This window comes from Bactrocera neohumeralis, chromosome 2 (genome assembly GCF_024586455.1).
Source record: "Bactrocera neohumeralis isolate Rockhampton chromosome 2, APGP_CSIRO_Bneo_wtdbg2-racon-allhic-juicebox.fasta_v2, whole genome shotgun sequence".
Classification (NCBI taxonomy): domain Eukaryota; kingdom Metazoa; phylum Arthropoda; class Insecta; order Diptera; family Tephritidae; genus Bactrocera; species Bactrocera neohumeralis.
This window is the reverse complement of record NC_065919.1, coordinates 32,707,847-32,852,025: the sequence shown is the minus strand read 5'-3', so window position 1 is coordinate 32,852,025 and position 144,179 is coordinate 32,707,847. Positions and strand designations below refer to the sequence as shown.

The 144,179-nt window shown below is 36.0% G+C and overlaps 7 protein-coding genes, 2 long non-coding RNA genes, 1 other non-coding gene and 1 pseudogene across 24 annotated transcripts; 8 read left to right on the top strand and 3 right to left on the bottom strand.

The window, feature by feature from the left end:
* Nucleotides 1-3,201: 3,201 nt before the first annotated feature.
* LOC126764171 (uncharacterized) lies at nt 3,202-4,978 on the bottom strand. Its single transcript, XM_050481967.1, has one exon. It carries the CDS (start codon nt 4,211-4,213, stop codon nt 3,608-3,610), a length of 606 nt encoding a protein of 201 aa, XP_050337924.1. The 5' UTR covers nt 4,214-4,978; the 3' UTR covers nt 3,202-3,607.
* Nucleotides 4,979-15,992: 11,014 nt separating this feature from the next.
* LOC126751415 (SAFB-like transcription modulator) lies at nt 15,993-24,112 on the top strand. Its single transcript, XM_050461661.1, has 2 exons — nt 15,993-16,377; nt 21,516-24,112. Exons 1-2 carry the CDS (start codon nt 15,993-15,995, stop codon nt 22,379-22,381), a joined length of 1,251 nt encoding a protein of 416 aa, XP_050317618.1. The 3' UTR covers nt 22,382-24,112.
* Nucleotides 24,113-25,585: 1,473 nt separating this feature from the next.
* On the top strand, nt 25,586-26,918 carry LOC126764487 (uncharacterized). The gene is made up of 3 exons (XR_007668015.1): nt 25,586-25,942; nt 26,335-26,589; nt 26,685-26,918. It is a non-coding gene; the product is annotated as an uncharacterized LOC126764487 (long non-coding RNA).
* Nucleotides 26,919-28,443: 1,525 nt separating this feature from the next.
* LOC126751843 (small nucleolar RNA U3) lies at nt 28,444-28,544 on the top strand (annotated as a pseudogene).
* Nucleotides 28,545-29,578: 1,034 nt separating this feature from the next.
* Nucleotides 29,579-29,786, top strand: LOC126751837 (small nucleolar RNA U3). Its single transcript, XR_007665935.1, has one exon. It is a non-coding gene; the product is annotated as a small nucleolar RNA U3 (small nucleolar RNA).
* Nucleotides 29,787-32,365: 2,579 nt separating this feature from the next.
* Nucleotides 32,366-35,205, top strand: LOC126764076 (actin-related protein 1). 2 transcript variants are annotated; one of them, XM_050481861.1, is made up of 7 exons: nt 32,366-32,514; nt 33,350-33,414; nt 33,473-33,647; nt 33,738-33,889; nt 33,944-34,253; nt 34,313-34,549; nt 34,703-35,205. In XM_050481861.1, exons 1-7 carry the CDS (start codon nt 32,473-32,475, stop codon nt 34,844-34,846), a joined length of 1,125 nt encoding a protein of 374 aa, XP_050337818.1. In that variant the 5' UTR covers nt 32,366-32,472; the 3' UTR covers nt 34,847-35,205. The 2 variants fall into 2 exon arrangements, with proteins under 2 accessions (XP_050337818.1, XP_050337809.1); XM_050481852.1 differs by lacking the exon at nt 32,366-32,514 and adding an exon at nt 32,586-32,665.
* On the bottom strand, nt 32,811-33,351 carry LOC126764404 (uncharacterized). Its single transcript, XM_050482099.1, has one exon. It carries the CDS (start codon nt 33,227-33,229, stop codon nt 32,819-32,821), a length of 411 nt encoding a protein of 136 aa, XP_050338056.1. The 5' UTR covers nt 33,230-33,351; the 3' UTR covers nt 32,811-32,818.
* Nucleotides 35,206-35,256: 51 nt separating the features above from the next.
* Nucleotides 35,257-46,942, top strand: LOC126764229 (ninjurin-A). 10 transcript variants are annotated; one of them, XM_050482062.1, is made up of 5 exons: nt 35,263-35,813; nt 36,918-37,126; nt 40,397-40,573; nt 43,199-43,413; nt 46,761-46,942. In XM_050482062.1, exons 2-4 carry the CDS (start codon nt 37,004-37,006, stop codon nt 43,397-43,399), a joined length of 501 nt encoding a protein of 166 aa, XP_050338019.1. In that variant the 5' UTR covers nt 35,263-35,813; nt 36,918-37,003; the 3' UTR covers nt 43,400-43,413; nt 46,761-46,942. The 10 variants fall into 10 exon arrangements, with proteins under 10 accessions (XP_050338020.1, XP_050338019.1, XP_050338018.1 ...); XM_050482036.1 differs by lacking the exon at nt 46,761-46,942 and adding an exon at nt 41,388-41,628 and having other exon boundaries at nt 35,281-35,813; nt 43,199-43,298; XM_050482063.1 differs by lacking the exons at nt 43,199-43,413; nt 46,761-46,942 and adding an exon at nt 41,388-43,164 and having other exon boundaries at nt 35,257-35,813; nt 40,381-40,573.
* Nucleotides 46,943-70,922: 23,980 nt separating this feature from the next.
* Nucleotides 70,923-94,191, top strand: LOC126763520 (axin). Of its 2 annotated transcripts, XM_050481088.1 has the most exons (11): nt 70,923-71,202; nt 88,473-88,781; nt 88,857-89,089; nt 89,145-89,804; nt 91,467-91,598; nt 91,772-91,868; nt 91,939-92,073; nt 92,141-92,396; nt 92,480-92,624; nt 92,684-93,004; nt 93,076-94,191. In XM_050481088.1, the coding sequence occupies exons 2-11, from the start codon at nt 88,689-88,691 to the stop codon at nt 93,200-93,202; spliced, it is 2,199 nt and encodes a 732-aa protein (XP_050337045.1). In that variant the 5' UTR covers nt 70,923-71,202; nt 88,473-88,688; the 3' UTR covers nt 93,203-94,191. The 2 variants fall into 2 exon arrangements, with proteins under 2 accessions (XP_050337045.1, XP_050337054.1); XM_050481097.1 differs by lacking the exons at nt 70,923-71,202; nt 91,467-91,598 and having other exon boundaries at nt 88,565-88,781.
* A 15,707-nt stretch (nt 94,192-109,898) lies between these two features.
* LOC126764049 (zinc finger and BTB domain-containing protein 17-like) lies at nt 109,899-139,723 on the bottom strand. 4 transcript variants are annotated; one of them, XR_007667797.1, is made up of 5 exons: nt 139,079-139,723; nt 138,410-139,018; nt 127,157-127,463; nt 126,751-127,095; nt 126,511-126,689 (listed from the first exon to the last, which is right to left on the bottom strand). XR_007667797.1 is itself a non-coding variant. In XM_050481810.1 (3 exons), exons 1-2 carry the CDS (start codon nt 139,656-139,658, stop codon nt 138,411-138,413), a joined length of 1,188 nt encoding a protein of 395 aa, XP_050337767.1. In that variant the 5' UTR covers nt 139,659-139,723; the 3' UTR covers nt 109,899-110,691; nt 138,410. The 4 variants fall into 4 exon arrangements, 2 of the variants coding, with proteins under 2 accessions (XP_050337767.1, XP_050337758.1); XR_007667796.1 differs by having other exon boundaries at nt 126,751-127,463; XM_050481810.1 differs by lacking the exons at nt 126,511-126,689; nt 126,751-127,095; nt 127,157-127,463 and adding an exon at nt 109,899-110,691.
* LOC126764545 (uncharacterized) lies at nt 133,746-136,891 on the top strand. Its single transcript, XR_007668062.1, has 2 exons — nt 133,746-133,825; nt 136,652-136,891. It is a non-coding gene; the product is annotated as an uncharacterized LOC126764545 (long non-coding RNA).
* Nucleotides 139,724-144,179: the final 4,456 nt, after the last annotated feature.

Sequence of the window (144,179 nt, the reverse complement as noted above, 5' to 3'; positions counted from 1 at the left end):
CCTTCCGGAGCGTGGCGCATCTTCGACCACCTCTACACCAGAACGAAAACGTTGAAACCATCGTTGTGCGGTGCAAATGGAAACTGTATCGAGTTCATAAACTGCACAAATTTTATTGGCGGCTTGAGATGCATTTTTGCCTTTATCGTAGTAGTACTGTAAAATATGCCGTATTTTCTCTTTATTTTGCTCCATGTTTGCGACGCTATAACTCACGAACGACTTAAAAGAAATACGTGTTAGCGCGTGAAATGAGCTTTCCAAAAAGGTATAGCGTGACCCGATGCGACGAATAAAACTAGAACTACGCGCTTTCATCGCTAACTAGCGAAAATACCGCAAGACTTTTTTGACAACCTATTATGTAGAAGCGTATGAAAATTTAAATGAAGAAATATAATTTACATACAATATTATTGTAATATATTAAGTTTTTTAGGATATTATGATAGTATCTCATATACATATGTACATATATAAAAACATATTCATATATGAAATTATATTATATTACCAAACATAAGAAATATGTATATAAAAATTAACTGTTATTCACACATTAACTCTCCTTTGAAGTTGGTCGCCTTGTCGTGGCGAAGGGGCTTAAGTAAGAGTAAAGTGTGCATCCCAAAGGAACGACATAAATAACACAACAACAACAACAACATCAACTACAACAACCAAATTGACGACAACAGCATCGGCTAAAGACATGAACTATAGGAATCCTGTTACGGAATCCGAAGAAGACGAACTAGTTGCCTCCAGCCAGGAGACGAGTAAGAGTACTACCGGGCATACCAATCAAAGTATACCGGTAGATACAGCAGTGAAAACCCCAGATACAAGGGAGGAAGCGTCCACCTCCAAGACTGCCATGAGCACCAACCAAAGTGCACTGGCGGCTAAAGGAGAGAGCAAAAAGAAGCGCAAGAAATCCCTGAATCAGCTGAGGAAAAACCGGTACCAGAGGGCAGTCTTTATACTAGGGAAGATAGCCAAAGACCAGGCAGCCGGTACCCCAGTTGATGATTCTGAAACAAAGCGCCTCAAATCTATCGTAGAGTTCATATTCCTCTACCTGAAAAGGAAGCAATCACAACCTCAGGAAGAGAGCAAACGACAGAGCACTTCTCAGAAAAGAAATCGCTCCATCACAGAAGTACACGGAACTCAGCCCAAAAAACCGAGGCGGAGTGAAGGTGAACACAGCAGCACAACAACGGCAAGGCATTTCTGCTATGCAGCCAGGGATAGCCTGCAGGTGGCCATCATAGATGGAAATTCCTCCTCTCCGAGCACAATACAGGAAAGATGGGTGGAGATCGACGTCAGATTGTCGAGTATGGTGCTATGTACTCGACAATCCTGCGGGTCCTCACCCGGAGTTTGACTCCTCTGAGACCTTCAGGGGCTACAGGGTCATCAAGTGCGCGGACCAGGCCTCGCTAGATTTCCTGACGGGTAGTGTTGCTATAATTAGCAACGCCTTTGTAGGCCTCCAATTGAGGCTTATACCCGCCAGGGACATTCCGAAGAGACCTAGTGCTCGCATTTGGTTACCCCCTCTAGAGGAGCCAGGCGAAAAACTCCTGAGGTGCATTAAGCTGCAGAACAAATCTATACCTGGTATAGATGAGTGGCAGCTAATCAAGGAGGAAAACCCTAGTAAAGCAAGCAAGCCAATACTAGTGGCCATTTGTGATAAGTCCATTGAGGCTCTGAAGAAGACTGACTACAAAATCAGCTTCGGAATCCGCAAGGCCAGACTAAAAATCTTCCAAGGCGACAAAGCGGCTGACGAAGACGATTCGGAAGAGGTCGACGACGCCAGCCAGTTGCTAAGGAATGTGGGCATCGAAGAAACCCGAGGTGCCCAATAACAGAAGATGCGTACAGATAAACCTGCAGCACTCGAAGAGTGCTACAGCGAATCTGACAACCCTCGTAAACGAGGAGGCCATCGACATCAGCCTAGTAGGGGGAAGCCCTGGGTCAATGAAGATACCATTAAAGGGCTAAACAGCAGCAACTATAACCTGTTTTACACACGGAACAGAGGTAAACCTAGGGCATGCATTCTTATCAATAAAAGTATAAATGCATTTCTTTGTCCTAATTACAGCACAGCAGATATCACAGTAGTAAAGGTGGAACAGAAGGAAAAGCCCTTCTTCTTGGTCTCGGCCTACTTGGCCCATGACGAAGATATACCACCGGCCCCGCTCACCAGACTAGTAGAGGAGAACAGAAAGGATGATGTCCTAATAGGGTGTGAGGCAAACGCAAGGCACACCGTATAGGGTAGCTCCAGTATAAACACCAGAGGTGAGTCACTCTTGCAGTATATTTTGAATAGTAATCTAAGTATTTGCAACAAGAGCGATAAGCCAACTTTCATTTTCCCAAGCTCGGATAGGTTTCCGGGATAGGAAGAAGTGCTTGACCTCACGCTATCAACAGACACAGACAGTCTCGTTGTGGATAACTGGAGGGTATCCGATGAGCCTTCCATGTCGGATCACTCCTGGATACTTTTCAGCATCCGCGAGAAGTACAGTGCGCCTCTCACATACCGGAACCCTAGAAGAACGGCATGGGGAATATTTACCAGTATAGTAACAAAATGCCCTTTTCAATAAGAGTATCAGAAATCCTGAGGAATTAGATTCAGAAGTAGAGAGGTTGGAAAAAATCTTAACCACAACTTTTAATAAATCTACTCCGCTAACAGTTTTGAAAAAGAGTAAGTCTCTTCCTTGGTGGAACAGTGAACTCAATAATTTGAGAACACAACTAAGGAAAGCTTTCAATGAGAGTTTTAGAACCAAAATCCTGCAGCCATATAAAGATATTATGAAAGAATACAAAAAAGCAGTCAGGAAAGCTAAAAAAGACTCATGGCGATCTTTCTGCACATCGATAGAAAGTTACAGAGAAGCCGCTAGACTGAGTAAAATGCTATCCAAAGGCCATATTAATACTGCCTACATTAGGGCGGAGGGAAGTGATTGGACCTCCTCGGCAAAAGAGTCTCTGGAGGTACTAATCACAACGCACTTCCCCGGGAGTCAGCAAACACCTTTGTTAACGCGTGCCACTAGTATACTTACGTGGTATAGTATACGTATGAGATCGAAAATAAAAAGCACTGATTTTCACACTCGATATAAAATTTATTCGACTATAATGTGTCAGGATATAATATTGTTTTATTGTGTACGATTATATAACACGGTTGGTTGAAGAAAGTCCACTGTTGGGCACTGTTGGCGAACTCGGTGCTTCCCGCCACTCCCGTCACTTGGCGGTTTGTTAAAAACAGAAATTGCGGTGATTGTTGCGGTTAAAATGGTGGTGAATAGTTGCTGATTACGAGTCGCCTCGTTGATAATCGTGTAGTTGTTGTGTTATAGTGTTGTAGTAATGATCGGTGTTAAGCACTGTGTTTGATGCGTGTGTGTGTATTGGTGTATGCTGTGAACTGTTGTGTGACGAGGTGTTGTGACGTGACGTGATGTGATGTGATGTGACGTAACGGGAGGTGATGCGATGGGAGATGTTGCAGTTCATAGCTCATGTGAACATCCCGGCCCCCCTAGGCGAATTAATCGGCTAGGAGCCTCTGCAGCTGTTGTAGTGTACTAAATGCAGCGCTCAACCCTGTTGAGCGTCGTTGTTGCTGGCGATGAGCGTGGCGTGGCGGAAATGGCCGTGTACGTGTGGTGGTTGGTTGGGTGCGTCGTCGTCGCCGGATAGGATCGCTGCGTGGTCTGGTACGGGAGTTGGTGCGATTGGATCGTGTGGGAAATCGGTGGAACAGAGTGTGGTGCGGCCTTTGACAATATTGACAGGCACCGTCGGCCCAGCACTCTATGGTGGCGTGGTCATCTGCCAGGCAGGTCATGCAATGCCCGTGGGCCCTTGCAACCTGTTGTCGTTGAGCGGGCTTCATACTTTGAAAGATGGTGCATCGTTTCAGGACGTGTGGGCGATGGCACAGACTGCAACATGGAGGCCCCTGCGGCTCCATTAGCTGCTCTTCTCTAATTCCCCTGATTGCTGCGGCGGATGGCGGTGGGCGCATAACATTGGTCCTTGGAGCGGCAACGGGTGCAGTCGACGCTTTGGGTGCAGCGATTTCGGACCTTACGGTGTTGGAGGTGGTTTGGGTCTCCTCTACGTCCATTTCTATGAGAATATAAGATTGCATTAAATTGATTTTATTTATAATGTTATGATATAGTTGTTGTAGCTACATATGTATCTATATGTATATGTATAATAGGTTGATCTTCAACGCGCTTGTTTGATTTTACTTTTATGTACGGATTATAAAGCGGGTTAATTTCGAATTAGCGGAATTGATTTATTATTTTTCGATTAATTTTGCGAGTTATTTTACGGTTTTGGTTGAAGTTGTTCTTCGCTGTTTGGAAGAATATACAGTTTAGTGACTGGTCGAGTTAATATTCCGGTTTCTGTTCGAACATCGACTACTCGTATGTCACCATCTGGTCCTCGATGAAACTTTTCAATGCGGCCTAGTCGCCATTCTGTTGGAGGAAGGCATTCGTCCTCTATGATGACGCATTCTCCTGCATTGGCTTCCTCCTGGGCCGTTTTCCATCGATATCTCTTATGGAGATCCTTGAGATAGTCTTCCTTCCATCTGTGGCTGAATTCGTGAAGGAGCTCCTTTGAGGAAATGACCTAGTGTAAGAGCTGTGAAATTGGAGGGATCTTGCGAGAGGGATGATATGGGTCTTGAATTTAACACGGCTTCGATACGAGTGAGTAATGTAGTAAACTCCTCATAATTAAATTTATGATTACCAGCCGTTTTCTTTAAATGGGACTTAAAGCTTTTTACTGCTGATTCCCAAAGTCCGCCCATGTGTGGAGAACATGGAGGTATAAACTGCCAATCGATCCCTTGGGGTGAATATTTATTAACAATTTCAGGGAAGACTTCTTTCATGAAGTTTATAAACTCCTTCTCTGTTGCTCTTTGGGCTCCGACAAAGTTTTTTCCATTATCGCTCATTATTTTTGATGGAAATCCGCGTCATCCGACAAAGCGTGCAAATGCTGCAAGAAAAGCCGCAGTAGTCAGATCTGAAAAAGCTCGAGGTGTACTGCCTTTGTCGTAAAACATACAAAGACAGCCACATCTTCTTCTTAATTGGCGTAGAAACCGCTTAAGCGATTATAGCCGAGTTAACAACAGCGCGCCAGTCGTTTCTTCTTCTCGCTACGTGGCGCCAATTGGATATTCCAAGCGAAGCCAGGTCCTTCTCCACTTGGTCCTTCCAACGGAGTGGAGGTCTTCCTCTTCCTCTGCTTCCGGCGGGTACTGCGTCGAATATTTTCAGAGCTGGAGTGTTTTCGTCCATCCGGACAACATGACCTAGCCAGCGTAGCCGCTGTCTTTTAATTCGCTGAACTATGTCGATGTCGTCGTATATCTCGTACAGCTCATCGTTCCATCGAATGCGGTATTCGCCGTGGCTAACGCGCAAAGGACCATAAATCTTTCGCAGAACTTTTCTCTCGAAAACTCGCAACGTCGACTCATCCGTTGTTGACATCGTCCAAGACTCTGCACCATACAGCAGGACGGGAATTATGAGTGACTTATAGAGTTTGGTTTTTGTTTGTCGAGAGAGGACTTTGCTTCTCAATTGCCTACTCAGTCCGAAGTAGCACCTGTTGGCAAGAGTTATCCTGCGTTGGATTTCTAGGCTGACATTGTTGGTTTTTACGCTGGTTCCAAGATAGACGAAATTATCTACGACTTCAAAGTTATGACTGTCAACAGTGACGTGAGTGCCAAGTCGCGAATGCGACGACTGTTTGTTTGATGACAGGAGATACTTCGTCTTGCCCTCGTTCACTGCCAGACCCATTTTCTGTGCTTCCTTGTCCAGCCTGGAGAAAGCAGAACTAACGGCGCGGGTGTTGAGGCCGATGATATCAATATCATCGGCATACGCCAACAGCTGTACACTCTTATAGAAGATGGTACCTTCTCTATTTAGTTCTGCGGCTCGAACTATTTTCTCCAAAAGCAGGTTGAAAAAGTCGCACGATAGGGAATCGCCTTGTCTGAAACCTCGTTTGGTATCGAACGGCTCGGAGAGGTCCTTCCCGATCCTGACGGAGCTTTTGGTGTTACTCAACGTCAGTTTACACAGCCGTATTAGTTTTGCGGGGATACCAAATTCAGACATCGCGGCATAAAGGCAGCTCCTTTTCGTGCTGTCGAAAGCAGCTTTGAAATCGACGAAGAGGTGGTGTGTGTCGATTCTCTTTTCACGGGTCTTTTCCAAGATTTGGCGCATGGTGAATATCTGGTCGGTTGTTGATTTGCCAGGTCTGAAGCCACACTGATAAGGTCCAATCAGTTTGTTGACGGTGGGCTTTAATCTTTCACACAATACGCTCGATAGAACCTTATATGCGATGTTGAGGAGGCTAATCCCACGGTAGTTGGCGCAGATTGTGGGGTCTCCTTTTTTATGGATTGGGCATAGCACACTTAAATTCCAATCGTTGGGCATGCTTTCGTCCGACCATATTTTACAAAGAAGCTGATGCATGCACCTTATCAGTTCTTCGCCGCCGTGTTTGAATAGCTCGGCCGGCAATCCGTCGGCCCCTGCCGCTTTGTTGTTCTTCAGGCGGGCAATTGCTATTCGAACTTCTTCATGGTCGGGTAATGGAACGTCTGCTCCATCGTCATCGATTGGGGAATCGGGTTCTCCTTCTCCTGGTGTTGTGCGTTCACTGCCATTCAGCAGGCTGGAGAAGTGTTCCCTCCATAATTTAAGTATGCTCTGGGCATCAGTGACTAGATCACCTTTGGGGGTTCTACAGGAATACGCTCCGGTCTTGAAACCTTCCGTAAGCCGCCGCATTTTTTCGTAGAATTTTCGAGCATTACCCCTGTCGGCCAGCTTATCAAGCTCTTCGTACTCACGCATTTCAGCCTCTTTCTTCTTCTGTCTACAAATGCGTCTCGCTTCCCTCTTCAACTCTCGGTATCTATCCCATCCCGCACGTGTAGTGGTCGATCGTAACGTTGCGAGGTAGGCAGCCTGTTTTCTCTCCGCTGCGACACGGCACTCCTCGTCGTACCAGCTGTTCTTTTGCACTTTCCGAAAACCAATGGTTTCGGTTGCAGCTGTACGTAAGGAGTTTGAAATGCCGTCCCACAGTTCCCTTATACCGAGTTGTTGACGAGTGCTCTCAGAGAGCAGGAGTGTAAGCCGAGTAGAAAATCGTTCGGCTGTCTGTTGTGATTGCAGCTTCTCGACGTCGAACCTTCCTTGTGTTTGGTGGCGCGCGTTTTTTGCTGCACAGAGGCGGGTGCGAATCTTAGCTGCAACAAGATAGTGGTCCGAGTCGATGTTAGGACCTCGGAGCGCACGCACATCTAAAACACTGGAGACGTGTCTTCCGTCTATCACAACATGATCGATCTGGTTGGTAGTTTTTCGATCCGGAGACAGCCAGGTAGCTTGATGAATCTTCTTATGCTGGAATCTAGTACTACAGATAACCATATTTCGGGCCCCGGCGAAGTCAATCAGCCTCAACCCATTTGGGGATGTTTCGTCGTGGAGGCTGAATTTACCGACCGTAGTGCCAAATATACCTTCTTTGCCCACCCTGGCGTTAAAGTCGCCAAGCACGATTTTGACATCGTGGCGGGGGCAGCTCTCATAAGCGCGCTCCAAGCGCTCATAGAAGGTATCTTTGGTCACATCGTCCTTCTCTTCCGTCGGGGCGTGGGCGCAAATCAGCGATATGTTGAAGAACCTCGCTTTGATGCGGATTGTGGCTAGACGTTCATTCACCGCAGTGAATGATAGTACTCGGCGACGGAGTCTCTCTCCCACCACGAATCCTACACCAAACTTGCGCTCCTTGATATGGCCACTGTAGTAAATGTCACAAGGACCTACTCGTCTCTGTCCTTGTCCCGTCCATCGCATTTCTTGGACGGCGGTGATGTCAGCCTTTGTCTTTACGAGGACATCAACCAGCTGGGCAGCGGCACCTTCCCAATTAAGGGACCGGACATTCCAGGTGCATGCCCTCAATTCGTAGTCCTTATTTCGTTTGCCATGGTCGTCATCAAAAGGGGGGTCTCTCATCCGAGGCTGGTTGTAGCTCTTCACTGGGGGTGTTTTTTACGTGGCGGGTCCCAAACCCAGCGCACAACCCTTGTAGGGAATGTTTCGCCTTCTCACCTTAGCTCGCCTTCGAACGGATGTTCTTAGGCTACCCAGAGGATACATGGTCAAAGACCGGAAGTAGTGAGCTGCTTGAGCTTGTAAAAGAATCGTTTCTGGCCACTCCCAAGTGAATGGCGATCAGAGAACTTTCCTCACTTGCGTGAACTTCTACACATGACTCCATCCTCCTTCCTCCACAGCCACATACCCTTTTCTAAATTAAGAAGACGTTAACATGGAGGCCTTTATCTGGAAAGGTCCAACAAAATCAACCCCAGTGATGGTAAAGAGTAGAGCATAGTTGCAGCGTTCAGGTGGTAAAGCTGCCATGATCTGCGTACGCATTTTGTGTTTGTACATGGTACATGGTTTACACATGAAAATCGTCCTATTGATTTGTCGCTTTAGTCGCGGTATATAAAATTCTTGACGGACCATTTGTTGCATTAAGCGATTCTCACCATGCAGTGTAAGCTGGTGCAGATATGCTAGAAATAGGTAAGTAAAACGGGATTTCTCTGGAATAATGATGGGATGTCGTTCGTTATAACTAAGGCTGGAGTTCGCTAATCTTCCATTTGCCCTTATTAATCCCTTAGAGTCCATGAATGGATTTAAAACGAGAAGTGAGCTTCCCTTTTCGAGAGGTCGCTTTTCAAGCAACTTTGATATCTCTTTGCTGAAATAGCGAGTTTGTGTATATAGTATTAGACTGACCTTGGCATGTTGCAAGTCGGAATGCGTTAGTTGTACCCAAGGATCATTTGGAGCTCCTTTCATTTTTTGTGTAAGTCTTTGAATGAATTGGTTAATATAAGCGGCCCTTAGTGCTCTAGGAACTGATGAAAATCTGTGGAGAATATCATCCTCTTCTGGAGTGATAAGAAAATTTTCTATTTTCCGACTTTCCGGAGGTATGATATTCCGAGCAGGAGGCTTTGGCCAGAATTCTTGTGATTCTGTTAGCCATGTGGGACCGTTCCACCAGAGTGTAGTGCTGCTGAGGTGCAGTGGCTTGCAGCTTCTTGTCCCAAGATCCGCTTGGTTATCTGCTTGCAACATGTGCCATTTTGCTGGGCCAACTAAGTCTAAGATTTGAGATATTCGGTTAGATACATAGGTCTTCCAGGTATAGGGTGGTTTTTCTAACCATGCTAAAACTATCTCTGAGTCTGACCAAAGATACATTTTATGATCGTTTAATTTGAGATGGGTTTGGACTATTGAAATTATATTTGCTAACAGAAGAGCATCATTCAGTTCAAGCCGTGGCAGACTGAGTGTCTTCAAAGGTACAACTTTGGCTTTGGCTACCAAGAGGTGTGAGGATATTTTGTTATCGTACTGAGTGCGTACGTAAACTGTTGCGCAATAAGCCTTTTCAGAGGCATCACAGAAACCATATAATTCTGCGTTAATGTTAGGGATGAAATTTACCCATCGAGGGATTCGAATTTCAGATATGGTATGTAAGTTGTTAGCAAATTGAACCTATTTCGCTAAACGTAAAGGTTTTACCTGTTCATCCCATTCAGTGCCATCTTGCCACAATTCTTGAATGAGGATTTTAGCTTGAATCATTATTGGCGAAAGCCATCCTGCGGGGTCGAAAAGTTTTGCCACCGAGGAAAGTATTTGACGTTTTGTAATGGCGGACATATCAGATATTGACTCAATTGTATATGAGAATTGATCCGTTATCGCATTCCATTGAATCCCTAGAGTTTTGGTTGTACTAGCCTTTTCAAATTTAAGGAAGTCTGTATCTAATAAGTCTTCTTTCTTAATGTCTTTTATAATTTCAGGGTGATTTGAAGTAATTTTCTTTAGGGGGAAATCTGCAGAATTTAATGCTTTGATCACTTGCGATAGTGATTCGCATGCTAATGCGATACTGTGGCTACCTGATAGTATGTCGTCCACGTACGTTTGGGTTTGCAACACAGAAGATGCTAAAGGCAAATTTGTTGCATTTGTTTGTGCCACTTCATGTAATGTTCTAATGGCCAAATAGGGTGCACAATTGATGCCAAAGGTGACGGTTTTAAGTTTGTAGTCGCTGATTGGACTATTACTTGATTAGGGGAAGACTATACTTACGTTGGAAATCTTGGTCATCTTCATGTACCAGAATTTGCCTGTACATTTTTTCTACATCCCCATTGAAAACGTATTTAAACATGCGCCAATTTAGAATTAGCAACATGAGATCGGGTTGTAATGTTGGCCCTGTGTATAGTACATCATTGAGTGATTTGCCTGAGCTCGTACACTTTAAGGCATTGAAAACCACTCGTACTTTTGTTGTAATTTTATCAGGTCTTATTACCCCATGATGTGGCAGCTAAAACGATAAATATCTACCTTTTTCATATGGTACAGCTTCTTCCATATGATTGAGGTCAAGATATTCGTCCATCACATTATCGTATGCCGATTTAAGCTCACTTTTCTTTATCAGGCTTTTTTCCAGGCCCAGAAATTGCTGGACTGCTGATATTCTAGAGTGGCCTAGAGCTATGGTTTCAGGAAAAGTTGGTTTGAATGGTAGTCGGACAACATAACGACCATGTTCGTTTCTTGTTGTTGTGGACTTTTAATAGGCTTCGCATGCCTGGTCTTCTTTCGAAATTTGGGTGATTTGGGGTAATTCTTCTATTTCCCAGAATTTTTTAAGTTGATTATTTAAGAACTCGTTTGAGATATTTTCCACTTGTGTGGTGAAAGAATTGATTTTTTCAGGGACTTGGCCACCTATAATCCACCCAAAGATTGTATTTTGGGCTAACAATTTATTGGAGATTTTCTCTATAACTTCAAGAATCATTTGAGGTATTAAGTCACTGCCTAATAATATGTCGATTTGTGATGAAGTATGACAATTGGGATCTGCTAATTTGAGATGTGAGCGTTTTTCCCAGTGTATTTTATTTACTTCATAGCTTGGAAGCAAATTTGTAAGTTGCGGTAGAGCGATGGCTTGTGCATCTATTCTAATATCCGCATTTGGAGATACTATGGTAATTAGGCATATTTCCCATTCCCGAAATTTGGAAATTTGAATGTTTTATTGGCAATTGGAGCCGATTTTGAGCCTTTGATGATATAAAGGATCTTTGAGATCCTTGATCTATTAGTGCTCTTAGTTTGAACAAATCACACTTATGTTCTATGGTGATGACCGCAGTGGGTAAAAGAATTTTGCTTTCATTTTCTGAATGAAGCGCTTGAATTTTTGCTGCTTTAGAGCAACATGGTTGTTCTTCCCTTTTTTCGGGATTTGAGGTTTCGGGACTACTTGATGTAGTTGTAGCGACCAACCCCGTGGTTTTTATACTCTCGCAACAAAGTTGCTAAGGAGAGTATTATAGTTTTGTTCACATAAGTCCTAAAACTAAAAGAGTCAGATATAGGGTTATATATACCAAAGTGATTAGGGTGACGAGTAGAGTTGAAATCCGGATGTCTGTCTGTCCGACCGTCCGTCCGTCCGTGCAAGCTGTAACTTAAGTAAAAATTGAGATATCATGATGAAACTTGGTACACGTATTTCTTGGCTCCATAAGAAGGTTAAGTTCGAAGATGGGCAAAATCGGCCTACTGCCACGCCCACAAAATGGCGAAAACCGAAAACCTATAAAGTGTCATAACTAAGCCATAAATAAAGATATTAAAGTGAAATTTGGCACAAAGGATCGCATTAGGGAGGGGCATATTTGGAAGTAAGATTTTTGTACATATCTCGGAAACTACTATAGCTATGTCAACCAAACTCTATAGAGTCGTTTCCTTCAGGCATTTCCATATACAGTTCGAAAATGGAAGAAATCGGATAATAACCACGCCCACCTCCATACAAAGGTTATGTTGAAAATCACTAAAAGTGCCTTAACCGACTAACAAAAAACGTCAGAAACACTAAATTTTACGGAAGAAATGGCTGAAGGAAGCTGCACTCCGGCTTTTTTTTTAAATTGCAAATGGGCGTGGCGTCGCCCACTTATGGACCAAAAACCCTATCTCAGGAACTACTATACCGATTTCAATGAAATTCGGTATATAATATTTTCTTAACACCCTGATGACGTGTACGAAATATGGGTGAAATCGGTTCACAACCACGCCTTCTTCCAATATATCGCTATTTTGAATTCCATTTGATGCCTTCTCTGTATAATACGAGTATAAACATTAGGAACCAATGATGATAGCGGAATAAAACTTTACACAAATACGGTATTTGAAAAATATGTACATAAATGACGGATAATGAAATCTCGATTATCTCTTTACCATGCGAGAGTATAAAATGTTCGGTGACACCCGAACTTAGCCCTTCCTTACTTGTTTGAAATTGATTTTGCTTCATATTTTGAAAGTTGGTAATATGAAGCAGTGAGTGATGTCTTCGTTGACAGTACACACAATTAAATTTGCTGTCACAGTCTTTTGTCGTATGAGCATTCGACAGACAGTTGATGCAAAGTTTATGTTGTCTGACAAGATTGTTCCTGTCAGAAACGGAAAGTTTTTTAAATTTCTCGCAAGATCTTATGTTGTGACCTCCTTTACAAATTTCACATAATGGTTGCCATTTATTAGTTTGGTTTGACACGAAAGTGTGACTTTTATTAACGTGTCTATTGAATTGCATATTATTGCTGGCTTGAGGTTTGAACAAGTTTTTACTTGAGTCATTTTGATGATTTTTTAGATTTATATTTTTGTTGTCAATTCGCTCAGCTATGTCGTATTGCGCAGTGAGGAATGCTTTCTTTTGTTCCCATGTGGGCATTTTTTTCTTTCTACAAGTGATTGTTCCCATCGTAGTAACGCAGCATCAGGGAGTGTTTCTGCACAAATAGTTACTATGATGGGGTCCCACGATTCTGTGGAGATATTTTGTGTTTTTAACACTGATATGCAATTAGTCACTGTCGAGTATAAATTTTGAAATTCCTGGCTGGTTTCATTTTGAATTTTTTCCCTTTGTCAACTCATACTGATTCCGGCAGTTATCACATTTGGCTATCTCCGAAGCTTTTGCGTTTTCTGGCAACGCTGTCGCTAATCGCACATAAATGTATGTATATGTAGCGCGGAAAATATAGAAATAAATAATATATGTATGTTTATATATTTATGTAACTATGTATATAAATTGAATCATATACATAAATGTGTATGTAATAAATAATTAGCTCAAATGAAGAAAGAAATGTAATGTGCAAAAATAAAAAATATTGTATGTACATATGTCACGCGGAAGCTGCACACATTGGTACATACATACCAGAGAACTGCAAAACTCACTTTTTCCTTGAATCAGCTCATACGCAATAGTTTCTATTCAATTCCAATCACTGAGCGAAACACAGCATTGAGTAAAAATCAGCTCATGTTACCGAACCGCTCATTCGCGTACAATGTCAGCCTTCGGTCCGAAATGCTTTGCTCACGTTTGCTCACTTCACGAAATGTTTAGCTCACTTTCGCTCAGTGATTGGAATTGAATAGAAACTTTTGCGAATGAGCTGATTCAAGGAAAAAATGAGTTTTGCAGTTCTCTGGTATGTATATTGTTTTTGTATGCTTTGTTCGCGATCAGCTTATGCGTCACATGCATTGCACTAAGAATTTGGTACACAACTTATATTTTAGTATGTATTTGTCATCCCGTCGATATGGAGCAAGAAAATATTTTAGAAAAAATACGTACAAACGCCTACACATTGTCAGCCCGACATAAGGGAAGGAGCCATGTTTGGAATATATTATCTGAAATTATTAAAGAGGATGGCTCTATTTTGAATGGATTTATATACTGCCAATCCTGTAACAATATTTTAAAATATTTTCCAAAAAATTCTTCAAATTTAAACCACATAAGTGCTGCAAATCGCTTAAGGAGATGGCGCTGCTAAAAACTGTAACACCAGACGAAAAAAAGCTGCCTGGATTACTGAGGACTGCCAACCATTCTCAGCAATTAATGGAGTTGGCTTTAGAAAATTCGTAAAATTTTTGTTAAGTATTGGAGCAAAATATGGAGAAAATGCAGATATAGAAGACATGCTCCCTGATGCAACAACGATATCGCGAGCTACTCAAAGGAAAGCTTATGAGAAAAAGGCTGAAATTAAAGAGGAAATAGCCAACATTGCTAATAGTGGTAGAGCAACCGTCACATTAGATATGTGGGCCAACAACTATGTACATAGGAATTTTTTAGGAGTCACTATGCACTATGAAAAAAATTCACAGTTGTACGATCTACTTTTGGGTTTGAAATCTATGGACTTCCAGCGATCTACAGCTGCAAATATTTATGCAAAATTGAGCCCATTGTTATGTGAGTTCGGCATTAACAATATGGATCAAATTAAGTTTGTGACAGACAGAGGTGCTAATATTTTGAAAGCTTTAGAGAATAGCACAAGATTAAATTGCAAAAAAAAGCAAGCAAATGGCTGCTGCTTGCTAATTTGCTTGCTGATTCCTTGGAGGCAACCGAGCTTGTTGAAAAGTGCAAAAAAAAAATGTTAAGTTTTTTAAAAAATCAAATTTACAGAATCTATTACAAACTACATTAAAAAATTATTGCCCGACACGCTAGAACTCAAACTTCTCAATGTTTAAGTCTATAGTAGACAATTGGTTTGGCATCAACGAAATTTTGAAAGAGAAGCAAGAAAGCCAACGATTGATGCTGATAGATATGTCAACACTGCAACAAATTGTGGAACTATGCAGCAGTTTTGAAGTAATTTCCAAGAAACTACAACTTTGTAGTTCACCTTCCTTATGTTTCGTCGTGCCATCTATTAACAAAATACGCCATTTATGCGAGCTTCAAACGACAGATGTACCTGCTATAGCAGGGTTGAAGGCAAACATCATCAAAAACCTAAATGCAATATGGGTTCCAAATATCGGTCTGTGGCATAAGGCAGCTTTTTTTATATCCGCCTGCTTTACACATGCAACCAAATGATGAAAACGACCTTAAACCATTTTGTATTTCTCAAATGGACTGCTTGGACATCAATTTATCACCATTGTCTTCTGTTCCAGTTAGTCCGTGTACATCTAAATCGGACACAACATTGTTCAAATATCATTGAACATGCTTATTTATATGCAAAGCCGAAATTATACTAAATATAAATATCTATTTATATATTAATACATACATACATACATAATGCATTTACGTGCAATGCAGCAAAATAAAAGAAAAAATATGTAATAAGAATACAATACAGAAAAACAACCCTTATGGTGGTTATTGTATCCGTATTCTTCATCAAAAATCTTAAGATCTTGTATAACAGCAAACACACACACACATGTATTGCATTGTATAGTTGAAAACAACCCCATGTGGTGTGCCGTACATACACATATATTTAACTAGATAAGTAAGACTTAAAATAGTATATAAGGTGTACAATATTTACAATAAAATCACATACAAAAAATACAAAAAATCAGTCTTACAGCAGACAGCAACGTAAACGGTCACAGGTAGCGCAAACAAACCCAAACACACAAGCTTAGCAAGGCCGTATGCCTGCTTAGCTACAAACAACCTATTCAAAACAGTGCAGTGAACATCACAGTGCAGTGAATATTACAGTGCAGTGTTTAGTGTTTAGTGCAGTGCACAGTGAAAAATCAGTGAAAATTGACACTGAAACAAAAAACATAGTGAAAGGGAATAACATCGCGAGTTGTGACAACTCAGCGATGAATTTCCCAAACCCTGCGTCTCTTAGCGAGGTCGAGCTTGCCGCCCTCGTTAAGGACCTCCGCGAGTATCTGCTCAGAGTAGAGCATATACTCAACAACCTTAACTCCTCCATCACCATCAACTCCAATCCCAACGACAACTCCAACAACAACGAAAATACCAACGACGCTACCATCTCTCCTTCTCCCGAAAACGCTCAAATGAGCATCGATCCACCCGATGACACCGTATTCATCGAAGTTCGCCGCCGGAAAAAACCCAAACGGGAAAATCCCAAACGGGAAGAACCCAAACGGGAAATCCCAAAGCGGCGCCGCACCACATCCCCCCCTGAAACCGTCGTAATTGACGATTTCCTTTCGTCATCCTCCTCCGATGAAAGTGAGGATCTAACCCCCCCTAAGGAGAAAAACCCTCCTCCCATTCGAATCCTCAAGAAGGAATCGTGGGAGAAGGTGAGCTCCGGTCTGCGCAAAGCAGACATAAAAATCAGATCGGCTAAAGTGGTATCTGAAGCCATCATCGTCTACCCCGAAACCGTTGACGGATTTCGGGAGCTCACTTCTGCCCTGGAAAGGCACGAAATCCCATATACCACAAATCAGCTCCATCAAGACAAGGACCTGATTGTCGTGATCAGAGGCGTCCTCGAATGCCTCGATGACGAAACCATCCTCAATGAATTGAGGATGAAAAATGCTGCGGTGAAGAGCATTCACCGCATGCGAAGGGGCACAAAAATAGGGCCCCTGATTACGGTCAACCTTGACCCTTCGCACTCCTCGGCGAAGGCGATTTTTGACCTGAAAGCAATCGCTGGCCTCAGCGTCAGAGTAGAGGCAAAGCGGAAATCCAAAGTCATACCGCAATGACTCCGATGTCTGAATTTCGCCCACACGGCAAACTACTGCCACGCTCCATGGGCCTGCGCCTTCTGCGGTCGCTCCCATGCCACGGCATCCTGCGCTCTCAAAGAGCAGAAAAACGCGAAGCCCACCTGCATTCACTGCAAGGGCGCTCATCGCGCCACCTATCGGGGTTGCCCTAAAGCCCCCCAAAAACACCAACCCGGACCTCCAAAAAAGGCCCAAAAGACTACCAAGGCTCTCCCACAAAGAGCTACCCGCCCCGCGGCACAGACCACACCACCATCTCAACCCCAACCCCAACCACGAGCACAAGGGCCCACTCGCTCATACGCAGAGGTTGCCAAAAACGCAACCAAAAACACAACGCCCAATCCTGTCCCAAATATTGCTCACTTAGAGAAGCTTTTTCGGGACTTCTTGTCCACCGTCTTCAGGAACTAACCGTGGCCTGATAATCCTAAACTGGAACGCCAACGGGCTTTGCACTTCCAAAAGGATCGAACTGATCCAGCTAATAGAAGACAAATCCATTGATGTCGTTTGCATCACCGAAACTCACTTAAACTCCAAAAAATCCCTTTATATTCCGAACTTCACAATCTACAGAAACGACCCGCCAGATTCCAAAGGGGGCGGTGTCGCCATCTGTGTGAAGAACTCTATCCACCACCTAGCTGCCAACACTGGCCCCTCAACACTCGAGGCTGTAGGAATTGATGTATTTCTCAATTCACACAGGCACAGGATCATCACTCTCTATATCCCTCCTGACAAAAGCCCTCTCAACATTTCATCCCTCTTCAACTCCTCCACCCCTACCATTATCGCAGGCAATTTCAATTCTAAATATAGGATTTGGAATCGTTCTACGAATAATACTAATGGATTAACCCTTTGGAGAATGTCTCTCCAACACAACTTCTACATCGAAGCTCCCTCCGAACCGACCTACCACCCTACAAATCCCAGGTTCAAAGCAAGCACCCTGGACTTATTTCTCACAAAAAACGCGACCCACAACAGAGATCCCTGGACTCTCCCGGAGCTCAGGTCAGACCACTCCCCGGTCTACCTGGAGCTCGCGAATCGCCCTCTACTTTTCCCTCTGTTAAAAACCAAAACCGATTTCCTCCACCTGAAATTCTTGTTGGAAACTTCCGCTTTCACTTGCACCCAAATCAACTCCATAGCTGATCTTGATAAGGCGGTCGCAAGTCTAACGGAGGAAATCCAAAGCTCAATAATCTCAGCCACCTCCTCAATAGAAGCTACCACAAACCGAAATAATCTTCCCCTACGTATCCGAGCACTCATCGCCAGGAAAAACAAAATTCGCAAACTCTGGCAAAAGCACAGACTCCCCCGGCTACGCCAAACTTTAAACTCCACTCAAAGGGAATTAAAGGTTCTCCTCCTCCAAAGAAGCTCTGAAGACTTCAACTCCTACATCGCTGAAGCCGAACAGCACCCTAAAAGTTGCTGGAAGGTTATCAGATCCTTAAGAAATCGTAAACTTCACCTCCCCACCCTAATTAAAGACGGGATCTCTTATCCACAAGACAAGGACAAAGCCAACGTCTTTGCTCAATCCCTAAAAAACCAATGCTCCCCCTTTCCAAGCCTCCAAAAATTCTCTTCCTTTCACGAAGAAGTGTCAGCAACTGTCCGGAGCACAACCTTCCAAACGGTCGAGTTTCAGCCCACCTCCCCCAAAGAAGTCTCCGAGGCTATCCGCTCCCTTAAAAACCGGAAAGCTCCAGGCCACGACAGTATCGGTAACGGCGTCTTGAAAATCTTACCGCGGAAACACCTTGTTGCCCTAAACAACATCATAAACGCGATGATGCGCTTCCAATATTTTCCTCCGGCCTGGAAAGCCGCCACAATCGTCTTTTTTCCCAAACAGGGAAAACCTCTAAGCGATCCGGCAAACCATCGCCCCATCAGCCTACTCTGCACCCTCAGCAAAGTAGCCGAAAGCATAATTCTTTCCCGACTGGAGAAATTTGTTTCGGAAAAGAAAATTCTTCCCGACTTCCAACATGGGTTTCGAAAGCAACACGGCACCGCACACCAACTTCTGCGGGTCTCCGAATTTGTCGCTAACAACCTCAACAAAGGAAGACACATCCCTATGCTCCTGCTTGACTGTAAACAAGCATTCGATCGGGTCTGGCATGATGGGCTTATTTACAAGCTAATAAAACTAAATTTCCCACAATACCTCATTGGCTTAGTTAAATCCTTCCTGTCTGACCGGCAAATCACTGCTAGGGTGAATGGTGAGCTCTCCGAAGCTCACCCGATCACGGCGGGAGTTCCTCAGGGGTCCAAACTCTCCCCAGTGCTGTTCAACATTTATTGTTACGACATCCCAACCGAGGAGAAAATCCTTACAGCACAATATGCAGATGATGTCGCCTTCTTGTACGCCTCCCGTACAATTAACTTCAGCACATCCGCCCTCAATAAATTCATCCCCACCGTCCTCGACTGGTACTGGTTGTGGAGATTCGACATCAACACAACCAAATCAGAGGCAATATTCTTTTCACGGAGGAAACACATTCCACCAAAAATCTTGGTAAATAGGTTTCCCATCAAATGGAGCCCTTCCGCGAAATACCTCGGTGTTGTCTTCGACAGGCGGCTAACCTGGACGAAACAAATCACAGCAGTTCGAGGTAAAGCCAATGGAGCCTTCGGCGCATTAAAACCCTTTTTCACCAATAAAAAGGTTTCACAAAGCACCAAAAAGCGAGCTTTTAATGCCATCATTAGAAGCATCTGCTCCTACGCCATCCCTATTTGGGGCTCTGCCTCACCCAGACAACTGTCCAGGCTTCAATCCACATACATGCGTCTACTCAGATCAGCCCTTAGTTTCCCGTGGTATGTTAGAAACAAACAGATCCAAGTGGAAACAAATCTCCCTTCCATTCAATCGGCAGCTATTTCTTACGCTGGAAATCTCCGGGCGTCAGTTGCATCCCACGCAAACCCCAGCATCAACTGTCTTGCCACTCTCAGGTGCAAGAAAACCGACCGTTTCAGAAGGCCACGTATCCTGACAAATCCTTCCGCTCCCACCTAACCAAAACCTCGAGCTTCGCTTATTAGCGTCAGATTCTTTTGAGGGCCACCGCCGCTCGCAACTGAATCTTCCTCCTTCTCCCGCAATTTATTTTCTAGGTTCATAACCATATGGTTGGCAACCAGTGTGGGGGGGTTTTAGTCGGTAGGCGCATCAAGCGAATCCGACACTACCCGCCAGGGTGTCTTAAGAAGATTTCCCCCCCACATCTCTTCAAAAAAAAAAAAAAACACAATAAAATCAGAATGAAATATTTCTCACTCAATGAAGGTCTTTTCATTTCCCCCCACCAGAGGTAAGGAATAAATAATCTTTTTTGAGTTTTTACATTTTTGGTCCTTCGAGCCGGATGAAGAGCTCGGCCAAAATCAAAAAGTCCTCTATTTAAAAAAACAGACAACATACAAAAAAGCCCTGTTTAAAATACAGGCAACATAAAAAAATAATTGTAAGACGGGGGTATATTCCCGCATATTAGAACCTTTATTAACATTTTTGGTCCTTCGAACCGGATGAAGAGCTCGGCCAAAATTAAAAAGTCCTGTATTTAAAATACAGGCAACATAAAAAAAATAATTGTAAGACGGGTGTATATTCCCGCATATTAGAACCTTTATTAACATTTTGGTCCTATCGAGCCTAAAACAAAAAAAAAGAGCTGAGCCAAATTTAAAAAAGCCCTGTTATTAATACAAATACAGGCAAAATTAAATTGTAAGACGGGTGTATATTCCCGCATATTGACAAAATAAAAATAATAATTGTAAGACGGGTGTATATTCCCGCATTAAAACCGATCGCATAAGCCGTTTTAGCAGAGACTAAACGCAGTGATCTAACTGCTATCCAAGAAATATTCAGCGGCTGTGAGTCGAGGCACAGCAAGGTCAACTAGGCGACCAAATCAAATACCTCCAACGATTTCTTTGGAGAAAAACAAGCAGCAACATGACAAATAAATACAAGTCACATACATTTGATTTGGATCTTGGAATCTTCATATTCAAGAGGAAAATTCAACTCCTCAGAGAAGTAATGGAAGATCTCCACCAAATCACTACAATAAAAAGTGATCATATTAAACATTTGAAAATTGTGTTTCTTCAAATGCACAATTTTCACACAAATTATTTTTCAAAAATTTTTCCTGAAGTTGAAAATTTATATTTGGAATAACGGCGGAGTATTTCCAAAATCTCAAACTTTGTATAGCGAGATTACAAAAAGGAGAGTCCGAAATTAGTTATATTTCTCTTCAGCGTGATGTCCTGTTTGAAGATTTTGCAATAAAATAAGAACCTGAAATTTTGTACCGTTTTGACTCGGATTTAAAATGTACAAAAGTTCCAATCTTTTATCTACCTTGTATATATCTGTCTTCAGCTAAGGAAGAAACAGCAGAAGTAATAAAGGAAGACAAAAACATACATGAAGTTGAAGTTGAAGAAGAATCACTTGAAGAACTTCAAAAACTGAGGAACAACCAACTAAATTGGTAACTTGTCATCTATCTCTTCCGGCAGGCTCACATTTTGGAAAAATGTGGGAAAGTTAAGTCCAGGTTAAATCGTTTGAAGACGAAACTGAAGTAGCTGATCATATTTTGGAAGATGATGCTAAAACACAGAAGGAAGATTTTACTACTTCACTAAAATACATAAAGGAAAAATGCACCGATGCAGAAGGTGCTAATACCGGCAGGAATTCAGCGCAAAAGACTACAAAAACGGTTGCAGCTTTGAAGGACACAAGAACATCCAAGGGTGGATCCAGCAGCAGTAAGGACGAACGCCAATGCAGCAAGCGTGATGACGATAAATCAAAGAGAAAAGATGAGAAGTCCGGCGACAAAAAGGATAAAGACATTAGTGAACGAAAATCATCTTCAAACAAGACTTCGCAGAAGGATGACAAAGTGAATACATCTACAAAATTGTCGTCCACAGGAAAGCTGACAAAACCTTCACGTAATCTTTTGGTATCGGGGTTATCTTCATTAACGAGAGCCAGTGATCTGAAAACTATATTTTCTAAATATGGCAAAGTTATCGGAGCCAAGGTGGTCATCAACTCCCGAACTCCGGGTACAAGTTGTTATGGCTACGCAACAATGTCATCATCGTCGGATGCCAGTCGGAGTGTCGCCAAAAGACGTGTGGATACAACAAAAAAAGATGAAGACAAGAAGATACGAGACACAACTTCTAAGACGAGAGACGACAAACAAACTATTGATACAAAAAAGGACGATGTATCAAAGAAACCTGAAGTGGAGAAGGATAAGCAACGCGATAAAGAAAAGGAGAAGGACCATAATAAAAAAGACGTAAATAAAACTATTGAAATAGCCATAATAGATCCAGTTGGAAAAGCAGATGTAGTAACAACCATTTGGGAGTTACTAATACCATGGCAGCGTTAAAGCAAACGGACTAACTAAAAACCAAACGTCGATTAAAATCTGCGGCTGGAAGTCACTTTTGTTGTCTGGCAGAATGTTCAAAATTGAACATGTTTATTTTCTTAAATAAGATAAGTTAAGAAATTTGTAATACTTATGCCCGGTTTCACAGTCCATACTTAAGTTGTGCCTAAATAAAATCTTAGCTAAGTATTGTTGCAAACTGAGTGGTCGTTTGCGTTTCACAGTCAATGCTCAATTTCTATAAAATTTTATTATGATATATGGCAACGTTATGGGCAACATATGTTTTACAAATGTCATTCATAAAAATATGTTTGAAATATTTAAATTATAACAGACAATACATAAATTTGCGAGGAAAATTATATCAAAAATTGATGAAAACAACAAAAGAACCCCAAATTTCATCACTAGCGAGTCGGAGCACCTATGGGAACTGAAGGAAAAGCATAAGCTGTTATTGAGTGCAAACGAACGGACACTTGCCCTACGCTACGAAAGATGTCGCTGAAAATTCAAAGCAAATTCAAAACAAAAATCAGCTGTTATTTAAGCACTGCTTAAGTCTCCCCTTTTCAGTACTTAAGCATTACATAAGTATGAACTGTAAAACAATATTTCCCTGTTTTATCTTAAGTACAACATAAGTATGGACTGTGAAACCGGGCATTAAGATCATAAAAACATATACAGTCCACTAATAATCATTTCTTTCCCTCGGCAATATGTTCAAATATCATTGAACATGCTTATTTATATGCAAAGCCGAAATTATACTAAATATAAATATCTATTTATATATTAATACATACATACATACATAATGCATTTACATGCAATGCAGCAAAATAAAAGAAAAAATATGTAATAAGAATACAATACAGAAAAACAACCCTTATTGTGGTTATTGTATCCGTATTCTTCATCAAAAATCTCAAGATCTTGTATGACAGCACACACACACACACACACATGTATTGCATTGTATAGTTGAAAACAACCCCATGTGGTGTGCCGTACATACACATATATTTAACTAGATAAGTAAGACTTAAAATAGTATATAAGGTGTACAATATTTACAATAAAATCAGAATGAAATATTTCTCACTCAATGAAGGTCTTTTCATTTCCCCCCACCAGTGGTAAGGTTTGATAAAATTTTCATTGAGTTTTAAACAAACGTCACACTTTTCATTTGAGAGCAGTGATTCGGATGACTTACTGGATGCAACAAACCTCGCAGCACATAAGCGAAAAGATGCTTTCTTTTTCTTTCCGGAATTATTAAAAAAAGTCAAAAAATACGATAAAAACGCCTACAGAAGAAATCGAAAGCTACTGCAAGGAAAATGTGGAAAGAAATAACAGACGAATTCAATGTATTGCAATGGTGGAAAAATCATGAAAAATTGTATGCAAAACTTTCCAAATTGGCACTAAAACTTCACTCAATTCCGGCTAGTAGTGCATCAGCAGAACGCGAATTTTCTTTGGCTGGAAACGTAATTACAGAAAAAAGAAATCGGCTTGGCCCAAAATCTGTAGATAGCTTACAGCTTTTTTAAAATCATTTTACAAAACTTTCCACAGTTAAATAAAATTAATATGCATATCTTATATAAGTATAATAAGTATGAATTGAAATGTGATTATGTTATTTTTTCCATTACCATTGCCATTATTATGAAAATAAATACACCTATGTATATGTTTGTTGTGAAATTATATATTTTGATTTATTTCTGTTTCATCTTCTTCACAGTCATTAGAGTTGCAGCAGCGCTGCTGGTTGCGCATTTATTCAAGCACATTGAGTTTATTCATATGCGTTGAGTTTGCTCATACCCATTGACTTTGCTCATACCCATTGAGTTTGCTCATAGGCGTTGAGTTTGCTCTTTTGTTTTCATTCAACACGATCATTGTTGAGACGAATGAGCGAACGCCTGAGTAGATCTGTTTCAACTCAAGCGTGAATAAACTCAGCAAACAAACTAATTTACCGCAATTGAGCTGAATTTAGCTCAGTAGCGAAAACATTCACGAATGCCATTTTGAGCGCTTGAGCCGAATGGGCTGATAGTTCGGGTATTGTTCGTGCATGAACATTTTTGCGCTCAACGGAAGCCGTTCTCTGATTCAGATGTCGATTCGTTGATTGAGCTGTCAACTGATACAGCACTCAAGGATACATTTAACATAAGACCATTGATTGATTTTTGGTTATCTTGTCGTCAAGAATACACAATACTAGCTCATCAAGCAATGATTTTTTTAATGCCTTTTGTAACCACTTACAAAGCTGGGGTTTCAACACTAGTTTACCTTAAAAATAAATATTGAAACAGACTGGAAGTGGAACCCGATCTCAGAATAAAACTTTCAGCAATTTCAGCAATTTCAGCAAACTTGAACTCTATTATTAAAAATAACCAACAGCTACATACTTCGCACTACAAAGTGAGTAACAAAGATACCAAAGATACCAAAATATTATAATTTAATATTAATAAAACATTTCTCTTACTATTATTAAACGTGTATTATTTAATCTCATGTAACCGTCTTGAGTTTAATATTATTAAGTGGGTCACGAAAGGGCAGTGTGAAAATTACCGGGTCATGGCAAAACAAAGTTTGGGAAGCACTGGTCTAATTATATGTACAAATATATGTACATATATATGTATGTTTGCTCTGAGAGAAAAACACAAAAGCGAAGTGAGTTATGTGCAGGTATGTTCCCGAATGCACTTTGTATATTGTTTGTTAATTTATAAGAAGTTAGTTTTATGTTTATTATGCACTTTGTTTTTGTTGTTGATATCAGGGATGCCCAACTTATTCCAGTGTGAGAGCGCCTCAAAATAAGCGTTTTTTATAACATTTTCCATTATGGCCAGATCGAACAAAATAAGAATTTTTGGGCATTTTAAATTAAAACACCCAAGATTTATTACGATTTCAAATTACTATATATTGAACTTTTGATATACGGCGGAACTATTTAAATCCTTTTTTATGATTTTATGGTATATTAAAACAACTAACTTTTGATCTTTCAATACTTAATAAGGTAAATTAAGCCTGTTAGTTCTCAATTAATACATGTTTTAATCATTTGTAATTGAAAATTAATTCTATTTTGCATCAAATTACAAAACATTTCAAGAAATATATTTATATTTCGCATTTTCTTTGATTCTTTATTAGCGATCTTCAACGGCGGCAACGAAGTCCTCCGTTCACATATATTTTTGGTATAATTTCAATCTGGCCATTCCAGACATTCCAATTGCAAAACGTCAAAACCTACCCAATCCAGTCAACTGTCAAAGTTCGGTAGGTGAGCGGTTTTCACATTTCCAGTGACAGGAGAGTTATGGATCTCTTTATCTCTGGTTGATATACATAACACACTTGTATATTAAAAATATGTATAGAGCAGTGGTCGGCATTTCTTAGCACAATTGGGCAAACTAATAGCTGGAACAGTGAAAAACGTAGAATTGTGGCCCGTGTCAGCTGATACGACCTATATTATGGGCCCGCAATGTAAGTGAACAGTGAAAAACGCTACTCCCTTCTCTCTTTGCCGTAGGATGCCGTAGGAATCCACGGCATTGGATTTTTGCCGTGGAAACGTGTCAGCTGATTGCTCTCTCACAACGCAGGGTTGCCAATCTCGATCTAATGTAGTAATTATAAATGTTGTCTTCAATATGTTTGAAATTTTCTTAAAATAACTCAAAATCAGAGTCGAATGCTATTACTTATAAATATATACATAAACTATTTTTTTTTCAGTTTTGATATTTTATATTATAAAAAATTGTAATTGAAAATATAGATGTGTACAAAACTATATACATATGCGTATTGAGCAATGGCAACATTGTTCAAATGAAAACAAACAAAGATGGCTGATTTCTGCATTTTTACCACAGGCTCAACTTTTAACACATTTTGCTCGCTAAGGAAGGAAAAGGAAGGAAGGGAGTAGCGCTTTTGACTGATTCTGCTATAACTTTACACGTACCAGAGATAAAGAGATTCCCAACTCTCCTGTCAATGGAAATGTGAGAACCGCTCACCATAGATAACGGCTATGTTCGTAAATGCATCATGACGCGCATCAGCTGTCACTCATAATTTCTATCAAAAAATTGTTTACTGCATTTAACTACGATGTCTGACGAAAAGTAAGTGCAAAACTGTTTTATTTTAATTTTTGTATTGAAATTTAGTTAAATTATGTTAATAATAATTGTATAAATTATTATTTTTAAATTTTTAGTGAAAATCTCAGTAATGCGGAGACACAGTTATTGCTGAAAGTACGGTTGAATATGGAGGACGAGTTTAAATCGGGTAGAAGGAAAAAAATATATTGTGGAAGAAAGTTGTGACCGAAGTTAAAAATGTAAATGAAAACAATAAAAATTAAAATGAAGTTCATCAGAAAAAGTAATAAAAAAATTATTCAAATAAAGGAAGGTGAGGTAAAGTAAATTTTTTTTGATGAAAACAGAGTGGTAAAATAGTTTCTTCTATCGATTCCATTGATATCATCTGAATCAACACGGCGAATGGGGGCATCTTGAATTCCTTCGATTTCATTGTTGGTTTCCATATCGGCATGTGTTATTGTATCGTTAATATGTTCAGAATAACCTCCCTTATTTATGATAAAATTGTGTAAGATAGCGCAAGCGAGTATTACATTAGATGTGGCTTTAATGCTCGAAGCTTTAATATAATTTAAAATTTTAAACTGTTTCTTAAAAATCCCGAAAGTTTGTTCTATAAATACTTTCTCTTTTAAAAGACAAACATTTGTACCTACAAATTTTTCTTTTTGACTTCAATACCCTTCTTTTTCTTAAATTTAAAGAAAATCTATCATTTCTTTGCTCACAAATTTCATCTAGTGTTAGATTCAGCAAAATTTCTATTTTAGTATTATACGCGTTCAAAAATGCAAACAAATGTATCTGCAAATTGTCAAAAATTGTATAAGAAGTATCAAACGTCAAACTTGCAGTGTTGCTACTGTTGCTTATGCTGAAAGTCATGATGCATTTACGAACATAGCCAACTTGATCAGAATCTCTTTTCTTGCTCTCTCGCTTGTCAGCTGGCAAGGCACCCTGATCTGATTTCTGAGCTGGCAACAAAACACAATCGAGGTGCCGTCAACCAGCAGTTAGTGAAAAAGGCGGGATGCCAGAAGAGCAGCGCTATAATTACTTGACGAAATTAGTGTGAAATGAAATTTCATTGAACTGTGCGAACATATTTTGGCAAAATAAATGTTTATGTCAATTACTTAATGATTTTGCATTTTAGCATTTATGTATATATGTATGAATTTTCAAAGTGTTTAATTTAGTGTTTTGTATAATTTATTAAATACCCATTTTAATATTTTTCAGCAGTGGCACCATTGGCAAATGTTATAAAAAATGCAAGTTTTGACAGCTCTCTCTCGAACCAAAGAGTCTCGTATCAAGTTATCTATGCCGCTCACCTACCGAACTTTGACAGTTGACTGGATTGGGTAGGTTTTGACGTTTTGCAATTGGAATGACTGGAAGGGCCAGATTGAAATTATACCAAAAATGTGAACGGAGGAATTTGTTGCCGCCGTTCAAGATAGCTAATAAAAATTTAAAACAATGAAAATCAAAGAAAATGCGAAATTTAAATATATTTCATGAAACGTTTTGCATAGTAGAATTATATTTCAAGTAAAAATGATTAAAAACATTTATTAATTGAGAACTAACAGGCTTAATTCACCTTGTTAAGTATTGAAAGATCAAAAGTTAATTGTTTTAATATACCATAAAATCTTAAAAAAAGATTTAAGTAGTTTCGCCATATATTAAAAGTCCGATATATAATAATTTGCAACCATAATAAATGTTGGGTGTTTTAATTTAAATGCCCAAAGATTCTTATTTTGCTCGATCTGGCCATAATGGATAATGTTATAAAAAAAAGCTTATTTTTAGGCGCTTTCACACAGGAATAAGTTGGGCATCCCATTATTCCTGACTATACTTCACAGGATCATTTCTGTAGTCAGTCTTCATTTACTTTCTTTGCAAATCGAAAGCAGGGATAAAGAGATGTCCAACTCCTCTCTCTCTGGAAATAAGAGAACAATTGCTAAACGTCAAAACCTCCTGAACTTTGATAGTTGATCGAGTTCAGGCGCTTTTGACGTTCAGCAATTGGAAACGAGCGATGGCCAGATTGAAATCTTACCAAAAAAATATGTAAACGGAGGTATTTGTTGCATCGTTCAAGACCACTTATAAAAAATGAAAACAATACAAATTAAATAAATTTGTGAAATTTAAAGGTGTTTGATGAAACGTTTTGTAACTTGAAGCATCATAGTATTATTTTCAATACTATGGTATGGTTGTTAATGGTTGAGAGCTAACAAGCTTAAATCCTTTTATAGGGTATTGAAAGGACAAAAGTCAGTTGTTCTAATATTCTTTAAAAAGATTTAAATAGTTTCTCCATATAATAAATAACCACTATTTAGTAATTTTTATTCGTACTAAATGTTGGGTATTGGGTTGATAAATGCCCAAAAATTGTAATTTTGTTCAATCTGGCCATAATGGAAAATGTTATAAAAACGCTAATTTTGAGGCGCTCTCACACTGGAATAAGTTTAACATCTCTTTATTCCTGGCAGGAATAATGGGATGCCCCCATAACAATTTTTGGGCATTTATTAACCCAATACCCAACATTTAGTACGAATATAAATTACTAAATAGTGGTTATTTATTATATGGAGAAACTATTTAAATATTTTTAAAGAATATTATAACAACTGACTTTTGTCCTTTCAATACCCAATAATAGGATTTAAGGTTGTTAGCTCTCAATCATTAAAAGTTTTTAATAATTTTCAACTGAAAATAATACTATGATGTTTCAAATTACAAAACATTTCATCAAATACCTTTAAATTTCACAAATTTATTTAATTTTCATTGTTTTGCATTTTTGATAAGAGGTCTTGAACGATGCAACAAATCCATCCATTTATATATTTTTTTGGTAAGATTTCAATCTGGCCATCGCTCGTTTCCAATTGCTAAACGTCAAAACCTCCTCAATCCAGTCAACTGTCAAAGTTTAGGTGGTTTTGACGTTTAGCAATTGTTCTCTCTTTTCCAGTGAGAGAGGAATTGGGCATCCCATTATTCCTGATTCCTGGTATTAGCACCCGCGATGAGGGGATGATATCGTTTTATCTGACAGCGTGAGGTTTATGAACTTCATTTTTAATATTGTCTTGTGGCATATTAGAAATGATGTTTCTTTGTTGATCGCTCGGTTACAACGGATAAAACGACTTCTGAGTGGTGATTTTAATGAATCAATTCCAAGGTTTTATACAAATAATCATAACCCAATTGTAAATATTATAGATATCAATCCGTCAGAACCCAGAAATGATAATTGATTTGGACTTTCTTTGTAATTTCTTTTTGTGTGTGTCACTTCTTCTCAATGTTTTCTATCAGATTTTTTTTTATCACCTCACTGTTATATGTATGTATATTCATAAGCATATAGGTTGTTATATACATATACATATATGCGTATTGTATCTAGTTTTTTTGTTTTTTGTTCTGGTTAGTCAGTGCACTGTTTTGTTTTTGCACTGCACACTTTTATGGAAGTTTGTTTGTATATATGTATATTTATTTTACCACTGCACAGCACTTTTATAATCAACACACAATTATTATTATTTTTTATAAACGTGCTTAGTTGCTTTTTTTTTTTAAATCCATAGTGCCTGTCACTATGCCTCGAAGGACCATGTTTAAGTTTGTAACCAGTATTTTATTTCTGCTTCTATTAAATGGTTATCACGCACAAATAAAATAAAAATCTCGCTGAAGTTTATAATTTATAAGTTTATTTAACACGAAAATATTTTACTTTGTACAAATATTGTTTACTTAGAATTAAGGGTTTTATTTATTTAAGTAATCGACTTAAATGGTAACGTATGTAGATAGCGCGCCAGATCGCTGTTGCCGAATAACTAACTATAACGCGCGGGACGGATGTTGTTGACGTAAAATTGAATGCGAATGTTTATAGCCGAACTGTATGTGGCGAATTGCGTAAACGAATGTGTCTGTTATGCCGTTGTCCTTCCTTTCTGTTTAGTGAGTTGGGGTACTGATGAGGTGAGTTCTGTTGTAGTGTCATCAGCTGTGGTGAATTGAGCTGTATTATTAGGATGCGCCACTTTTACCGAATAAAGGGGGTGGATGCTTAACTCATTTAAACACCAACATTTTTTTAAAATTGCTTGGCATCGTCTTTGCGTGCTCTCCACTAATATCTGACACCTCGTTTGTGGGATTGCGTACTATGCCCCCTTGCATTCAGTACAAAGTTCTTCCGAATTTTTGAAATTTTTGCTTGGCAATCTGTATCTTAAAGTCGTTCCATAAACTTTCCATCGAGTTTGCATCGGGACTTTAGGCTGACCACCTCGAGACGTTAATACTTTCTTCAGTGAGCCAGTTATTCATACTTTAAGCTGCATGCTTTGGATTATTGTCATGGAAAAAAATCCAATTCACTGGCATCGATTCCAAATCGAATGGTTCTATGGTATTTTTGAGAATGTTTAGGTATCCAAATTGGTTGGCAAGTGCAGTGTACGTATATCTGAAGTTATACGCCTGACACCTGTAACGATGGAGAAATGGTTTTCCATCCTATCCGATAGGGTTCACCTTAGTTTCATCGCTCCACAGAACCCTTTTCCAAAATTTGACGTCCTTTTCTAAATGTTCTTTAGCAAAGTCCAGCCGTGCTCTTATGTTTTTTTTTTTGTGTCTTCTGGATACGTTAAGCCCAAATTCGTTGTTTATTTCCGCTAATCACTCGGAATGATTTAAAAGGATCACCCTTGCTTTTTCTAATGATGGCTGTATCGATAAGTTCCGTTGTTTTACGCCCAGGAGCTTCGTGGATTTATTTATTTTTGAGTAAATTTGGATCCCTTTTAACAAAATTGATGGCGTTGTATACCATTATACCATTTTCCTCGAACAACTCATAATTTCGGCAATCTGAGTTGGACTTTTGCCTTTTTGTAAGGACCAAATATTATTATCCTCTTTTCCAAAGTACAATGCATATTTCTGCCCATTTTGAAAATATGTTAATTTTTTTATAGTTATAGTTAAAATAGCGTAGTTTTGGCACGATTGCTAATTAATAATGAGTATTTGTACGAATAACTAAAAGTGTGTTATTTCATTGTTCAACCAAACTTCGTTAATCTCCGAGTGAAACGAGTAACAACAAAATAGTAGGCATGATAACGGTATCCGCTTACCGTTATAAGTTGTGGAAGTCATGCCATACATAAGCGTGGGAAATTGTTAAGATTCACTTTCTTGATAAAACTGAAAACTTATTTGAATAACTTATTTTGAAAGTGTGTTTTTTTGTAATAAAAACGATAAAAAAATATGATTTTGCACGATATAAACAGATGCGCAAGTCAATGAGGGAGAGCGAATAAGCTAATCACACCGACGTGTAGTGAAAAAGGAGAAATGGTTACTTTTTTCCCGAGGCTAGAACAAAAATAACCTAACGGATAACGAAGGCATTAATTACTTATAACCTATCGATGACCAGTTACTTAACTATTACCCGTTTTGTAGGGTATATATGTATTTTTTTTTTTGTTCTCTTTATCAGAACAAGAAGACTCTTTAATTGCTGTGATCTACGCTTGGAAGACACTGCAAAGATCGATTATGTTATATCTGGGACGGGGAGATCAGATACACTTCATCGAAAAAAGCAAGTCTTTCTGACTCTAATAGAAAGCGATTGATAAATGACTGTCTCATTTGAATAAATTTATGTGGCAACACCAATACATGAACTTGGTTGCTTTTGCCGTGTCATCATACGGCCTAAAATCAGAAAACTTAAATATAAGTTAGAGTTGCGAAAAGTTATTGGTGTTAGCAAGTATAATTATCTTATAAAAATATTTGCATAATATGGAACCTTTAGTGGTCAACCAGCCTGTTGTCATTGACAATGTAAGTGTGCTATAACTTAATTCGCTTACTAACAAATTTGGCAGAAAGATTGGGTGTGTGGCATCAAGTGACATCACTCGTCGTTTTATGCAAAACTATGAAGCCGCAGTTCCCGTGCCTCTCTTTAAACATCAACTGCTTCATAAGGATGGTATACATATATAGGCAAAGTGATGACTAAACCCTCGCATATACATATTATCGATTATGCCTTTACATTTCTAAATATTAAATTCTGATTTAACTTATTTATGCTCTAAAATGAAGCATGTTTCATACCTGCTTTATTTATTATATTTATTTTTCAACGTTTGTATTTGATACAAGATATGCGGTCGTATTGCCCACCTAATATTATGCCTTCATTCAATCGTAACTTCCTGTCATATTTTAAGGGATATACTACAGGTTGTTTCTCATGGACCCAAGTTGGCGGCAAACTTAATGAAACCGTATTTTTATCAATTTCTCTTCGTCCACATTTTCCATAATGTTTCTTAAATGCTTCCGGTCTAGAAATTTTATTATATGGATCACGGTAGTAGTCTCTAAATTCTTGGCAATCAAGGTAGAAATTATCAATGTCATCTAATTTGGCATAATTAACCATAGTTAGCCCAATTTTAGGTGCAAAATTCATGATAGATTTTCTGGAATTTCTGGAACTGCGTGAAACAATCAGCATATCAACTTCTGGAGCAATAATAGTTTTCATTTTATATATGTATATGTTTTTGTTAATTGTTATTGAACAATTTGAATTTTTATAATTTAAATTTAAATCTATAGATACAATTTGTGTACCTATAATATATAATTGTCATTTTTCTCACAGGGTTCTGGCGTTATAAAAGCTGGTTTTGCTGGGGAGCACATTCCAAAGTGTCGGTTTCCAAACTAGTAAGTCAATCATTTATACTTATATTGAAAAAATGAATAGATTAGTTTACATACATAGTATTGGACGGCCCAAGCATGTTCGGGTCATGGCTGGAGCTCTTGAAGGAAAGATTTTCGTTGGGCCCAAAGCAGAAGAGCATCGAGGCTTACTAAGTATACGATACCCAATGGAACATGGTATAGTTACTGATTGGAACGACATGGAACGAATTTGGAATTACATTTATAGTAAGGTAAAATGATGCACATTTATATCAAACTAAGAACACTTACCTCAAACAAAAACATTTGCGCAATTTGTTCTGCTCTGCATTAAAATATAGGAACAATTAACCACATTTCCTGAAGATCACCCCGTTTTATTAACGGAAGCACCATTAAACCCCAGGAAAAATCGTGAAAAAGCAGCTGAATTTTTTTTTGAAGGAATAAACGTACCCGCGCTTTTTGTATCAATGCAAGCTGTCCTCAGTCTGTAAGTAGCTTTTTATAATAAGCTTGAATGTGTAATGATTCGGTTTGTATGAAGTTATGCTACAGGTCGTGTAACGGGAGTTGTGCTTGACTCTGGTGATGGTGTTACTCATGCGGTTCCTATTTATGAAGGATTTGCGATGCCTCATAGTATTATGCGTGTTGATATTGCTGGACGAGACGTTACACGTTATCTAAAGACACTTATTAGAAAAGAAGGTTTTAATTTCCGAACTACAGCAGAATTCGAAATTGTGCGATCAATTAAGGAAAAACTTTGTTATCTGGCGACTAATCCCCAAAAAGAGGAGAGTGGAGAAACTGAAAAAATTTCTTATATATTGCCTGATGGCAAGACTTTGGAAGTGGGTAACTTATCGAAATGGAAAATATATCATACAAATGTTTTTATCTTATAATTCAGGTTGGCCAAGCAAGGTTTAGGGCACCTGAAGTGCTCTTTCGACCAGACTTACTTGGTGAAGAATGTGAGGGCATTCACGACGTACTCATGTATGCTATTGAAAAGTCTGACATGGATCTTAGAAAAATGTTGTACCAAAATATTGTATTATCCGGAGGTTCAACACTATTTAAAGGCTTTGGTGATCGCCTGTTGTCTGAATTAAGGAAACACTCAGCAAAAGATCTAAAAATTAGAGTGAGCTAAATCGAAAATATTTTCTAGTATTAACTTTACGTTTAAGTTCTACAGTAGTATGTGACGTGTGATTCTCTGACCCGTATTTTACTTATTTGAAATTATGTCTTTCGTAAACGATTATAATTTGTTATCGTTATTCTTATTACGCAGATAGCGGCACCTCAAGAACGTCTGTATTCCACATGGATGGGGGGCTCCATTTTAGCATCGCTAGATACATTTAAGAAAATGTGGATATCGAAACGAGAGTATGAAGAAGAAGGACAGCGAGCCGTACATAGAAAGACATTTTAAATAAATAACTAAATATAGTGTGTGTACTTATAACTATAAGTCAGTGCTTTGAATTCAAAAACTGAATGCAAATCATTGTGTCGTGTGACTGCAGAGTTAAGAAGAAAAGGAAAACCATCTGAACACGTTCTGTGAAAATTAAATATTTAAAATAGTTTAAAAATAATACCTTGCAAATAATACATAATTTATTACCATCCGTTAATTTTATTACACGAAAGAGCTTACAAAAGGTATAAATCAAATATGATATCGGGTTTAAAAATTAATTCTATTGAATGCTATAGTAGGATTCCTTCCTAATAATACTCAACTATTTTGGGTTCAATAAACTGCTTTTTAATATATGAGGAATTATACATATTTACGTTTTATTCGTCAGTTTATAGATTATATCAAAAATATTTTTAGATTAATTTGTGAAGTTGAAACGATTTAATGAATATTAATCGTTATTTTCTAATGTCTAAATTTGGCCAGCATAGTTGATTATATATCACTTATTGTAGGCGGATCAGGTCGTTGAGTCTCAGACTACCACTCGATATGCCGATGCTTCCAACACCATCTTCAACACAACTTAAATTGTTATAAGAAATATTTTAGATAATAAAACTTTTACAGAAATTTCTGGCACGATAGAGAATCCGTAATTCACAGGGTACTAAGGATGTAAGTGTCAGTTAATATTTGTAATGTAATGTATAATGTAATTAATGGGTACAAACAAGGTGATTCACGCTTCAATAATTTGGTATTAAACTACGCTATTCTCTGTATATTATGCTACGTATTGTGCATTGTACGCAAGGTCATGACAAAACGGTGTTGTCTCTCACAATTTAAATTATTGCGCTATCCAGTCGAATATAAGTTGTATAATCGTTAAGTTGTGTAGGTAAAAAGCGCTACAGTGTTTACCACTTGGTGTTACTATAGCAGCAAAAGTTAATTCGCGTATCCATCCGTAAGTACATATTGTATCACTTAATAGAATAAAATGATCAGTTTAATAAATTAAATTTAAAATGCATTCATTGCAATAATTGCTACTAGCATTTGTGTGCATAAACAGGTATACATACATACTATATTATTTATAGACGCGGTATAAATTTTTTATATACATATGTATACAACGTCGTTAAAACGTTTTTATGCGACATACATACATACAATATGTACACGTATGGGCAAAATAATAAGTACATTCCTTTAGGCTGCACTCATGATTGAATTTTGAATGTTTGGTGAAGTACACGAATGCAACTACGGGTTAATTTTATTAAATTCGATATTGTAGTACCTTTTATAATGAAAAGAAAATGTAAAATCCCCCAATTGTAGTGGGCGTGTCAATTAATTGTTGATGTTCGTGTATCTAAGTGGTCAAAATAATAAGTACATTGATAATTATCCTAAGCATACTTCGAGGTTGGTAAAAGATTGGTTCCAGGACAGGTGTGACTTTTCTTAAAAGGCCATGTCAATCTCCCGAGTTGAATCCAATTGAAATACTTAGGGGAAGCTAAAGCAACGGATTGGGAAGCAATCGTCCCAAAATAAGGATCAGTTAGGGAGATTTGTTGAAAAAACCTGGTATGAGATTCCAATTGATACGTGCCGCAAACTTATCTCCAGTTTTCCAAAACGACTTTCAAAAGGAATTGAAAATAATGGTGAATATACTAGATACTGATGAAAGAAGTAAATAAAAATCAAATATGAGATAAAAAACTCAAACTAGTACGTTTTTTAATTCACAGATACCTGATGTACTTATTATTTTGTCCAGCCATTTTTTTAGTCTTTTTATTATTTTCTAGAAATTTAATAACTTATTTCAACTATTATTACAAATATCTTTATTTTTGTTATTTAAGTCATATATTAAATGAAATATGATATTACTTCTCTTTAAACATGAATAAAAAAGAATTTATTAGTCATTGAATGTTACACGGGCGTATGTATGTATGTACTTTTTATTTTGACCATGTGTGTATATGTACATTCATATTCGCTGAATATTTACTACTTTCATTTTGTGAATTTTTGTAATACTGAACAGGTGTTGGTGCCTCCAACATCCAAAAAAAATAAGTACTGTTGCAACAAAAGACCGCTAATTTTTAACTTCGACATACATACATATGTATGTATGTATACGGCGTATTATTAAATACACAGTTACATATAAATACGATATCTCTAAAATCATCATTCGAAATGGCGCAGATTGCAACAAGTATAGCTAATGCCTTTAGTAATGAATCGGAGGTAAGTATAAGAATAAAAATTTAATGTATTTAGGTGTTTATAAATACACATGCATATATTATTTACAGTATGAGAAAAACTAGTAGTTCCTTTTAACTTCTTCCTCTTCTTTACTGGTGTAGAAACCGCTTACGCGGTTATAGACGAGTTAACAACAGCGCGTCAGTCGTTTCTTTTTTTCGCAAGGGGCGCCAATTGGAGATTCCAATCGAAGCCAGGTTCTTCTCGAAATCAGATTTCATTATTATTTTTCCTATGTTATCTTCCATTTTATATATTTTAATTAAGAAAAGAAAATTAATTGACGCTTAAGACTAGTTTGACATTATGAGTATATTATATACTTACTATGTACTTGAATTCAAAAAAAATCTTTATTTTAATCGGTCTGTTTGTATGACAGCTACATATATGCTATAGTGGTCCGATCAGAAATTTTTTTTTGGAGATTGTAATGCTGATTTGGACAATAATATTTAACAAATTTCGTGAAAATAGTTTGTCAAATAAAAAGTTTCAGCCAAATTGTTTGACAACTAAATGCTAACATGGTTAAATCGACACTGCTTTTCACGCTAATAAATATATGTTTATAGAATATATGTATGTATGTACATATAGGTATATACTGATTTTTCCGGTGCTTCCTTCTGGGCGTTCCAAGCTTCGTAGCAAACAATCGTTCGGAGAATAGAGACATTTACATATTTACAACAATTCTATGCTAAGATTGTAGTGGTATAAATTATTCCCAAACTTTTTCTGCAATACACATCATTTACACTCATTGGAAAAATAAAAATCAAAGAACCGACTGTCTCTCCACCTGTAAGGCTGGAGGATAATGTAGTACATACAAAACTTCGGGTTTTATTGCAATAAACATAGTAATTCACATAAGCCATGATATATTTTATATAAGTGTAGTTAAAGCGAACTCTCATCCGAGGCTGCTTAAACTTTTTCATTGCGGACGTTTTTTTACGTGGCGGGTCCCAAACCTAGCGCACAACCCTGAAGAGGAGATGTTTCGCCTTCAAACGGATGTTCTTTGGCTACCCAGAGGATACATGGTCAAAGACCGGAAATCGTGAGCTGCTTCGCGTCATATGTAAAATAATCGTTTCTGGCCCTTCCTAAGTGAATTTCGATCAGAGAACTTTCCACACTTGCGTTAACGTCTACACATGACTCCATCTTCGTCGATTTCAAAGCTGCTTTTGACAGCACGAAAAGGAGCTGCCTTTATGCCGCGATGTCTGAATTTGGTATCCCCGCAAAACTAATACGTCTTTGTAAACTGACGTTGAGCAATACCAAAAGCTCCGTTAGGTTCGGGAACGACCTCACCGAGCCGTTCGATACCAAACAAGGTTTCAGACAAGGCGACTCCCTTTCGTGTGACCTACTTTTGGAGAAAATAATTTGAGCTGCAGAACTAAAAAAAGAAGGTATAATCTTCTATAAGAGCGTACAGCTACTGGCGAACGCCAATGATATTGATATCATTGGCCTCAACAAACGCGCCGTTAGTTCTGCTTTCTCCAGAATGGAAAAGGTAGCGATGCAAATGGGTCTGGTTGTGAACGAGGGCAAGACGAAATACCTTCTGTCATCAATCCAAACAAGTAAGCAATTGAGAAGTAAAGTCCTCTCTCGACGAACAAAAACAAAATTCTATAAGTCACTCATTATTCCTGTCCTGCTATATGGTGCAGACGCATGGACGATAACAACATCTGATGAGTCGACGTTACGAGTTTTTGAGAGAAAATTTCTGCGAAAGATGTATGGTTCTTTGCACATGCCACGGCGAATACCGCATTCAATGGAAAAATGACCTGTATGCGATATACGATGACATTGACAAAGTTCAGCGAATTAAGACTGCAGCTACGCTGGCTAGGTCATGTCGTCCGAATGGACGAAGTGGGCCGGGGGAAGCAGAGGAAGAGGACGACCTTCACTACGTTGAAAAGACCAGGTGGAGAAGGACCTGGCTTCGCTTGAAATGTTTAAGGGTTAAAAACGATTTTCGGCAAAATAACGAGTGCTCTAGAAACAAGTTAATTCCGTATTAACACGTTTTTCACACATCAGTGAAAATTTATGTGTGAAATTTAAGTAACCAAGTTTATAAATTTTAAGTTTTATCTTTTATAAAAATTTTAGCTTTCACGAATTTTGTGGTAAACTAGTACACTGGTTTTGATTTAAAAAGTATTATTTTTCCTTACTTTGACTCAATATCAGAACATAACCCTGATTTTCAATCGAAAAATCTCACGGCTTTCTCTTCGTTGAAATCTCTACATTCTGATAATATAAAAAATAAAAAAACTATTGTGAATTTTCACAAAAAATACCAATAAATAAATGACTCTAAACGATTCAGACCTGATTTTTTAGAGCTGCTACTACGAAATAACAGGTATATGAAATAAAAAAACAGGTTTGAATTACTACAATGGATTGGAGGATATTTTAATTTAAAAAGATTTTAACTATTTTCAAACACCCAGCATAGGCCTAATTACGTATAGTAGAATTTTAAATTTATTCTCTGTATACTGTTGCAACGTTGGTCATTTCAGTGTTGACTGCCCAATAATATTCTTAATAAACAACTTAAAATAAATGAAGCTTTTATCACAGAAGCGACGTTGATACGTAAACATGAAATTTATTTGCTACTGGCTCATCCGAAAAGTTTGTCGAATACACTTAATTTGTATTTTGTTGCATGCGTATAGACATGTAACACACAGATACATATCATTTGTGCGTATATAAGTAATACAATGTAATTGTAAAATAACTTTTTATGCTAATTATTACTTTACGGAATTTATTGATTTATGAGATTAATACATTGAATTATTAGTGTAAATATATTTCATATTAATTAATATTGTAAACGCCTTATTGCCCATATTGAGGTTTGGTTGCCATGGTCCTTTACTGTACATATACTAGTACATACTACATAGATTAATACATAGATAGAAACTGATTTCTGTATGGTCAAACTAAAGGATGAATGATCGTACAATGAACAGATGCTCGGTTGTACTGACGACTTTAATTTTATTGATTGCCATGAACATAGCTCGGTCTAGCTAAGTTTGAACTGAAAGGCGACCAGTTACTGTTACTCAGGTAGATTCCGATTCAAATGTAAATGGAATTATGATACAGCCGAAATGAAATCACATTACTGAAAATTTACCTATATTTTTAATAATTTTTATAAGATTGATTTTTCTACAGATGAAAGCCATGGATGCTAACCGGTATGCGACTAAGAAAACAATTGCTCAAGGTATGCTGGATATCGCCCTTCTCACCGCCAATGCCTCCCAATTGAAATATATACTTCAAGTTGGGGACCAACATCAGTTTTATAAACTAATGCTGATAATGATAAGCCTTTCGATAATCTTACAGGTAAATAAATATCTACTTATATTAAATTCGTTCTTACTAATTATCTTTCTTGGACAAACTACTCATTTAATAACATTGGAAGTACAGGTTTTATCCGGAGTCTTAAGCCTTAGCTTGAGTCTAATGCGAGATTGTAGAATGCATAAGCCTGAATATTATCAGTCAGCAAATGTTATAAATCATATTCGCACAGGATTCGCCTTTTTTACTGCTACCATAAATTTGTTCATTTCGGCTTTTGACACGCGTCTGCCACTTCTCATCGGAGGCCAAGTAGAAGAACAAAAATAATAAGAATAATGATTTAGTATGTTCGAAAACTTATGTATAAAATATTGATAAGTGTGCTAGTGAGCGGACTCTATGAATGTAATGGTTTGCAAAACATAATACTGAAGAGCATTTGTTTCTTGCTTTAAAAAGTTATATTTAATAAATTATGGCATCAGATCAAATACCATAACGTTGTATGAAAATGTTAACTATTAGAAAATTTACGATTGATAGTTAATTCAAAACTAAGAATTTATCAATAGTAGGAATAGAATATTATAATGCTGGCTATTCTATTATTCGAGAATTCTTAAAAGTATGGGATTAATGTTAGATATTTATTTTTCGGTCAATACTCTTGTTTTCCCCTTTGTTTCATGGTTATTTAGTACATAATATATTCATATATTGTACATATATTCATAATTATATGCCTATGTATAATGTATACGATATGTACATTTGTATACGGAAGTATTTAAATTATATTGAACCCTGACTGAAATTTGAATTATTAAGTTTCAAATTATATTTTTCACAGCTCTTGGTTGGAATACTTTTTGTTGTTATTGGTAGTCTAAATATCAATCGCCGAAAGGATCAAGCGGCCGCTGTGATCATAAATGATATTATTCTCGTTATTATATTTGTCATTTCTGTAATAAATGTTATAATATCAGGATTTGGCATCGAATACTCTTCCCAACCTCTCATACTCTTAGAGCAGCAGGCTAATAATTTACCATAAAATCAATCAGCATATTCAATAGAGACCTGCCCGTGTAAGTAAAAATTAATTTAGTTTTGAACGCAAATATGTTATATAAAAGCTCTGCTTTGAATCAAGTTTAATTTGAATAATAAATAAATATACGGGTACAAAACAGAGATTCTGTCAAAATCCAATAATGAAGTAAATGAAAGTATAACTTTAAGGGGTTGGGTGAGGCGTTAAATTTTAAAAATATCGAAAATAGGCATAATTTGACATTTCTTAAAAAAAGACTGGGATGGTAAGCGATCGGGTTATAAAGAACATATCGTCACCTAAAATGCAAAATAACGTATCATCAAAAAATTCAAAATTAATTTTTTTTTATTGGGATTCACCACATCATATTACACATACATATGTATGTGCCACAAACTTTAAGCTTCTGAGATCAGAAATACCCAAGTTATATTGAAAACTCAAAAAAGAAGTATGTATCATCAAGTGCTTGATTTCGTTAAACGTAATACGTTTAATAACGTGTCATCACTCATGTAGAAATAATAGAGTATTTTTTTATCACGAAGTTAGCCTTGATTTATTGTTTATGTTTATTTTTATTGGTTAATCAATGTGCTTTGGTTAGGTTAGGTTAAATGGCTGATCAAAGACCGCACATGGTAATCCTTTGTGAGGCCATAGAAGAGAAGAACTCCTGTGTTCGAGCTATAAATTAGCAAAACGCTTAGTAGTCAATACAAATTTGCAAAAGCGTTTAATTTCCTTTTCCGCCAGTCCAGTGGGATGTCTGAAAAAATGCGCTCCCAATGTTTAAGTTTTGACCTACTAATGGAGATTTGAAAAATTTGTTTCAATATCTCAGATGGTTTTCTTTTTATACGATTTTTTGCTTCTGTAAACCTCCGAAAAGTGATGTTACGTTATTTTTTATTTGAGGTGACGATATAAATAACGGCTTTGCATTTCTCTAATTAAATACTTTTATAGATAAACATTGTAAAGTGAAATTACACAATTAGTATACCCTGAATGAGATTTTAAAATTAAATTATACTTCCTTTAATCGGTATCCATCCTGGAATTGTGCAAATTTCTTGCCGCCGACGTAAGTCTCTAATATGTAAATACACAACAAAATATTTTTTTTTATGATTGTTTTCAGAATACCAGTAAGAAAACTTGAAATTATTGAACCCCATATATGTATATTATAATGTAACCATTGCAAAGAATAAGTAATTAATTTGTACACACATACATATGTAAAATATATAAACATAATATTTACCCAAAAAATTAAAAAAGAATTGGAAATAAAGAGGTAAAAAGTGTAAACAGGCTTCAAATAATTGAAATCAAGCTTTAGGATTTTAATTGCTTCTAAAGAATCAGTACTTTTTTGATTTGATTTCGAGGTTGTAGGATTTATAAAAAAATATATTTCTCACCATCTAGATAAAGCAAATAACAAGATATTTAAGGCATATACATATGTACATATATACATTTTTACATTAATATTCCTTATATGCATATACATATGTATGTATGTATGTATATCAATAAATGCCATTGAGAATATTGGTTTAACTTTGTTTTACTTCTATTTCTTGGTACAGGTAATTGCTGGGAGTTTACTGGTTGTTTTGTCAGTTATCGGGATACACAAAAATAAATATCAACGCTCGCTTGCAGAGACACTAAATCATACTGTGAATGGAGTAATTTTCGTATCGGTTTTTTGCGATATCATAAAAATGAGTTTTGGTCTTGATCCCGCGATTCCCATGGTCGGAAAAGTTGACAAATTAAAACAATAGTTCATTGTGCATTGGTAAATTTAATTGGTAGTTTATTTATGTATTATTAGTTTTACTCAAATCTATAAAGTTATAATTCTAATACGAAAATTTTGTTCGTAAGAATTCATAAATAGTTACATTTTTTTACCTGATTTTTATTCGTTTTTGGATCCATATAGTCAAAATCAGCTGTTTTATTTGGTTTTCATGATTCAAATTAAATTTTTCAAAGATTTCAACCAATGGACGTGTGATTGTAAATAACACCAAATTATAAGAATAAAAATAAATCATAAGAAAAAAAAACAACAAATTCAATTGCACTGCAGGGTAATCAAACTGCTGCAGTCAATAACATTTCGACTGAGCTAATCATATGTGATGCCAAAAAGAAAGAAATAGTAATATGTATGTATATTATATGTATGCACATACATATGTATGTAGCTATTATATGAAATGTAGTGGGATGGAATCTTGTCACAATTGAAATATTGTAATTATGCTTCTTATCCAAACAGGAAATATATGCATATGTATGTACATGCATACATATTTACATATACATTTCTATCACATAGATATTTGTGTTGAAGGACGAGTTTCCGACTATCATTTTGTTGGTAATGGTTACATATCCCAATAAATATCGGTCGCTAATATTCATAAATCCAATAATTTGAATTTCACCAGAAAACTCTATGAATGCTCTACTGGAAACTCACAAGCACCACAGTAACAGATATTGTCAATATAAAGAAGAAGAACTGATATTTAATGCTTCAGTTAAGAGGGCAGTCGTCATGCAATTAGAAAAAATTACATCATGAAATTTTACTTACATCCAAAGATAAAATAGCATCGGACATCGAACCCTTTTATTACTCTCATAAGGAGAAAGGATAAAGAAGTACTAATTTAAATGTGGAGTGTTTTGATTCAGTTCGACAACCGATTTTTTAATTCTTAACTTGTGCTCAAAAAATGTTTTCCCATATTTAATCAAACATGTTTATTACAAACAGAAACCTTATTTTTATTTTTATATGAAACATAATAAAGAGTACCAAAGAATATTCATATTGTCCTTGGGAAAAGCATGCAAATTATCACCCTTTAACTAATATCAAATAAATATATTAGTATCCTTGAATGTTCTTTAACATTTTTCTGTAAAACAACATAAATTAAAAAGCATTTTTAAAAATAAAATATTTTTGTATAGACTTTTTTTTATTGACCACAAGGATAAAGAATTCCTTGTAAATTGATGTAATTATTTTTCGTTACTTAATCATATATTTTTTAAGCAACATAATGGGTTACAAAAAGAAAACAAACATATTTGCTTTTGCAGTTTTTAAGTTGTACATATGGTAACACTAAATACTGTTGCAACACTGTATCATAATGAACTGCAATGAACTGTCTTAACCTCACAAATCACGATAGAAGTAAAGAAAAGAGAAGAAAGTGGGTGCAAGAATCGAAAAATCGCGTTGGTGCATATCAGACAATTTAGTGAAAATAGCAAAAAAGTTATTGGAATTTAAAATTTGAGATTCCGATCCCTTTGAAGTAATCAGTCCAACATCATATCAATTAAAACGTCCAAAATTTACATAGTTTAGATTAACAGCAAGGGGAACTCTAAAGCAAATGAACAACAGACCCTGCTGAAGGAAATTCCATGAAACTTAAGAATACAGAATAAATAAATTAACAATTTTGAACTTGTTACCGAAAAATTACTTAATTGAATCATAGTGTTATGTTTGTTAACTAAATGGTCATATAATGTTTCCAAGGAACCGAATGCGCTGCATGTTATTAATAACTTTTTTTGATGAACGGGGAGCAAGGGTGGATTCGGAAATGTGTTATTTTACAAAACATTGCTGATTACAGTTGATATCACTGTTTGGAATTTTGCAGTTTGTTAAACAGCAGTCGCTTAAGACTTTCCAAACCAATGTTTTCATAGATTTTAAATTGTCCAAAATTGACAAGGTTATTTGTGCGGCTTGCTAATTTGTGCCTAATAATATTATGGTAGTTTTAATCTTTTGTTAAAAATAACTCTGTTATACTCTTCGCTTGTTCATATCCTGTTTTTTGTTATATGAGCGCAATATCAAAAATTGTACGTTAATTAATATGATACAAAACTAGAAGCCAACAAATAAGTAAATATTTACACCCTCCGCACCTACCTATCCCTCTTGCTACTGGATTTTTCAAAAAAACATTTAAAAATACGTAAAAGTAAGTTACACATTTCAATACATCAAATTAATACATATGCATTTATATACATTATGATCAACCGTCTGTCCGTCTGTATATATGCCAAAGGACTATTTGATATTGATCTTTTTAAGATATTGATCTGAAAGGATACATTTTAGAATAACATCGGCCGATTTTGGTGGTGCCATTTAGAATAGCATACCCCGATTTCGAGGTTAAGATGGATACATATGTACGGATAGAGGAGGTTCTCCAGATTAAAAAATATGTACATATTCATATAGTTGCCTCCGACTTATGGATTTTTGCATTTAAATTTAAAAAATTCAACTATTTAAAGTGCTTGTTCCTTTGATTTGTAAAGAATTATCTTAATAATTCCGTTGTTGGCCCGACCGGGGCTATTTTTTTGAACTGCGAAAGAACTGAGTACGCCCAGTTGTTGGTCCGACCAGGGTTATTTTTTTTTAAGCGCAGCCGAAGGCCGCCAACTGAAAAGAGATTTCCAAACGGATTTCCGCCTATGCAAAAAGGAATTATATGCGAAAAACTAATAATGTGCTATTTATTTCCAGTCATTGGGGTATTATTTGTTTTCATTATTTCTTTTGGTTATTTTGTAAAATATGTAGACAAGGTAACACTGATTATTTGTTACTTACAATTAAGTACAAAATTAATTTATTTAAAAAATTCTCTCTACTATACTTTCCAAACCCAAAAAATATTATATCCGCACATGGACACTAAATAACATTAGGTCGAAGTAGTTACAAATAAACGGCTATTGATAACTGAACATACTTACATATTTTATATAAAATGAATATGCGAGGAGTACTACCGTATTTGCACATAGTTTGACTGAGTATATTTAGTTTTTTTGTGTAGGTAGAGTTTTTTTTAGATTGCTGTTAATTTTTTGTAAGAACAATATTTAATAATTTATAAATGATTTTAAATTTTTTTTACTGAAATATGGAGTAAAATGTATGAGAAAAAGGTGTAGGCTATATGTTACATTGAAAAAAACTGATCATAATCAAATATATCTATATAAAATACAATGCCGATTGCATAGTAGTGCTACTCAGAAAGTCGTATTTTCATTATTCTATTCCTTTTTCAGATATAATTGTCACGGATTCAATGTAATATCTGCAACAACTCATTATGGAAAAATGCTGGATTATCGCACACTGCTACGAAACCCTCCCTCGATATCGAGCTATACTACGATTTGCACATACATCATAAAGTAAAATTGAGTTTACTTTTGAATATAACGATACATGCAACTAGTCTTTGTAATTTCTCTTTTTATGGTAAGTGATTTTATAATAATTGAACAGGGTATTTTAAGTTTGTAACACCAGGGAGAAAACGCCAGAGATCCTCTAAAATGTAAAAAGTGATTCATTTCGAGGTTCTCTACATTTTTTTTTTAAAGAAAAATGTTATAAACTCTAAATTTAATGAAGAATGTTTATTATCATTTGAAAGAACATTCTTTGGCATTTATTTTTAAGATTATCTCTTCCAAATATTGTACCCGGCTACCTCTCAGATTGTCGTTCGCATTTCAACTGGTAACTGGCGAATGACATGTGTGATGTTTTGCTCCAAGGTCTGAATTGTAGCGGGATTTGTTCGCATAGACTTTAGATTTTACATGTCCCCACAGGAAAAAGCTTAACGGTGTGATATCATAGGGTCTTGGTGGCCAATCGACCGACCCAAAACTTGAAATTGTCTGCTCACCGAAGTATTTTCTCAATGAATCCATTGATTGATGCAATGTGTGGGAAGTGGCGCCGTATTGTTGAAACCAAATGTTGCCGAGATCACAAACTCCAATTTCAGGCATCAAATAGTATCATGTTAACATGGCGCGATAACGGTCGCCATTGACGGTTACGTTCTCATCAGCATTATTTTTGAAGAAATATAGATTAATGATTCCTCCGACCCACAAACCACACCCAATCGTTTTTTCTAGCTGAAATGACAGTTCTTCAATCTCTTCAGGTTGCGCTTCGTCCCAAATGCGAAAATTTTTGTCAATTTTTTAGTTTACATACCTATTGGGCCAAAACTGGGCCTTTCGTTGAAAAAATTTGGCTCGAAAACATAAGATCTTCTTGGAACATTTCAAGAGGTCATAGAGCGAATCGAAAGTCGAGCGGCTTCAGCTCTTGCACAAGCTGTATTTCGTACGCTTTCAACTCAAGATCTCAACGTAAAATGCGACAAGCCGTTCCATTTGTCAGTCCAGAGTTACTGCGAACGGATCGACTCTCCACGGTCTTCGTGTACACTCTCAGCTACGGCTGCTACATTTTGTTCACTGCGTGCTGGTCGTGATCATTCGGTCGTCTATTATCCAATAATGAATGCTGGGTCTCAGGATTGTTAATGGTGTTCTGAATAGTACGCTTAGTACGCCGATTGTTTTGATCATAAGTTGAGTGAAGCTAGGGAAACACATTCTTTATAGAACGTGAATTTTCGTCATACTAACTGATAGATCAAAATCCTCTTCTTTTGTATATGATGATATATCTTCACGAAATTGGATTATAGTCCAAGGGAACAGTGCAATCTTCGAAAATGAAGGATATAATAGATTCGATGCAACCGAAGTTAACGCATATTATTTTATTATAGTATAATATAGTTTTTAAGGATTAATAGAGTTTTTAAGGGGGTAGTAAGGTTAATTCGGGCGAAAAAAAGCATATTTTTAATAATTTTTTTTTAAAGATACAATCAATATTTATTTATTTGTGTAATTATATGAAATTTAAAGAATATTCTGTGAAAGTTTCATAGAAAAATATTAAAAAATGAGCCGGTGATAGAGAATCTTCGCAGACGTTCCAAAAAAAAAAAATTTATTCGCGGTGAACCGCATAACTCATGACTGGATCATTTGAAATTAAAAAACCAAATTGATTTGATTAGTAGATAAGTTTCCTCAGGTAACGCTATCGAGTTTTTTTTTTTATTTTTTACAACGCTCGGAACTCAAAATACTGATTTTTCACCAAACAAATCAGAAATTTTGTTGTTTAAAATTAAGTCAAAATTAAAAAAAAAAAACTCGGCAGCGTTACCTCACAATTTATGTAAAGAATGACTGTGCAAAATTTTAAAAGGATCGGTTCAGTAGATTTTGAGCTACAGAGTTCACCGGCTTCGAAAAAGTGAAGTGTGAGAAAAACACGTTTAAAATTTCACAGCCGCTCACAATCAAATCGGAGGGCGGAGACTTGCAAGTGTATATCTCCGTCAATTTTTCTTTAATTGCTCTCAAATTTTCACAGAATAATCTTATGATATCGTAAAAAAATACGTTACTATCCCCTTAAATCCATTTATAAGATAGCCCATACATTACTTTAGGAATAAAAGGTAATTAACACATGAACATAAATCCATTATTTTTTATGTGTTATACCAAGTTTTACCCCATACGAAATTATTTCAATTTCGCTGAATCTGAAATTTCATGTTATAGACGAATTAAAAATGGTTGAGAGATACTAGTTAACACAATAAAACTCATATTTACCAACAAATCAAATAGTTTATTCACATTCTATTCTTATTGCTATATTCTCTTTCAAAGTTATAAAGTGAATATGATTCAATTATATGTGCAATGATGTGAGCAATTTTGTCTCGAATGTGTCTACCGTCTGCTCAAATATATAAATTTTTTGTATTAATATCTATGTACATATAGGATTCTTTCATATATTTGTGGTATGGAAAAATAACTTAGATAAGCTTTAAGTTATATTGTGCATAAGAATTTTTCACTACAGCGCATTTATTCGTTCTACGATGCGTACAAAATATGGCTACTTAAGGGGGTATTCTGGTCTAGAAGCATGAATTTCAGGTAATTTTTAAAGTGTCGTTAAAAAAAGGCAATTAATATTTTTACTATCCATTTTTTATTAGTTATTTGTTAATTTTAGAAGAGTACAGAAAAAAATTAAAAACTAAAAAAAGTAAAAAATTTCAAAAATTATGAGCTGACGAAGTGGGGGTCTCTAAAAATTTCCACGTGACCATACCCATGATTTCAACCCTCCTAGTTATCTGAAACCAAAAAAAAACAAGATTATTAATCTAGAATAATGTCGCAATGGCCGGAACTACGGAAAAGTGGGAAAAATTTTTTTCACAAAATAGCGACTGCCTGAAAAAAAAAAGTTTTTTGGATCACTTTTTCTGACTATTTCGAATTTTTTAAAAATAATAAAAATATAAATTTGGGGATGGGGCTAGTTCCAACCATAGACAAGCCTATAAAGAAGACTATAAAAATTTCAAGTAAATCGGTCCAGTAGAACCTGAGAAATCGTGGGTATATAAAAGCCACGAAATATTGATTGTTGTATTATTCTGAAAACATCTACGGTTAAATACGTTCCAAATCGTATACAAAGACTAAAACTAGGTCGAGCGAATGCTTAAGTTAATATCAGGTTTAGATTCAAGACCGGAAAAGGTCGTAAAAACAAAAAAACTTAAAACTTCAAGGAGCTTCTATAACCATTAAGCTGTCAAATCTAAACTCTATCAAAACTGTCATCATAAAAGGTGTTTTATGTTAATAACAAAATATTGTAAATACCATTGTTTGAATCACAGACTGTCAATACGGACACATTTCGCAAACTTTTTTAGCCTCTACTACAGCAATAACACTTCGCTGTGCTTCAAATTCTTTTGAAACAAGAAAATTACATGAAATTTTTCCAAAGAATGTTAATAACTAGTATAGCTAGGAAATATGGGCAAATATATCTTCAGAACTTACACAAAATATGGTGCATTCTATGTATAAAGCACTGCAAACAAAGATAGAAATAAAAAATGTACATACAAAGTATTAATTTTTCTTATATAGTATTAAATTATCAATTTATTATATATGTATGTATACAAACCCAACTGTAATAACCACATACATTCGTATATATACAAAAGCTTACTTTTCCTTGCTTCACACAAAAAATGTTTCAAGCTCTACACTATTGCTTTTATGCGAAAACAGTTAGAATGAAGAAACTGGAACCGTCTCAGGCAAGACTGGTAAGGAAGGGGAGAATGACGATGAGACCAAAGATGCCTTCTATGAGCGCTTGGAGTACTCCTATGAGAGCTACCCCCGCCACGATGTAAAAATCGTGCTTGGTGACTTTAACGCAGGGTTTCCACCAGAAAACATCCCCAAATGGGTTGAGGTTGATCGACTTCGCCTAGGCCTGAAATATGGTTATCTCTAGTACTCTATTCTAGCATATAAAAATTCACCAAGCTACCTGGCTGTCTTCGTATCGAAAAGCCGCCAACCAGATCGATCATATTGTGTTAGACGGAAGATACGTCTCCAGTGTTTTAGACGTGCGCACACTTCGATGTCCTAACATCGGACCACTATCTTTTTGCAGCTAAGATACGCAAACGTCTCTGTGCAGTAAAAAATGCACGTCAACAAACACAAGGAAGGTTCGACGTCGAGCTGCAATCACAATAGACAGCCGAACGATTTTCTACTCGACTTGTACTCCTGCTCTCTAAGAGCACTCATCAGCAACTGGGTATAAGGGAACTGTGGGACAGCACTTCAAGCTTCTTACGTACAGCTGCAATCGAAACCATTGGTTTCCGGAAAAGACAAACATCCTGCTGGTACACTTTTGTCCTAGTTTAAACTTCACACAAGTGAAGAGGTTAAATGTCGCTACAGGCCTCTGAAGGAGCCGCTTGCATCTGTTGAGACTAATTTACTTCAGTTGCGGCTTTAATAAGGCGTCTTAATAAACGAAAGCTAATTTTAAACTGCAAAAAAATTATAATAAAATATATCGCAATTTGTTTTGAGACTTTGTCATCGCTGTATGTGAATAATTGGTTGCTGATAATTGCTTTAGTTTGAATCTTCAGACATAATTAGTAGAAGTCACGAACTACTTTTTGGTGAAAGTGATTTAAATGCTGCTTCATCTGTTTTCTCTGGAAAATCGGGATATACTTCGATTTTAGTTTTTCTTTAAAATCCATTCAGTTTCTGTCTTTTTCCGTTAAAATTCAACAGTATTTTTTTAGTTACTCAGTATTACTTTTATATCTACTAACACTTCACTAATTCATTTGTACACATTTATTTTATATAATATAGTGCAAAAATAGCCGAAAGAGGACTTTACTTCTCAATGGCCTACTTAGTCCGAAGTAGTACCTGTTGGTTGAAGAAGTCACAAGAGAGTCGCCTTGTCTGAAACCTCTAATCGAACGGGTCGTAGAGGTCATTCCCGATCCTGACGCAGCTTTTTATATTGCTCAACGTCAGCTTCCACAGCCGTATTAGTTTTGCGGTGATATCAAATTCAGATATAGCGGCATAAAGGCAGCTCCTTCTCGTGCTGTCAAAATCAGCTTTAAAATCGACGTAGAGGTGGTGTGTGATTCTCTTTTCACGGGTCTTTTCCAAGATTTGACGCATGGCGAATATCTGGTCAGTTGTTGATTTTCCAAGTCTAAAGTCACACTGATAATGTCCAACCAGTTTGTTGACGGTGGGTTTTAATCTTTTACACAATACGCTCGATAGAACGTATGCGATGTTGAGGACGCTTATCCCATGGAAGTCGGCGTAGATTGTGGGGTCTCCATATTTGTGGATTTGGCAGAGCACACCTAAATTCCAATCATCGGCCATGCTTTCGTCCGACCATATGGTACAAAGAAGCTGATTCATGTTCCTTATCAGTTCTTCGCCGCCGTGTTTGAATAGCTCGGCCGACAATCCATCGCCCCCCGCCGCTTTGTTGTTCTTAATACGGGTAATTGCTATTCGAACTTCTTCATGGTGGGGCAATGGAACGACTGCTCCATCGTCATCGATTGGGGAATCGGGTTCGCCTTCTCTTGGCTCTATGCTTACACTGTCATTCAGCAAGCTGGAGAAGTGTACCCTCCATAATTTTAGTATGCCCTGAGCATCGGTTACTAGATCACATTCTTGGGTTCTACAAGAGTATGCTCCGATCTTGAAACCTTATGTAAGTCGCCGCATTTTTTCATAAAATTTTCGAGCATTACCCCTGTCGGCCAGCTTGTCAAGCTCTTCATACTCACGGATTTCGGCCTATCTCTTTTTCTGTGTGCAAATGTGCCTCGCTTCCCTCTTCAACTCTTGGTATCTATCCCATCCAGTACGAGTTGTAGTCGATTGTAATGTTGCGAGGTAAGCAGTTTGTTTTCTCTCCGCTGCGACACGGCACTTCTCGTCGTACCAGCTGTTCTTTTATCTTTTCCGAAAACCAATGGTTTTGGTTGGAGCTGTTACGTACAGCTTGAAATGCCGTCCCAAAGTTCCCTTATACCGAGTTTTTGACGAGTGCTCTCAGAGAAAGTGCAAGCCGAGTAGAAAATCGTTCGGCTATCTGTTGTGATTGCAGCTTCTCGACGTCGAACCTTCCTTGTGTTTGTTGACGTGCGTTTTTTTGCTGCACAGAGGCGGGTGCAATTCTTGGCAGCAACAAGATAGTGGCCTCAAACACTAGAGACGTGTCTTCCGCCTATCAGAACATAATCGATCTAATAAGTGGCTTTTCGATCCGGAGACAGTCAGGTAGCTTGATGTATTTTCTTATGCTGGAATCTAGTACTACAGATTATGATATTTCGGGCCCCTGCGAGCCATTTGGGGATATTTCCTCGTGGAGGCTGAATTTACCGACAGTTGCGCCAAAGATACCCAACCACGATTTATCGTGGCGGGGGCAGCTCTCATAGGAGCACTCCAAGCGCTTATAGAAGGCATCTTGGGTCACTTCGTCCTTCTCTTCCGTCGGGGAGTGGGCGCAAATCAGTGATATGTTGAAGAACCAGGCTTTGATGCGGATTGTGGCTATAGGTTCATACACCGGGGTGAATGATATTACTCCACGACGGAGTCTCTCTCCCACCACGAATCCCACACCAAACTTGCGCTCCTTTATACGGTCACGGTGGTAAATGCCACAAGGACCTACTCGCCTCAGTCCTTGTCCCGTCCATCGCATTTCTTGAATGGCGGTGAAGTCAGCCTTTATTTTCACGAGGACATCAATCAGCTGGACAGAGGCACCTTCCCAAATTAAGGGACCGGACATTCTAAGTGCATGCCCTCAAATCGTAATCCGTCATTCGTTTGCCATTGTCGTCAACAAAAGGCAGTTGGCAATTTTTCATTGAGGGCGTTTATTACGTGTCGGGTCTCAAACCCAGCGCATAACCCTCTGGAGGAGATGTTTCGCCTTCTCACTTTAGTTCAGAGGATACTTGGTCTAGGACCGGAGCTGTTTGAGCAATATTTAAAAGAATTGTTTCTGGCTACTCCTAAGTGAATGGCGATCAGAAAACTTTCCTCACTTGCGTGAACTTCTATACATGACTCCATCAGCTATTACATTTCATTAGTTAGAGATGTATTGACACTTGAATGTATGTCGATAACAAATATTAAATTTTAGTTAAGTAAGTAAGTTTTAGACAAAAAGCATAACTGCTAGTAAAATTAAAAATATATGTTCACTTTGTTTCAAAATATTTACGAAATTTATGTGAAATTTATTTATTTTGAACTTTTTCGTGCTAGAGTTGCTTACAAAATACATATAAAAAACGACAATCGATTAATATATACAGTATACTCTCGAAAAGTAAATCGATTGGTATTTTGGGTAATTTACTTTTTCGAATAATTTACTTTTCCAAATATATACATAAATTATCTGTTTTTATAATATTAAATGCATTTTTAAACTTCATTAACTTCTTAAATTCATTCATTTATTTGCTTCAATAAAACATATGGACTTACATGAAAAACAATTTACATTTACATACATACATATGTATTTACTATGAGGAGAAAAAACTTAAAGTCTTGCAAACTCCGTCTTAGCAATTGATTTTAACATTGCGCCATTAACATTACAATTGCGTTGTCTTTGCATCAAAAGCCAATCATAAATTTTTTGTTCCAGCTCAATAAATTCTGGTTTATGCAGTGTTTTCCTGTGTAAATCACCATATGAATTTGAAACTGCTTCTAAAATTTCAAATCTCTTCTTCTTAATTTTTGTTATTGTTGCTTCACAAACACCATAATCAAATGCCAACCGTTTACCACTTACACCTTTGTCAATTTTCGCAATGATCTTTGTTTTTTAACTAAGTTCAATCTTGTTTGTTTTATATTTTGCTTTTTTGACATTTTTTAAGACTTAAAATTTGCGTAATAACTTTTCTTGTCAAGTGATGCATTAATAATAACTACAGCATGTAAAACAAGCGACGCGATACTCAATAAAAAGTGCAAATACAATATTATTTACCGTTACCTACATTCTCAGTAAAAAATGCAAAAAAAGGAATTTTAACGAAGCATCGTTACATATTGAAATATGTAGGTATGTACACATGTAAGGCAATAGCAAAACAAAAAAATTGTAGCACAAACAAATGAGGAACTAAAATGGTAAGTACATATGTACATATCTCAAAGTAGGAGATTTTATTTACTAAAAAGACGCGATAAACAAGAGAGTAAGTGTTTTTGCAACATCGTAAAAAACGCTGCTTGCTTCGTTTCGAATTTTTTATCACACTCTCTGAAAAGTAAATTAAAAAATTTACTTTTTCGAGGTGCATGTGTAATCTTAAAGGTGATTAACTTTTCCGCGATTATTTACTTTCTGAGAATTTACTTTTCGAGAGTATACTGTATGATGATCTCTATTCAGTATATTCAAAATGTCAAACAAGAGTTCTCTTTAGTTTTGTGACCTGCTAATTATCAGGTCACAAGTTTGAGACAATATTTTGTGCCTAAAGACTTCAGACTGTGTTATGAATAGTAAGTAGTCACAAATTGAGGCTTTACCTCAAATAGTGACTGCTTACAGATATAATAAAAAAACATACTTGTCAACCCTATAACTCAGTAACCTTGTAATTAATTATTGGTATTAATTATTAGTATACTTTTAGGCTTTTAGTGGCTGTTAATAACTCAAGCGATGCTATAAAATTTCAAGGCGAAAGCAGCAAAGCCAGGCGAACAGATCATTGCCTGTTGATATTTCAGTGTCAGCGATATATAACAGTCGTCTTCATGGAAATAGTAGTGCCGGTGGTTGACAAGAGAAATATATCTAGGGGTTTCACATAGTCTCATAAAGTTAAGTTATAACGATCCGAAAACATAGCGTTCAGAGTTGTATTTGCGTAAACTTATTTTAGTATGCAATCCAACAAATTTTTTAAACTAGTAATTAAATTTATGATTTTATGATGATGACACGTTGTGAGTACCCGAATCGTTTTCTTGATTTCTTAAGTAAGTAAAAGTAATTTTTTTGATAAAATATCTAGTTAAAACATATAAAATTCAGCAAACAGAGTACATTGATAATGTCAAAGTTCAAGAATATTAAAAATTGTATGTGTCAAGAAAGTATTTAATAAAAGAAAAAGTGGAACAAAAATTGCTATCTAATATTTTGTGTGGCTTCCCTTTGCAGCATGCACAGCCTGTATTCAGGTCGATGGACTCCGTTGAGATACTTTTTTTTAAATACACCCACAAATTTTCGATGGGGTCATTATCTTGGTAAAATATAAATTTCGGCTTGTTGTCTTCAATAAAACCAAACTTTTGAGTATTGCCTATCAAGTAAGTTCTTAAACTAGAGTAAATGTTGTTCTGCATCAATGGTATCCTCAATGAAGGTCAAATCTCCAAAACCTTTATTTGAAATGCATTCCTACACCTTGACGGATAGTTTACCAAACTTAACAGTTGAAATAATATATTAGAGGTATTCAGACCAGCCTTGTTAATTCGTTAGTCGTTATTCGGTAGTTTTTTTACATATATTTTGTTCTTGTAAAATTAACAGACTATCGTTCTACCGAGTAACGAACTATCCATCTGGCAAGCTTGATAATTGTTTCGTTACTCGGTAATATCACATCAGCTGTTCTCCTGCTCCTCTGTACATCAATTTAAAGTACTTACCAGTAATAAATTTGATCTGCTCCACATAATTTTCAATTAAATGACTGACAATTTTTGATTTTGCACTTTGTTGAGGCATTTTTACTCTTTAATAAAATTGAATCAGCTGTTTCGGAATAAAATTTATCATACTACAGAGGTAGAACAAAAAGTATGTTCACAGTTAAGCCTTTTAACGAAGTATCAACTAACGAATTACCAAATTAACAGGCTTCGGTCTGAATACCTCTATTGATTTTCCAACGCTTTTAACGGGTTTCTCCATACACTTCTTTTTTCCTTAATTATAGTAAAGCATCACTTTATTCTCGTCACAGAATATTATATCATCCTAAAAGGTAGTTGGCTTTTATAATGCAACGTAGGGAACGATAATCGGTTTTCAATATTATTAACGGATAGCAGTTGCTTCTTCCTTGCAATTCGTAATTTAACTCATTCCGGTTAAGAAGTTGTCTTACAGTTTCATGGGAAACAGTGACAACACTCTAATTCTGGAGCTCAGTAGCAAGGGCACTGGTCGAAATTCCCTAATCGTTGTGTATTTTTCTTATAATATTTCGTTCTTCTCGGTCAGCTATTTTACTCAGCCGGCGACTCGAAGGCTTTGCTTCAAACCTACCTTCCTTGTTTGCACGTTTTAAAATATTATACATTGCTTGTCTACTAAAGCAGAACATTACTGACAACTGTTCTACACTTTTACCGATGTGGTGATTATAGTATACAAACTGAGCCACATCAAACGAGATTCTAATGACAAGCATTTTAATTTTTCACACAACCGACCGTAGCACATTTCTTTCACTAAAAGATGGCAAACTCAAAAAAAAATTAAAACATTTAAGTCGAATGATTCCTGGAATTGGACCCTGTTCCTCTAAAAAGAAACAATTTTGTTTTAACTTTTTTCTTGCAGCAACATGTTTCTTTGTTAAAAGAGTTACTTTCGGGAAACTTCTTATTTTCCAATTGTTTTGAAATAATCTCCTACGATTTGTAAGAGTAGTAAACGACAATTTAATTTTTTTTTAATAATTTTTGAGGATGGTTAGAAATATATTTTATATTTTTTAAACTAATTGCAAACAGTGAAATTTTCTTACGAAATCTTAAACTTAGTTAAATAATGCATTTAATTGATTAAAACTAAATTCATATCTTAACCGAGAAGCCACTAATCATTTTGGTTGTTAATTTAAAATTTATGTTGTTAGATAATAAAAAATATATTTGTAATTATTATTATTATATTAGAAATAAATATTTTTCGACAAATTCTGAAAATTTCACGAATTTATTTTTAACGATTGATTTAAAAACATTTTTTTAAGTAAAAGCACTCGAAATTTTGAATTAGAAAGAAATTATAGTTAGAATTACAATTTTCAATTCGTTTTCTGCCAACTTTATCAAAAAGATGAAAACAACAAATACTAATAAAAGCAGAAAAGGTTCATCGATGTGGGCAGCAGCAGCGAAATTTTTGAGCATCTATGGATGTTGATTTTATTTCTATTTTTAGAAGGCAGATCTAAAAAAAATGCCAACCTCCAATTCGAGAAAATTTTTTTACGAAAGCGTGGCAGAAGATCATTACTGACAACGTTGATGAGAGCTGCAGATAAAAAGCGCATTAAGGCCTTCTCTGTCGCCACTGCCACTGCAACACAGATGTTGCTGGAATACACAAGTATTTAGGCACACAATCTTTTATTGCATTAAATTCATCGCCTGCAAACTGAAAGTATAATTGCTCAGATCGTAGAATGTTTACCTTCCTAATTATAATTATATCTTCCAAAAAAGAAGTGGATTTGCACTGGCCTTAATGTTGGCTCTTTCCTAATATTGCTTCAGCATTTTTATCCCATCTGAACGTGAGGTTTTTACCTTTCCCGTCACGCCCATGTCTATGAAATCAAGCAAAGATGAACTGGAACTATCATTCATAGTGCAGTCCGCACTGTGAATTGCTTTCTCACGTAAGGATGCCACTTCCTGCTCTAAACAAATAACAGATTGTTATGTATTAGTCTCAGATTCTAAACCTTGTTTTTTGAAACGACGAGTAATGTATCCATTCGCGATGGTGTTCTCGGTTCAAATGTAGATAACCTCTTGTTACTCCACAACGCTAATCTGCGCACAAAATTGTGGCTTCAGATGATGTTAATGAAGCAATAATATGGTTCAACTTTTGCTTTAACCCATAGTCAAAGGAATCATCACCGATATTGTCACGTACTTATTTCCAGAAACTTGTATTATAAATTATATTAATTAGTTTGTAAAACTTATATGTACTATGTTCGGACCGACAGCGAAAACATGCTTTCGTGGTTTTCGAACGAAAACTTGTGCTTTCGTCCATGTAAAATCTGTCAAACGAAAACACAGTTTTCGCTGAAAACTACTTGAAAACTTACATTCCACTCATTATAATCGCCTGCTCTAGTTTAATCGATGTTTTTGGAAAACATATTTTGCCGGCCCTAAATTGTCACATGATATTTGTTTACATTCCATATACAAAAACAGCTGTCGCTTGATATTCTCATATTAGGGGGATTCTCTTGCTCTTGCAAAACCTTGCACGGTGCAAAAATTGCAGAATTTTCCTCTTGGTGCAACGGCACAACAACAAACGCAGAAAATTATTTGCAATGGCTATAAATATGTCAGACCAAACCCCATGTTTATTTTCGTGCCGTCATATATCACTAGATTTTGCAATGGGTGCTCTCTTGGCCTTGCATATCTCGGTATAGGATTTTTGCATTTTGTGTCATCTTGCAATCTTGCAAGAGCATTTGATAGTTGTCAGTGAAAACACATCGAAAACACACATTGTCGGTCCAAACGACTTAGATTCCACAACATACAAATGTGTTTTCAAAATGTTTCAATGTCGGTCCGAACATAGTATTAAACACTTATTATATTTTTCATCTTTTCCGTTGCTTCCTGAAATATTTCTAACAAACTTAGTATCTTAGACAAAACGGATATTTCATCTGCTGCAAGTGGTGCGGGAGCTTTCTTAGTTTCCAAAAGCACCTGCGCCATGGCATCTTTAGTAGCTATTATACGTTTAATCATAAAATAAGTACTATTCCATCGAGTTGGAGATTCTTGCAAAAAAATATACGGCTTCTCAGTATTTTGCGCCACTTTAAATTTCTTATACGCCAACGTCCTATTAAAATATGTCATTATTCCTTTGCATTTTCTTAAAATTATTTGAAGTTCTCGATTTCCTTTTAAACTGTCTTGAATAATCAAATTGATTGTACATATGTGCATAACATGGCAAATGTTTTTTCGCAATAATTCGCATGCTTTTATCATAACAGTCGCATTATCTGTCCCACCCTAACATAACATTTCTTATAGAATTCGCGACATTGCTTTATGAGAGGTTACATCTTCCATGGTTGTTAATGAAAGACACGTTATAGTTAAGTACCCCTCATTTGCCGCTGATGTCCAACCATCCGTCGTCAAGGCGACATGAGAAATATCGTGCAGCATATTCTCTAATTTTTTCTTTAAATACATGTAATGATTTTTAAAATGCTAAAACACAGTATTTGTGACGATGTTGAATGGTTGAAAATCGGGGGCAACCAATGTGGAATCAATGTCCGCTTTTCTTTTCGAATGTTCCTCATATTGTATGGCACGTTTGAAATAAGAATCCGCCAACCTAAATAAATAACAATTAAATTAACTGCTCACTTTCTTTCTTTAATTTAAAGTTACCTTAGGCTAGATTGGCGAGTATTTTGCAAAGTACTTCCAAACTTTAGAAATGTCATTATTTCGCTTTGTATATTTTTTCCATCAATCTCTTCGTTGGACGCCAAAGAGTAACACGTCTCTTCGGACGATTCCACAATAGTTTCAGTTATAACTTGATTTACTTCAACAAAAAATTCAAATTAAATTAAATAGTAAAACAAATTGAACCATTTATGATTACCTTTTGTAATTTTTGTTAAAAATTTGTTCATGGTTAGAGTTGCTGCTAACGAAGGCACGATTCCGATTACTTTGGCGGTCATAGTTTGACAACGAATTCCGGTATAAATGGGGTATGGACAGAAAGAGGAGGCTCTCCAGATAAGGAATATAATGTGGCTGAGACTTATAGTTTTTAAAATATTTATATTTAAAAGTCCAATATTTTGTTACACTTGGTATGTCAATGTGTTAACACAATTTTCTCATATTCTTCACTTCACATACATATGTATTGAAAATTACACTGTCTACATTGAAATAAATTCAAATTTTATATTTACAGGGTGTGTCCGAAAAGTAATAGGACAGAGTAGATTTAAGAAAATTTATTGAACCAATCGTTACAATTCTTTAAAACCTTTCAAAATAGGCTCCTTCTGCAGCGCTGCCAGCACAATTTCCAAGCATTCAAGGCGGTAAGGAAGGCATTCTCCAGAATAGCCTTGAGAGCCGAGGCGCCTGCTGCTTGGCGAGGAGACGCCGGCGTGTGCCACTCGGAAGATTGCCTCTTTGTCTCGGGATCATACTCAAAGATCCATGACTCATCACCTGTGATTACGTTATTCAAAAATTATGGTTCAAATATTATTGGCAGACTTCCACTCGCCGCAATTTCTGGTCGTCAGTGAGCACACCTTGCGCATGTTCAAGTGCTCCGTCACAATGTCATGAACCACAGATTTTGATAAATTTAACATCTGGGCAATTAAACGAATACTTATAGCTTTGAATTCAACCAATTATCTTCGCGTTTTGTCCGCCTGAAAGAAGATAAAATTCCCGGCGCTGTATTTTTTTACAACAGGTCAAATACGCACTTTATTTTCAAGTGGCCGCCATTTTGTTTCTATAACGAATTTGCTCAAGTTTTTTAGGTTGGAGCGCCTCTACGGAATGTTATAATTAGGATTCGTTTGATTTTCTGCTTGCAGATAACGAATTGCGACTTGTATCGTGTCCGCAGATGAGGTCGGTTTTCAAAACACCTTTTGACGGAGCCGCAATTTTTGACACCCGACACTCAAAAATTCTGATTTTATAGATGAAACCTGAATAAACATATTGCAGAATAGCGCACATGTCTAAGTCAGTTTACTTCTTCAAAAAAAATATCAAATATTAGGTACTTTTTGCAAAATTATATAAGAAGACCCTATTAATATATTTAAAGTCCTACATTTAAGGAAGCAAGTTATAGTAATTGTCAAAAAATATGCATATGAAATCGATGATTTTTAAACATTCTAGTTTTTATAATAAGAATTTAGGAACAGCAAACTGTCAAGCGGCAAGCGGCCAAAAATGCTTTTGCCAAAGCTTTTTAAAATCTACCTCTTCTGTTTCCCACCCCCGATGGTAACGAATTTTAATTAATTATATTAAATTAAAAAAGTTTATAAAAGACATACCTGAAACTGAAAATGTATTAATTGCTACATATGCTGACGACACTGCTCTATTGTCATCAAGCCAGTCTCCTGTTGAAGCAACTAATTTGGTGCAAGAATAATTGAATAAGATACAAACTTGGTCATATTGCTGAAAAATGAAAGTAAACGTGAATAAATCAATGCATATTTTATTTACATTAAGGCGAAGCGATAGCCCTTCCTTGCTTTTAAATGGCAATGCTATACCTAAAAGTCATTGCGTTAAATACCTCGGCATGCACTTGGACAAACGGTTAACATGGAAACAGCACATACAAGGTAAAAATAAGCAATTTAAAATAAAAACCTAACAACTGTATTGACTACTCGGATATAAATCGCCATTGCATCTTGAAAATAAATTGCTATTATATAAAGGCATACTAAAACCTATCTGGACCTACGGTATGCAGCTTTGGGGCACTGCTAGTAATTCAAATATTGAAATTTTACAAAGATTTCAGTCAAAAACCCTGAGACTAATTACAAACGCCCCTTGGTTTATAACAAATAAAGCCATTCATACAGATCTTAATATGCCTTTTGTTAAAGCTGAGATTAAAAGATTTAGTACAGCATATTTACACAGAATCAGTTATCATGACATTCCTTTGGCAATCATCTTATTAGATGACAGCAATGAAATTACTAGGTTCAAAAGACAACATATTCTAGATCTTAATAACATTTATTAGTACGGTATTAAATATTTGTATTAAGTTTGTTAATATAAGCACTAGAAATAAGAACATTTCATATGAATATTGTATATTATTATTGATATCCAGTGAGTTTATGATTTTGTTATCTCATTTGCTTATTTTTTTTTAAATTGATTGCAGATAAAACATTTAAAAACAAAAAAAAACTTTTTGATTATTACTCAACTAATTCTTTTGCCTATGATGGAGTCGATACATCTTAACGTCCTTATTGCTTGACTCAGCAGCATGTAATTAGAGGACTCATTGCGTTCATTAAGGTAGTAGTCTGTGTAACTTGGGTTCAAAATATCGATTTTTTTTGCTTAATTTGAAAGTACAGAGTCTTGAGAATATTCTGGGAAAATTTCAGACAGAAATTCGAAATATTTCGGGAGTTATAACGAGTTTCCTAGAGCGCCTTGGAGTTGTTGAACTTTAAACGCGTTTTTCTCAAAACATTGTCTTTACGGTCGGCCCGGGTTCTAAATTTTTTTCTACTAAACCGATTGCTTTCAAATTTTAACAGGCTGTTCTACACACATATATTATAGTTCTCGTCGGTACTAATGAGAATTTTTTTCACTCCTAACTTTTTATTTCACAACCCTTTCTTTGCTAAAATAAAAGGACTTTTTTTCAAAGTCCGCCATTTTGTTATTTACCCTTGAAATTTAACTTGAGTAATTCCGACCAGAATGAGACATGTCAGATTAAGAATAATCAAGAATATTTGATTTCAGATAACATCAAGAGCCAAAATCATCCCGGCCACCCACGTGCATTTTTTTTGAGGTTCCAACTTTGAGTGACAATAATAATAGTAATAAAGTATTAAATTTTTTCCAATAAATTTTTTTTTATATTTTCAATATGTAAATAAAAGCACTCTAAATATTCAAGATAATTCATTTTTATTTTCCTAAAAAAAACCACCCTCCAAAGAAGTCATGAAAATAGGCATAAGTTACCAGACTACTACCTTAATTACATTCGTGGAGCAGTGTGGTCCAATAATTTTTTTTTGCTCAACCTCAACATCAGATTCTGAGACCTTTATTTGCTCAGGATAACTGTTTTTCTTTTAAAATGTTATCATAGCAGGATAAAAAGTTAATATCAAGTTTTTTGTTAACGAAGCTAATAAGTATAAGTGATAAGTGATATGATGTGTCTGAATAAAAGAACGTATAACAAACGTTTGATAAAAGTGAGATAATGATAAAATGAAAACTAAAGCTCACGGATGCACTGCTGGTCTTAGGTTAGACGCACCAACGTTTTTTTAATAAACTGTTATATTTATAATTATGCTTGTACTTATTGTCCAAAATGCTTTTATTATCAAAGTTCGAATCTTGTCCGAAAAATATTTGCTCATAGTTGATTGCTTTGCGAAAAAATAACTGTACATTCGAAGATTCCAGAAATGTCTATGGCAATCACGTGCGTTTGCGGTTGGTCATTGAAATAGGCGCACTTTACATTTCTTTATCTTGCGTAAACAAGTGCAGTTTTTCTATTGAGAAAGTATTAAAAAAAAAAAAAATAAATTGTTTTCGAGCTACATTTTAAGTAATAATGGGAAAAGCTACTATTCTGAGCTTATTGGAACGTGAAAAAGTAGACTTTTTTCACTCCCAATGACTTTCCAATCGAAACATCGCCAAAGAGATGAAACGCAGCTCCAGAACCGTTGATAGATAATTAAAGGATCCAGAGGAATATGAAAAAAACTTTAAAGGAAAATAAAAAGCCCTATCTGAACAATCAGTACGCCAAATTGCTAAGGTAAGATTAAGGATTTAGCCGGAGTAAAAGCAAGCAATGCAAAACACCTAAAGCGTTTAAAAATCAAGAAAAACCCCTCTCTGAATGAACTACGCAAAGAAAAACGGCTTCGATTCGCGAAAGAATACATGACGTGGACTGTTCAATCTGGCACTCGACTTAAGGGGTTAGGGGTAGTCTGAGGCACGAAAAAATGAGAATTTTCAGTGTTTATTTTTTTTTTGCTATTAAATCGTGTTATTTTACAATAGCAGTAATATGGCATTATTATAGAATGTGTTGGCTTGAAGTCACGAAAATTAAAAAAAAAAAATTGATTTCCAAAGTTATAGTTGTTTGTGTTGACCCAGTTCCAAAGAAAGGTACTTGGCGGTGACAACCATAAGTCCTTGGAGATTTATCTAAAATCAATCGGACAAAAAAAATTAGTTTTATAAATAGATAAACTCGGGCCTGATCAAAGGATTTTTTTTTTAAATTAACAAAATGGCGGGATCTGGAAATTTTTGTCTAAATTTTTGGGAAAAAATAAACAGTTAATTGGTCTTAAAAAATCGAAATTTTGAAAAAAAATTCTTCGATCGGGCCCGAGTTTATTATGCATTCTAAAAGCTGTATAAATTTCATTAAAATCTAGTGAGCGGTTTTCGAGTTACAGCTGTCACCAGTTCAAAAAATAGAGTTTTGAGAAAAACGCGTTTAAAGTTTCACACTAGCGCTTTGAAGTGCCCGAGCTCTCTTTGTTATTTGTGGAATAACTCAAAAACTAATTATCGGATCAACGTGAAATTTTAAGAGAATATTTTTAAGATATTACACTTAAAGAAAATGATAAAAAATAAAATAATTTTTTGAAAATTCTGACTACCCCTAACCCCTTAATGATTGGCGTTCAGTGGTCTTTACTGATGAAAAACGTTTTAATTTAGATGGCTCTGATGGCTTTCAATCCCATTCATAACGCCCGAGTAGTAAAGTCGTTTATTTCGAGTCAAAACGTTAATGTCATGACCTGGCCACCATATTCTCCAGATCTTAACATAATTGCAAAAGTTTGGGGCTGGCTAACACGGAAGGTATACGAAGGAGGAAAGCAATACGAAGATAAGGAAACATTAACTGCAGCTATTAAACGGGCTTGGAGGGAGATTTCCTTGAGCTACATACATAGCTTCCCTGTATCATTCTCTGAAGGACCGGATATATGAAGTTATTACTAACAAAGGAGGAAGTACTCATTACTGGAATTATTATTTTTTATTTCTAATAAATCAAACAGTTATACGAACTAAAAATTTAAGTTAAAAACAAAATTATTTCCTTATAAAAAATTTAAAATCTTATGCGCGTCTATTCTAATGACCAAGAAAAATACACCTTTTCTTTTTGAGTAGCTGTAAGAAAATGTTTGAAAACTACAATTTTGTTAAGTTTGAATAATTATTTGAATATTATATTTAAATTATCAATAATTTATCCATGTTTTTGCATATCAACTTGTTTTCAATCATCATTAAAATAATAAATATTTAAACAATTGTAATGCAAGTAAACGTGCGTCTAACCTATTGACCAGCAGTGTATATGTATGACGAAAAAAATACATACATACATACATGTACATACACAAAAAATTATGAGAAATAATACACACAAAATCGCATGTCTGGTATAATAACATAAATAACAAGGACATAAAGAGGGGCAAAAAGTGGCAGCTGAAATCAAAAGCATAGACTTAGAAAACGTTAACTAATACTATAAACAAACTTGACTCATTTGAGGGCGAGACAGGGATCACAACTTTTTGCATAACTTAGAGTCTTATCACACGAAGCAACTTTTGTTGCGGCAACTCTTAGTTTTATGGCGAGGGGGCGACGAGGAGAGGAGAATCGCGCCGAGTTTCCCGTGTTCAGCAACTCGCTTTGTGTTCTTATTCGTAACAGTTCGCTGCGACGTTTTTCGGCATTCGTGTTCTTTCTTTCGTAGTACATAGTTGCATTTGCGTATATTTTTTTGAAATTAATATTTTGAATATATTTAAAAAATTTAATTTCATCTTTTGGTAAGTAATTTGCAAATATGTATACAAATATACATAATATAACATAAATATTTTAAAAAATGGAGTATGACGAAAAAATCGAATTAATTAACGATATTGTGAAATGTATGGATGAAGCCATACAAATTGATTCAGACGATAGTAAGAAGAGTGATATATCTTTGTTTTAATAAATAAAATGTATTTCTTAATTGACAGAGCTGATTAATATATGTATGTGATAGAGTGGCCCTAATACCTATAAGGAAAAAGAAGCGACAATGGGTTAAAGTAAAGAGTAGACAATGGGTTAAAGTAGGTTAAAGTAAAGTGAAAGAGAATGAGAAAAAAACTCGAGCAGAGTTGCGCAACACAAGTTGCTCGTGTGAAGGTAATGGGCAACAGCAAAAGAGAATCGCCCGAGAATAAGCAACAAAAGTTGCTTCATGTAATCGTACACTTAAGTCGATGAATAAAGAAAAAATACCACTCAAAAGGGCACTTATAAAACAATAGTTTAAAACAATAAAACAACATATTATTATATAAAAACCACTTTGTTAAATAACATATACATACATTTCTTCTCAATATTCAATTCGATTTATGGCGATTAAACACGACTTTATATTGCAATTTAATTTATTATAAGAGATCATTTTTGAGCTATTCTAACTGCGCGGTCCGCGTGTTTCTATTGCCTCACTTCTCTAGCTTTTCGTAGCGCATGAAAGTTTATTATATTTCTAGTTACCTCCTCAGGAATATTAGTTCAAATATATTGTATGACTGTTGGTTCCGTTATACGTTTGTTCAAAAAGTATCTAGGGTAGCGTAGTTCTTTCATGGACCTCTTCAGTTTTGGAAACAAATGGCTGGGGCACCATTAATATGTAGTTTTTGCTCAAATATTCGCGCACAAGCGATGGTGCAAAAGCCAATTTTTGTTCTTCCACAAATCCGGGCCTTTCTGACCGATTGCTTAGCGGAAGTTGCATATCACTAGCAGGTAATATTCTTTATTGACCCTCTGGCAAGAACTCATGATGCACCATTCTTCTGCAATCGAAAAAAAAAACTCTTAACCTTAATTTTTTTTGGAATAAGCAAAAATTGGAACACAAATCAAAACGGGTCCATTCAAAACAGCTGTCAAAAATTAACTAAACAAACATACTGGCTGGCCTTGTCAGCATAAGGAAGTGATATGAGTACCAACAAAACAATCGGAAATCGAATACATGTATCCGACCTTTGGGGGGGATGTGGTAACTTCCTTTTGAACTTTTGAAACATTCGAAATCAGCCACTTCTTGACGATCATAGTAGATTGTTTAGGATCGTTATAATGCAGCAGACTACATCTACGAGCTGCTTTAAAATATCTAAATACCGTAATTTATTTAATGTAATCGACGATACTCAACGATCCAGGTCCCCTAGATGCAATCGCAACCCAAATCATAATTCCATAACCACAATGTGAATGTAATGTTTTGCAGTTGCAGAGGTGTACGAAAATGTCGGATATTCTTGAATATTTCTCTTCTACTCCTTTGACTACATGCCGCATGGTTTGTTAGAAGTTAATTTTCTTCCCCGCAACCGCTCAAAATTTCAACAATATTTTTTTCAATCCGATTTTATAACGTTATACACGGCGTATCAATTATTACCTACATTAATACTCGTATAAGCTATTTCATACCAGTAGATGTTTGCTTATGTTACCAGCAAATTACTACATTGCTTAATAAAAGTAACTAACTTCAGGGAAATCTATTAAATTCGATCTATGCATTTGCCATGCCAATTATTTCATTACCAATTTCGGTTATGAAAATATATATTCACCGTCACCGTTTGTGCCAGTTTTTTTCTTCATTGTATACACTGTTTTGTAAAAAGGTAAGGCGCTGAAAGACGAAACGATTGAATAGTTTTTTTCGTGTTGCAACTTCAGCCAATTTGAAACATGTAGTTTTGAGAAAAACACCTGTAAATATAAACTGAATGAACCGAGCAGCTACACTTTAGAAGGTTGTAACAGAACTATTCATTTAAAATTCTAACATGTTACTTTCAAATAAATATGTAAAAAACAAATAATTGATTTTTGCTAATTAACAAAAATCACTATATTCATACTATTAGTGAATATATGGTGTATTCAACATTATACCATAATATCTGCCGTATGCACCTTTTCCTTTGAATCTGGTATATGAGGACTTGAAAAGTTATGTTCATTATACCACTCCGAAACTATTATCTCAACGTGTTGTTAGAGTGTTTAACTTCATACTAAGTAGCTACTAAATAGAAAACAAAATCATTACTTATATAAAGATTGCTTATTTCGTAGTGGTAAAGTACATACATATATCTTTATGTATATATGTATGTAGTGTGTTTTTAGAAATATCCTTAATGCTTTAAATACTAGTGTATTTATAAAAGTTTGCTGATATGTCTACAATGTGTACCTATACATATTAATATATATAATAACTAATAACTGAATACATATGTATGTACATATATGAATATATACATATGTATATATTCGTAGTATATCTTCTAATGAAGGTCAAATAAACTTTCTTGTCTAGACTTTTGGTAGACTTATGATTGTAACTCTAACCTATTTGCATATACCAGCGATAGTGAAGCAAGTTAAAGGTAATTAAGCAAAGGATATGCCAAAGTTCTTCATATATACATACATATGTATGTATGTACATATGTTAATTTCAATGCCAAAGCGTTATTCAACCCTTTAGTTACTAAGTTGAATTAAAATAGTTTGCGACGAACTACTAAAACACACATACATATGTTATTAAATACATTTATATTTTCAAATCTTTCCTCCCGTTATTCACTAATATATTACAATTATTGCGAAGGCAAGGGTAAATTATTAATGCTTTGTTGGCATTATTATTCATCCATTACTATTTTCCATGTACACATAAGGGCGAAAAGCGAATATGAGGATGTTACGCCATGTGGTTATGTAAATCTTGGACCTGCGCATATTAGGGGTGCCAAATTATGATTACTCGGCCAGTTCACTCTGTCCCTTTTTCGCCCAATGTCAGCACATTTAAAAGAGCATCCTTTATATATTATAATACAGTGTTTAGAATATCGCAATGGCGCACAGTGTATTATTGGATAAACTTGGTATTAATAACACTAGTCAACATATCTAAAGGGCTATAACTATTCTACAGTTCTTTTTTTATGCCACTTAGAGCCTACGTGGCAATTTACTCTAAGTATAAGGGAAACGAAACGGTTTTCCTTTTTCAGTAAAGCCTAAATTTTTTACCAATCTTATTAGTATTAAATTGTTTGTAAAAAAAAGTTCAGTGGGAATGGTGACAAAACATCCATCGTACGTGGTTCGCTTATGTTTTTGTGAAACTGCAGTAAAATTTCGAGAAAAACTCGTTTGAAGTTTTACGTGCTCAAGCTGATCGACGTACATTTTTATAATTTTTAGGCATGGATTTAAGTGAATAATTCATATAGGTATGTATATACAGTTGACCCAGTATAACTATCACTTTCTTTTGCATTGTTCCCTGCCTTCCGATATATTTTTAAGTATACCATCAAATGGAATTTCAAGATCGGTTTTTCAAACACTTGCGTCAAACGATTAAAGAAAGGGGGAAGATTTGAACGAACGAACTTATTTCATAATCTTTGAATTATTCTTTCTCAAATAAAAAAAAATGAAATTCAAATAGTTCCTTTCATTTTGTTTTTATTTGGTGGCACTTACTATGGGTCACACTGTATAAAAATAATATCTCTATATACCCATAGTTTTATATACAAATACATACATATGTATGTATATTGGAGTAAATGTATTGTCAACACACGGTACGTTCTCTACAATAGAAACAAAAAGCAACAATTGATTCTCTGTGAAACACCACCAATGTGCAACTTCGTGAAAATGGCGCTGCTAAAGTCGTAGCAAAAAGGCAAACTTTGCAATCAGAAAAGTATTTTCCAGTTTTATTGTTGTTTTCATATACACATATGTATGAGATTCTTTTTCATGTTTTTGGACGCATTCACTTTTCGTACATACGCATTGGGAATCTCCCATCAATTCGAGTTCAAATTATCCCCTTTTTCAATGGTAAAGATTCAGTTTGACTTTGTCGCTTTACTCAGTCTGGTTCGGCGCTACAATTTTATACAATCAAGTATTTTACAAACAAGAAACACTTAAATTAATAACGGCGCTATTGGATAGTTGGTTTGTCAACAAATTGCTACTTTGTACTTTTTTACTTTTGTATTGTCTCATCTAAATAATCTGAAAGTGGTGCAAAAGTTTTTGGGTATCTACGTAAGTTCAGTTGCAAGAAACTAGTTAAGTTTGTATACATATGTATGTTTTTAATTTCTACAAGTAATGACTCCGAAGCAACAGGTGCAACAGACTAATTGTAATGCAGGTGAATAAAAAACATAAATATATTATTTATATTTATTTATATAACATTAAAAAATTCTTTTTAAGTTTATCGTACGGAAATCTAATGAATATTGTGGGCATTTGCGATTTATAATATATATGTATATAAAGTGTCTTAAAATCTTAAATTGTAATAAGACTAGTATAAAAGTGTAAAACACCTTCCAAAAATTTAAAATTGGTAGACTTTAAAATTAAAATAAAGTAAATTTAATTAAACAAACCATTAAGAATTTTGTAGTAAGAGAGCAAGACATTTTTTTTTTATTTACGCAAGAAACAATAAGTCCCGCAGTGCTGCAGTAAAATGATTTCTGATTCTCTACGACCCGAGAAAAAAAAAAACAATTATATAAGCATAATCAACTCTCTCAGTTCTGTCAGTCATCATTTTGTAAATTCATCTTTTTGTTTTTTTACTGCCAATTATTTTTCTTCATAAACCGCGGGTAACATCGCAGACAAACCTGGTATATATTACATATGTATGTATATAGATATGTTTTAAATTTTTAAAGTGAGTTAGTGGATAGTTATCTCTAAGAAAATAAAATAGCGTATTTTACACTTAAAGGTGTTTTTTTGTGCCTAAAATAACTAAATTGGGCGAAAACTTGACCTAGGCCCCATATAACTAATATCAGGATTTTCGAAATTCCGGGTGACTTTACTCTATATAATTGGTTTTTTAGTATGTGACATGTTAATAGTATGTTGTATGGGGAAAATAGATAAAATCTGGTCGATACTACCCCAACTGCCATATACTACATATAATAGTTTTATATATTATATATAAAAAGTACGTGCCACGTTGTTTTTCCGCAATGGACTCTTAACCCATTACTTCCCAAGCATCGAAATCATTGGAATTTTTTGTGAAATTTGTAACTTGGGCTCTTAATACGTTAAGAAAGAAGAATATGAAATAAAAAAAAATACCTTGATTGATGAATGAGCCCGTCATATAAATAGGACACTGGGGATATATGCTCAGAAAAAATTAAAGATAACGCTTATAAGAAAATCAATTTTATTAAAATTATCATCGTATTTAAGCTTATTTTGTATGATAAGGTATAAAACAATCACTGCAAAGTGTTTTATCGCATTTGACACAAAAAGTAAGAGGTTTTTTTTTACAACCTAGTCTTTGGCAACGCCTCTGTTTGTCCCTCTTCATCATGTAGTGACCTAAATTACAAAATTGACCAGTTTTAAAAATTCATATTAAAATAATGTAATACTTTTAATAGCGAGAAAATAATATTATAATAAAAAAGTAATACATGAATATAAATTTCTACAGAAATAATTAAAGTAAACGGTCAGTTTTGAAAAAAAAAAAATTACTATGGTGTTCTATAAATAGGACAGTGGGAAGGAATGGGTTAAACTACTGAATTGATTTTAGGAAAATTTAGCACAAGGTGTCCAGTTCGAACCAACTTAGAAGATAGGATAGTTAAGACAATTCATAAATAAAGAATACAGTGAAAGCTCTCTTAAATAGACGCACAATAAGCGAACATCTCCATTAACTGGTCAGAAACGCTGCACAGTGGTCGGTGTTGTATGGAATCAGCGGCCAAAAATACGTCCACTGCATATATAAAAGTGAAACTTTTGCCAAAGCTTTTTAAAATCCCCCTCTCCCGTTTCCCACTCTGCCACCCCCCGAAGGTAAAAAATTTTAATTAATTATATTAAATTAAAAAATTTGATAAACGAAAAAAGGATTTTTTTTGAATATTATTCAACTAAATCAAAAACTGATTTTAATAAAATTGATTTACTTTTGCATGATAGTTTCTTTGACTGGTGATGAAAGGATCTATGCACTGGTGCATAGTGAATAACATCAGGAGCGTGAATTAAAATTTTACGAACTGACGAAGGAAGATAATACCAGAAATATTTTGAAGTTAATTCCTTTACAGGATCTAGCGCAAATCTAGTGCATTGAGGGTTTATTAAACTAATTCCTTTTGAAATTGAATTCAAACAGGACGGCAATAGCGGGCGGACGAAGGTCGGTTTGCAGTTTTCACATATTCCTATTGATAATAGGTAATTAGAGGACTCATTCCCTTCATTAATTACATTTCTGACGCAATGTGGTCCAATAATTTTTTTTATCTCAACTTCAACATCAGATTCTGAGACAGTTTTTCCTTTGAAACCTTTTTAAAAGTTAATATTGTAGGTTGCTATATATATTTCTGGCCTAATAATGTATGTAAATAGGCATATTTATCAACGAAAATGTTTTTTTTTTATTTTTTTTTTGTCGATTGCTGTTTTGTTTCGGGCTCATACGCATAGATCCATGATTCGTCACCGGTGACGATCTTATAAACGTCTTTTGAAGCACCGCAATCGTATTTTTTCAGCATTTCGTCACACCAATCCACACGAGCCTTTTTTTGAGCGATTGTCAAATTGTGCGGGATCCAACAAGAAAAACCTTTTTTACGGCCGGGTGTTCATGCAATATCGAATGTATGCTGGTGGGAGAAATGCATAGGCAGGCATGCTATCTGAAAGTATGTTACATGACGGTCTTGCATTATCAGTTCACGTACAGCATCGATGTTTTCTGGCACAACGGCTGTTTTTGGACGACCTTCACGGAATTCGTCTTTGAGCGAGCGTCGGCCACGATTGAATTCGTTGTACCAGTTTTTCATAGTGCTATAGGATGGTGCTCCATAGCCATACAAAGATTTTAGTTCATCGATGCACTCTTGTCGTGATAATCCACGTCGAAAGTTGTGAAAAATGATCGCACGAGAATGTTCACGAGTTAATTCCATTTTTTGGCCGAGATGAATTTTTTAATTCCCTGTAAATAAAACAATTCACGATTAAATGACAAAACGTTCTGAGTGATGTTATGCTAAAAAATGTCAAACTTTCCAATGGAAATGTCAGATTGCACCTGGCAACACTTAGTGTTGCCCTAGGCCAGAATATATATAGCAGCCCTCGTATCAAGTTTTTTGTTAACGAAGCTTCTAATAAGTAAATAATGAAGCTTTATTAAATTTGCTTCGGTGATATTTCATCACACATTTTCTAAACACCAAAATTCAAAAATATATAGACGTGAAAGTTTACACCGATATGATGTGCCTAAATAAAAGTACGTACAAAACAAACATTTGATAAAAGTGAGAAAATGATAAAATGAAAACCAATGCTCAAATATAATGAAAAAAAAACACATAAAAATAATAAAATATGCACGAATATACGTACACGTAAATTCAAAAAATTATAATAAATAACACACAAAAAATCACATGCCTGGTAGAATAACATGAATAACAAAGAAAGTTGCAAAAAGTTGCAGCAGAAATCAAAAGCATAGACTTAGAAAACATTAACTAATATCAACAAACTTGATTCATTTAAGGGCGAGACAGGGATCACAACTTTTTGTATACCTTAAATCGTTGTATAAGGAAAAACATACCACGCAAAAGGGCACTTATAAAACAATTGTTTTAAAATAATAAAACATTATATTATTACATAAAAACTACTTTGTTATATAACATATACCTTTATTATCAATACTTATTTCGATTTATGAGGATTAAACACGATTTTATATCGCAATTTAATTTATTATAAGAGCTAATTTTTAAGCTATTTTCACTGCACAGTCAGTGTATTTCTATTGTCTCACTTCTCTTGCTTTTCGTAGCCCCTACAAATGGGATAGACCAAAAATGTATTTACCGTTAGTTTTATTGGTGTTTTAAGAAATATCCTTGATACAAACAGTGGTAAATTTCAAACTTTTATTTTTTTATTTTTGGCCTATGAAATCGACCAGTGTGCGCTGGTAACCAGACATTGAGAAATTTATTTGTATGAATATATTCAAACTTAAACCTCAAGTACAATCTATTGGATTCTTATACCGACAAAAAAATCGTAAATAAAATTGTCACTGTATTAAATAGTTTATTACATGAATAATAGTATAAAATGTATACGACAGCAAGGCGTGGCCGAATCCCTTAGTGGTTCTATATATAAGTAGTATACTTATGTATATGTACATATGTATATAAAACTGCTTGGATTTCTATCCTCAGATTGACGTTTTTCATCATTAAGTATTTCGCTGGCTTTGATTCTTGTAAGTTGCAAGAGTATAAAATGTTCGACTGCACCCGAACCTTACTTGTTTTTATATTAAATTTTCTTATAATTTTTTCCACTGTGACACAGTGTGTCCTTGTTTCGACCCAAGCGTTCGCGAGTCTTTTTTTATAAGCTAGAAAACCAGATGAGTTATTCAATTATACATTATATAAATATGCGCACTTACGTATATTTTACTTTACGCACATACATAAGTACAAGTGCACGTGTGTACTCGTACATACATATACATACATACATATGTATATCTAATTAGTTCAACCACCATCAGATTACTTATTGTGCGCGAAGTTGTTTGTGCATTCATATTTTCAGTACATAAAACTACGTGCATTTAAGAAATATGAAGTCAGTTGCAAAGGCCGGCAAGAGATTTGCTCGTAAAGCGTAAATTTTTAAAAATAATAACAAAGAAATACGCAATTTCGATTGTATTTTGTTTTCATGGTTTTATTCTTACGAATACTTCTGTTATAGTATGCGCAAAGGATAAAATTTCACGGGCCCATTTCGCTAGCACTTATAAACATTATGTTATGAAATTATTTGAAAATAATATGAGCAGATGAGTAGGATATGAAATCCATAATATAAACTTGTATATGGAGTCATTCATTGTGTGTTTTGGCTTTGTTAAAGAATAATAATTATTCTTCGCACAGGTACGAATACATTATACCCATGTGCCGTATCATGCAATTAAGTAAATTTTTTTACTCAGCTGCCTACCTTATCAAAAAGTACAGTTTTTGTTAACTTAACTTAAATTATTCTGTTATTTTCCTGTAATATGGTACAAGAAATCGAAGTACGGTAGAAGATCATTGGTTATGTTTTTTTTTGTGGGTGGCCGCGCCCCTTAATAAGTTCTTTTCTCACAAATATATATTTTCACTTAGAATAAAATAATATAATTGTTATTACTTTATAGTAGTCTAAAACTCAATAGTCAAAACTGAAGACCTCTTTCATATCTTTAATGAAATCAACTTAACATTAAGTGAATGAATTGGGCATTTAAGGTACTACTTCGCAGAAACAAATCTGACGAAATTTTGCATAAAGCATTAAAGATAATGCAGATCTTACATTGCTAGGATTATTGTATTAACATATCTAACAGAAGAATGAAGAGGTAATACTCAAGATTTAATTTAAATTAAATGATTAGAAAAGTGTCTCAATATAAAATTTGAACAAAATATTATTTTGTCAGACTTTAACGTGAAAAGCCGTTCTGTTGTAGGATAATGGCGAATTTTTGAACAAACAACACATTCGAAATGATACAGAATTTTTTTAGCCAAATGAGGACAATTTTTTCTTAGTTGGTTCATAAATGGACACCTGGAACAGTTATTAAGGGGCTATACCAGTGTGACGCATGAAAAATTAAGCGATTTTCGTGAATTTTTTTAAGAAAAAGTACGCGATTGAATATTTCGAACTTCTTTGACCATCATAAGGTATATTTTCAGCTATATTTTAAGATTTTTTTTACAAAAATGTTTAAAAATAACGGAGTTATGGGCTGTCTTCGGAGGAGCCAAAAAAAGTGCCCCAACTGCTGGCGTGATTTTGGCCGAATGAGTGGCTGAAACAAAAAAATGTGAAAAGTTTATTAAACTTAAAGATATTTCCTATACAATGACCTACGATCTTTGAAAACTATCAAAGTTTTTTTTAGGTAAAAAATTGTCGTTTTTTTAATGCCAAATTGACAATTTTCAACCAATCAGTATTCAAAAATACTTAGTTTTCATTTGAAGTCGATCGGTTAATTTTTCGTTGAGTTACGCCAGCAATTTAAACGCGTTTAAAGCTTCACTTATACATATGTATATGTATGAAAGTGTCACACTGGTATAGCCCCTTAACCGCATTGAAGAAGGTCTGCCGAGTCTACGTAATCAGAACGAATCCGGATTTTTATTCGACCGAGAACTATCAACTCGACAGCATTCCTCAAAATTACTTCAGTAATTTTTTTTGTGACTTCAACAAAAAGATAAAAGCGGTCGTAAATGTAATCATTAACCATTCGTCCAGCAACAATTTTAAGGGTCAGACAACAATTTTTAAAGCTCAATTTGAATGAAAAAAGGTTTTATTTTTAGTTGAATTTAAGAACAAAATATGGAACATCAAAGGCTCAATCATAACTTTTATATCAATTGCGAAACCTGGCTAATCTATAGGATATTAGATCTACCATATACATGCATACGTATATACATATATGTATACGCTATTTTATAAAATGTAATCCATAAATTAAACAGGTACATATATCATTTAGCAGATGCAGACCAGTGGGATAATGCTCAATAATCCAATCAAATAAATGAATGGTTTTCATTGGTTTATGAGTTGTTTGAGAATGGGGACAACTAGGTTGGATCTCTAGTTACTTGACTGTTGCATACATGTATTTCGAAACACATATTATATCAGTGGTCTGATTAATGGCGGACTTATGGTCGTCGCAATGGTCCGCTTCCAATTTGAGTTTAGTGTATTCAGTCCACTTGTACGAACGCGTTTTAATGATGCTAAATTGTTTGGACTAATGAGTGGAAAGAAAAATAACTCCAGATACACCACAAAAACCGTTAAGCACGGAGGTGGTAGAGTGACGTTCGCAATTAGAAACTCAATATATTTTTTTTAAAGAACTATTAAAAAAATCTTGAATAGTTCTTTTAAAAAAATTTTTTTTAAGGGGGTATTCTGGTCTAGAAGCATGAATTTCAGGTAATTTTTAAAGTGTCGTAAAAAAAGGCAATTAATAGTTTTACTATCCATTTATTTATTAGTTATTTGTTAATTTTAGAAGAGTACAGAAAAAAATTAAAAACTAAAAAAAGGAAAAAATTTCAAAAATTTTGAGCTGACGAAGTGGGTGGTCTCTAAAAATGTCCACGTGACCATACCCATGATTTCAAGCCTCCTAGTTATCTGAAACCAAAAAAAAAATTATTAATAATCTAGAATAATGTCGCAATGACCGGAACTACGGAAAAGTGGGAAAAATTTTTTTTCACAAAATGGCGACTGCCTGAAAAAAAAAGTTTTTTTGGATCAATTTCTCTGACTATTTCGAATTTTTTTTAAATAATAAAAATATAAATTTGGGGATGGGGCTACTTCCAACCATAGACAAGCCTATAAAGAAGACTATAAAAATTTCAAGTAAATCGGTCCAGTAGAACCTGAGAAATCGTGGGTATCGTTCCGAAAAAGTCAGTTTTGAGAAAAACGCGTTTAAAGTTTCGCGTAATGTCTTTTGTTCGATTAGTTCCGGGCGAACCAGTTTGGATGCCGGGTCAGAAAAATGCCTATATCTCCGAAAATAATTTTAATTTTGAAAAATCCTTGTACACATATTCTTGAATAGTTAAACTTTGAAAATATAAAAAAAAATCGATTTTTTTTAAATTTCTAGACCAGAATACCCCCCGTTATACACAACGTATTCCTCAACTCAGAAATTCATTTTTTTCCTTTTTATGTTAGTAATAAAAACGTGGTATTATTACATACTCCAAGTGTACTATTTCTCTGTCCATGACTGTATATAACTCCATATAAGTATATCTCGATTAATTTTAGGTGATACATACAACCGGTAGGTGAACAAAACATTTGTACTCTGTAGCAACATGTTGCTAGAGCATAAAAATGTGTCAATATTTTAATCGTGCAAGAATATTTTTATTGTGGTAATATTGATAAAGGATGCGTTCAAGCTACGTAATAACTACAGCAGTACAGCAACTGTGTTGCATATTTGCTGAAACTCTTCTGATGTGCAGACAAAAATTTAGATTGATGAGTTTTGCATAAATTGCGCACAAAAAGTGACGGTAGAAGGTGGCGCTGTTGCTGGTGTTGCCAAAAATTCGCTCAGAACGTGATACTTTGACAAATTTGAAATACTGCTTGATTGACATCTTGAACGCACCCAAAATATAAAGCTTCAGAAGGCAGCAATTTTCCCCACATGTGTTGAGAAGGAATAATGTTAACATAAACATCTGATTTCTGCTGGCTACCTTCACATTTTTCGAAGGAGTCATGGTCAAAGGTTTTAAAGCTGCCAGAATTCGTATAACCAATTCACGTAGAACTTTTGCTTTGCTTTGCGTCAGACATTTATTTCGACAGCAAAGTTTGGTGTACGCTTTTCACATAAAAAGTTTTCGATGCGAAGCCAAGCAAAATGTTAGCTTTAAACATTTTATTAGAGAGAACACTGAAAGTAAAGCTTTCATTGCGGCATACTCTTTGTTTTCTGCGCTTCGTTGTTGCAGTATGAACTGTCACGCAAAGGGAGGAAAGTTGTATGTGAATGGGCCTTCATAGTTAAAAGAAGCTAGTTTTTTGGTTATCACGTGGTTCCATTTCATCAATGAGACGAGGGCAAATTTACAGAGTCAGACGAAAATTTTGCGTCTCGTAACTTTCTTATCCGAAATCCAAATTTTCATAATTTTACTCTTTGTCTAAAAAAAGCAATAAATGATTATAATTTTGCTAGTTGAAAGGGTTAGAAAGCAACAATGAAATTATCTGCTTATATTGGAAACAACAGAGTCTGACTTGTAGCTACATACTTACGTACATTAGTATAATTATGCTTCTTTAAGCTTGTCGTCATTTATTTCTTATTTCCATTCTATTTGTCTCCTGTTGACATAAAAGACAAATCATTTTAACTTTATTTCCCTCCCCTCTTATCGGCTTGCCATTATGAGCATGAGCTTACCAACCCCTCTAACGTCTGAAAATTGTCATTAACATTTGGTAGTTCATAGTCTTCGCACATAAGAGATAGTGGTAAAAGCGACGCCATATATAAGGGCCTTTTACATATACTTCAAGTGCCTGGCAGAAACAAGGGTGAGTCCGGAGTATACATAAATGTGGCATATGTAGACATATACATTGTATATATGTACATACGTATATAAGGGAGAATATAGTTCGGTTAATGTCGCTGTCGCGATGCCTATTTCTTTATGACTATGGCGGTTTGATGTGTTTTTGGTTTTCCCCCTTTGTGTGCACTGCTTCGGGCTCTGTTGGGAATTTTGATTTTCTTCGTTCTTTTTTGTATTGCAAACACGTTAGCCCAAGAGTGCTTGTAAATACATAAGTAAAAGGAATATCTTTCAAAATTTCGTGCAACTGTTGATTGTCCTCCTTTAACTGTTTTGTCCGGAATACTTTATTGGTCGATCTCAACAACCAATCACAATCACTTTCAAAATGGCCGTAGTTCAATTCGATGCATTTCTTTTATACAGTAATTTTTTGTGATTTAAATCATCTTAAAGATATCGCTGAACGTCTTTACTACTGATTTTTGACTGCGTATATTATCTTGTAGTTAATGGGTTGAAGTAATTGAAATTAATAAAAACAATAAAACCGTTAATTGATATTATTAATCATTATTAAACACAAACTTGCAATAATGACAAATCTAAATTTGCCCATTCCTTTTGGAGATTTATAATATAGCGTTGAAATAAACATATTACTATTACAATAAAGCATTTAATTATTTCGCGCACTGTATTACAATGACAAAAATGTTTTTGCCAAATCAGATGTGCTGCGCTTAAGAAAAAGCCTTTGTAGTCACAGAAACCCATTCCAACTTTCTAACACCGAGTAAACCAAAGTTTCATTGGCAAATAAATGGCTTTTAAATAGTGTTTATTGAAGATTCATAAGTAAATGAGATGAAGCAATTTGAACCACAAACTCTCCATTTCGTTGTTACCGACAGTTATCAAGAATCCATTTTAAATGATTTTAACGGAAGCAACCTTTAAATATTACATATAAACACCATATTTGTGCGCAGTAGATTACTGAAATGGAGTAGTGGATTTCATTGATTCTTAATGTTTGAAACTCTTCCCACGGTCCCTTCATTTTATTTTGATGTTTCTAAATTGTAGCTTGTCTCGTCCAGTTTCTGGATTTTACTCCACGAACTTAACAAAGTTTTCACATTTCTATTGATTTATACATAATAACTGATTAAAAAAGTTTGAAAATATAAGTATATTAGTTCTTTTTACCCATTTTTCATTTTCTATTAATATTTTTCCTAAATAAATTCATGAATATTTAACTACAACTCTAGTCCAGCGGTTCCCAGCCAGTTGTTCGCAGAAGGGAAGATATGGCCCGCGAATGATTTAAAATTTTTAAATATCGGGACATTCACTAAGAAATTTCTTTTTTTTTAATGCAATTTATTTATTTTATTCACATCAGTTTCAAAAGACCTTCCAGGCCGTGGTGCATCCTCAAGATCGAAATTGCCGACTGATGAAAATCATTAAACTTAAAATATGCTGAAAATGCTGTTTCCGATCTTTGGTCACCAAACAAAATATATTCCAAAAAATTTAAGATTTTTTTTTACAAATAAGCCTTACTATATCAATTGTAACGTATGTATACAAATATACAAAAATGAATCAATAAAGTTTAAATACACCTAGTTGGATTAATCTACGACACGTTTATTTGTTTTAAAATGAATATATTTTGTGTGTGTTTTTATATCTATTTCTACATCCTTTGAACATTAAATACAGCATATCAAAATATTTTTTGTTTTACACAGATAAAAAAATGTATACTAAAGCTTAAAATTCGCCTAATTCATATCAAAAAAGTTTACATACACTAATGATTATTTACATAAATCAAAAGTAATTACAATATTTTAGAGGTATTTTTTATTTTTATTTTTTGCCTTTATTTTGTTGCAATTATTGTCCCCAGACGTCGACGCATGCTCCCCTCTCGATTTCTGGTATTATTTCCAGATATTTTGACCCACTATGTCAATAAGGCAGCTTTAAGGCACTATTACTTATGATGAAATCGATGCTTTCGAATATGGTTCCATATATGTATGTTGAATAGGATTAATGCCTGGTGATTGCTGGGGCGTATGGAGTTATTTGCAATTGTATAACAACCATTCACATTCAAGATAAGACCCAAATTACGCACACTTGGACGTACATTATTTTTTTAAATTTTTCATTAATTAATTCCAAGTGTACAGCTCCAGAAGCACCCATACACCTTCAAACCATTATATTATATCCACCGTGTTTTACTGTTGGCAATACATTTTTTCTTTGAAGTTCTTCATAGATATTTCTCCACACTTTTCGTATCCCATCCGAGCCAATTATATTCAATTTTGATTCGTCGCTGAACACAATATTTTCCCAAAACGAATACGGTGCGTTTATGTAAATGTTGTTTAGCAAACGCCAATCTCTTCTTCTTATTAAGGTAGATTTAAAAAAATTGATAAGCACATGTATCTGAACATTTTGACAAGATAATTTTTTAATTTTGAAAATAATATTCGAAAGCATGGAATTTCATCGAAATAACAGACATGCCTTATCGACATACATAGTTGGGCAAAATATCCGGAAATAATACTAGAAATCGAGTGGGGAGCATGCGTCGACGTCTAGGGACAATAATTGCAACAAAATGTCGGCCAAAAACCGCTAAAACTTTTGTAATTACTTTTGAATAATATAAATAATCTTTAGTGTATGTAAACTTTTTTGATAACAATAAGGCGGATTTTTTTGTTCTGCAATATCTGTTTTTATACTCTCGCAACAATGTTGCTAACGAGAGTATTATAGTTTTGTTCACATAACGGTTGTTTGTAAGTCCTAAAACTAAAAGAGTCAGATATAGGGTTATATATACCAAAGTGATCAGGGCGACGAGTAGAGTCGAAATCCGGATGTCTGTCTGTCCGTCCGTCTGTCCGTCCGTCCGTGCAAGCTGTAACTTGAGTAAAAATTGAGATATCATGATGAAACTTGGTACACGTATTCCTTGGCTCCATAAGAAGGTTAAGTTCGAAGATGGGCAAAATCGGCCCACTGCCACGCCCACAAAATGGCGGAAACCGAAAACATATAAACTGTCATAACTAAGCCATAAATAAAGATATTAAAGTGAAATTTGGCACAAAGGATCGCATTAGGGAGGGGCATATTTGGACGCAATTGTTTTGGAAAAGTGGGCGTGGCCCCGCCCCCTACTAAGTTTTTTGTACATATCTCGGAAACTACTATAGCTATGTCAACCAAAGTCTACAGAGTCGTTTTCTTCAGGTATTTCTATATACAGTTCAAAAATGGAAGAAATCGGATAATAACCACGCCCACCTCCCATACAAAGGTTATGTTCAAAATCACTAAAAGTGCGTTAACCGACTAACAAAAAACGTCAGAAACACTAAATTTTACGGAAGAAGTGGCAGAAGGAAGCTGCACCCAGCCTTTTTTTAAAAATTGAAAATGGGCGTGGCGCCGCCCACTTATGGACCAAGAACCATATTTCAGGAGCTACTAGACCGATATCAATGAAATTCAGTATATAATATTTTCTTAACACCCTGATGACATGTACGAAATATGGGTGAAATCGGTTCACAACCACGCCTTCTTCCAATATAAAGCTATTTTGAATTCCATCTGATGCCTTCTCTGTATAATACGAGTATAAACATTAGGAACCAATGATGATAGCGGAATAAAACTTTACAAAAATACGGTATTTGAAAAATATGTAAATGACGTATAATGAAATCTCGATTATCACTTTACCATGCGAGAGTATAAAATGTTCGGTGGCACCCGAACTTAGCCCTTCCTTACTTGTTATTTATTGAATCTGCTTTTTCTTTTGAAAGCCTAAAAATAAGTTATAAAATCTTAAATCCATTTAAAAACTAGACAAGCTCAAACAAGTGATTGAGCTGTTTTGGTGATACGTTGCTCCTTAGTACGCAGGTATATCTTTCTTTTAAGACGTGTTTGATTACAGAAATGTACTAAATCATTAGCCAAAGGGTTTGGGTGATCTCGGAGTTTAGATATATATATTTAATTCTGCTGTGTTCTACTTCTTTCTTTACCATAGAAATACCAAGGTCTTTATGGATATTTTCATTACGCATGTACCATGGTGAACACGTGATTGTTCTAAGCATTTTTGATTGGAACCTTGGTATTATATCAATATTAGTTCCACAGGTCGTACCCCACAGTTGAATGCCATACATCCAAATCGGCTTTATTACCGCATTACATAAAAGCACTTTGTTGTCTAGGCTAAGTTTAGAGTTTTTATTTAAAAGCCAATTTAAATTTGCAGCTCTAATTTTCATACATATTATTTTACTAGAGATGTGTTTTCTCCACGTGAGCCTTCTATCTAGGTGAATACCAAGATATGTAATAGCCCTGACAGACGACAGCGCTAATGTGCCTTAGCGGGCTTAATTTACATTTACTTGCGCATTTGACTCATGTTAATGCAAGTTTGTAATGCACAAGAATTCCGTGCATTTATCTGAATTTACCAAATTTGAGTAGGCAACACTGCTCAAAAATTGCCGATTTTTGCTATTTTTTGACAGATGTCGCTTGAAATCTGCCGCCTTGTTTGTGTTTACAGCTTCAGAGGTAAACAGTTTTTATATTGCTAATTAAATTATGTGCAAGTATAGTATTAACAAATTTTAATATTTTCAAATGACAGAAAATAAACAACGCACAGTTTGCTATTAATTTTTCCAATATTCTTAACTTTTTCGCACACTTTTCTTTCACTTTTTTTTTAATAAATAAACAAATTTCACTATCAGCTGTCTAAATACACAAGTCTGCCGTCTGTCACCATAAAATTGTAATGCGAATTAGCGTTATTTAAAGCGCATTAATTTTGCTCGTCTGTCAGGGCTTTTACTTCGTTCGCTTGGGGTACTAAAATATTGTTAATTTTTACTGCCGGACACATTTTTGGTCTTAGCGAAAACGTAACATGCTTACACTTTTGTTCATTTTCATTTATACGCCAGTTGGCTAGCCATTCTTCGACAGACCTTAAGTGCTTGGCTAATATTCTTGATGCTATTATGTGGCATTTGTTACGGCTCACTACAGCTGTGTCATCCGCAAAAGTTGATGTTAATAGATTATTAGCTGTTGGAAGATCTGCAGTATATATGATGTATAGAGTTGGGCCTAAAACACTGCCCTGTGGTACACCAGCCCTTATCTGTCGTACATCAGCTGGACAGCTAAAAGTTGTTCTTAAGTTGAAATACTTTTTCTAGTGATTTGCAAAACAATTAGCCTTTTCATCGTCGATTGGCGGATTTTAAGCTTTAGTATTATTTTTTTTTATCTGTTTAAACCAAAAAATATTTTAATATGCTGTATTTAATGTTAAATATACATCTTTTGAAAGACTTAGATATAAAAAAACACAAAATATATTAATTTTAAGTCAAATAAACGTGTCGTCGTTGCTTTTACATATTTGACGACGAATAATACTCTACCGTATTGATGGTTCTCCGGCAATGTTGTGATCGTCCCTCCAGCGATGTTAGTAAAACAGAAAAGTTTTAATGCAAAAACAACGTACTGCATCATACATCGCCAAGCATTAGCTCCTAAGACTCTCGGATGCCTTAATGAAAGTTGTAAGTGTTATCAAAAGCAGTTCCTTAAAGTATACGTTTTTTTTTAAATTATGCACTGAAATAAATTTTGAACATGAGGCACTTCTCTTTCACATGGATTTTCGAAGGCTGGGGAAAAGTAATTTGTTGCGAGGATTATATGAACTGAGATAGTTTACAAAAAAATTAATGATTTATTGTAACAGTTTACTAATCCAGCATATCAGATGATTTTGGCTCATCTCTGGATATTTTGACACTCTTAAGTAAATTGAATATGCGACCGCAAATAATTAGAAAACGACCCAAAAAAATAATACTTTTTGAAGATAAATTTCCTGCTTTTAGTAGCGAACTTCAGTTGTGGTGGAAGAAAAACAATTATTCTATGTTTGTTAGCAAAACAAAGACACAAGAACACATAAAAACTCATTTACAAATATTGATTGAAGAAAGAAATTTTTACTTACCAGAGAATGCCGAAGCTAAAGTTGATCAAAAACTGATTCGTAGCCTCTAGCACGGACTCGTATTTTTACTGAAGAAATACAGCAAGAACTCATTGAATTACAAAATGACAGAAACTGCAAGGATGCTTTTGAATCGAATTCACTTCAGTCGTTTTCGCAAATTCTTATACTAACTTCGAGAAATCACTAGTGCCTTGCTCTGGGGTAGCGCCGTTTATTAACCTGCCTATAAGCACGTCTGGTGGAAATATACCGCTAGGCAGTGCTTGCAATAAAGTGGTAGCGTGTACGGTCCTTCAACATCAACCAGCTCCAGTGGCTCTATTAGTTCAACTGATACTCTTCCACGTAGCTCTACACTACTGAAGAACTCATTGATTTGCGTTTTGGTGTAAAAACGCAAATTCTTATGCGAATGGATAATTAAAACCCAACTCATGAAGAATATGCAAGCAAGCTCAGAAATGATATTAATGCATAATTATAGAAGTTTATCCTAAAAATATATTTTTCTTTCTGTATAATTTACTACTGGCTTCTTAATTAAAGTTTCAGATTACTTATTACAATTTGTTTTTAACTAACTAACTAACTGACTGACCCTGACCAAGGTAAAGTTGGGAACCCCTGCTCTAGTTGGCAGAATTCTGCCGAGTTGACAGCATTCGACCGGATAAAAAATCCGGGTCCCTTCCGGTTACATATGCTTAACTGTCGTGGAAACGGACCGTGCTCTAGTCAAACTCATTGGCAGAGAATTGAAAACCGTTAAAGTTTGATAATACTTCAACCGACATTTTTTTGACAGGTTGGGTAAAAAAACTTAAACCAATATGCGGCTGCGCATTGCATTTAACGGGAAAACGTTTTGCAAGTTTTTTCTAGTCACTTTTTTGTGTTGAGTTTTGATTGTAACGTCGCCCTGAACAATAATCTATGTTCCGAAAAGATAATTTGTCGAATAAAAAAAATTTACCAAACAAGAACTTTCCTTTGATCGGTCAGTTTGTACCGCAGCTATATGCTATATTGATTCGATCTGAACAAATTTCTTCGGATATTTTAGTGTAATTATACAATGAACAAGGTATAGATACTTTCAAAGACCTTTTTTGTTTTATTGACATTTTTATAATTTTAATATTACTAACAATGGGATATCTGAACATTTAAAATTTGTGCAATATTTCTTTCAGATGCATTTAACAGAATTTATGTTAACTATTTCAATATGTTTGCAATATTTAATTCATTTAAAATTGCTTTGTATTAAAAATATAAAGTGTTCTTTAGCTTTATCTAATCAGTGGCGGATTCAGAGAGGAAATTAGGGGAAAAATGGCGGCAGAACTGAAAGTTGACGAAGAAAAACCAAGAATTTGCGGGCGACTAGCAAAGCGCGAAAGCTTTTACTTGAGAACTAAGGGTCTCAGTGTACATTCCTCTCTTACAATCGGCGAAGATTTGAAGACGCGCTTTTCTAGAGAAGTATTGAATGGATTTCAATTAATTTGCTGCTTCCAGAATAAGTATCTGCTTTGAAAAACAAAGAAATGGAAAATCTTATTGACTGCTTGAAGGAATGACTACAGTATTGTACATTGCAATAAAGTATGTCACCCGCACTTCTACGATTTATAATGTGTTTTTTCAATTTGGTAGGATTTGATATTAGAATGTCGATTTGAAATTTTTCCACCATGATATTAAACTGTATAAAGATTGCTATATTTAACATAATAATCTTCATGTTTCAAGTGAAAGAAACCTGATATTAAATTCGTTCGTTGATTTTGGGACTTATGATAAAAAACAGGATACAATTTCTTGTTGGTATATGGGTAATAAAAAAATTGCATTTTAATATTTTCAATGTGTTGTAGTGATGTTGTTACCAACCTGCAAATTATACAAAAAAAAATGTGTATAGTATGAAATTGATAAAAATATTTACTAACGCATATAGGCTAACAAATGGCTTATAAGAAATCCATTAAATATGAAATTTGTTCGTAATTTCTCATTAAATTCAATATTTGTGCTTTTCTTTTTCAGCCCCTGCCATATTGCCTTCCATAAATAAATTAGCACGCAAAATTATTAATAACTTCCAAGTTCATTATATTCTAAATATAGCGGACAGTTCGTATAGATAAAAATATATGTATATTCATTAACGCTGTAAGTGTGAAAAAAGTATTGGAAACTTTGTGAGGCGGTAGTTTGCTAGCCAAACTTAAAGGTAGATAGAAAAATAGAAAACAAAGTGGCATGAGCCAGCCATCAGGATTCCGAAAATATGATGATAATGAGTGTAGTGGGCCTAGACCACCAGTACCCGGAGAAGAAAGTCGAGTTAAAAAGGTAAGTTTCATTAAAAGCTGATAAAATCTAAAAAATCGTATAGGAAATAATTTCTTAATTATATTTCAACTTCAGATGACCGAAGGGGTGGCTGACAGTACCCGAAATTCACCACCTTCTTATTTGAATTGGGCTCGAACGCTTAATCATCTTCTTGAGGACCGTGATGGAGTGGACCTTTTCAAAAAATACGTTGAAGACGAAGCACCTGGTTATAATGATCATTTAAATTTTTATTTTGCCTGTGAAGGTCTAAAGCAGCAAACTGACCCCGAAAAAATTAAACAAATTATAGGAGCGATATATCGGTAATGTAACATTTTAATTTTACGTAAGTGTTCGCTAACATTTCGTATTGAAAAGGTTTTTACGAAAAAGTCAACTATCAATACCTGAAGACTTGCGACGAATAATAAAAGCAGGTCTTAAAAATGAAGTCCCACTCAATTCTAACATATACGATTCAATGCAGCAATATGTGGAGGTCACCATACGTGACAACATTTATCCTAGCTTCCTTTGTTCAGAAATGTACATTTTGTATATTCAGCAAATGTCCGTTTCACATGAACGATTTGGGATTGGGGCCGCTGGTTCCGGCAGCGGAAGTAGTAGTGGTGCCAGTTGTGGTAGTAGTGGAGCAGGAATTGCTGGATCGACAGGAGCTTGCGCGTTGCCCACTAGTTCTGGGAAAGTGCCTTGCTCTTCGGTAGCGCCATTTATTAACCTGCCTATGAGCACCTCTAGTGGAAATATACAGCTTGGCGGTGCTTGCAGTGCAAGTGGTAGCGTGTACGGTCCTTCAACATCAGCTAGCTCCAGTGGCTCTATTAGTGCTACTGATACTCTTCCACGTAGCTCTACACTACCTACACTGCATGAAGATTCGGAATTATCTCTTTGTGACGATTTCGAGAAGCTGCGAGTTGAAGGTGGTCGTAAATCAGCCGATATGCCTATACGTCTAACCCACGACTTACTACTAGCAACTCAGAAGAGAAGACTGGAAATACGGCCTCCGGGGTAATTTTATAAACTTTTATTTGTTGATTAATTTTACAGAAAATACATAATATTCACTTTTTATTATGAATATGCACTTTATAATAGCAGACACGAAATTTTTACATCTTCATTATTTATTAGTATGACTTTGTCCGAATAATGAAACCGACGCATACAACTCTCTAGATTTTGATTGACTTTTAAACTGATCCACATAAAGAGAATTATATTTAAATTAAATGTTTAGCAAAAATACTTTACTTGATGATATACATGATTTGTCCGGAAAGTAATAGGACTGTTTTTTTCCGCCGCGACTGCTCTTCGGAGCGTGTGCGCACCGACTGAATTCGGTAGAAGGCGTTCCTAGCTAACGAACGAGCACCTGGAGAGTCAGGACAAACATTTTCGCGCGACGTGTTTCTGTGAGCGGTACAAGCCGAAAAGTTAGCGTTCGTTAGAGCAGAGGTACGCGATTAAATGTTGTGTGATATGTTAAAGCAGGCTTACTCAGATAGTGCTTTAACAAGAAGTGTTGTGTTTCGGTGGCATTAGGCCTTTTTGGAGGGCCGGGAAGACGTCGCTGGGAGACCTGCGACTCGTGTGCGCAAAGTTTTGACCTCAGACCGTCGGTTAAGTATTCGTTTATTTGTCCAGATGTTAAATTTATCAAAATCTGTGGTTCATGGCATTGTGACGGAGCACTTGAACATGCGCAAGGTCTGGGCGAAGATGGTCCCAAAAGTGCTAACTGACGACCAGAAATCGCCGCTAGTGGAAGTGTGAAAAGAAAATTTGAACATGTATCAAACTGACCCCCAATATTTGAATAACGTAATCACAGGTGATGAGTCATGGATCTTTGAGTATGATCCCAAGACAAAGAGCCAATCTTCCGAGTGGCACACACCGACGTCTCCTCGCCAAAAAACATGCACCTCGACTCTCAAGGCTATTCCGGAGAATGCTTTCCTGACCCCTTCAATGCTTGGAAATCCCGCTGGCAGCGCTGCATCGACGCAGAAAGTGCCTATTTTTAAAGTTTTTTAAGAAATGTAACGATTGGTTCAATACATTTTTTAAATCGACTCAGTCCAATTACTTTCCGGACAAACCCTGTAGATTATATACATAATTATTATTGCATGGTTGTTTATATCTGAATATAAATGTTAAAAATCCTTTTATTAATTAAAGCAACTTCCTCTGTGCAAAATAATATTTTTTAAGGAAACGCAATATATCATCCAATATTTAGTTAAAAAGATAATTCTTTAATTAATGAATGTAACGTAACATAAAGGTAAAATCGCATGGAAAGAATACAATGTATTATAGAACATTAAAATAATTTAATTTAATTTATTTTTTTTTTATCCTGACCAATAAATGCTAATAACATTTTTAAATTTTATATTTATTTTCATTTGTATTCATCATGATTTATAACCCACAAATGTTACATCACACAACCAACCAACCAACCAATCATTGAATCATACAACCAATCACTCCATTCGGCATGCCTCCTTTTGTTCTACGACTGTACCCATGATGCTGTATCTGTTTACATATTATGGTTTAATAATTTTATTGCATTTATACTATATATGATTTGTACATGATGTAAATGGAAACAATGCATGGATATCTTTTATACCAACCTTTGCATGCGAATAGTGCTCATGGTTATGTGTATCCTGCGGCCGCGAATACTTCTTATGTTCCGAATTCGCGTGTGGATTCGGAAAGAGCGAGCGTAAGTTCCGGTGGTCGAACTGATTCCGATACAATGTCTCTATCTAGTTCTATGTAAGTATACATATATCCTAAGTGTGGAAAATTACTGTTTCATATTTTGTTAAATACGTACATAGTATGCAAATAACATGTATTAGATGTCTGACTTTATGATTTGTCAGAGTGAAGAGAGTTGTCGTAATATACAATTATGTATACAAAAAGATATATTTTCTACATTTCAGGGATGGTCGACCTTATATTCAAAGGAGACATAGTTCAAATGAAAGCAAAGCGATACGTCAAAGTGCTTTGGCCAACAAAGAGACTAACACGTTTCAAGTAAATAATACATGAATTACTTTAACGTCAGAATATATGCTACATAAGTATTTATTTTTATATTACATAGGTTATACCCCGAACACAACGCCTCCATTCGAACGAACATCGTCCTTTAAAAGAAGCTGACCTGATTGCATTACTCATTCCGAAATTGGAAGAAGTGAAACGAAAGCAAGATATTGAGGATAGAGCTAGATTTGATGTATATATAAACAATAAATATCGCGGTATTAAACAATATTTATACATTACTCTCGTACTCTTTCCAGCGTTTCACAGACGATTCAATGCCGACAAATGAAAGGCTTGCCAGCGATCGCGCTTTTGCAGACGCGATCCGTGAAAAGTTTGCGTTAGAGGAGGACAATGACCAAGATATACTCGATCAGCATGTATCAAGAGTATGGAAGGATCAAACACCTCACCGTTCGCCTGGTACCATGTCACCATGCCCTCCTCTTCCGACGCGACGTCGCACCATAACCCACGATTCAGGAATGCTTAGTGACGGAGCTATGAGTATAGGTAGTTATAAGTCGTATGCACACTATTTACAAAAAAAGGATAAATGCCTTCTTAACACAAAAATATTGATTTTTTTTTATTAGGGGGACATTCTATGAAACACTCCAAATCTATGCCGGATCACAGTTCCTCCTCCAGGAAGCTAACAAATAAGTGGCCTTCCGTCAATACAGATAGTGGAATCAGTCTGTTCTCAGCCGATACTCTTATGAAGTACAAAGACACCAGGTAAAATAAGAATATAACAAAAATATTTGGTTAATAACCCATTTTTAATTTGAATAAAGTTCGCGATCTGGTTCAAGTACGGCCTCTAAATCGGAAGAGGCAAAAAGAAGACTGGAAGATGAGACTCGAAGGTCTCGTCGCTATACTCAACAACATATACAGCCATCGCAGCAACCACCATCATTCAGCAGCAGTAGCAGTGGCAGCAGCAGTTTACATCACCAGCCGCAACCACCACCTCTACCCGCAAAACCACTAGAGACTACGACTGTCGTATTCTCATTCTGTGACGAAGAATATCCTTACAGAACGAAAATTCCCGGTTCGCAACCCACCCTGAAGCAATTTAAAGACTACTTGCCGAAAAAGGGCAATTTTAGGTGAGAAAAATTGCACACTTTAATTACGCAAACATATATTAATCTGAAAGACTCTTTGAACTGCATTTTAGGTTCTTTTTCAAAACACATTGCGAAGATCCGGAAAGTCCAGTGATTCAGGAAGAGATCGTGAATGACAGTGATATTTTGCCGCTATTTGAAGGCAAAGTGATGGGTCTAGTGAAGCCATCCGATTAGGTTTAGGCTAGTATCTTAGCGACTCACAATAATAAAACAGCGAGATTAAAAAATAACTGCAACGAAACAAGAATAGCAGCAATTAGTAACTCCTAAGGAAAAGTTATTGGGGTAGCAAAAGCGTAAATGAAGGTTGACAAAGCAAATGTTACATTAAAAAATGTATTTAGTACTTAGAAATAATTGAGAAAATCACACAAAAATCGAGTTTTGTAAAAACAATATTTTTAGATTTTTATAAAAACATAACAGTAGATATTTCGATTTATGTATTTTTTATAAAACGCTATAAGGATATATATTTTATTCTCGCCTTGTTTTAATTTTGCGTAATACATTGTTTATAGATTTTCTTTAAGAAAGCTAAAAAAAGTTGATTGAAATGTGTTTTTATGGACTGCCTGCAATATATATTGTTTACATATAAGGCGCTGCCTGTTTTTAGCAGCACTAAATATTGTTCTCGATCACGAAAATCAAAAGTATTTTATAAGAGTTTTTAGTAGATTTTGCTTTCTTAAATTTTATATAGACTAAAACTATTTCATAACGCAATTTTTTATAGAATCTTAATTTGTTACACTCATATTGATTCAAAAATATGAAAGTACACTTGTGTGTGTGATCATCACATATAATTGAACTTTGCTTATAACCACAAACAAGCCTACACATGCTCATATTCACACATCCATTTCCAAAAGTTTGACGATCTATACACTTTTGGAACGCTAATTAGCATAATAGGTTATCTTTGTGTGACCATAAATAAATTATTAAGTGTACATTATTTAAAATAAGATACATATTCATTCTTCTATAAATTGAGTAATGGATAGACTTTACAACTGACTTACAATTAAAAATCGAAGAATAACGATATTTTTTTAAGTAACGGTAAAAAAAATGTCGAGTGTCATCGAAAACTTTGTTTGAAAAAAAATAATACAAATAAATAAATAAAAATAAAGAAATATAATTTATCATAACTGGGAACTGAGTTCAAATTAATATGCGTATCTAATGTGCATGTGGGCAAATTGTGCCCATTTTTATCAACATATGACCCGACAATTACAAAGCTTTTCTGTAAAACCTGACAGTCGAGCATTGATAAGGCACAAATGTGTATTATTTGAAAGTGTTGGATCCACTGAAATCGAGTTTTAGAGATACAGTGGTGGACAAAACATTTGCAACCATACTGACTTTTGATAAAGTATTCCTTTATTTATATATATTTATACAAAAAATCATAAAAAGTGGAACAATAATTAATTTGCTTGTAGTGGTAAAGAGGCATTAAATAAATCAAAGTCAAAATTCATGAGTTTAAAACATTTGCAACTTTTAAGTATTTTAAAATTTGTTTAATATTTAGTTGCATAACCATTATTTTTTTAAACTCCAGCACATCTTCTAGGCATTGATGCAACTAGACTTTCAATGTAACTGTAAGTGATCGGCTTCCATTCGCTTTTGGACATCATTTACTTTTCCCCCCATTGCGATTTATCGATTGGAGTAAAACACATTGTGTTATTACCTCAATGTAGTTTCTAAAAGACTTTACCGCTAGTGGGGGGCAATGATAGACTTATATCGAGGGAGAATTTATTCATTCTAATTTTTATTTGGTATTTTCATTACTTATATGTTATTTTGGAAAGCTATCTTATAGCATTGACAGACGGCAGCGTTAAACCAGATTAATTGGATTTTTCGGGATTAATTCAGGAGTTACCACAGCTAACTCCGTTGCTGAATCCAAAAATAACTCTTTAAATTTTAAGGAGTTTGTGAGATTTCGTTGGCAACATTGTTAAAAATGGCCAATTTTCATCTATTGTGAATGAAATACAAGCAACCCTGACAGCTGTTTATCAAATTCTCAATATAATATCAATAAAACTTCTATGTTATGATGCAGTTTTAAAAATAATGTGTTGATATGCTTTTGTAATAAAAAATGGTTTGGTAAAAATTGGTCGGCTAACAACCGTAATGTTTATCTTCTATCAATTTTCATTGAAAATATTATAAAAAGGACAATGAACTGTTTATGAGAGTTTCAAACTCGCATAGCTGCCGTCTGTCACCTACAAATTTGGATCTGATTAAGTGCGCAGTTAATCCGGATTAACGCTGCCGTCTTTCAAGGCTATTAAATAACTAAATATACATACATATGTGTATGTTGTGTGTATTGTATTGTTTGTATGTATTGCAACATATTGTTTATGCTGCTTGATATGGGGTTGTTTTAAAGTGTACAATTCAATGCATGTTTGTGTGTGTGTTTAATGTTATCTCATCTGTAAATTTATGACTTGTGTCCTCATGCATTTTTATACTCTCGCAACAATGTTGCTAACGAGAGACCCATACACCTTCAAACCATTATATTATATCCACCGTGTTTTACTGTTGGCAATACATTTTTTCTTTGAAGTTCCTCATAGATATTTCTCCACACTTTTCGTATCCCATCCGAGCCAATTATATTCAATTTTGATTCGTCGCTGAACACAATATTTTCCCAAAACGAATACGGTGCGTTTATGTAAATGTTGTTTAGCAAACGCCAATCTCTTCTTCTTATTAAGGTAGATTTAAAAAAATTGATAAGCACATGTATCTGAACATTTTGACAAGATAATTTTTTAATTTTGAAAATAATATTCGAAAGCATGGAATTTCATCGAAATAACAGACATGCCTTATCGACATACATAGTTGGGCAAAATATCCGGAAATAATACTAGAAATCGAGTGGGGAGCATGCGTCGACGTCTAGGGACAATAATTGCAACAAAATGTCGGCCAAAAACCGCTAAAACTTTTGTAATTACTTTTGAATAATATAAATAATCTTTAGTGTATGTAAACTTTTTTGATAACAATAAGGCGGATTTTTTTGTTTTGCAATATCTGTTTTTATACTCTCGCAACAATGTTGCTAACGAGAGTATTATAGTTTTGTTCACATAACGGTTGTTTGTAAGTCCTAAAACTAAAAGAGTCAGATATAGGGTTATATATACCAAAGTGATCAGGGCGACGAGTAGAGTCGAAATCTGGATGTCTGTCTGTCCGTCCGTCCGTCCGTCCGTCTGTCCGTCCGTCTGTCCGTCCGTCCGTCTGTCCGTCCGTCCGTGCAAGCTGTAACTTGAGTAAAAATTGAGATATCATGATGAAACTTGGTACACGTATTCCTTGGCTCCATAAGAAGGTTAAGTTCGAAGATGGGCAAAATCGGCCCACTGCCACGCCCACAAAATGGCGGAAACCGAAAACCTATAAAGTGTCATAACTAAGCCATAAATAAAGATATTAAAGTGAAATTTGGCACAAAGGATCGCATTAGGGAGGGGCATATTTGGACGCAATTGTTTTGGAAAAGTGGGCGTGGCCCCGCCCCCTACTAAGTTTTTTGTACATATCTCGGAAACTACTATAGCTATGTCAACCAAAGTCTACAGAGTCGTTTCCTTCAGGCATTTCCATGTACAGTTCAAAAATGGAAGAAATCGGATAATAACCACGCCCACCTCCCATACAAAGGTTATGTTCAAAATCACTAAAAGTGCGATAACCGACTAACAAAAAACGTCAGAAACACTAAATTTTACGGAAGAAGTGGCAGAAGGAAGCTGCACCCAGGCTTTTTTTAAAAATTGAAAATGGGCTTGGCGCCGCCCACTTATGGACCAAGAACCATATCTCAGGAGCTACTACACCGATTTCAATGAAATTCGGTATATAATATTTTCTTAACACCCTGATGACATGTACGAAATATGGGTGAAATCGGTTCGCAACCACGCCTTCTTCCAATATAAAGCTATTTTGAATTCCATCTGATGCCTTCTCTGTATAATACGAGTATAAACATTAGGAACCAATGATGATAGCGGAATAAAACTTTACAAAAATACGGTATTTGAAAAATATGTAAATGACGTATAATGAAATCTCGATTATCACTTTACCATGCGAGAGTATAAAATGTTCGGTGACACCCGAACTTAGCCCTTCCTTACTTGTTAATAGAATATTTGAGCGACACTGTAGGAAGGCGATACCTCACCAAAAAGATGCGCTTAAAATATGCAACATCTATATAAAACTAGTTTTGGTGATATTTGAATAGCATACTGAGTTGGGCGTCGACCGTTCATAAGATTCAAGGTTGTACCAGAGAACGTATATTTATAAATATACTATATAAGTATATATTATAAATATACGTTCTCTGATTGTACAATAGATCATGCAGTAATTTATCTGGGCTCTCGACTGTTTCTTGCTGGACAAGCTTATGTAGCACTTATGCGTTGTAGATCTTTGGACGGTGCTCGAATTGAAGAACTAGACTGTTCAAAGTTGACAGGTAAAACCCCATGTATGCGGCCATCTTGGATTTTCAGAGGTAGCAACGCAGTGCTGTATATATTGAGGCAGTAAATACTTAGCAAATTTATTCTAATAAATAATAAAAACTATAAGTATTGTTGCTTAATATAAAAGGAAATTGTTTATTAATGACATATACTTACTAATATTTGATTTAAACGCCATAGTGTGTCATGTTTCGCTCATAAAAATATCATTTACTGATAGTAAGATATTCATTATGTAGTGAGTTCTTATTAATAAAAAGCAGCCCTATTTTTAGATTCCTCGGTGGTGAGTTTTCTTCTGAATGTATTTGTTTACAATTGACAGACAAAAACATAAAACGGTTTGTATTCGTAAGTTTTTGAAATATTATTACCAATAATTTTAATTTAGAAAGAAGATATTTAGGCATTTGTAGCTGAATTTTTAACACATCGTTCTAATTCTCATCCGTATACTATTAACGATAAAACTGATAGAAACGGTACAATATTTATTTCTTTATAAGTATGTGAAATTGCATATAAATTTTTGAACTATTAATATTTTTTAGTCCCGTCACGAAATTTCATTGGAAATACCCTAAAAAAAAATCCCTGAAAATTTTAGCCCTTAATATTAACATTAAGAACTGGACGAAAGCCTGTAAAAATTTTCCATAGAAAATACACTACAATCGTTAGTTTTTAGCTTTAAATTCCTACAGATCAGAGGTATTTTATGGCATCGCTTTGACTTTAAACGCATATCTCAGAATTGTTCACTCAGAATTGTAACTCACAACGGCGAGGTAGTACGAGGCTCTAAAACAGATTTTTTCAAGAATTTCGCATTTTTTTGTATATATCTCGTAAATGACATTTGCTATAAAAAAGGTTTGAGGTCAAAATCGCTATCATTAATACTTCTCGAGATATTCGGCTTTTTAAGTAAGGCTTTATAGAATTTTTATAGAAGGTATGTATTAAAAAATCTATGAAAATTGCGGTATGAACGGTAGGCCTATTTTCACCTTTACAACTTAAAATAAACATAATTAATAATTTACATAAAAATTTAAATAATAATATTGCACAAAATAATTTAATAATTAATAAAGATTTCTAAGCTCCCACAATAGATGCATCCAAAATCCTACAACTCTATTAAATATAATGTATTAAAATACAGAAGCTAACTTTTAGAAGGGGGAGGTAGTTACATACATATGTGAAATGCACAAAAATTTTATGTGCCGAAAATGAGGGCTGGCTGCCTGCCTAATAAAAATTCTTAAACAAAAATATGTTCTAATTCTTATAAAAAGTAATTTAAACTGTCGAGTTGTGAATTTTCGCAGCAATAAAAAGGCTCTACAATTTTTAATATAAACTTTATTATTAACACTAATATGTATTCTTATTAAAAACTTCGACATATCTTTCTTTTCAAACTCAATTTCCAATTGATGTTTTCCTATAACGGCTAACGAGTTGTCAATTTGTATATGTCAAACGACAAATTACCACCCAGGATTGTATCCTACTGCATGCAAACATTTAGAAATACTTGAAGCGTGTTTAAAAATTGCACAAAAAAACAACTGATTTAACATTAGACAACAAGTAATATCCCAATAAAATTGAACAGATATGTAAAGTAATTCAATATAATCACTTAAATAACGTAAACACTTGCATTATTTTATATCTTTTAAAGTCTCGATCATCAAAATTTAAAATTTATATGCTGTTTAAATGCTAACACAACACCCTGATTACCATGAAAGTACTAAAAAAAGTGCAACACAACACCCTAAGATTTTCTAGAGGTGAGTATATGTATGTAAACAAAGAAAAGGTTTATTACTGTATATACTGAGGTCAATAGAACTTAGTCGCAAATAATATAACAATTAGTCGATGAAAGGTTACGAGTAGATATTAAATGCTGCCTAATTATCGATTTACTTAACCCATACTACATGTCATAGTTCATATTTTAACAAATTTGGGGTTTCTCACATCAAACTAAAAAATTAAAAATAAATATAGTTTAAAAAAACTAAAAAACACGCTTTTAAAACATATCAAACTAAAAGGTAAAAAATAACTCCTGCATTATTGTGAGAAAAGCGTGGGGTGCTTGGTCATAAGTATATCGAGCATTCCACGCTTTTCTCACAATAATGCAGGAATTATTTTTCATTGTATTAAAAAACCAAAAAAATATAATTTTTTAGCGGAGCTGCATTGGGGCAGCGTTACCGCGTAGCTTTATTGGAGTAATCAAAACTGGGTGTTAGCTTAACCAAATTACAATATTTATACTTAATTCTAAACTAAATAATTACCCGTGGCGTGATTCGTTTCCACGAATCTTATTCTGTACAACAGGTAGTGCAGACGCTGCCCATGCACTTTCTGGTGCATTTCGGTCACACGTGCCGAAGTTGTAAGTCGATACTTATTCATGTAACAAGTGTTGCGTTAACTTATAAATAGATATTTATTTTCGGCTTTGCTGATACTAAATAAGTAAGCATATTCAATGATATTGCCGAGGGAAAGAAATGATTGTTTAAAATTAGTGGACTGTATATGTTTTCATGACCTTAAGCATTACGAATTCCTTAAATTATCTTAATTAATAAAACGAGTTATTTGCACAAGCAGCAATATTCGGCGTTTTATCTTATTTATTAAAAAAATATAAATTTGTTTAATTTTTAACTAAACGGCAGCATCCTTAGCGAATAAGCGTAAAGAAAAATTATATGTCATATTTTTATTTCACTTTGTTGCGACCTAATGATGTTATCAAAATTTATTTATCTGCATGCAAATTGGTTATGATCTAGAAAATCATTAAAATGTAACGAAATTTAACATTTTACACTTTTCCCATAAGAAAATCATGAAAAATTATCTGCTTTGGGAACCCATGATAAATAGCTTTTTTTACATGCAAGAAATGTAACGATATACTTAATTTTTTATTTAGGTAGTTTACTAAAGCGCTTTAATTCAACTCTGCAGTTGGGAATATTGGAGGATGGAGTCATGTGTAGAAGTTCACGCAAGTGAGGAAAGTTCTCTGATCGCCATTCACTTGGGAGTGGCCAGAAACGATTCTTTTACACATGACTCAAGCAGCTCACTACTTCCGGTCTTTGACCAAGTATCCTCTGGGTAGCCTAAGAACATCCGTTCGAAGGCGAGCTAATGTGAGAAGGCGAAACATTCCCTACATAGGGTTGTGCGCTTGGCTTGGGACCCGCCACGTAAAAAACAATACCAATGAAAAAGTTTAAAAAGCCTCGGATGAGAGACCCCCCTTTTGATGACGACCATGGCAAACGGAACTATGATTTGAGGGCATGCACCTGGAATGTCCGGACCGTTAATTGGGAAGGTGCCGCTGCCCAGCTGGTTGATGTCCTCGCAAAAATAAAGGTTGACATCACCGCAGTCCAAGAAATGCGATGGACGGGACATGGACAGAGACGAGTAGGTCCTTGTGACATTTACTGCAGTGCAAGTTTGGTGTTGGATTCGTGGTGGGAGAGAGACTCCGTCGCCGAGTACAATCATTCACTCCGGTGAATGAACGTCTAGCCACAATCCGCATCAAAGCGAGGTTCTTCAACATATCGTTGATTTGCGCCCACACCCCGACGGAAGAGAAGGACGATGTGACCAAAGATGCCTTCTATGAGCGCTTGGAGCGCGCTTATGAGAGCTGCCCCCGCCACGATGTCAAAATCGTGCTTGGCGACTTTAACGCCAGGGTGGGCAAAGAAGGTATATTTGGCACTACGGTCGGTAAATTCAGCCTCCACGACGAAACATCCCCAAATGGGTTGAGGCTGATTGACTTCGCCGGGGCCCGAAATATGGTTATCTGTAGTACTAGATTCCAGCATAAGAAGCTTCATCAAGCTACCTGGCTGTCTCCGGATCGAAAAACTACCAACCAGATCGATCATGTTGTGATAGATGGAAGACACGTCTCCAGTGTTTTAGATGTGCGTGCGCTCCGAGGTCCTAACATCGACTCGGACCATTGTCTTGTTGCAGCTAAGATTGCACTCGCCTCTGTGCAGCAAAAAACGCACGCCAACAAACACAAGGAAGGTTCGACGTCGGGAAGCTGCAATCACAACAGACAGCCGAACGATTTTCTACTCGGCTTGCACTCCTGCTCTCTGAGAGCACTAGTCAACAACTCGGTATAAGGGAACTGTGAGACGGCATTTCAAATTCCTTACGTACAGCTGCAACCGAAACCATTGGTTTTCGGAAAGAGCAAAAGAACAGCTGGTACGACGAGGAGTGCCGTGTCGCAGCGGAGAGAAAACAGGCTGCCTACCTCGCAACGTTACGATCGACCACTACACGTGCGGGATGGGATAGATACCGAGAGCTGAATAGGGAAGCGAGACGCATTTACAGACAGAAGAAGAAAGAGGCCGAAATGCGTGAGTACGAAGAGCTTGATAAGCTGGCCGACAGGGGTAATGCTCGAAAATTCTACGAAAAAATGCGGCGGCTTACAGAAGGTTTCAAGACCGGAGCATACTCTTGTAGAATCCCCAAAGGTGATCTAGTCACTGATGCCCAGAGCATAGTTAAATTATGGAGGGAACACTTCTCCAGCCTGCTGAATGGCAGTGAACGCACAACACCAGGAGAAGGAGAACCCGATTCCCCAATCGATGACGATGGAGCAGACGTTCCATTACCCGACCATGAAGAAGTTCGAATAGTAATTGCCCGCCTCAAGAACAACAAAGCGGCAGGGGCCGACGGACTACCGGCCGAGCTATTCAAGCACGGCGGAGAAGAACTAATAGGGAGCATGCATCAGCTTCTTTGTAAAATATGGTCGGACGAGAGCATGCCCAACGATTGGAATTTAAGTGTGCTATGCCCAATCCATAAAAAAGGAGACCCCACAATCTGCGCCAACTACCGTGGGATTAGCCTCCTCAACATCGCATATAAGGTTCTATCGAGCGTATTGTGTGAAAGATTAAAGCCCACCGTCAACAAACTGATTGGACCTTATCAGTGTGGCTTCAGACCTGGAAAATCAACAACCGACCTGAAAGAAGAATCGACACACACCACCTCTTCGTCGATTTCAAAGCTGCTTTCGACAGCACGAAAAGGAGCTGCCTTTATGCCGCGATGTCTGAATTTGGTATCCCTGCAAAACTAATACGGCTGTGTAAACTGACGTTCAACAACACGAAAAGCTCCATCAGGATCGAGAAGGACCTCTCCGAGCCGTTCGATACCAAACGAGGTTTCAGACAAGGCGACTCCCTATCGTACGACTTCTTCAACCTGCTCCTGGAGAAAATTGTTCGAGCTGCAGAACTAAACAGAGAAGGTACCATCTTATATAAGAGTGTACAGCTGCTGGCGTATGCCGACGATATTGATATCATCGGCCTCAACACCCGCGCCGTTAGTTCTGCTTTCTCTAGGCTGGACAACGAAGCACAGAAAATGGGTCTGGTAGTGAACGAGGGCAAAACAAAATATCTCCTGTCATCAAACAAACAGTCGTCGCACTCGCGACTTGGCTCTCACGTCACTGTTGACAGTCATAACTTTGAAGTTGTAGATAATTTCGTCTATTTAGGAACCAGCATTAACACCACCAATAATGTCAGCCTAGAAATCCAACGCAAGGATTGCTCTTGCCAACAGGTGCTACTTCGAACTGAGTAGGCAATTCAAAAGTAAAGTCCTCTCTCGACGAACAAAAGCTAAACTCTATAAGTCGCTCATAATTCCCGTCCTGCTATATGGTGCAGAGGCTTGGGCGATGACAGCAACCGATGAGTCGACGTTACGAGTTTTCGAGAGAAAAATTATGCGAAAGATTTATGGTCCTTTGCGCATTGGCCACGGCGAATATCGCATCCGATGGAACGATGAGCTGTACGAGATATATGACGACATTGACATAGTTCAGCGAATTAAAAGACAGCGGCTACGCTGGTTACGTCATGTTGTCCGGATGGATGAAAACACTCCAGCTCTGAAAGTATTCGACGCAGGACCCGCCGGGGGAAGCAGAGGAAGAGGAAGACCTCCACTCTGTTGGAAGGACCAAGTGTAGAAGGACCTGGCTTCGCTTGGAATATCCAATTGGCGCCACGTAGCGAAAAGAAGAAACGACTGGCGCGCTGTTGTTAACTCGGCTATAATCGGGTAAGCGGTGTCTACGCCGATTAAGAAGAAGAAGAAGTTGGGAATATTTAGATGTTAAACACAGTAAATAAATACGTCATTTTATCTCCGATCTACAACAGTGACCAACAACGTCAGTGTGAACGAAATTTCAAGAAATTTGTTCAAAGATTGAGAAACATCTTCTTCTTCTTAATTGGCGTAGACACCGCTTACGCGATTATAGCCGAGTTAACAACAGCGCGCCAGTCGTTTCTCCTTTTCGCTACGTGGCGCCAATTGGATATTCCAAGCGTAGCCAGGTCCTTCTCCACTTGGTCCTTCCAACGGAGTGGAGGTCTTCCTCTTCCTCTGCTTCCCCCGGCGGGTACAGCGTCGAATACTTTCAGAGCTGGAGTGTTTTCGTCCATTCGGACAACATGACCTAGCCAGCGTAGCCGCTGTCTTTTAATTCGCTGAACTATGTCAATGTCGTCGTATATCTCGTACAGCTCATCGTTCCATCGAATGCGATATTCGCCGTGGCCAACGCGCAAAGGACCATAAATCTTTCGCAGAACTTTTCTCTCGAAAACTGGAACGTCGACTCATCAGTTGTTGACAACGTCCAAGCCTCTGCACCATATAGCAGGACGGGAATTATGAGCGACTTATAGAGTTTGGCTTTTGTTCCTCGAGAGAGGACTTTACTTTTCAATTGCCTACTCAGTCCGAAGTAGCACCTGTTGGCAAGAGTTATCCTGCGTTGGATTTCTAGGCTGACATTGTTGGTGGTGTTTACGCTGGTTCCAAGATAGACGAAATTATCTACGACTTCAAAGTTATGACTGTCAACAGTGACGTGAGAGCCAAGTCGCGAGTGCGACGACTGTTTGTTTGATGACAGGAGATATTTCGTCTTGCCCTCGTTCACTGCCAGACCCATTTTCTGTGCTTCCTTGTCCAGCCTGGAGAAAGCAGAACTAACGGCGCGGGTGTTGAGGCCGATGATATCAATATCGTCGGCATACGCCAACAGCTGTACACTCTTATAGAAGATGGTACCTTCTCTGTTTAGTTCTGCAGCTCGAACTATTTTCTCCAGCAGCAGGTTGAAGAAGTCGCACGATAGGGAGTCGCCTTGTCTGAAACCTCGTTTGGTATCGAACGGCTCGGAGAGGTCCTTCCCGATCCTGACGGAGCTTTTCGTGTTGTTCAACGTCAGTTTACACAGCCGTATTAGTTTTGCGGGGATACCAAATTCAGACATCGCGGCATAAAGGCAGCTCTTTTTCGTGCTGTCGAAAGCAGCTTTGAAATCGACGAAGAGGTGGTGTGTGTCGATTCTCCTTTCACGGGTCTTTTCCAAGATTTGGCGCATGGTGAATATCTGGTCGGTTGTTGATTTTCCAGGTCTGAAGCCACACTGATAAGGTCCAATCAGTTTGTTGACGGTGGGCTTTAATCTTTCACACAATACGCTCGATAGAACCTTGTATGCGATGTTGAGGAGGCTAATCCCACGGTAGTTGGCGCAGATTGTGGGGTCTCCTTTTTTATGGATTGGGCATAGCACACTTAAATTCCAATCGTTGGGCATGCTCTCGTCCGACCATATTTTACAAAGAAGCTGATGCATGCTCCCTATTAGTTCTTCGCCGCCGTGTTTGAATAGCTCGGCCGGTAGTCCGTCGGCCCCTGCCGCTTTGTTGTTCTTGAGGCGGGCAATTGCTATTCGAACTTCTTCATGGTCGGGTAATGGAACGTCTGCTCCATCGTCATCGATTGGTGAATCGGGTTCTCCTTCTCCTGGTGTTGTGCGTTCACTGCCATTCAGCAGGCTGGAGAAGTGTTCCCTCCATAATTTAACTATGCTCTGGGCATCAGTGACTAGATCACCTTTGGGGGTTCTACAAGAGTGAGAAACATCTCCTTCCAAAATAACCCACCGGTCATAACTGACGTCGAATTAAAAACGATTTTTAGTATTCCAAAAACCTAATTCGCTTAAATTTCAATGAAACTGAATAGAAAATATTCAACGCTATTTATATACGGCCCAGTTTTACAGTCCATACTTAAGCATAACTTAAGTACTGAAAATGGGAGACTTAAGCAGTGCTTAAGTAACAGCTGATTTTTGTTTTGAATTGTTTTTAATTTTCAGTTATTTGTCAAAAGAAGAATAATAAGAAATAAGAAGCTATTTTTTGCGAAAAAATATGGAATCGTATTGGGATTTCCACCAGTTCCAATAGGTGCTCCGACTCGCTAGCGGTAAAATTGAGGGTTCTCTTGTTGTTTTCAGCCAATTTCGATATAACTTTCCTCGCAAATTTATGTATTGTCTGTTATAATTTAAGTATTTCAAACATATTTTTAAGGATGACATTTGTAAAACATACGTTGCTCATAACGTTGCCATATATCATAATAAAATTTTATAGAAATTAAGCATTGACTGTGAAACGTAAACGACTGCTGAGTCAGAGAACATAAAACATAGAGAAGGTGCAAATCGAAATCTGTATGACGGTTCGATTGCGCGGCTAACAGAGCTGATAGAATTTGTCTAAGGAATTCGCCGTGCTCTGGCTATTTAGCAGAATTGAGCACGTGCAGTGGCAGAAATATATGTAAAACGACTGAATTCATGCGAGAATGAATAAAGAGAAATGCTTTGAAGAAAAATATGCAAAGTCACACAAAGAATGTAAAGAAGCATTCTCTGAGACACATATGCGTGATCTTGTATCATATGAACCATTTTTTTCAGAAAAATTCTAAAAATTTTAGTTTTTTACAAAATCTTAAAAAATTAGATAAAAAATAATTAATTTTATTTTTTAATTTTTTAATTATTTTAATTATTTATTTCGTCTATTACAAAGCGAAGATGTGTCAAATTTGTATATTTTGATTTACATACATAAATTTATATTTATTTTATATATTTTTCCATTATTTTTTTTGTTTTATTTTGAAGGTATGAACTTCGGCTGGCGTTTTAGGACCTTTTTGTCCCAAAATATTTTTTTTGTTAATAAAATATTGCCGGAAAAATCTTCGGCAGGCACTTCAGGAGTCTCTGCTCCCAAAGAATTATATTTTTTTCCTTCAAATTTATTTTTCGGTTTTGTTTGTTTTTATATATATATATATATTTGTGAGTTTCATGAAATAACATATGTATATAGTAATACTCACAAAAATATATAATAGTTAAATTTCTTATTGCATAAATCTATTGTAATAACTTCATATTAAAAATATTTAAATGGCATATATTTTGTTGCCCGCCTGTATTTAAATATTTGTTTTGATCTTTTCTGGGAAAAGTTACTCTTTTATTCTGGAGGGTCTGGAGTTCAGATTCGCAGAACTGAGTTTATATTATAAAACGGAGGGTCCCCCTTGCGGTAGTGAATCGGGGTTTTAAAAAATATTTTATTATTTGGCTGGTCGAGCCTTCATTTGAAATTTTTTAGATTTAATTTAATATTATTTGTATATATTTGATATGCTAATAGAGTATATCTTGTTAAGATAAGATTTTATCTTGTTTTTTTTTTTTTATTATTTTTAAACACGAACAGTTGTGAGTGGCATGATTATTGGTTTTGCAATACTCACAGTGAAATAATTTTTCATACTTAATATTAGTGGGATTATTTCCCATTTAATTAATAAATAGTATAGGTTTTACTTACAACTAATTTTATGTTGTTGTTGCTACTGCTGCTGTTGTTACTGTTGCTGTTGCTACTGTTGCGATTATTGTTGCCTTTGCTGCTGCTGTTGCTTTTTGAGTAGAATTTTGGCGGTTGGTTGTGCGATGATCGTCGTTGGAGGCCGTGTGTGAGGTTTAGATGAAATAAGATGTTTTTGGCGAAATTTCTGATTTACAGAAATTTTTTGATTCTTTTGTTTTTATGAGGGGCTTTCAGCGTTTTTTATGTGGACGTATGTTTGCTTATTGTTCGCTCGTAATCCGTTTAGACGAGGCGCGTTCGATTGGCAGTAGGCACAAACACACACTCGAAATTTTTTCAATAATTTTCTAAGTGGCTAAGATTTTTTTGATTATGTGTCTCTTTTTGGACTTAGCGTTTTTTTGAACTTTTTTTTTACTTTTCTCCTCAATTGAGGATACTTGATTGTTTTTCAAACGGTAACACGGGGATTTTTTGTCCCCTTAAATGGTTACCGCCGAAATTTATTGTTACATTTTGGTCCGCCAGAGATTATTTCATCTCCTGGCAGGATCGCCAATTAAAAACTCTGTTTAGTTCTGTAAGCAGCTACGGGCAACTGCCCGTGAGCAACTCCCGTGGGCAACTCCCTGTGGTCAACTGCCTCGTTTTCTTTATTATGTTTTCTTATATACAGTATTTTGCTTAAGTCTAGATACAAATATTTATCTTACATTCTAGGAAGTATATCTACAATCCACTTGAGATATGACATATGTTACAAGTGGAAAGGTTCATCTTACACTCTATGAATTATATTTTGGGACCACCTAAGGTGGACAGTATTAGCAAAGTACACATAATGTTTCAATACGGACCATATGGGTCGTAAGTGTCATATTACATATTTATGACAAATAAAAGATATGTTCATGTAATATGAACTGGTGGTATTAACTTGTATTCTAATATATTCGTTTGCAGTCGGTCGCGCTCATTGTGTTCAGTACTTCTATGTGTCGAAACACTGACGCGACGGTAAAGCCCCACAACATTGTGTGTTCTCACTTCTTTCTGTGAAGAAGCATCAGAAAGATGTTCAATTTATGGTTTTTAGCTTTTGCCATCGTCCCGAAAAGACGCTTGTTGGCAAAGGCATGTTCGGGGAGATGTTACGGCGTCTGTTTTTATGAATGAAGCTAGGTCGCTTGTGGCATATGCGCCCGCGTTTATGAATGAAATCGTTTTTGTTGTAAAATTTACTACATTTGGGCTTCGCCAATTCGGCTGCCATATTGACTTGTGGTACTTTTGCTATTTGGACAATTGTTGTTTTTGTAGAACAATGCTTAAATTTTTGGTGGCGACATATTCACATGTGTACGAATATGTATGTTTGTATGCTTGTGTATTATTTGTTCGGCAATGTATGCAAATATATGTACATATAAGCATAAGCATAAATGAATGTATGTATATGAACATGCAGATCAATCCGCGCACATGTAATATGTGTATTGATAAGTTATAAAATCATGATTTGAATTTCTGAATGCGCACATGCGTATGCATACAGTCATATGGGCAGATAATAAGATTAAAATGATAGACGATATATATATTTATACATATGTATATTGTTGAGATAAATTCAATTTCTATTACTAAGAAACATAATACAAAAATATTTATTAGTAGAGTATATTATGTAAAAATCAAATTAAATTATTAAATATACAAGTCTAATAGCGGGATTCTGTAACCAGTCTCTAGTCTCTATTTGAGACATTTTGAGGCAAAGTCTCAATTTGAGACTAGTTACTATTCACTAATAGTGCCCATACACGAGCACACAAGTGCGTTCGATCGGTATGTGGGCGCTTGCGGTTTATCGTGTATGGGCTTGTTCGCGTACCGATCCATGTTCGCGAAAATGTTTGATTTTTTACGATCGGTGCGCGAGCATGTTTATCGTGTATGGCGTTGTCGGCGCACAAAATCTCATTTCTCTCGTGTCGCCGAACAGTGAAGATCGCGGACGAACAATGGCAAGTGTAAATAAAGATTTTGTATCAGAGTTTATTGATCTTTTAAAAAATGAAGTGGCAATTTGGCAAACGAAAAGTGATAAGTATAAAAATAAAAGTGAAAAAAATAGAAGTTGGAATAATTTATTAACAAAATATAAAGAAATCGATAAAAGTGCTACATTAGAAACCGTCAAAAAAAATATAATGGTTTAAGATCATGTTATAGACGCGAATTGCAAAAAGTTCGGAGAAGCGAGAAATCAGGAGCAAGTGCAGAAAATATTTATATACCAACACTGTGGTACTTTGAAAGCTTAAATTTCCTTATGGACCAAGAAATTCAAATGGAGGGAATTTCGTCGTTTGAGGATTGTGACGATGAAGAAAGAGTAAGTAAAAAGACAATATATTGTACATTATAAAGTTTTATTTTCACATTTTATAGAAATTTATTTTGCCACTCAACGGCTCCAACTGTATTAAAATAGTTACAAAATTTGTTACGAATGTTTGCAGAATTTTGTGTTATATTTCCATAGTTCGTCGGCTGCATGTCTTCCAAGTGGACACAATCATTGTTTACATCATTTCTTAAGTAAACAGATGAGTTTGTTTTTATTAAGAAATTATGCAAATAGCAACATGCAAGTGTTATTTTAGCACTTTTTTCGGGGTCCAAATTCATAGTTGTATGTAAAATTCTGAAACGATTTGCTAAAATTCCAAATGAGTTTTCAACAACACGGCGTGCTCTAGATAATCGGTAATTAAATATTTGCTCTTCTACATTTAAATTGCGACGACTATAAGGTTTCATTAAATTTTCTAAAAGAGGAAATGCGTCATCTCCAACAAGCACATAAGGTAGAATATCCTCAGAAAGTGGCAATTTTTCTGGTTGTGGAAGGTTCAGGAGGCCTTCATCATATTTGTATTTAAATTTTGATTGCCCAAATATACCAGAATCAGAAGCTCTTCCATTCATGCCGACCTCTACTGCTAAAAACTCATAATTTGCGCTGACTATCGCCATCAGTACTATGCTAAATTGTTTTTTTGTAATTATAGTAATAAGATCCGGATTTAGCTGGTTTTATTGAATTGACGTGCTTTCCATCAATAGCACCTATGCAGTGGTTGTAATTCCACTTACTTTCAAATTCGGCTGCAATTATTTTCCATTCCTCGGCATTATTTGGCATCTGAAATTATAAAAATAATTTTGTATTTCTTTTTTCTTTCAGGAACCTAACCATAAAAGACAAAAGATCACAGAAAAGGATTTCTTGATGAAAGCAGTGAACTTTTTGGATAAATCCGAAAGCAATCCAAAAAAAGATGAAGCGAGTATTTATGGAGAAGCATGGGCTGTAACATACCGGAAATTAAATAAGGAGCAGCAATTGTTTGCTAAAAAATTGATTGACGAGGCTTTATTACATGGACAATTGGGAAACTTAAACATAACATCATTTATAAATGTTGAAAATCCTCGGCCACATTTTTCGCATCATAACTATCAGCTTTACAACCGTTCATCTACTTCGCAACATTCTTCACATCCAGCTGTACCAATACAAATAATTTCGAATGAAGTTATTTCTCCTTCATCAAGTCAGTCATTCCAATATCTATTCGATAGCCCAGAGTTCCAAGATTTTAGCGAATAATATACATATGTATATACGTTTTCAACTATAGTATTGAATACAAAGATAGTACAACAAAGTTTATGTAAAAGCAAATGTGTACCTGAATTAACACCACATTTTGATCTCAATATTGAATTTTTGTTTGTTTATTTAAAATTAATGTATTTAATCTTTTATGTTATGTTATATTTTTTACAAAGTGTCCTTAGAGAATTGACTACTAGTTTATGTATGTATGTATGTATTACTTACTTCAATAAATGGCTTTAATTGAGCAACTATAGCTTCACAGGTCTCTAAAATAATTTTTCCAAGGCATTGGGCTGAAATATTTGTTAAGAATTTTAAATCTTCGTAGGTTTGTCCAGAAGCAAGGAACCTTAATGTTGCAGATAACCTCTCATTTGGCGTAATTGCATCCCGCATTATAGTGTTTTTCTTCTGTATTGCAGGAGTTATTCTGCTCAGAAGAATTCCATAAGTAGTTGCATCCATTCGCAAAAAGTTTTTCAAATCTTTTGCACTACTAATTTCCATATCTTTTAACAAATGTACATGAGAGCGATTATTCCTTTTATTCAACCAATCCGCTACCCAAATCCTTTTTTTTGCATTTTTCTTTTGTTTATTTTTTTTAATGCACATATAAATTCCAAGAAGTGCAACAAAATTTTCCGCTTGCCTGTCGCACATTTTACTCAACCAATCCGCTACCTGAATCCTTTTTTTCGTATTTTTCTTTTGTTTATTTTTTGTTCATACATATAAGTATAAATTCCAAGAAATTTTCCGCTTGCCTGTCGCAGATGTTAACTGAGTGAAGAACGAACGCAAAATGGATTTGTGTGTCGTGTATGGGCAAACGAATTCACACAGATCGAACGCACATGTGTGCCCGTGTATGGGCGCTTTAAACAGTCTCTAGCGTTAGTCTCAAAATATTGAGACCTGGTAGTTAGCAGGTCACAAAACTAAAAAGAACTCTTGTCTGCCATTTTGAGTATACTGAATAGAGATCATCATAGATATTAATCGATTGTCGTTTCTTTATATTTTGTAAGCAACTCAAACACGAAAAGGTTAAAAATAAATCAATTTTACATAAATTTCGTAAATATTATGAAACAAAGTCAACATATATTTTTATTTTCATTGATAATTATGTTTTTTGACTATGTTATAGAAAATTTGATATTTGTTATCGACATATTTATTTTCATTCAAGTGTAAACATCTCTGAATAATGAAATGTAATAGATTTTGTGACTGTCACTTACAGAATAGCAATATCATCTCAAGTCTCAAAAATTGTCTCTAACTTAAAATCTCAAATTTAGAGACTTGAGACTGTCTCAAGTTACAGAATCGCACGGTAAATTGACTGTAAATAGTACTACGCATGCATTCATACAAAATTATACTCATATCATAATTATTACATGCCAATACATATGTACATATGTAAATGCCGACGGCGAAACGCAAAAGCATACATATTTGCGTACAATGCGAAAGCAAAAATTGAACCATGAAAATATCACAATGCTGTTGTTGGGAGCATCATAAGGAGCATGCATACATATGTACATATGTTTACGTCTCTTCATATTCTTGGGCATGTGAGACAAGAACATAAAAAATTTGTTTATGTTCTCTGTGCGAGAGTGTGTTTTGTACAAATTATTCGCTGTTAAAAATGAAATTAAATATAAACAAGCAAAACGAAAATCGTCATGGGCATGTTGATATATTTATCTCTCTTGATATTATCTGCTTTGGAATATATGCCATGCCATCATATGCCGAAAATACATACATATATTTCTTTCTCTCAAATTCTTTGTTGAATATGTGGAGAACCGTTAAAAATGTTAACATTTTACAGCGTGACTTCTATAGCTGTGAGGTGAATTCCTTACTCTAAATCTAACAAATGTTCGCTGTCGAACCTGCACATTCTCTATACTTTTAAGTTCTCTGCTCTAGCCTTATAGCGGGATTCTGTAACCAGTCTCTAGTCTCTATTTGAGACATTTTGTGGTAAAGTCTCAATTTGTGACTAGTTACTATTCACTAAACAGTCTCTAGCGTTAGTCTCAAAATATTGCCTCAAATTTGAGAACTGATAGTTAGCAAGTCTCAAAACTAAAAAGAACTCTTGTCTGCCTGTCGACTGTCGTTTTTTATATTTTGTAAGCAACTCAAACACGAAAAGGTTAAAAATAAATAAATTTTATATAAATTTTGTAATTATTATGAAACAAAGTCAACATATATTTTATTTTCATTGATAATTATGTTTTTTGACTATGTTATAGAAAATTTAATATTTGTTATCGACATATTTATTTTCATTCAAGTGTAAAAACATCTCTGAATAATGAAATGTAATAGATTTTGTGACTGTCACTTACAGAATAGCAAAATCGTCTCAAGTCTCAAAAATTGTCTCTCACTTAAAATCTCAAATTTAGAGACTTGAGACTGTATCACAACAGAATCGCACGGTAAGTATGGACTGTAAAACCGGGCATTAATGTAATCATTGATGATTGAGAGAATTAGAACACAATAAAAAAAGTAGGTAAATTAATGCCTTTGCATTTTTTATGACTTTATTAATTCAAATATTTATATTTATTGAAACTCAAATAATGCAAACGCAACTTCATAAGAAGGCCAAAAAAGTAGTGTAAATAAATATTGGTACAAAATATAGTGGTCGTTCAATATAACGAACTTTCGGTTCAACGAGTCATCAAAATTATCTTATTGAAGTTTTTTATATTACGAACGGAAAGAATTTTAATTAATCGATTTTGCGAACGCTACTATATTTTTATCTTTATCGCAGTTTTTTCAAAAACATAGCTTTTATTAAACCAACGGTAGTTTAACTGTTGTAAACATGATTCGATTATAAAAGGTTGTGTCGATACGAAGCGCGCTTTCTCTTACGAAAGAAGTGTTTGTATCCATAATGTCAATATTAGTTGTTTTTCGTTTTTCTCATAACGATCTTTTTCATATACAATTTGTAAAAAAATTAATATTGCACCAACATGCTGGTGTAGTGTATGATTAAAGCTTGTTGGCACCATCAGTTGTAGTGTATTGGGCGCTTTTATATTTGAGTAAATGGCTGTAAAACATCTGAGAAAATAAAAATAATTTTATTTTTCAAGTTTCCATTGACTTTGAATTAAATATAATTCAGTAAGTTTAAAATACTTTTTTCGTGCGGTTGATTCTATTTCGTTTGGTTTAAAAATTACAATGTCATAAAGAAAGCGTTTGTTGTTGGGAAAAAAAGATTAAGATTTTGTATGATTTCATAAAGAGGCTTTCAGTAAATACCTTACCCGCCAAGTATGGAGTTCCAACTTCATGCATACATACGTACTGTATATATCTGGTACAAATAAACCGTTTTCTGGCCTTCGTACATTCCCTCGAAGTCCTCGGGTCTTTTATTTAATAATTTTCAACTGACCAATGCGAGTGCTTTTAGAACTCCTTTCTAGAACTCCTGTCGAAAAGTTTAGCTGTTATCAACTTTATTTCTTAAAATGTTTTTTTCGGACCAAAACCACTACTTTCCGGAAATGTGCAAGGAATGCAAAATAACGTAACAGCTTTTTCGGAAATTTACAAGAAAGAATGGAACACGTAATTGAAACAAAATTTAAATATTGGTTAAAATTGGGTAATATCTGATAGCAGAACTTTAAAATGTTGGACATACTATGTACTTACATATATATTTGTAATTTGAAGTAGTGGATCGTAATTAATGAAACCCTCAATTTCGATCATTCGTTATTTTGCATTTTAGGTGACAATATGTATATATAGTATATAAAAGAAAATTGGGTTAGTTACACTATTTATAACTCAAGACTGAATCGATTTGGCTTAAAATTGGTGGGGAGGTAGCTTAGTACCAGGAGACGGACATAGGATACTTTTTATCTCTTTGTGTTAAAAGTCAATAAAAATCAAAAATACCAAAATTATATTTCAAATCATAAGCATGTGTTGAAAATTCAGGTAAAAATCATTTGAAAATTTTATTACTTCAAAACGAAAGAAATAAGTAATAAAAAGGGTAACAACACAGAACACTAATTCTCGTAAGCATGCATATTTATAGCGGGATTCTGTAACCAGTCTCTAGTCTCTATTTGAGACATTTTGAGGTAAAATCTCAATTTGTGACAAGTTACTATTCACTAAACAGTCTCTAGCATTAGTCTCAAAATATTGACTCAAACTTGAGACCTGGTAATTAGCAGGTCACAAAACCAAAAAGAACTCTTGTCTGCCATTTTGAATATACTGAATAGATGGAGGATGGAGTCATGTGTAGAAGTTCACGCAAGTGAGGAAAGTTCTCTGATCGCCATTCACTTGGGAGTGGCCAGAAACGATTCTTTTACATATGACTCAAGCAGCTCACTACTTCCGGTCTTTGACCAAGTATCCTCTGGGTAGCCTAAGAACATCCGTTCGAAGGCGAGCTAAAGTGAGAAGGCGAAACATCCCCTGCAAAGGGTTGTGCGCTGGGTTTGGGACCCGCCACGTAAAAAGCCTACCCCAATGAAAAATGACAAACAGCCTCGGATGAGAAACCCCTCTTTTGATGACGACCATGGCAAACGAAATAAGGACTACGAATTGAGGGCATGCACCTGGAATGTCCGGACCCTTAATTGGGAAGGTGCCGCTGCCCAGCTGGTTGATGTCCTCGCAAAAATAAAGGCTGACATCACCGCCGTCCAAGAAATGCGATGGACGGGACAAGGACAGAGACGAGTAGGTCCTTGTGACATTTACTGCAGTGCAAGTTTGGTGTTGGATTCGTGGTGGGAGAGAGACTCCGTCGCCGAGTACTATCATTCACTCCGGTGAATGAACGTCTAGCCACAATCCGCATCAAAGCGAAGTTCTTCAACATATCGCTGATCTGCGCCCACGCCCCGACGGATGAGAAGGACGATGTGACCAAAGATGCCTTCTATGAGCGCTTGGAGCGCGCTTATGAGAGCTGCCCCCGCCACGATGTCAAAATCGTGCTTGGCGACTTTAACGCCAGGGTGGGCAAAGAAGGTATATTTGGCACTACGGTCGGTAAATTCAGCCTCCACGACGAAACATCCCCAAATGGGTTGAGGCTGATTGACTTCGCCGGGGCCTGAAATATGGTTATCTGTAGTACTAGATTCCAGCATAAGAAGCTTCATCAAGCTACCTGGCTGTCTCCGGATCGAAAAACTACCAACCAGATCGATCATGTTGTGATAGATGGAAGACACGTCTCCAGTGTTTTAGATGTGCGTGCGCTCCGAGGTCCTAACATCGACTCGGACCATTGTCTTGTTGCAGCTAAGATTGCACTCGCCTCTGTGCAGCAAAAAACGCACGCCAACAAACACAAGGAAGGTTCGACGTCGAGAAACTGCAATCACAACAGACAGCCGAACGATTTTCTACTCGGCTTGCACTCCTGCTCTCTGAGAGCACTAGTCAACAACTCGGTATAAGGGAACTGTGAGACGGCATTTCAAATTCCTTACGTACAGCTGCAACCGAAACCATTGGTTTTCGGAAAGAGCAAAAGAACAGCTGGTACGACGAGGAGTGCCGTGTCGCAGCGGAGAGAAAACAGGCTGCCTACCTCGCAACGTTACGATCGACCACTACACGTGCGGGATGGGATAGATACCGAGATCTTGATAAGCTGGCCGACAGGGGTAATGCTCGAAAATTCTACGAAAAAATGCGGCGGCTTACAGAAGGTTTCAAGACCGGAGCATACTCTTGTAGAATCCCCAAAGGTGATCTAGTCACTGATGCCCAGAGCATAGTTAAATTATGGAGGGAACACTTCTCCAGCCTGCTGAATGGCAGTGAACGCAAAACACCAGGAGAAGGAGAACCCGATTCCCCAATCGATGACGATGGAGCAGACGTTCCATTACCCGACCATGAAGAAGTTCGAATAGTAATTGCCCGCCTCAAGAACAACAAAGCGGCAGGGGCCGACGGACTACCGGCCGAGCTATTCAAACACGGCGGCGAAGAACTAATAAGGAGCATGCATCAGCTTCTTTGTAAAATATGGTCGGACGAGAGCATGCCCAACGATTGGAATTTAAGTGTGCTATGCCCAATCCATAAAAAAGGAGACCCCACAATCTGTGCCAACTACCGTGGGTTTCTGCCGCTTATTTTGGAATTTGGACATACAGATTTTATAAGCAGTCCCCCAGGGGTCTATATTCGCTTTTTTACAGATCTTTTCAAAACAGTTTCTCTTGCTACGGATTATAGCTGACTTTAGAAGCTTCTTATGGTTTTTAAAAGCTTCTTTGAGACGGGTTTCGTTTTCGCCACTTTGGTTGCGTTGTAGGCGACTTCGGGCTGAGTGACAGAGCTTTCTCAGCGGGGCAATTTCTTCATTCCACCAGTATACAGGTCTTCGTTTATTGTGACATTTTGTCCTTCGCATTGTGGCGTCGCATGCTGCTATCAGTTCCTTTTGCAATGCGGTTACTAAGTGGACGCCGCCTTCGCCTGGTGCTATTGCTGCACTCCAGACTGTCTCAAAAACGTCAGTGTCAAAATCTGTTTGCTTCCAGCTTCGTTTATGTGTAGTGTTACTGCGTGGGGGTTCCTGGTCTCGAGAGAATAAAACTTCTGCGATGATTGCCATATGGTCACTATTTGTGAACATGTCTGACACCTTCCACTTAATGTGGAAGCAAACATCAGGTCTATTACAGAGCCTTTATTTCCTTTTTTGTAAGTATTTTTAGTGCCACTGTTCATAATTGTAAGGTTGGTTTGGCTTAGGAATTCTAAAACTAGGCGCCCGCGATGGTTTGAACTTCGGTTTCCCCAGGCAGTAGACCATGCGTTAAAATCGCCTGCCATTATTATCGGCGATTTTCCTCGGCTTTCTAAGGATAATTCCAGGAGGAAGTCTTCAAATTCTCTAACGCAGCTTAATAGCAGCTTACGTAATAAATTCCCCCTATTTGCGCCCATGTGAAGCCATTTTTTGTTCTCTGCAGCAAGATGTGAATGTTTGTCCATTACAGGACCATATTGCTGCTTTGCCACTTCTGTCTGTAATCCAAGTGCTTTCCGAACGTTGGGAATATTGCTCACTCAGTAAGGCGACATCAATGTTGCTTTCTATTACTGTTTGTTGCAGCAGGGCTTGTGCTGCAGCGCAGTGGTTTAGGTTCAGCTGCAATATTCTCATTTTTCCAATGTTTTAAGTAACTCCACGTATTTGGGACAAGTCGTGTTTAGAACCGAATGTTCTCCTTTGCAGAACATGCAACTCGATGTGTTAGTGCATACTTTTGCAACATGTCCCGCGCTTCCACAACGTGTGCAAAGAGAGGACCTGTCGATCAGACTGCAACATTTACGCGCCATGTGGCCAGAATGGAAGCATCTGTAACAGCGGGAAACAGGGGAGTACTCCCGGAGGCGACAGATCGACCGCCCAATCTTTACTTTGCCAACTTTAAGGGCAGTCTTGGCATCTTGAGCACGCAGGGATATAAGGGATATTTGAGTGCCGCTTCTTGTTTTCCGCATATTTTTAACATTAGCTGGCCCTATGTTTTGTATTCCGCACTCTTTTTGTAATGCGCAGCAAATTTCTTCTGGAGTAGTTATCTCATCCAGATCTTTGCACATTATAGTGACGTTGTGTGTTTTTGGTTGTACTACAGCCATCTCGCCAACCACTCCTTCTAGGGCGCTCTGAAAAGTTTCAGCTCTTTTGTCTCCTTGGCTTTTTAGCTCTATGAGCAGGTCTCCTTTGGGAGTTTTCCTGATGTAGGTCACGTTTGAACCCAGTTCCTTGAGGCCACTGTCACCTTTAATTGTACGGAGGATGTCTGCATTCGAGGCTCCGTCCTTTTTTGATAGAATTATAGCGTCTGGTTTCGACCTAATTCTCTTCTCCATGGTTCTCTTCTTTTTTCCCACTTCTACCCATTTCTCGGGTGCTGGTTTATTTGGTGCGGTGTCTTTTATATTTGTTTTAATGACTTCACTAAAGGTTCCTTGCACTTTTTGGGTCATGTTTTTTGGCTTCTTCGTAGGTGGTAGGAAGCCTGATGTCTCCCGTGCTCTTTTTGGGGTATTTTGGGGCGATACTTGTGACGCTTTCCCTACCATCAGTACTTTCGAATGGATTTCGGGATTTTCTGTTTTGCCATACAAGTATGTTATGCTGCTTACAAGCTCTCTCATGGCTTGGTTTATGTGTCTCTGTCCGGACATCATATTTTCCAGCTCCTTTATTTTTCTGCCCAATGTGCAAAAAATATTAGTAGATTCTCTACTTTGCGCTCTATTGGGTTTGCCACTCTTGTTCTCGTTGTCGGCAGTTTCACTATTTTTATTGGTCCAGCAACGGTGGACTCCTCATTTTTTCCATTTGGCGGCGTTCTTATAATTTTTGAAATCCTCCTAAAAGGATTTTCTGGTGTACACCCAGAACTATTCTCAGAGGCCATACCTCACTCGAAAATAGTTGGGAACACCTGCCAACTAGTCTGTTCAGTCTCTTCCTCTTAAGTCTAATTTAAGTTTTCGATGGTTGGCAACGCCAAACCCGAAAGGGAAAGCAAAAAACAAAACAGAAAAGAGAAAGAAGAAAAAGAAAGGGGAAAACAGCTGATGTCTCCAATCACAACGGCAAAACAAAATTTATAACCACGTTGTGCCTGGATTGCTGTTCTCAGGGGAAACAATTTTATTAAAAACAAATTTTGCCACGGAAAAATGGGCAGGTATGTACAAATAATTTAATATAAGATACAAAATTGTACTTATCTCTTTCCGTCACCTGATTGTTTTAGGAGAAACAAATTTAGTCAAAGCTGCCTCAAAAAAACTTGGAAAACACTGGACCGCACAAAAAACGCGTCTACTTTACACAATCACAATGCTCACCGATACAACTTGGTGTGATGTTACACATGCTGTCACGCACATTTGTCTGAAGGTTTACGAAAGTAAATACGAGCCATATATGTACATATGTACAAACATTCATAAGGTAATAACAAGTGCCGCACAGATCTTACGCATCTCCGATGTCAGGGACAACTAATGGCCGAAGCTCACGTTTTGTCAAGTGCTAAACACATAGAACGCGACAGACTGCAAGCGACATCTGTCAAATATTAAAATACACACGTTCTTATGGACACAGTTATTTAGACAGTTGAAAGACTACACGAGCCTCTCAGGCTCAGGCTATTTAAAAATATTTTTAAATTTGCCGACGACAATAAAGAGAGGGTGCCACTAATATGTAGTAGTAGGCTTTACGACGACATTTACAGTTCATTGTCGTGCAGTCATGTCGTAACACTCTCTATGTGTTCAGCACATGAAGCAAGATCGCTTGTTGAATGTGCACCTGCGTATATAAATGAAAATGTTTTTGTTGTAAGATTTGCTACATTTGGGCTCCGCCAATTTGGCTGGCCTATTGACTTGTAAGGCTTGTGCTATTTGAAATAATTGTTGTTGTCATAGAAAAATTTTTGTAGTTTTTACCAAAGAGCTGCAACGAGTATGATTAAATCAGAACAAACTTCTTTTTCTTAATTGGCGTAGACACCGCTTACCCGATTATAGCCGAGTTAACAACAGCGCGCCAGTCGTTTCTTCTTTTCGCTACGTGGCGCCAATTGGATATTCCAAGCGAAGCCAGGTCCTTCTCCACTTGGTCCTTCCAACGAAGTGGAGGTCTTCTCTTCCTCTGCTTCCCCCGGCGAGTACTACGTCGAATACTTTCAGAGCTGGAGTGTTTTCATCCATTCTGACAACATGACCTAGCCAGTGTAGCCGCTGTCTTTTAATTCGCTGAACTATGTCAATGTCGGTAACGAAAAAGCAGACGAGTTGGCAAAGGCAGGAGCTTTCCTCAACGAATGCGAGGCGGAGATAATACCAAGTCCGCTAGGATCAATCAAAAGTGAGATCAATAAACAATTTCAACAAATTACAAATAACAGGTGGAAAAACATCACGAAATGCGTCATAACTAAACAATTATGGCCAACATATAACAGGAAAAGAACCAACGACTTACTAAATAGGTCAAGGAAAAGTATTTACAGAGTAACAGCTACAATGACATCTGCCGTGGCTGCGGAGTAGCAGGGAACAAGGAAACAATCTTCCACTTTCTCTGTGAATGCCCAGCTCTAGCACAGATCCGACACAAAACGCTTGGAATCCATCTAGCACCAAACCTTGAATGGTGGAAATCCCAAAGCATAGCGGACATAAGTAGTTTCATCGAAACCTCAAAATGATTTGAAAGAGAAGGTGAAACGTAATAGCAGATACAGGAGGTTCTACGAACAGTGCATCAAAATGGCACATCAAGTGTTAATTGAGCCCGATAGGGCTGCACTCCTACCAACCTACCTACCATGTCAATGTCGTCATATATCTCGTACAGCTCATCGTTCCATCGAATGCGATATTCGCCGTGGCCAACGCGCAAAGGACCATAAATCTTTCGCAGAACTTTTCTCTCGAAAACTCGCAACCTCGGCTCATCATTGTTGTCATCGTCCAAGCCTCTGCACCGTATAGCAGGACGGGAATAATGAGTGACTTATAGAGTTTGGTTTTTGTTCGTCGAGAGAGGACTTTGCTTCTCAATTGCCTACTCAGTCCGAAGTAGCACCTGTTGGCAAGAGTTATCTTGCGTTGGATTTCCAGGCTGACATTGTTGGTGGTGTTCACGCTGGTTCCAAGGTAGACGAAATTATCTACAACTTCAAAGTTATGACTGTCAACAGTGACGTAAGAGCCAAGTCGCGAGTGCGACGACTGTTTGTTTGACGACAGGAGATATTTCGCCTTGCCCTCGATGATATCAATATCATCGGCATACGCCAGCAGCTGTACACTCTTATAGAAGATGGTACCTTCTCTATTTAGTTCTGCAGCTCGAATTATTTTCTCCAGAAACAGGTTGAAGAGGTCGCACGATAGGGAGTCGCCTTGTCTGAAACCTCGTTTGGTATCGAACGGCTCGGAGAGGTCCTTCCCGATTCTGATGGAGCTTTTGGTGTTACTCAACGTCAGTTTACACAGCCGTATTAGTTTTGCAGGGATACCAAATTCAGACATCGCGGCATAAAGGCAGCTCCTTTTCGTGCTGTCGAAAGCAGCTTTGAAATCGACGAAGAGGTGGTGTGTGTCGATTCTCCTTTCACGGGTCTTTTCCAAGATTTGGCGCATTGTGAATAGCTGGTCTGTTGTTGATTTTCCAGGTCTGAAGCCACACTGATAAGGTCCAATCAGTTTGTTGACGCTGGGCTTTAATCTTTCACACAATACTCTCGATAGAACCTTATACGCGATGTTGAGGAGGCTTATCCCACGGTAGTAGGCGCAGATTGTGGGGTCTCCTGTTTGTGGATTGGGCATAGCACACTTAAATTCCAATCGTTGGGCATGCTTTCGTCCGACCATATTTTACAAAGAAGCTGATGCATGCTCCTTATTAGTTCTTCGCCGCCGTGTTTGAATAGCTCGGCCGGCAATCCATCGGCCCCCGCCGCTTTGTGTTTCTTCAGACGGGTAATTGCTATTCGAAATTCCTCTTGGTTGGGCAATGGAACGTCTGCTCCTTCATCATCGATTGGGGAATCGGGTTCGCCTTCTCCTGGCGTTGTGCTTTCACTGCCATTCAGCAGGCTGGAGAAGTGTTCCCTCCATAATTTAAGTATACTCTGGGCATCGGTGACTAGATCACCTTTGGCGGTTCTACAAGAGTATGCTCTGGTCTTGAAACCTTCTGTAAGCCGCCGCATTTTTTCGTAGAATTTTGTCTCAAATTTGCCACCTGATAGTTAGCAGGTCCCAAAACTAAAAAGAACTCTTGTCTGTCATTTTGAATATACTGAATAGAGATCATCATAGACATTAATCGATTGTCGTTTCTTTATATTTTGTAAGCAACTACAACACGAAAAGGTTAAAAATAAATGAATTTTACATAAATTTCGTAAATATTATGAAACAAAGTCGACATAGATTTTTATTTTCATTGATAATTATGTTTTTTGACTATGTTATAGAAAATTTAATATTTGTTATCGACATATTTGTTTTCATTTAAGTGTAAAAACATCTCTGAATAATGAAATGTAATAGATTTTGTGACTGTCAGAGAATAGAAGAATCGTCTCAAGTCTCACAAATTGTCTCTAACTTATAATCTCAAATTTAGAGACTTGTGACTAAAAGTGAGTCAAAATTATGTTTATTTCCTTGGTTTTCTAAAATTCGGAAACTCTTTGGAAAAGTTAATATTTTGGAAAAGTAAAACGCCCTTGGGTTAGCTTTTTCGCGATTCTACTGTATATATGCACATACTTATGTATGTATTACTGGAACAAACAAAAATAATTCTGGGAATGGTAAAGTAACATAATTTGGATCCAAGTTGAGGAAATGATCTTCTAGTTCCTTAATGATTGTCTACTATTTTTCTTTCACTCAAATAAAAAGGTTTGCATTAAGACCAACACAACAAACCAAATGCCATAATATATTTTATTTTTTTAAAGCTTAAAACACTTTAAGTGAAATAGGATTCCATTATTATTTTAGAGGCCAAAAAACAAATGATAATTAATATTTTGAAAACAAAAGTGGTTCAAGTGATGACAGTTCAAATGAAGAAGACATTCAGGTAGTGATAACTACAATATAGCTCATGATAGCGATTTTGAAGAAAAAATTTTGATTAAAAAACATAGTGATTTAAATAATTACATAGCTTCTAATAGTTATGTGACTTTTTCTACAGCATATAAATGGATTAATTAATCATTGTTTTTGCCCCCTCCTTCACTTCCAATATATATATGTATATACATATATGTGTTATACCTACATTGCCGAAAGGCAGTTATTTTGACTGCTTTCAGGCTATAGAGGTATAACTAAGCTCCCGTTTTTCTAGTGTTAAAGAAGCACAAAAGATTCCTTTTATTGGCCAACATGATCTAAATATGCATGTTGCTAATGAAGATAATGTGTCGATGGCAATCATGGTTCTAGAAACAAACAAATATGTCGAATATATTGAAAAAAGATTAGTTATTTCATAATTCTATCATTCATTGTTTCACAATATTGATATGAGCTACAATAAATTTTCACTCATTTTGAAGAATTGCCATGTTGCTTGTTCAAATATCATTGAACATGCTTACTTATCAGCAATATTAAAAACAAATATCTATTTTCAAATACATACATACAGTCATGGACAGAGAAATAGCACACTTTCAAGAATGATAGAGAAAGAGATTACGCAATGCGCATGTTTGCTTTCAGTCAGCTGTTCTTGCTGACGTCACGGTTGACTTATTATTCGCCCGCGCTATTGAAAGTGAATTCGAATTGTGTTTTCAAGTGTTATATTAATTGTTAAATTCTATATTTTTAAAATGCGTTGTGCAGTGTTCGGTTGTAATAATAACAATGGTAAAAATAGTGCTACGAAGTGGAGATTTTTTCATTTCCCTAAGGATAAAGCCGCATTAAAACAATGGATTCATGTTTGTCGTCGGACGGACAAAATTAACGTTAAAAATGCGTGCGTTTGTGAAGTGCACTTTGCGCCGGAAGCTTTCGAAAGAAATTTGCAGTTTGAAATGGGTAATTATAGCATTTTGATAACAATAATTTTACTTTTATAACCCAACACTCTTGCAGGTTTAAGTTCGCGGAATCCAACGAAGTTGCTACCCAGCGCTTTTCCCACGTTAACCAACCAAAAGATGGAGTGAGGGAACGCTTTCACGCCTACGGTTTGGCTTTGAACAAACAAAATAATGTACTGGAACAGATGACGGAGCTGGTTTCATCAATGAGAGTCATTGGTAAAAATGGTTTGCTTCCATTCCAAAAAGGTAATACTTAAGCTACATATATATTTAGATAAGTTGATTTTCTACAGTTTTTGATTTTACTTATGATTTACAGGTATACTCCAAAGCAATAATGCTTTGAAATTGCTGCTGGATGACTTAAGATAGCAGCACAAAATTGATTACGTTTTGACCTACCGATTGAACCAGGACGTTTTGGAAAAATTTTTTGGCGTAATCAGGTCAAAAGGCGGTCTTCACGATCACCCTGACAGGCAGGAGTTCAAATATAGGCTGCGTTCCTATATACTTGGTCACAACGAAGGAGCGATCACAGAAGAAGGCAATGTTGAAGTCGACAACACACCAGATTTGGAAGGAAATTACTTATCTCTAACCGGTAATTATCAAAATATTAAACGTACATAATATTATAAACCTTAAACTACAGAAAACATTCTTATATAAAATTGTATTGATGTTAACAAATGCAAATATGTACTTACATACAAACTAAGTTTATGCATACTAACCACTGTTTTTTATCCTAATTATACTAATAATAATAACTAACAATTTATTCCATTTATTGATACGCATGTATGTATGTTTATTATATTTTTGCAGGTAATATTTTTCAACGTGTGTCAGTTGATCTGAATTCCACTGATCCAATCGAAAAAAATGATGACTTGGAGATTCTCAACAACGACGGACTTGAGGATTTGGCAGGGTACATCTGCCACAAACTCGGTAAAGACAACCCCGAAATTTGTGCCAATTCCGAAAATTGTTCGTCCCATACTTGGGTGGATCACCTTTCTAAAGGAGGACTCTCAAAACCAACAGATATGTTGATGGAGCATATGAGAGCCTTGCAAGCAATGTTTGACGACGTCAGAAACACAAAGATTTAAGTGATTTTGTAAATTGTAGCTCGAAAATAAAATAATTATTTTTCAGAGCTAGAATGTATTTTAGGATTCGTTCCTTAAATAAAAACATAATTGAACATATGTATGTTTAGTAAAAAAAGAAAATTAAATAAAACAATAAATTGATACTTGGTTACAAAATATTCAATCTTTTTATTTACATAAATGTATATGGTTGAAACAAACACAGCAAAGATTGTCTCTTTTTAAATAATACAATGAAAATTCAATTAAATGAATATGTAGGTAAATGTTCACTATAAAATATTCACTTATATTGATGTTAAATTTGATGATATTCATGATTTTGTATGCCTGAAATACAAAATTGCTTCTTATTGCAAAGAAAAACAACCAACTGAAAATCAGCTGATTGTAAGTTGGTCAACCGTGACGTAGATGCGCAGAACGAACAAAATTTGAACTCGTCATTGCGCAACTTTTTTCTATCCTTCTTGGCACACTTTAAGAATGTAATAAAAAGACGTGTATTTTCGATATAAACAAAACAAATTTCATTTTTTCATTAGCATCACATAAAGTAAGAAATAAGTGAGCTATTTACAAAAAATTAGAAAGTTGTATTCAATAATTCTTAAAAAAAAAAAAATGATTAAGTTTCCCATTGCGTGTTTAGGTCTGGACACAGAAATAGCATAGTTGGCCGGTTCTGTGGAAATTAAATAAATTTGTTAGAAATCTAATAAGTATTATAGCGTTTAAGCACTTACAACGTTAATATTTTGTTGTGTGCCCACAACTTTTTAAAATTGCTTGGCATCGTCATGGCGTGCTCTCCACTAGTATCTGACACCTCGTTTGTGGGATTGCGTACCATGCCTCCTTGCATTCGGTACAAAGGTCTTCCGAATTTTTGAAATTTTTCTTGGCAATCTGTGTCTTAAGGTCGTTCCATAAATTTTCAATCGAGTTTGCATCGGGATTTTGGGCTGGCCACCTCGGGACGTTAATACTTTCTTCAGTGAGCCAGTTCTTCATATTTTAAGCTGCGTGCTTTGGATCATTGTCATGCATAAAAATCCAATTCACTGGCATCGATTACAAATCGAATGGTTCTATGGTATGTTTGAGAATGTTTAAGAATGCAAATTGGTCCATTCTACCATCTATCCTTACCAATGGCCCAACACCGTACCAGGAAAACGCTCCCCAGACCATTACGCTACCTACGCCGTACTTAACATTTTTTGTAGTGTTTCTGGAGTTATACGCCTGATACCTGGGACGATGGAGAAATGGTTTTCTATCCTACCCGATACGGTTCACCTTAGTTTCATCGCTCCACAGAACCCTTTTTCAGAATTTGACGTCCTTTTCTAAATGTTCTTTAGCAAAGTCCAGCCGTGCTCTTAAGTTTTTTTTTTTGCTAGGTGTGGTTTTTTCGAATATTATTATCCTTTTTTCCAGAGTACAATGCATATTTCTGCCCATTTTGAAAATATGTAAATTTTTTTATAGTTATAGTTAAAACAGCGTAGTTTGTGCACGATTGCTAATTAATAAAGAGTCTTTGTACAAATAACTAAAAGTTGTCCAACCAAACTTGGTTACTCTCAGAGTAAAACGAGTAACAACAAAAAAGTAGGCATGATAACGTCATACGCTAACCGTTATAAGTTGTGGAAGTCATGCCATACATATTCATGGAAAATTGTTAAGATTCACTTACTTGATAAAACTGAAAACTTATTTTAAAAGTGTACTATTTCTCTGTCCATGACTTTACATACATACATATATACATAAACAGACACATGCATTTACATGCAATGCGCATCCAATAATAATAAAATGCATGGGTAAACACAAGTCATAAGTTTACCCTGCGAACCACGGCTACCCGTTTGAGACAAATATTCCAATCCAACTACACATTTTTTCTCTATACACTAACACCAACGCACATTTTCGGGTTATTTTTTGTTTACCTAAATGCGATGAAAAAAAGTTTCTTTCGTCTCTTGATTTATTTGAATGAGTGCGAAGGAGAAAACATTATTGTCAATAGTGACAAAAGAAAATCCCAAAAAGGGTAATAAAAAAACGATTGAAAGACGCATGTCATTCGTGATCGTACTATCGTAAAGGAGGCTCGTACAACAAGAAGGTAAGTGAATGATTTTTTTAAAATAATTTGCAAATAATTACCTCATTTGTTTTTATAGCATTGGAATTAGCAGCTGCAGCAATATCATCAGAAGCAGCAAATTTAAATTGTTAAGTAAGTATGTGAGAAAAAGTGTGTGTTGTTTGAAATTGGATTGCGCAGTTCAACATAATACGCAAAAATAATTACATACATATGTACATAAGTATGTATTTTATGAGTTTAAGGCGGCCTGCACAATCCAATATAATATGTGAAAACAAAAGTTTGCCTTATATTTTAAATAATCAGATAATATTATGATTTTTATTTAATTATTCTTTCTTTTCAGATTTTATCACTATTTTTATTTAATTAATCTTTGCTTTCAGAGTAAATTCTATTTGTATTTAATATATTTTATTCTTTCAGATAATATTAATCTTTTTTTCAGATATTATTATCATTTTATACAATCAATCTTTCTTCAATGTCATTATTATTTATTTTCAGGTGTTAATAATCTTATTTTATTTTCAGGCATTTGTCTTGTATAATATTTTTCCACTCTTTTATTTTCAGGTTGTAATAATTCCTTTCTTTAATTAATCTTTTTTCAGATATTAATTATTTTTTTAAATTAAACATATTTTTGTTTATATATAAATTATAATAAATTTTATGTAAAAATGTAAAAAATAAAATAAAATAAAAATTTTAAAAATTAAAAAGGTTTCTTTTAAATTTTAATAGTAGGAATTAAAAAATGCAACCCTGCATCAGCTATTTAAAAAGAGGAAATGCAACCCTGTATCAGCCGTCGATTGGGGATATTAGAGCAGGACAGATATACTTTTTTATATGACACTGCTGAATGAGCGCAACAAAGATGTATGATCACATGTATACGTACGTGACTGGGTAAAATTGTCGCTCGGCCTATCTTAAAGTACACATGATTACCCTATGGATTACCCACTGATTATCTGGTTGTTTACCCGCTCATGGTTGGCAGGGTACAGATCAGATAACACTCAACACACACATGTAAACTACCCCAAATCAAGCAGCATTAACAATATGCAGCAATACATACAAACATATAAAAATACCCATATATTTAGTTATTTAGGATAGTTTAAAAATTGTATATAAGCAATGCAAAAATCAAAATGAAATTAGAATGAATCAAGTTTTTGCGCAATTGTATCTATTTTAGGCGCAAAGAAACACTGTTATGAATAAAACATGTTCTGCAATTTTCATTGAATTGGCACAAATATTGGCGGATATATCCAGCATAAAGTCACCTATAAGTTCTAAAATCTTTGTATTAGGTATATGGAGGCTCAGGAAAGTATTGACCTGATTCAACCCATTTTTGACAGAATGAAATACTATTGGCAGAAAAGGATTCTGTGCAAATTCTAATTCATATCACATTGAACGATATTTTCGGTCAAAAGTCAACTATTGGTATCGGGGTCACATGTTCGGTACCTAGAGGCTTTAACAGCTTTGGTAGGATTTGGACAATTATTAGTCAAAAGGTGGCTTACTTTAAGGGAATTATTACCGCAAATTCTTTATTTGTGTACTGGAAAGTGAAATAATCAAATGGAATTTTAAATTGTGTTATATGGGAAGTAGCCGTGGTTGTAGTCCGACTCATTTTTTTACAGAGTAACATAGGAATATGAAAGGAATTTTATGTTCCAAATTTTGTCGAAATCGGTCAATCCGGTCCCGAGATATGGAATTTCACCAGAAAGTGGGCGGTGCCACGCCCATTGTCCGATTTTCACACCGGCTCCGATAGAGCCCCCTTATACCATCTATATACCACCCGTATATAATAATTTAGCAGGATTTCAGTATTTAATTACAAAAAAAAAATAAATAAAGCAGTACTCATTTTATGCAAGTGACCAACCTAATTCAACTCGCTTTTTTTAAAGGGGGGACAGACGGGGAAAATGTTTAAGCTTATATGTTAAGTAGAAACCCTGTAGTTTACTAAGACGCGTAATTCAAAGCTCGACCTTGCCCGACACTATAACAAAAACACTAATTTCTAAAAAATTAAAACAAAAGTTTGTTTTTTTAATGATTCATTGTTTTACCGAAAAAAAAAAAACAAAATAATACATTAACTAAATTAATCTTTATATCACCAATATTGAATACATACCGTGTTGTCCAGAATCCATAAAAAATATTTTCCAGAATTTCCTTCACGCAACACAAAAAACCACTTGCAATTTCGAGAACAATAGAGAGTTTCGCGAATAAGCACGTCCGTTCTGCACGTGCGAAATCTAAGTTCCGACTACTTGTGTGGCAATATAGCGGGCTGAAGGTCATTTATTAAATCGGTTCATTTTAGAACGGTTACTTAGGTACTAAAAAAATCAATTTTGAGTAGCATCGCTGAAGTTTGTAATTTTAATTTTTGTCCGGTTTTTGAAGGAAAATGCTCCTACGTGCAGCAGTAAGAAGTTAAAGATACTTTATTGAGCTATAACACTTGGTCCTTCGAGCCGGATTTAGTGCTCGGCCAAAATTAAAAAGTCCTGTATTTATAAAACAGACAATATACAAAAAAGCCCTGTTCAAAATACAGGCAAATTAAAACAAAAATAATTGTAAGACGGGTGTAGATTCCCGCATATTAACAACATAAAACAAAAATATTTGATTTGTATGATCAAACTTACTCAAAAAAGAATCTTTAACTTCTTACCGAGGGTGGGAGAATAATAAAGATCTTTGTTTGAGTGAGAATATATTCATTCTAATTTTATTTTGATTTTTTCATTGCTTATACCTGAGACAGACATGTATGTAGTAACTATACCATATATAGTACAAATCAGAGAACGGCTTCCGTTGAGCGCAAAAATGTTCATGCACGATCAATACCCGAACTATCAGCACATTCGGCTCAAGCGCCGAATTCGTGAATGTTTTCGCTACTGAGCTAAATTCAGCTCAATTGCGGTAAATTCGTTTGCTTGCTGAGTTTATTCACGCTCGTGTTGAAACAGCTCTACTCAAGCGTTCGCTCATTCGGCTCAACAATGATCGTGTTGAATGAAAACAAACACAAAACACAAAAGAGCAAACTCAATGGGTATGAGCAAACTCAACACATATGAATAAACTCACTGTGCTTGAATAAAAGCGCCGTCTCCTTAAGCGATTTGCAGCACTTACATACATACATATGTCTGTTTAAATTTGAAGAATTTTTTGGCAAATATTTTAAAATATTGTTACAGGATTGGCAGTATATATGTAAATCCATTCCAAATAGTGCCATCCTCTTTAATAATTTCAGATAATATATTCCAAATATGGCTCCTTCCCTTATGTCGGGCTGACAATGTGTAGGCGTTTGTACGTATTTTTTCTAAAATATCTTCTTGCTCCATATCGACGGGATGACAAATACATACTAAAATATAAGTTGTGTACCAAATTCTTAGTGCAATGCATGTGACACATAAGCTGATCGCGAACAAAGCATACAAAAACTATATGCATACCAGAGAACTGCAAAACTCACTTTTTCCTTAAATCAGCTCATTCGCAAAAGTTTCTATTCAATTCCAATCACTGAGCGAAAGTGAGCTAAACATTTCGTAAAGTGAGCGAGCATGAGCTAAATATTTCGTGAAGTGAGCAAACGTGAGCAAAGCATTTCGGACCGAAGGCTCACATTGTACGCGAATGAGCGATTCGGCAACATGAGCTGATTTTTACTCAACGCTGTGTTTCACTCAGTGATTGGACTTGAATAGAAACTTTTGCGTATGAGCTGATTCAAGGAAAAAGTGAGTTTTGCAGTTCTCTAGTACAAATACCACATGTGTGTCATCAAATACCAGCAAAATACCATATGAGCAATGTAGTATTTTGCTGGTAACAATACTATGATGTTTCATTGTGGTATTTGTATAAACACAGCTAAAAAACAGGTAACAAACTTTGCTAAAAGCTTTTACACAAAAGCTCTTCGAAATATTCTGACAAAATGACTTAAAAAATTAATTATTGAAATGGAAAACAAAATATTTTTCACAATTTTTCTTCCGGAAAAGCCAAAGTGTATTCAACAAAGTGAACTAAGTATTTGACTTACGCTTATTTGACAATAAAATGGTAAACAATTCATGTATTTGTTTATATTAACCCGTGTGTTTTTTTTTTTTTTATCTTGAACAATATGAAGCCACTTGCTTTACATACATATATATGATAAATATAAACGTAATAGAAATAGAGACAACCAATTTATTTGTTTATATGCTTTATACTTTTCATGAACATATAATAAGTACCATGTTTTGTATGATCAATTAGTTGTTTAGAAGGTGAAAATATAACGCAAAATGTATGACATATTGTAAGGGAGCTATTTGTTACTGTCATTTTATTTAATCGGTTCCGACAGATGATTACCCCTACATGTAAACGTATTAGCCATACTACATTAAAATTTAGTCTAAAGACACCCCAAAGTATATTCACATCATACAACGAGGAGTATAATTACAAACGCATGGCACCACGATATCTTACCATATGTAGGTAAAATAATCAGTGTTTGTGCGTTATATTTTCAAATGATGTTCATTATACAAGTATGTTCATGTGATACTTTGCAAGGCAATTTTCCTCTACAGGTTAGAGAGGGCTTGATGCATGGCCTTGTTTAAACTAGACAACCAAAAATAACTTACTCGGTTTGAACAGCTGCGTTGGCAAGAGTATTATTAAAAAACGCGTGGTTCTCGTTCATGTGCACCAGAAATTTATACCAATTCCACACCAGAAACTCCTTACCACAAAAACTATAGCACAGCATGTACATATAGCTTCCGATTAGTTGTTAAAATTTTCGCGTAAACAAGTTTGTCTTGAGACCTAATCAATAGTAAAAACGTAAAATTTCTATTTATCAAAATATGAGGGTTTCTTACTTTTTTTCTTTACGATTGGGAAGTAAGTTTAATGAGGGTACTGCATCGGGGCTTAGTCGTCTTCCTTTAAGGGGAGATTCTTTTATTTCCTCCGCCTTAAAATGTAGCCCACATATTCTCGATGACAAACTGAGTTGTACGCCACATACTTTTTCCCATTCCTTCCGTTGCGATTTGTCAGTTGGAGCACAAATCATTGGTAAGTTGCTTCCATGAGTTGTTTTGCATAGGCAACAAGTATTCGGCAATTTATTCAGTTATTTAAAAAAATATTGTTTTTCGTTTTGAAATTTGCTTACTTCTGAATTTCCGAATTTGAATTTTTCAATAAATGTAAGGGTTAAGCCAATGACAACATTCATGTCAAATAAGCGTAAAGAAAAATTAAATGTCATATACTTAGTTCACTTTGTTGAATACACTTTGGGAAAAGCAAGAAATGCTTTATTTTATGTCAGATTTTTAGGGAGTATTTTAGCAAATCGTTTTTTTGTGATGATAATACATTAACTTTATAGTATTTTAAATAATTGCACTTATTTTCTCCATAACACACATTTACATATTTATTGTTTACAATTTTTTTGAAATATTTAATGCCTATGAAACAAAGGTAGTATTTGAGTTTACTACATTACCATGTGTGTCACCAACGTAGTAAACAGAATACCATGATACCTTTACTATGGTATTGTTACTACATGTCTGTCTCAGGTATTATATACAATTTTTTAAACTATCTTAAATAAATAAATATTTGGGTATTTGTATATGTTTGTATGTATTGCTGCATATTGTTTATGCTGCTAGATATGGAGTAGTTTTGAAGTGTACAATTCAATACATGTGTGTGTTAAGTGTTATCTGATCTGTAATCTTTTGACTTGTGTTTACCCACACATTTTAATATTATTGGATGCGCATTGCATGTACATATGTATGTAAATGCGTGTGTCTGTTTATGTATATACACATGTATGTATTTGAAAATAGCTGTATATTTTTAATAGTATTTCGGCTTCAATGATATTTGAACAATGCTGATCATAAAAAAAACTGCTCCAGGAGTATATTGCGTAGAATTTCAAATTCCAAAAATTCAAGAGACATACTCGCTATGGAAAGAAATTTCCGTGGATGAATACCGTGCAACATTACAATCAAACAGGGCAGGGCTGCCGAAATCAAAAGTAATGAAAATTAGTAACAGTGATCAAATATCAGAAAAATAAAAAAATAAAGAAATAACAACGATTTCTCCTTTTCATGGTCGAAATATGCAAGATACTGGGAGAAAAACCGTGAAAGATAAGCATTCAAAAAGCCAGTCACAACAACAGATTATAACCGAGTTATGTGTAGAGAGCGACAGGCTTCAAGCAACATCTGTCAAATATTAAAGTACAAACGTTCTTATGGACACAGTTATTTAGACAGCTGCAATACTACACGACAACAGGCCCTCAGTTGTCGCTTTCGCTAAATTAAAAATATTTCGACAGTAGAGGGGAGTGATGCCACTAATATGCAGAATGTAAGATAGCTTTGTTATATCATTAGTAATAACAATTGATAATTTAAAACAAATAAATTTACCTATTTACGTTTTTTTTTTGCATACAAAATTTCACTTTGAATAAAATATAAAAATTTCACTGAAGTGAAAGATATTAGTATGGCAGCAACGAAATTGTGAACATACAAAATGGATAGCTGTGTTGTTTTGTGTGTCGTCTTACAAATGTTCATGTAGCAGGCTTCACGGCGCCATTTGCAGTTCACTGGCGTGCAGTCATGTCGTTTTTAAGTAGAGAAAGCATCGAAAGCCGGAGTGCGGGACTTTAATCCGCTAAACCAAACATACTCCCAACTCAAGACTCTCCCACGGAACCACCAGATAAGGTATTACTTCATAGGAGTAACAAGACATTTTACGTCCCCTCTATAGCACTATTCTGTTGTAGCTGTCTTAATATTGTTGTGATGGAAGTTGCCGCTTCGCGAACAGCTTTCCACTTTTCAGAGGAATGACACGTAAGTGCAGTCAAACCTTCCTCTACCACCTAGTGGTGTTTCTAACTTTTCCCTTATGTTTAGAAATCGAGGACAATGGAAAACACGTGTTCAGAGTCTTCTATTGACTCCGTCTACATCGAACAATACGGACTGACATCATTTTGAAATTTGTATGGATAGCCTCTGAAGCACCCATGCCGCTTAATATTTGGGTCAGGTGGAAATCTAGGTCCACATGCTGCCTACTTATCCACATATGGATCTTAGGTATAAGTCTGTAGGTCTACCGTCTTTTAGTTGAGGTTTGCCACCGTTGCTGCTATATAGTTATGCTCTTCTTTTTCTGTAATTGGCGCTGATAGCTCATATAATCCCGTGAACTCGTCTCCCTGGACGTAGTCATGTCGTGTCGCTCTCTATGTTTCACCACATGAAAATGATATTAATATACTCACTTGGTATGTACATACATATGTATATAAATAGGTATATGCACCTATGTACACAATTTCGTTGTTGCTATACTAAACTTTTCACTTTAAAGAAATTTTAATATTTTGTTCAAAGTGAAATTTTTTATGCAAAAAATAAGTAAATATGCGAGTTTATTTGTTTTAAATTATCAATTCTTATTACAAATGATATAACAGAGCTATTTTATGCTTCTCTTTGTAAAATAACGTCAGGTTTGTTAGAGCTTTGAATAAATTTACATATGTATTAGTGACATTCTCTCCTCTCTACTGTCGTTAGCAAATTTAGAAATATTTTTTAATTAGCGAGAGCGACAACTGAGAGCCTGCTGACGTGTAGTCGTGCAGCTGTCTATATAACTGTGTCCATAAGATCGAGTGTACTTTAATATTTGAGAAATGTCGCTTGAAGTCTGTCGCTTTCCAAAAGTAGCGCAAGACAACGACAGACTTCATGCACCATCTGTCAAATATTAAAATACACACGATCTTATGGACACAGTTATGTAGTCGTGCGGCTGTCTAAATGTGTGTATTTTGATATTGGACAGATGCCGCTTGAGGTCTGTCGCTCTCTATGTGTTCAGTACATTATTGCTATGCTATTGCTACCGCTCACTTTGACGGGAGCCGTAGCAGAATCATAGCAGAAGAACGAAAAAGTATGTGCTCTGTTTTGATTTTTGTCAAGTGAAAAACTACAGCAGTAGCAACACGGATAATATGATACGAGACTCTCCCATTGGCTCTCATTTTTCTCTCAAACGCGTTCCCTGATTATTTGACAGCGACGGAGATCAGGGAATTTCGATCAGCTGACTTCAGAAAAGGTGGGATGCCAGAAGTAAACCGCCATAATTACTTGACGAAATTAGTGTGAAATTAAATTTCATTGAGCTGTGCGAACATATTTTGGCAAAATAAATGTTTATGTAAATTAATTAATGATTTTGCATTTTAGCATTTTAGCATTTATATATGTATGCATTTTCAAAGTGTTTAATTTAGTGTTTTGTATAATTTATTAAATATCCAATCTAATATTTTTCAGCTGTGACATCATTGGCAAATGTTATAAAAAATGCGAGTTTTGACAGCTCTCTCTCGAATCAAAGAGTCTCGTATCATATTATCCATGGTAGCAATTACCAAGAATGAAGTGCGGTGCTCTACGTAGCTGTAGCGGTAGCAAAAAATTGAGAGCGATATAAGAGCAGAGGTTGTTGTTTTTTTTTGTGTTTTTTGCTATTTTGTCAAAATTTTTGTTTCTGAATAAAATATTATTATTAAATTTTTTGTATCAATTAATTTTATTATGACAGGAAATAGCAAAAACAGAAAAAAGGCTGCGATTTAGAATAGCATCCCGCGATTTCGGGGTTAAAATGGGTATGTACGGATAGGAGAGGTCCTCCAGATCAAGAATATATACATATATAGAGGCCGCTGACTTATGGTTTTTGAGATATTTGCATTTAAAGTTCAAAAAATGAACTATTTAAAATGCGTGTTTCTCCGATTTATATTGCATTTTACACTTATATTTTTAACTTTTATATCCACTAACACTTCACTAATTCGTTTCTAATGATTTATTTTATAATAAATAGTGCAAAAATAACTTTAATTCCATATCAAAAACTTTAGTTAAAATACATTTATTCATAAAATAAGAAAATAGTTGTAAACAAGCAAAAAATTAGTGAAACCATATGTTGTAATGGAATATAAATTAGAAAAAAGAAAGATTATGACGTCATAACTAAATTCATTATCGTGTGATGAGTAATGTAAAACCTTTCAGAATTTTCATTATCTTGATAAATAAATAAATTATTATTTTTTAATCAAAAAGAAGTTCAACGCAAACGAACTGAGCAAGCCCAGGTGTTGGTACGACCGAGGGTTATTTTTTTGAAGCGCGGCCAAAGGCCGCCAACGCAAAAAGGAGTTCAACGTAAAAGAACTGAGCACGCCCAGGTGTTGGTCCGACCGAGGGTTATTTTTTTGAAGCGCGGCCGAAGGCCGCCAATGCAAAAAGGAATTATATGCGGAAAACTAATGTGTTATATATTCCCTGTCATTGGGGTATTATTTATTTTCTTTATTTCTTTCGGTTCTTCTGTAAAATATGAACGTAAGGTAGCACTGATTATTAGTTATAATCCAAGCCTTTTGTTTTTGTGTGAACAAAAATAATTGAACAAAAGTTAAATGTTGAATAAAAGTTATTTTTGCACTATTTATTATAAAATAAATGATTAGAAACGAATTAGTGAAGTGTTAGTGGATATAAAAGTTAAAAATATAACTATAAAATTCATTATAAATGGGAGAAACACGCATTTTAAATAGTTGCATTTTTGAACTTTGAATGCAAATATCTCAAAAAGCATAAGTCAGCGGCAACTATATGTATATATTTTCTTAATCTGGAGGACCTCCTCTATCCGTAACACAAAACAGCTGCAACCTGAATCAAGTTTTCCTGCTGGTTTTCGTTTCTTTACTTTTGTTATTTTGCTCTATGTGAGAGAATCTTTCAATATTCTTCTTCCTGATAGCTAGCTGCTACCACAGTACAACACCTACTAACAGTACCGTTCCCACGACAGTCGTCTACGGTCTACGTAACCGGAACGGACCTGGATTTTTATTTGGCCAAGGACTGTGAACTCGACAGATTTCTGCCGCTACAACAACAAGAAGAATAATTGCATATTTTTTAAAATTGAGCTTTCTGTGACAAAACGATTCATTATTTGCTTAAACAATATTATAAAAAATTAACGATTGTTAATCTAAAAACCTTAAGTATGCGCTCTAATATTTCCAAGCTTCTGGCTTATATCGCCAAGGCAATGTAGCTTTTGATGGCGTTTTAAATTCCAGGCAGTCCTAAATTTAAAGTCGCAAACCTGACATACGAAGTTTCGAGAATCTTTATGGACCAACATGTGCTTTTGAAGAAACGTCTTTGATATATATTTGTTACCGCATACTGAACATTGGTGTTTTTTGTCCATATGATGTACCATCATATGACGTTGTAGCATTCTTTGAGTTAACATCATTTTTGAACACATGGAACACTTGAACTGTTTGTGGGCTATTTTATGTGAGTTCAAAAGTACGGATGAGTCAAACAAAGCTCCACAAATTTCGCAACGTAACTGAACAGTAAAGTGAAATTTGGACATATGTGTATTATGTTCGTCTTCAGATATAAAACTTTTTTGACATTGGTGGCACGAGTAAACAGTTTTTTTACTTTTCGTGTGAGCCACTTTTAAATGAGTTTCAAAAGCATCATCCGATGGAAAGTTTTTATGACAGCGCCAACAAAATCTAAGCTTTGTTTTTGGCATACGTTCAATAGTTATCAAGGCTTCTCTCATTTGTCTTGGGTTTTCTTGCGCTATTTAAGAAATTTTAAATTAATGATAATTAGTTCAGTAAATTAATACTTCTATTTTACCGTCTGAGTTGATTGAACAATCTGAGGACCATTCATCTTTAAATTCTTCGGCTGGCTGGTTAACTTTAACAAATTCGTCTTCTGAGGTATTTAGGGTCAAATGTTCATCATCTGAATCAATAATTTTAACAAACTTTTCTTCTGAAGGATATAAATTTGGCTCATGATCCATCACACCGTTAGTAGTTGGATGAGGCGAAATTGCATCGTTTTTCGTTGATTCAATAATTACAAAATATTCTAATTCATCTGTTGCTTTATTTTTATCCTTAACTCGATCAAGGAACTTATTACGTTGAATCGTAACAGTTTTCATGGCGTCATAAAACTCAACAAGGAGCTTTTCACAAGAGTCACATATGAAGTTATTTGAAGGCTGCTCGCCAAGTACTAGGCGTACTTTATCCAGTGAATCAAAACATTGTAGCAGTAAATCACTTATTGAAATAGGTGGTGTCCCAATGTATGATTTCTCCACTATGGTAAAAGATGAGGAGTGCTCCTGACATATACAACATCTTTCAACCATTTGTATATGACTAATTGAAATTTCAAAATCATTATCCGAATAACATCTCATAATAGTAAAACAACTCAATATTATTAATGGTAAACAATGTATCTTGCACCATGCAATGTATAACAAATAAATATCGATAAATAATTATTTAATTGTGCATTGCTTGACATTGCCTCAAACATTTACTATTGTGAATGGCTAAAATGGGAAATGAATACCAAAATTTCTTTTTATTTCTTTGATTTTTAAAATTTAAGACTTAAAATCTATTATAACAGTTTAAAAAAAAAAATTATACAAAAAGGTAAAAAGCGGACTTTGATGGTGAAAAATAATATATCCACCAAGAGACAACCATGGTTAAATTTTGCAGACGTCAGAGGATATGTTACCGCAAGCATGCATCACAAGTAAAAATTGGATTATATATGTATACGAAGCTCACAATTTTAATATTCTTCTCTTGAAACTTGAGGCATATCCAATCCTCCTTTACGATAATTCAATCATCGTTTCTTGAAATTAATTCTGACACTTTTCTAATTTAATGTATAAGATAATAATTAATAAATGAGAAATCCTCCGCGACCTTAGGTCTATTGTGCCCTCTCCTAAATCACAGGGACTCACTTAGTCCCAGCATATTGAAAAGTCCAATATTCTGCTGGGTGCTAGTGAGGCTATGCGATCCCTATTCGGAAACATGGATACAAGGGCTTTAATCCGGCATCTACAGCAGGTGTCCTGGTGTTTCAGGCTCCCTGTCACAGAACCGGAAGTTAGAGCAAAAGGATAGCCCCATGTTATATAAATGCCTATTCAGCTTGCAGTGGCCGGTGTAAAATGTGACCAGTAGCCTGAGTTTGTCCCTAGGGAGGTTAATTACAAATGTAAACCTTCTGTGGTTGTACCCTCCAATTAGCGACTTGGCATGTCGCATGCCATTCATTTGTTGCCAATGCCTTTCTCTGCCTACTCCTTCCTCCTTGCGAAGCAACTCCTTTATGGAATGGGGACCCACTCCAGTGTAGGGTTCGGGTCCTACCATGTTGATGGAAGCTGCGGAGCGGACGAAATCGTCAATCAGTTCGTTACCGGCTATACCTCTGTGACTGGGCACCCAGATTAGGTGTACCTGGTTACATTCCGCAAGGCTATTCAGCCGTTCTCTACACTCGTGCACCAGTAGCGATTTGATCTCGTAGGAGGAGATCGCTCTTAGTGCCGCTTGACTATCGCTAAGTATGGTTTCCGCTCATTGCGATAGTTGCGATGGTGGTTTATCTCTATACATCGACTTCTGCCTGGAAAATGCTCGGAAAGCTTCCCATAGGTATGGAGAGCTTAGTGCGGGAACTTGCGATCCCTGCACCGATTCCCTCCGACGTTTTCGAACCGTCAGTGTACCACTTGATCGTACTATTTCTCAGCAGCAGCTCGAGAGTAGAGTCGTTCCACTCCTCCTTGCTGCTAAGGGTAACCTTGAACAATAAGGGGATTCTATTGCAAGATTGCAGATTGCAAAAATCCTACACCGAAATATACAAGGGCACAATAGCACCAATTGCAGAATCTAGTGATATATGAACGGCTGATTCGGTCAATTATTGTAAATGACTATTGTGCATGGCTATTGTGAATTGGCGCACCATCCGCATTCATTCTTAACAAAACAATTATAACAAATCTTTACAATTTAAATAGAAATTATAAAATCTATTTAAAATTTACCTTCCTCAACAATTTAACGTCAAAATATGTATTTAAGTAAAATGACAGCTAGCACAGGGTTGCAATTATTTTTTTACGTGTCATTGGACGAGAATAAACATGGGTTTTGGACTGACAAATTTCACAGCCATTGCAAATAATTTTCTGCGTGTGTTTGTTGTTGTGCCGGTGCACCAAGTGGAAATATCTGCAATTCGCGCACCGTGCAAGAATTTTGCAAGAGCAAGAGAATACCCCTAAAGTAGTGACGCTTTGTCGTCACGACAATGCTTCGCAGATTAACTCTTTGACAAACGTGAGTTTCGGCCATTGGTGACATTCCGTGATCGAAGGGGGAATCTTTCATAGAAAACTTCAGTTTCAGACGGCATACATGATTCATACTGCACGTTAAGGGTTTACCTCTTAAGGGACCACGCCCGTTATGGATGATCAAACCATGCTGAACTTGCGTAACAGTACACCTACGGACTAAACCCTAACTCCGACTGCAGTTCACTAATCCTACTGGACTGCCGTTAAGCATTTCTTCGCAGTACCTTGCTCAACCAATATTGACTCTTCGTGGGCACCTTTCTGGACTACTCTTCTCTACCTCTTCTACTCTCGCTACATCGTTGCCTTTCCTTTCTTCTCAGTTCCTGCAGAGGAAATGCGGACCAATTCTTCACTTTATTCCACACGATTTTGCTTTTTATCATGTGGTGCACGACATTCTCTGGAGTCACACGTTCGTTGATAATAATTTCTAAGTCGTTTCTTTCTGCTGCGAATTTCGGGGAGTGAAGGTAAATATGCTGCGGGTGTTCGATGCCATTTCCGCAGAATGAACATTCTGTTCCGTTATCATGACCGTATATACCGTACTCTCGAAAGCATCCGTGTCCGGTCTGGAATTGCCTCAGGTAATAATCAGAATCGCCGTTCTTCCTCTCCACCCATGTTTTCACCTTTCTGATTAGCTTATATGTCCACCTTCCATTTTCTGCCATGTCCCTGCGCCTCTGCCACTCACATATACTTTCCTCCCTTTCTTTATTTCGGTTTGTAAGACGGCTCCGAATGCTTCTCGATTTCTCGTAAACTCTTTTGAGCTCTAACGCCATTATGTCCGGTGGTATGATACCCGCTATGACTCCAGCCGCCTCGTGCGACACGGTGCGGAATCTACAAATAACTCTTATTGCATTAAGCCGAGTCAGAGATCTTCAAATAAGCTTTCTACTTGACTGATTTCTTTCGCTACCACCGTAACCGCCACGTCATCGGCGTACCCTATAATCTGGACCCCTCTTTCTAATGGGACTCCGTCATATTACACGTTCCACAACAGTACGATGGTGCGTCTATAACCGTAGATATATTTGATAGTACAGGTCCTTCGTTCCCGTGCTTAGAGAAAAGGGTTTCCATGATGTTTTCCAAAAGGGTGGGGCAGGTTGGTGTTCTCCCTTTGCTGTCTTTAAGTTTTGTTATCACTATTTTGTACGCATCGCGCCATGGATTCTCATCGGCATTTCCGGAGAGCTCTTTGAAGCGGGAGAGTTTGCCTCTTTTAATTGCTTTCTTGAGCTCACGGCGTTTCTTTTTAAAGCATTCGCGCAGGTTCGTATTCTGGTGAACTCCGTCTTCTCTGACAAGAACGCCTGGCCTTGTTGCAATCATTTCTCAGGCTGTCGATTGCATTATTCCGCCAGTATGCAGGCTGTGGATAAGCGTTAGCGCCTTGCTTTTTCCGGCACATTGCAGTGTCGCATGCTTTGCTGACATGCCTCACCAATATATCCGCCTGTCGTTCTGTATCTTCTACATTTGAAATGTTGTCATCCAGCATAAGTCGGAAGAGATCTTCGTCGAATGTTTCGGCTTCCATCCTTTTGTCTGTACCATCTTTGTGTGTGTGTATATTGCACTCCTGGATTTTTTTGCTAAGTGGTCACTATCCGTATAGAGGTCAGACACTTCGCAGCATGTTGATCGTACCAACGGGCTACTACAAACGTCATGTCAATCACGGATCCACGACCATTTTTTTCGAAAGTGTTCCTATTTCTGTCTCTAGAGCGTCTCCTCGTTTGTTCGTACTAACACTTCCCCAGTCCACAGCCCATGTGCTAAAATCGCCTGCTACCACGTTATTCATAATTGTTACGATTTCCAGTACAAGATCATCCAATATTTTCTCCAACGCGCCTTGTGGAACACTCGGTGGGATATAGCAACTATAAAAGTCTTTCGCAGCTTCGCAATGATTCAGATTTAGCTGGATAAGTTTCATTTTTTGAATTCTTTATATGCTTCCAGATACTGAGGGCATCTTTTACTACCTATTTGGTGTTTGAGTTTTCCCTTCCCCTGCTCTTGCAAGCACCACAAGACTAAGTCCTGTCGCACGTCTGTGCGAAGTGTTCTTTTTTGCCACATCTTAGACAGCACTTACTCCTGTCATTCGAATTGCTACATCAAATGCCCATATTCCAGACACCTGAAACGCGTTTTTAAATTTGGTTTTTCTCTTAGTCTGCAGACTACCCAGCCTATCCTATTGTTTCGTTCGTCTAGCAGTATCCTTGTTTCCAGAGCAGGAAGGCTTACTACCGTTACCTGTGTACCCGCATATGCCGCCCTGAGGTTCTTTATCGCACTCACATCACAACTATTTAGTTTTCTCACCTGCTTCTTTGGTGGTGATTTCGTCCAGGCTCCGAATTTCTACTACAACTTCGTGGGTAAGCGCTTTGATTTGTGCCTGGTCTCCTAACAGTTTGCTTATTTTGCATTTTAGTTCAACAGCTGTACATTCCGTCTTTCTTCTATCATTCTTGTGTGCTTCTCAAGGGCTTTTGAGTA

Coding starts and splice junctions, on each gene's coding strand:
- LOC126764229 (XM_050482036.1), top strand. CDS start 37,004: ATGTATGTATACGGCGTATTATTAAATACACAGTTACATATAAATACG. Junction 37,127..40,396: donor CCTTTAGTAATGAATCGGAG/GTAAGTATAAGA, acceptor ATTTTTCTACAG/ATGAAAGCCATGGATGCTAA. Junction 40,574..41,387: donor GCCTTTCGATAATCTTACAG/GTAAATAAATAT, acceptor TATTTTTCACAG/CTCTTGGTTGGAATACTTTT.
- LOC126764404 (XM_050482099.1), bottom strand. CDS start 33,229: ATGAAAACTATTATTGCTCCAGAAGTTGATATGCTGATTGTTTCACGC.
- LOC126764049 (XM_050481810.1), bottom strand. CDS start 139,658: ATGAGATGTTATTCGGATAATGATTTTGAAATTTCAATTAGTCATATA. Junction 139,019..139,078: donor TTGTTCAATCAACTCAGACG/GTAAAATAGAAG, acceptor TTTCTTAAATAG/CGCAAGAAAACCCAAGACAA.
- LOC126764076 (XM_050481852.1), top strand. CDS start 32,612: ATGAAGCCGCAGTTCCCGTGCCTCTCTTTAAACATCAACTGCTTCATA. Junction 33,648..33,737: donor GGAATTACATTTATAGTAAG/GTAAAATGATGC, acceptor ATTAAAATATAG/GAACAATTAACCACATTTCC. Junction 33,890..33,943: donor ATGCAAGCTGTCCTCAGTCT/GTAAGTAGCTTT, acceptor GTTTGTATGAAG/TTATGCTACAGGTCGTGTAA.
- LOC126764171 (XM_050481967.1), bottom strand. CDS start 4,213: ATGCAATCTTATATTCTCATAGAAATGGACGTAGAGGAGACCCAAACC.
- LOC126751415 (XM_050461661.1), top strand. CDS start 15,993: ATGAATTTCCCAAACCCTGCGTCTCTTAGCGAGGTCGAGCTTGCCGCC. Junction 16,378..21,515: donor GTCATCCTCCTCCGATGAAA/GTGAGGATCTAA, acceptor GGGAAAGTTAAG/TCCAGGTTAAATCGTTTGAA.
- LOC126763520 (XM_050481088.1), top strand. CDS start 88,689: ATGAGCCAGCCATCAGGATTCCGAAAATATGATGATAATGAGTGTAGT. Junction 88,782..88,856: donor AAGAAAGTCGAGTTAAAAAG/GTAAGTTTCATT, acceptor TTTCAACTTCAG/ATGACCGAAGGGGTGGCTGA. Junction 92,397..92,479: donor TGACGGAGCTATGAGTATAG/GTAGTTATAAGT, acceptor TTTTTTTATTAG/GGGGACATTCTATGAAACAC.